A 141,241-nucleotide genomic window follows, 5' to 3' on the forward strand; every position below is an offset into this window, starting at 1 on the left:
CTTCATGTCCTTTCGGTCCAGGAGACTTTAGCAGAGAAGACTAGTTCCCTTCCCTCTTTTTGACTGTCTCAGGTCTAGCTGCAGGAAAAGGAAAAATGCTAAGTGTCTGAGGCACCTGGCCTGCTGTAGGGCTGCCCCTTCTCCCCATTGGGCTGCCAGGCCGAGGCGTCCGCTGGCTATAACCATACCCCCGGATGCCTTTCCTGCAGGAAACGCAGAGTCTGTAATGCAGCATAGCAAGGAGGTGAACAGATGGTCTTTGACCCTGTCAGTGGGCATTGGGGCAGAGGGGGACTCTGGTAGAGAGGACGATAGTGCTGATTTAAGTGCTCCATCTGGCTTTGTTGTGCTTTGCTGGGGTAATGGGCTTTGCTTTTCTCCTGGCAAAGGGGCCTTTTCCCTTCTCCATCAGTCCTGCCATAGCTGGCTTTTCCCCTGCGCCCTATGGCTTTGACTTCTCCTAAGGCCTTGTCTCCCCACCTCTGCCCTGAACACCCCTTTTACTGCCCCTTCCCTTCTCCTGCCAAAACCCTGCTCATCTCCCTTAGATCCTTTTCTTTCCACTCTCCCTCCCACTTTAGCATTGCTGAATGGGGTCTCCACTCCCAACCTGGCATGGCTGAGTGGGGTCCCCCAGTCCCTTCCCCTCTCCCTATTGCTGAATGAAAGTCCTCTCTCAATCTCTCTCCGCTTAGTGCAATTCCTCTGATGGCCCTTTTGTGGAGTGGAGTCCCCCCCCAAAATCCCCAACCCCCTATTACTGAGTGGAGGCCCCCCTCCAAATTCCACTTGTGCTTCCCTCTATTACTGAGCTGAGTCCTGTCCCAAAGTCCACTCCTCTTCCTCTCCCACCCCTTGCAGAGTGGAATCCTCCTAAATCCCCTCCTCCCCTTCACAGCATGGAGCACCCCCAAATCCCCCATTGCAGATTGGAGTCCCCCCAAGTCCCACCTTGCAGAGTGGAGCCCCCCAAGTCCCCTCCTCTCCGCCATAGAGTGGAATCCCCAGGAGCCTCCCTCGCAGAATGGAGCCCCCCAAATCCCCTTTTTTGCCTCGCAGAGGGGAGCCCCCCAAATTCCCTCACCTTCTCAGTCACAGAGTGGAGCCCCCCACAGCAGAATGGAATCCCCCCAACTCCCCCCTTCCCTGTCCTCACAGAGGGGAGCCCCCCAAGCCCCTTCCCAGTCGCAAAGTGAAGTCCCCCTAAGTCCCCTCCATAGAGGGGAGCCCCCAAATCCCTCCCAGTTGCAGAGTGGAGTCCCCCCAAGTTCCCCCTACAGAATGGAGCCCCCCAAATCCCCTCCCGGTCGCAGAGTGCATTCTCTCCAAGTCCCCTTCTCCCCCTCACAGAGGGGAGCCCCCCAAATCTCTCCCCCTCTGGGTCACAGAGGGAGCCCCCCAAACCCCTTCCCGGTCACAGAGGGAAGCCCCCCCAAATCCCCTTCTCCCCCCCGCAGAGGGGAGCCCCCCAATCCCTCCCCCTCCCAGAGGAGAGCACCCCCAGTCCCCTTCTCCCCCTCGCAGAGGGAGCCCCCTAGTCCCCCCGCAGAGTGGAGTCCCCCCAAATCCCCTTCTCCCCCCCGCAGAGGGGAGCCCCCCAAATCCATCCCCCTCCCGGTCGCAGAGGGGAGCTCCCCAAGTCCCTGTCTCCCCCCCGCAGAGGGAGCCCCCTAGCCCCCCGCAGAGTGGAGTCCCCCCAAATCCCCTTCTCCCCCCCGCAGAGGGGAGCCCCCCAAATCCCTCCCCCTCCCGGTCGCAGAGGGGAGCTCCCCAAGTCCCTGTCTCCCCCCCGCAGAGGGGAGCCCCCAGCCCCCCGCAGAGGGGAGCCCCCCAAGTCCCCTCCTCCCCCCCGCAGAGGAAGCCCCCCGCAGGGCGGCGCGGCGGGCCGGGCGCGGCGGGGTGGGGTGGCGGCGCTGGGCCGCCGAGAGGAAGTGACCGCACGGGGCTGGAATGCGCAGCCGGCGGGGGAGCGCGTCCCGCCCGGCTGGCAGCGATCCGCGGGGAGCCGGAGCGGCGAGCGGGGCCCCGCCGCCATGCCGCACTTCACCGTGGTGCCGGTGGCGGACAAGCAGCGCGGGGACTACGACAGCCTGGAAGGGCTGAGCTGGGTGGACTACAGCGAGCCGGGCGGGGCGCGGGGCCCCGCGGACCCCTACGAGGCCGCCAGCGCCGAGGGTGAGTGCGGCAAAGTTCCGCCAACTTCTTCCCCGGCCGCTCTGCTCCCGCGGGCGGGACCGCCGCGCGGGACGTGGCGCCGGGCTGAGGACGTGCGGGGCGGTGTCTCCCTGGCTCTGGGGCTGGAAAGGGGTCCAGCCCCCTCCCCGAGGGCCGCTCTGAACGGAGGGACCGGTGTCAGGATGAGCACAGTGACTCGGGGACAGGCCGTTCCTGCCCCGTGCAGAGAGAGGGTGGTGTAGCCTCGGGAGAGAGGCGCTGTGCGTGTGTGTGCAAAGCCCAGCTGCTGGCCAGGAACCATGTCTGGTTCCATCAGCTGACGCCGCACGCTCCAATTCTCCTTTCCTGCGATGGAGAGAGTGAAACTCCACCCTTAAAAACCCCTACCCCGAACAGCTCGCCTCCACTGGCCTGTTCGCAGCTCGTTAAAACCTCCTCTTTAGTTACAGGGAATGGGCTACTCCTGGGAGTAAAGTTACTCATTGCTCCAGTGTGGGCAGGATCATTGGCTGCGCTCGTCCAGTGTTCCTGCTGTGCCCAGTATAATAGGACCCTGATTATGCGTTGGGCCTTTTGGCCGCTATAGTAATGCAAAATACTTTAGGAAGCTAAGACAACAGTAAAAGAGCCATACAGTAATGGAAATGGTTCACAGACTTGTAGGTGCGTATTTATTGTTGGTAACTAAAAAGCTACGTGGATGGAATATTTGATTCTGGATTTTCTGAAATCTTTCCGTACCACTATTGGTAAATCTGTCTGCAACAGTGAGGCTTGCGATGTTATACTACATTGTAAAGATTTACTGGGTGAAAAATCTTGCCTAGGAAGTGAAAAACAAACAAAAAAACCACAATGACTAACTATTTTAGCCTTTTGTAGCCTAAGGATGCAATAAAAAAAAAAACAACAATGAGGAGTCTGGTGGCACTTTAAAGATTAACAGATTTATTTGGGCATAAACTTTCGTGGGAAACCCCCCCACTTCTTCAGATGCATGGAGTCAATGCAATGTTAGTACAGTATGTGAAAATCAATTTAGAGGTCACAGTTTTGTTTTTAAAATGACAGGTGGTGGAACTTATTTTTGTTCCGTTTTCTTAGAGATGACCTGATGTAATTGTATAATGGGCTATTATCTAGAAGTGGTTTTTAAAATTAAATAATATGCTGTAGCTGGCCACTAAATAGTAGTTATAGCTAGCCTGTCTGTGTTGCACTGACATTCAGCGAGAGACAAGAAATATTTTTAGTTACAATGGTTTTTCTCTGACGCAGAAAGCCGGTATTCCCCTACAATTAAAAAACTAACCCGTCCTTCGCTCCTGGCCCCATTCCCTCCCCCTCAAAACAACTTTTGCTCTCAATCACTTGTTGATAGTTTTCGTCTTGAAATTTAAGTTGCTTAATGAGGGAGATTGTAGAATTTATGGCCTAATCCTGCACATGGAAGGATTTTTCATGATTTGTGATGAGAGTGTTAAAAGCTGACATGAGTAAATATTTAAGTGCTCTCAACTAAATAAACTCACGATAGACACTGTAGCTAAATAGTCTAATCTCACGTTACTGTTAGCTTTTCCTACTGTGCTTGTGTACTCTCATTCCTTTGGTCTGCAAGTCTGACAGATATTTTTTAATGTAAAATCAGTGCTTAAATAATGTCGCAAATACTCTGTGCATTGTCTCTGGGCTACTTTTACAGCTGCTTCTGTTAGGCACAACTGCTCTCATTAGCAGTTAATTTATTTAAAGAAGGCAATCTCTTTGGAGGGAGGGGGGGGTCTACCTAGGGTGACCAGATGTCCCGATTTTATAGGGACAGTCCTGATTTTTGGATCTTTTTCTTATATAGGCTCCTATTCCCCCCCCACTCCCGTCCCGATTTTTCACATTTGCTGTGTGGTCACCCTAGGCCTTTCCTGGGGGCTGATGGTGGGGAAATAACATTTTAATTAGGCCACTGTTCAACTGGTTGCTGATGTCACTGTTTAGCCTTTCTGGATGTTTCACTGTGACTTTTAAAATGAAATGGAATTTAAAAGACTCAAGGGGGGTGACGAAAGTGGCTACAACAACACTGCAAGCAACAATGGAATTTTGGACAGGCAAAACAAATAATAATCTAGCTCTATAAGTGATCAAAACAGGGAGGCTCCAGATGCAAGTGACAACTGCATTCCAATATGCCAGACCAGGGTGTGTTGTAATACCTGTGCACACTTCTGAGATGCTTTATTAGTGTGCCATTGTAAAATGCCTTCAGGAGTAAAAATCCTTTCACAAGCATTGCAGGGGGATCTCAGTTCAAAAGCTTGCCATGGTCTAGGAAGATCACGCATGATTCTAGGTTTTTTAGTACTTTCTAAAATGAGTTATAAAGTGCACATGCTGGTGGAGTTCAAGCTGTTCAGAACTGGATTTATCAGGCATCCAAGGTCTTTTGAGAGGCAATTTCCAAATACTAATCTTGGACCACTGAAAGAACCCTCCCAATCCCACTCTCAGTCCAAGACCAGCACATACTTAGAAAGACTTCAAATACAATGTCCAACAGAACTATTCCAGTGAAAGCAACAATGGTATGGTAATGTGTGCTTACTTTCACACACCCGCTGATATCCCATTCCTCACCATAGAAGAGAGTTTCTCAGCTTCAAAAAAATGTCTTTATTCATACACATCCTTCTTCTCTGCCATATACCGGTAATCTACAGTCTCTTGTGAAAACATGCTAGATTTTCTGCTTCTGCATTGGGATTTTTTGAAAAAAAAATTGGATTTTTTAAATTTAAATAGGGTTTTTTCCTCAAAAAGCATTTTTATCAAAAAATCCGATCTAAAGACAGTTTTAATTAAGATACATTATAGCTCAAAGATTTTATCATGGAATAGGGATTATAAATTCTAATTCTATAGTATGAGACAATATATTCATGTAATGTTTAAGAAAAGTTTTGTAAATGAGTTCCAATAGTTCATGGATTAGGGACCCAATTTTATCAGGTACCAGGGACTTCTGTATAGATTATTTAGGTTACTCTTTGTATCTACCCAATGGGGCTCAGTCTAAAAGATACCATCAGAGATGCTTAGTTTTGCAGTTCTCAAACTGTGGATTTGTATCTCCAGAGGTAACATGCTTGTTAACAGCAAAAATGTTTTAAAATAAGTAATATATAGAGGTGAGAAATAACAGACCTCAACCCTATTGCCCCTCTGCAAATTCGTGTACACAGAGTCAATCCCTTACCTCTCTCTAAAAGTGTGAAGTTTCAAAAAGTTCAATGAATAGAAGATTGTTGGGGGTGGAATAGATCTGGACAAGGATAAGAAGTCTGGAGATAAATGGCAGCAGGCCATAAAAGAGACCCAGTTTGGGAATAAGAAATATATGTTTGATGATGATGTTTTAAAGAAAGTCACACCAGTGAACTGGTGGAATTCACTTAAGCACTTGGATTCAGAGAAGTGAAAATCTCACTTTTAACAGGAGTAGCTTCTGTCGGTGTAGAAAGAATATCTTCTTCTTTTGGACTAATTCATTCCAAATTGAGAAATCGCTTGGGACCTGAAAAAGCAGGAAAGCTTGTTTTTCTTTTCCAGACTATGAAGAAACAGGAAAATGAAGGTGAAGATGACTGAGTTAGCTGCAGAAGCCAATATTTTAAGTTTCTCATGTTGACCTGGCTGACATAGTCGGTTTAATTATATTTTTTTTAAATATTTCATGTAACTATTTTAGTTAAAAACAATTTTAACAAAGCAAACCTGATTTTAAAAAACTTCAGTGTTTAGCTAAATTCAAAAATTCATATGCTTGTTTTGTTAAAATATATGTTTGCTGTTGAAGAAAAAAAATCCAGAATACATAACATTGTTTCAGTTAAATAAAACAATTTAAATATCTCTCTGGTGATGTTCTCCTCCTAATACAGCATGGCAAGAAAATCCTCCAAATATTAATGATAGTTCACCTCCCAATGACTTCATAAATATCTGCTTCAATTGCCTTTGGTAAATGAAATAACCAAACAATCATTCATTTTCTGATATAGCTGTAAAACTAATCTGAAAAGTTTTAAAAATAAATCACTTTAAAAACGTATAGTGTGTACCTTCTAAAAATGAAACCTACGTCTGTCTCTGAATTGTGAAGACTATGTATTAAGGTTATAACAACCAACAAGAACGCACTTTTATGTAGAAAACCATGATTAAATCGAGTCTTCCTGACTAGTGATTTAAATCAAATCCACCCTGATCAAGTGAAGACAAGGCTTTTTGTAATGTTAGCATGAATTAGTCTTTACTTCAACCAGCTACGGGGGAGTGGAGCCTAGTGTGTACCTTCCTCACATGATGGAACCATTGATCACTTCCTGCCCCTATGTTGGGGCTGAGTAGGATTGACCACTGGGACTACTAGGAGTTACTGCTCCTTGTGGGTAGAGAAGGGAAGAGAGTCCAGGCTTTTTGTTGTGTCCATCTTGCTCCACTTAGCCACTGCTGAAGTCCTGAAAGCAATTTCATTTCTCATTTAAAAAAAACAAACAACCCAGCTGCCTGTCCTGCATATTGGCAGGCTGACACGTCATAGCCCTGAGTATGCTGTTTTTTGGACTATTACACAAAAATGTGCCTGAAGGGCAACAGCTGACTTATGTATACTCTGAAGCTGACAAATGTCCGGTGAAGGTTCTGTGTTAATGTGTGTTGTGCTTCAGCAATATTTTTTGTTTTGTTTTTAGCTGTAACGTTTTCCATTTCTGTGTCCCCCTTACAGTATTTATATGGGCTGGGTCACATCAGCAGGGCATGGGCATCAAGATGATGAATGGCCTTGCTACGTCTACTGACATGTTAGCTCCTTTCCTCAGGACCCACAGCTTGGAGGCTTGAGGAAGGGGGAAAGGCTTCACTCCCCATCTCCCAATGATCTCCAACCTTGTAGTTAGGGCCTGGGAAGTAAACTACTGTTTTTGGAGCCCAGCAAAGGGAAACTCCAGGTCTGGGGAGAAGTCACCTGATTCTTTTTTGCTTCTGCTGGGTTCCATCCTTTTGTGATTGCACAGAGGAGACAACTCCCTTTGTCTCTTCTCTGCTTCCAAGTGCCTCCCTCCAGCTTAATGTAGAGGTGTAGAGGAGCGTCCAATGGATGGGGAGTGCCAAGTGATAAGGCACATGCTGGGTGAGGGAGGCTCCCGTGAAAGGCCGGCAGTTCCAGCAGGAAACCTGTGAAAGGGAGCCGATTGGAACCGAGGGCAGGAATGGGCCTGCAGGGAATGTTCCAGGGTGTTCCGCGGCAGTTGTGAGTATGGATTGTGAGTAGGTCACTGACAGTTGATGGGAGCCGCGATGTCAGATAGGATGTTATATTTTTGTGTATTTGGAATGGGTCACTTTACAATTTTAGTTGGTGATTCTCCCCAAAGTGTGTGTGTTGTTAAATGGGCACTCCATGAATACGTGCAGGGGTTGTCTGGCAATAAGTGTGTTGGCATTTTGTCCATTTCCTCCATGTGGCCCAGTGGAATGATCCCTGCCGCCAGGGCTAGAGTGGTGAAACTAAGTACAGTTATTTTTGTGAACCTCTTGCTTTGGCAGCTTGCTAATAAGAGCTATATTTAAATGCTGCTCCAGGTAGCTCAGTTTGACTGATCACATGGATGGCCTAAAATGACAAGTTATGATATGACTTTATCATGGTAACGCTGACTCTCAACAGTAGTAAGGTTGAAATAATGGGGAAAAACCACTGGCTTTGATTTTCAGAATGTTCCTTAAACACCTGTCTCATGCTATAATACAGCTGTGTGACTTTTGTGATTCTGGGGGAACTTAATTTGATCCCTCCCCTCCCTCAGTCCCTGTCTGTTTGCTTCATGGGTTTTTTGCTTTTGAATGTTTTATTTTGTTTTGTATGGGATACGTTGCCATCTTATGGCAATATAGCATTTCAACATTACAATTTCTTGTCAACACTAGTTATAAGCAAATAAAGTGCAACACAAGTAACGCATTTTAACAAAAATATTTAACATGATTATTTAATCCTATCAGTTGGTTAAATTGCTCACTTGTAAATAAAACAAATCCCTCTCATTATTTATGACTAACCATGACACCTTCCTTCATTTGGAGGAGGGATGTAAGTGTGTGAGCCCTGCTTTGTGTATCAGCAGCCGTAAGAATGCACACCCGGCATCCCTCCAACATTTGAGATAATGCTGGTGACTTGGTAGGGTGCTCATTTAAAAAGGGGCAAAGAAATGGTTTGAAAGATGATAAAACTTCTATCTTAAAGCCAGGGCCGGCTCCAGGCACCAGCGCAGCAAGCAGGTGCTTGGGGCGGCCAATGGAAAGGGGCGGCACGTCCGGCTCTTTGGCAGCAATTCGGCGGCGGGTCCCTCAGTCCCTCTTGGAGGGAAGGACCTGCTGCTGAATTGCCGCCGAAGAATGAAGTGGCGGCGGTAGAGCTGCCACCAAAGTGCCGCTGATCACAGCTTTTTTAAAAAAAAAATTTTTTTCCTGCTGTTTGGGGCGGCAAAAACGCTGGAGCTGTCCCTGCTTAAAGCTGGTCTTTCATAAAGATTGTTACTCTTCCCAGTCCTCAGAATGCTGAGGTCACCTCCAGGATGTGCTTGACTTCTGCCAGCACAAGTCTGACAATCTCAGATATGTGCCCTGTGGGAAGCTGTTTATCTTTCGGTGATGTGTGTGGAATCGAGACTAATAAGCTTGGTGTCGCTGACCTAGTTTGGGCAGTGGCCACCTCTGGTTTTGCCAATGCACTTTCATGCTTATTTGCCAGTTGTATTACAGCTTTTGTTGATTCCATGGAACTCAGTGAAACAGTGCTCTAGCCACCATGGAGCCTCTCCTCCACAGATGGCAGGCTAGTAGTATGCTTACAAGTTGTATTGATGTGTGGAGTTGTTGGATTTTTTGTAGTAATAGGTTATGGTGGCCTGATACAATACAATACAAATAACTTAGTTGCAAGCTGTTTTTTTTAAGGAGAGTGAAATGATGATACCAAGACCATATATTTTCACTTTAATCTTTCCCCCAAATAGGTATTTTTAAAATATCTGATGACAATATTTGCTTTTAAATATAGGTTAAATTATTGAAGTAACAGCTCTTAAAACTTGGAACACAATTCATGTAAAATGTGTATGAAAATTCTTATAGTGTATGTAGCATTTTTTTCATTCCAAAAGATTCCAAAGCACTTGACACTTTGGCAAAGTGTGGAGACAGGACGAAAATTGGCCTTTTTAATGAAATTAGACATCTTAACTAGTGTGTACCCACAGAATCTTTCCTTTGTACATATATAAAAGTGCATTACTGAAATTCAGATGTTTCAGGGGCTGAGGGTAGCAGCCATATGGATAAACAGAGCCCAACCTCCTACACAAATGTGGTTTTTGTCTAGATAAAGAGACAAACCTATTTTTACACACTTACCCTTGTCATTCTTCATGTTACTTGAAAAATGTAGACTGAAGCCAAGCAAGAGGGCGTTGGGGAAGATTCTAGGAAGCAGCTCTACAGGGAAGCAGAGTGAAATAACTTTGGAATGTGGAGCGCAGTGTTACTTCCAATAATGGTTGAACTGACTCCTATGTGATTTCTTTACCCCTGTCGAGTGATAAATTACCTGCTTTTCAAAGATAAAGTGCTGAATAGCTCTGCCAGGGAAGTCACTTCAACCCACTTTCTTGGTGTCTCCATTTGTTAAGTGGGGATAATGATGCCATGTAAGCAGCGGCGGCTCCAGACACCAGCGCTCCGAGTGCGTGCCTGGGGCGGCAAGCCACGGGGAGCGGTCTGCTGGTCCCTGCGAGGGCGGCAGCCAGGCAGCCTTCGGTGGCATGCCTGTGGGAGGTCTGCTGGTCCTGCGGATTCGGCGGCAATTCGGTGGTGGGTATGCTGAAGCCGCGGGACTGGCGGACCTCCTGCAGGCATGCTGCCGAATCTGCAGGACCGGGGACCTCCCGCAAGCATGCCACCAAAGGCAGCCTGCCTGCCATGCTTGGGGCGGCAAAAAAGCTAGAGCCACCCCTGAATGTAAGTGCTTTAAAAGCCTTAGATGACAAATATAATGTGAGTTCTTCGTAATGTTTATTACCCTTGGATCAAGGAAGTTGAAATATTTCCAACCTGATGCTTTGACCTGACTCACCCCCTTCAGCTACAAATACAATATGAATGCGATGCAGAGCCACGCTGTGCTTAGGTGCCAGAGTGATAATTACCGTAGAACCACCTTGTAAACATCCATCTAGGATATAAAATAGCCTGTAATGGAAACTGAGAGTCCGAGACTAGATTGTATGAGATTGAGGTAAAAATCTCTCCCCTTTTTATGAAGTCAAGTGTGTGGTCCGGTTATGGGCAGCTGACAGTTACTATAGCAATGGTACCAGGGGCCAAACTCAGGATGCAGCCTTCAGCATTCAGGTGCATAGGTCTGCAGACTTAGTGTGCTGATGAAGATAGAATTGTGATATGTGGACAATGGAAAGAGTGGAGAAGGGCTTCAGGACTTACCCCAAAACTGAACACGACTGAATATGGTAGAGGAGAAGGCGTATTTATTCTTCTTGTGGTTTGGACAATCTGAAAGCAAAGGTGCTGCCTTGAGATTCTCATGGGCACCCCATTTAGTGTTGCCCCAGGAGACGTGTCAGGTTTCTGAAGCTTTTCAGCAGTCTGCACTTTGTCATGCTTACTGTATATCAATAGCTGCTTGCTTTAAAAAACCATGCTCCCGGATAGCCTGTTTTATATGCCTCTCACATACGGCTTCTGATTTCTGTGGCGCAGTAGCTGAGGTAGCTGCAGCAGTGGTGCACTGAAGGACTCCCATTGCCGGCTGCCAACGGATTCCTTAGCTAAATTTAGAAGAAGCTGCATCTTTTTCTGGGTTCTCTGGAATTTAAGTAATTGGGAAGTGTCTAGGAAAGATGGTTCTGATGCATCAATGTTAGCTAAAAACAAGCCTCTGATATGTCTGTTGGGATGTGTGCGGTGTAAAACACAAACTCCACTGCTCAGTGTTTGTAACTGATTAGAAAGCTTAGAAAGGATATGCAGAGAAATGGATTTTCTTGTTGATTTTTATCCACAAATGATGACTTTCAGTGATTTGCTGACTAATGAATGTTTCAAACAAGAGAGGTCAGACTCAGAGGCGTTCTTTACATGCTGAAGCAGTACCAGTATAAGTGGTACTGGTAAGTACTGGTAAGTACCAGTGTACTTCATTAAAAGTAAATAGTAGCATCCTTTCTCCTTTTCCCCACTCCAACAAGTAAGTTTCATGATTACGGTTTTATTGATCTTTTAAAACTTGGCATTTGCAGTGAAGCCCCATGCTAAGTGGAGATTAAGACACTTTGCAGCTCTATTGGCCAGCAAATGCAGCCAGGCATAAACACCATTCACTCAAGTTTAAAAAAAAACCAAACCCTACTGCTCATTATTTTCTTTTTGAGTGTGTGTAACGGAATGGGGGATACTCAGTGCCACAGAGAGATAAGAACACTTTGTGGTAAGTTCTTTTTAAATATAAAACTCCAGGAACAAGCTAAAAACTAAAATTTATCTTGACAAAGTCGTTCAAGACAGCTTTCCCAAATTTAATAAGCAGATTTTTTATTGTAATGCAGTAAAGCAAATACCACCGGTTCTGTTAGTGCAACAGGCTGCTTTGAAGAATGGGTTTGTTTTTGTATTTCTGTTTGATTTGGCTGGCAACATCTTTATTTCTTAATTGTTCCTCTTTAATAGTGAGCCGAACGTGAATAATGATGGACAAAATTAGTTTATTCTCTGTCTTCCTTATGACAGACAAGTGAAAGCTACCAGTGCTATTGTTGTATTATAGTTTTTCCCTCTTGATATTCCTCAGGAAACATGTATTTTGCCATGTATGTAGAGAGCTGTATACATTAGTTCTGCCAGCTGTGGTAGACATGATTTGAGTGTTTATGGCATATTAAGAGAGACAGGATGGGTGAAGTAATATCTTCTATCAGACCAACTTCTGTGGGTGGCAGCGTCAAGCTTTTGAGCTACACAGAGCTCTTCTTTAGGTGTGCTTATGGCATAGGCAGTCAAGTAAACTCTTTCAGAACGAATGCTTTTGAAGCAGGCAGCAAAACAGAATGCTGTATGTGAGTATTCTAAGTCTTGTAATTAAATCAGGTTCTTAATTTGTGAATGTCTTTTTTCCGTCCTGTTTTTAATGTTTAGGATTTTTCTAGTATTCAATTAAAACACTATGGCTCCGTTTCAGACAAGAATATATTTTAATCTTCTAGCTTGCAATGTCACTTTTTCTCAGTTAAATAACTTTCCTTTGCAAATATTTACAGTATAGAGGTCTTGGTGTATGAGGCTTTTCTTTCGCTATCAGATTAACTGTAGGAAACAAAAAAATCCTCTCAATTGGTGTCTGAATTTATAATTTGTAAATTCTACATTCCTAACTCCTTAAGAGTATGCACTTGTACTCAGTATAAAAAAAAATTGGGGAAACTTTTTAAAGATGTTCCCGTGACTGTTACATCACCTGTAAATTGTCTGTTATAACCTTATTTCTGTATGTTTTCTGGTTAATGCATTTTTCATTATAATTTAAGCACTATTGGCAGCTGTTGAGGACTAAGTTCAGCTTCCCTGTTGAAGAGGATAAGGAATCTTCATAGTAGTCCAAACAGCCATATTTACTTATTCTACAAATGCTTTATTGGCTGTATAGACGAGTCCTCAAGTGATTTTTGTATGAAAAATAGCAGCAACACTACAAAGGCCAGCGTGCTATGGGAAGGGGTTTATTATACAGAATATCATAAGTAAGAGAATCTCTTGCCAGGTGTGTGAAACTGCTTCCAATCACTAGCCCATTTACATGAATCTATCAGACTACACTTTATAAATGTGCGTAAAATACAACGTTAAATTGGGCATACATTTTTTTGTATAGTTTTTATCTTGCATACTTCAGAATCTTTTACACATGTGCTAATCTTTCTGCCTCACAATTAATCCCAGTTGTTATGGAACTAAATCACAAAAGAGCAACAGCAGGAACAACAAAAGCTTCAGTTTCTTAGAGATGGGCAGCTCTTTAACATCCAAGTACCAAACTTTGCACTTTGCGGTAGTCGCTCAGATGGACTATGGTTTTGACTCCTTTCAAGCCAATTACCAAAAAAGAAGTCTACAGCATCTTGAGCACGGATACCCTAGAGAGTTTCTCTAATGTAGCCGCTCTAAGAGAGCTCTCTCAGCTCCAGCTCCCGTGAGCGGAAGAAGCTATGTCGGTGGGAGAAGCTCTCCCATCCACATAGCACTGTCCACACGGGTGCTTATGTTGGTGTAACTTATGTCACTTGGGGGTGATTTTTATTCACCCCCCTGAGCAACATAATTTATGCAGATAAAGCTGTAGTATGCACATAGCCTTAGAGCTGTCTGCTGCAATGTTGTTGCTAATGGTAGGTGTGCTGTGGGGAAAAAATGTTGTTATAATAATGCATTTCTCCTCCCCCAGGCATGAAAAGATTATTCTGTTGATCCTACAAGAGAACATTCTTCCAGAGTGAATATGTTTGACTTTAAGTATTTCTGCTCCCAGGCTGTTCTCAGACTGTGTTCTTTAGCAGGTTTGGTACATGTTAGTGGAGTTTGTGGATATTACTATCACAGTTCAGGGCAACTGCACCTGTGTTTCCCCTCATTGGTTCAGCAAGGGCCCTCACTCTCAGGCTTTCAGCTCCTCAACTGTTGGCTTTCTTGGGTGAAGACCCTCATCTTACTCCCTTCTGACTGGGCTACTTCCCAGCTGCACAGTTCCCTGCCTTCACTGTGTTATTCCCTGCAGAGACAGGCAGCTTACTTTCTTTTCAGAGATGGTTAATAGGTGTAATTGCTCCAGTTATATGTTACCACACAGTTCTTTCTGTGTAAGCCTCTTTTATTCTTAAGGTAAAAGCACTACGGAGAAAACATTACAATCAATGAAAGAAGCAGCATGCCTGCTAATAAGCTTACTAGACACCATCTCAACATAGGCTCTGGAAGGAGCAGTCCTTCAGCACCCTAACCACAGGGGTTTCCTTTGTAGTCACAAGTTCATCACAGCTTCAGCTCAGAACTAGCACTCAGTCTTTGGGGCCTCAGTAGGCCCAGTCCTTCCAATCCTACTCTAAGGATTGGGGTGCTCCATGGACCAGGGATACTGTCCATTGCTAGGTCAGGAAGAAGGCACTGAGCCATTTTAAAACCAGGCTATTTATCCAAAAATCCTTTTAGGCTCTTGGTCACTGGAGAATCCAGTTTGAACTGCCTTCCTCTCTGGAGGGGTGTGTGTCCGTGTATGTGTGTGTGTGGCTACAAAGCACTGATAACAGAGGAAATATATTAGCATCCCCCTCCTCCCAGAGAAGGGAGATAAAATTGTACATGTGTTATTGTGGAATTTTAATACAGTGGACCCCCTGATTCAGTAAGGTTTAACTTTATTGAATTAAGTTCATTCAGGATATCGCAGGCGACTGTTATATCTACTACTTATCAATATAATTCTGTAAGTGGCAGAATGATAATCTGTTCTCTCGTGGACTTCATTATCTACCCTGATCTCCATACTGGAAGTTTGTCTTTATATTTTTTGTGTATTGATATTGGTCTATATTTGTAGGGTATTTTTTTAGTAACAGGCACCTAATTCAGCGGATTATGGCCCCTGCTGTGTGGTAGGGGTTTAACTTTTGTAATCATGACCAGTGTGGGGCTTGGAAGTGCCAACCAACCTTTTCCCTGTACTCCTGTGTGTCATTGTATGCCTTCCTTGAAGGACAGCTGCCTAGAACAGTGTGAGGAATCCATTTCCATGGAAATATTTGGCACTACAAAATGTTATGCTGAGTTTCTGATGATCTTTTAATCATTGTTCTGCTCTGTATGCCCACAGGCATATATTTGCTTGGCCGGCAGAGTGGAAAATTAAGTGTTATCAGCCTTAAGAGTTTTTGCCTGGACGTATGGGAAAGGATTTTCTTTTTGGTACCACTTGCAGGATTCTGAGGTCCTTGCTTTACTTAAAAGCTATTGCTACAGTTGCATTTGTCTCCAGATTGTTCCAAAGTTGCTTAGATTGATAGCCATGCTAAGTTGTACACGCACCTCAAGGAGCTTAGTGTGCTCATTACTGCATGATGTCTGAACTAGTGGTGAGCATTTGTCACCATTGTCACACTTGTATACAATTATGTACTATTATAGGAATGAGGAGAAATAGTGTTGTAGCTATTCGACAAATGCTGAATTTTTACCAGTGATGGCTGTACTAATATGGACGTGACAAGAAGGATGGTCTGGTGATTAGGGCACTAATTTGGGACTCCAGACACCCTGCTCTATCACAGTTGTGCTGAGCTATGCAGGGTCCATGCTTCTGCCAAAAGAGATGGTGGAGACCAAAAAGCAGTGTGTGGAACTCTGGGAATTTTTAAAAGGTGTGGAAATTACGGGATGTGGAAAGCATTATGGGATGGAGAAAGTGGAGTGGTGGGAACTTGATTATAACTCTCAGAAATCCCTGGGCAAATCACTGGTATCCCACAAAGCACTGCAAAAATGTCCCACAAGGCATTGAGCTGGACGGCAGTGTGGTTCACACTGGGATACCTTCCCATGATGCATCGCATTTTACCTCGATGCAAGCACTCAAGTATGCACATGCCCAAGTGATATACAAAGGTCAGCAGCTGAACACCGACGTAACTCGCGTTGACAGAACTTTGTGTTGTTGACGTGGCCTCAGATGTTAATGCAGCTTAGCAACCTGTGTTTAAAATACAACTTTTTTCCCAATGAAGACAAGGCCCTTGGTCCTCAGTTCCTCATCTCTGAAATGGGGATAATAGAGTTTTTCTAACACTTAGAGGTATTGAAGATAAATCCTTTAGCAAAAGATAGAATCCAGACACCTCAGTCTTATGGTTTTGTACTGCTGCCCATCACCATAGTATCAGAGCAGCTTCAGTGTAAATTCAGTAGTAAGAGTGAAGTGGATTTTACGGAGTCTCCAGCATTTCTGCTATTTTAAGGGGGAAAAAATCTCTGCTGGGAGAGCGGGAGGCATAGAGTTTGTATTTTGGGTCTTATTCCTTTTTTCCTGTTGGTGAAGGTTTAGTAGTTGAAAGGGGGTGTCAGTGCTGAGTGCCATTCTTATGGTGGAAAGGATTTTTTGAGGATGATAGTTTTGCCGTGTTTCCTAAACACGGCTAGACTCTGGATTTGCCTGATTGCCTCTAGAAATTTGTTCTGTAGTTGGGTCCCCTCCATCGAGAATGCTTTATCCCCAGCTCTCACATACTTTGTCCTGGGCTTGGGGATGTGCATTGTTTCAGAGGAGTGCAGCTGTTGTGTTGGGTCACAGATCCAAATTTAGTCTTCAGTTTAATTGGGCTTGATCCATTAATTGCTTTGAAAACTAGGACTGAAGTTGACTGGGAGAGTTTCTGTAGTAGTGGGGGGCCATATAAATACCTCTGATAAATAGATGAAACAGATATGTGTTTAAATAATACAGCATATTCGTTCTACTGACTGCTTTTGTAATGCCAACAGACCCCAGTCGTCAATGGGGGGGATTGAACCCCGGACCTCTGGAGCTTAGTGCATGAGCCTCTACTGCATGAGCTAAAAGCCAATGGGATCTTAGCTAAGGCTGTAGAGCAGACTCATTAATCTCTAAGTGGTCTCGGTGCCACTAGATGGGACAGAGCACCACACCCAGGTGGTGTGTGGGTTACACGTTAGCGTCCCTTTTTTCACAGATGAAAGAAGTCACACTTTCCCCCTACAAACTTGCTGCCAGTCTCCATCTTTTTGCAGTCCCTACTTACAGCCCAGTACTTTTTCTTATTCATTTTTTATTAAGCAGGTCCTGTGTATGAGAAGTTATTTAATTAGGGCATCAGACATTGTCAGAGAAAATATGTCTTCATGGGAGTCAGACCATTGTAATTTTGCCTTTCATCTCCATTTCAAAGGCAAAAAGATTCTTATTTCACACCATTTGAAGTAGTTTGTTTTGCTGAACTCCGGTAACTCTCCGAGAAGGCAGACTTGTTGAGGCTTGCTATTGCATACTTTAAATTGCTGATTGCCACAGTAAGAAACAAATTTTATATCTAGGAGCCACACACTTTCATAGCAGCCCCACCTTGTGCTGAGATTCTGTCTGTGCTCCCAAGCTAAACAGCCTTGAACTTGGTCTCTGTATGCAAAGACCGTCTCTGTGGAAACTCAGGGTGTTGCCCAGGTAATCAGTGGATCATTACTAAACCAGGCCTCAAAATACTGCGCTCTGCTGGTACCATCTCTCAGAGAGACACAATGCTTATGTGCATTAAAGATACCGCTGTACCTTTTGTTTTTCATAAGGCACTCCACTAGCCCCCTCAAATTCAAATCTGGTAATTGTGTCTTTCAAATGCCTTCTTTGCCTTCTAGCCTATTAACTTTCTGGCCTAGATTATCACTTAGGGTGTGTCTACATTGCCACTTTCAGTGCTAAAGCTTTTGTTGTTCAAGGCTGTGAAAAACACCCCCCTCCCCCCGAGCTACAAAAATTTTAGCGCTGAAAAGCGCCAGTATAGACAGCCCTTTGTCGCCGGGAAAGCTACCACCATCCTTCGGGGTGGGGTTTTTTTATCGCTGGGAGAGCTCTCCCCCAGTGACAAAGCGTGTCTACACTGCCCACGTCACAGTGCTGCCGTGGCTGTGTGCTAAATAGCTGCTGTTTAACTCCAGCTGTGGCCTTCATTTAAAATGGTGCATGAAATCATCCCTTATAGCTTGTACATGAGTTTAAATTTGAAAAGACCTTTGGGATAAATACTGTTCCTGTGACAAAAAGCCCCACCCCAATTATAAAGTTACGCTACCCTAGCCACAGGCATCCATTGCTAAAGGGGTGCAGCTTTGTCTTGAGAACCAGGCGCTCCTCTGAAGATGGAAGAGCTAGCAAGGGCCTAAAATGACCAGCCCGGTGGTAGAAACCTCAGCATTTAAACTGATACTGACCATGTGCAGAGAGAGAAAGCGAATAGTAATAAATCATGGGTGCGCATCAGTTGGAGCAGTAGCCGTTCCACTTGTCCTCTGTAGGGCTCATATATTTACAAGTCAATCTGATAGCTTAATTAAAAAAAAACCAAACAAACAAAAAGAAACCTTCCCTCGATTGTCCTGGCTGGATTAATCTTATTCAAACCAAATTATTATTAATTTATCCTGCGTTGGGGATGCTTCCCTGGTGGTTTGTGTGGAATGGTTTAGGATTAGAGCCACTACGTAAACGTGAACTGTTATTTGAGTGCTGGGGGTGTGCTTAAGACTGCACAGAACACAGAGGAAGACATGATCCCTGCCCCAAAGAATTTATAATCTGAATTTGGTGAGCTGGACCTGCTTTCTGTGGTGCACATGGAATATGGTGTTCTTCCCTCTGGACCTTTTTGCTAATTATGGAGTGCTCCCTGCAGTTTCCCTTTAGCTTGGCTGGCTACAGTGAACAATCTTTTCTAGATGTTAATTGGCACAAAATGTAACAAGGATTAGGTAAAACAATTTTTTCCCCTTCGGAGGAATAGTGGTGAGCAGCTACTCCATTGTCCAATTTATATAACCGGATTGTGAATCTGAGGTTACTCATGGGTTTGGGGGTTTTTTTTGGGTCATATAAAAGGGAAAAAACAGACAGCTTGGGGAAAGACTGAAACAATTTTATTTAAAAAATTTTAACACCTGATTCTACTATGATGGGGAATACATGTTTCTGATTGGAAATCATAGAATCATAGAACTGGAAAGGACCTTGAGAGGTCATCTAGTCCAGTCCCCTGCACTCGTGGCAGGACTAATTATCTAGACCAGGGGTAGGCAAACTTTTTGGTCGGAGGGCCACATTTGGGTGGAGAAATTGTATGCAGGGCCATGAATGTAGGGCTGGGGAAGGGGGTTTGGGTGCAGGAGGGAGTGTGGGGTGTGGGGCGGGGTGTGGTGTGCAGGAAGGGGCTCAGGGCAAGGGGTTGGGGTGCAGGAGGGGGTTCAGGGCAAGGGGTTGGGGTATGGGGTGCACCAGGGGGCTCAGGGCAGGGATTGGGGTGCAGGAACAGTGTGGGGTGTGGGAGGGGGCTCAGGGCACTGGGTTGGGGTGCAGGAGAGGGTGCAGAGTGCGGGAGGGGTGTGGCAGGGGGCTCAAGGCAGGAGATTGGGGTGTGGGGTGCAGGAGGGGTTTGGGATGCGGGCTTTGGCCCGGCATTGCTTACCTCGAGCGGCTCTGGGGTGGCAGCAGCGCACAGCGGGGCTAAGGCAGGCTCCCTGCCTGCCATGGCCCCGCACTGCTCCCGGAAGTGGTCAGCATGTCCGGCAGTGGCTCCTGGGGTGGGGTAGGCGGCTCTGTCGCGTGCTGCCCTCGCCTGTGGGTACCACCCCCAAAGCTCCCATTGGCCACGGTTCCCCATTTCTGGACAATGGGAGGTGCGGGGGGTGGTGCTTGCAGGCGAGGGCAGCGCACGTAGTCCTCCGCCCCTTCTCCCCCAGGGGCCGCAGGGACGTGGTTCCCGGCCACTTCCAGGAGTGGCGCGGGGCCAGGGCAGGTAGGGAGCCTGCCTTAGCCCTGCTGCACCACGGGGCTGGCAATCCTGTGGGCCAGACTGAAAGCCCTGACGGGCTGGATCCAGTCTGCGGGCTGTAGTTTGCCCTCCCCTGATCTAGACCATTTCTGACAGGCGTTTGTCTAACCTGCTCTTAAAAATCTCCAGTGATGGAGATTCCACAATCTCTCTAGGCAGTTTATTCCAGTGCTTAACCACCTTGACGGGAAATTTTTCCTAATGTCCAACCTAAACCTCCTTTGCTGCAATTTAAACCCATCGCTTCTTGTCCTATCCTCAGAGGTTAAGAAAAACAATTTTTCTTCCTCCTCTTTGTAACAACCTTTTACATACTTGAAAACTGTTATCATGTCCCCTCTCAGTCTTCTCTTTTCCAGACTAAACAAACCCATGTTTTTTCAGTCTTCCCTCATAGGTCGTGTTTTCTAGACCTTTAATCATTTTTGTTCCCTTCATTCCTCTCATTGTTAAATATTTCTACCTTCAGCTTCTAGGCATGGGATGTTATAAACTACCCTGCTGAACCATCCCTGAAAAATAGGGCAATATAATACATTGGGGCATAACCGATGGTGCTACTGACTTCAGGGCCATCCGTATTACAAGGTGCAAGGCTGGAGAGGAAAACCTGTCGCTCAAGTGTGGGGAGGGATTTATGTGGTGAAACAGAGCTGGTACTTAAAACTTACCTCTTCCCTATGCTTAAAGCTTAAATTATGCATAGGCACTGTCTCTCTCACTTAAGGATTGAATTTTGTCTTGTCTTTAATGGTTCTCCACTAGGATTTCCCAGGAAAAGAGACTTCTCCAATATTTGTAAAGTCATGATGGACTCCAGAGTTCATTTTTGCCAGAGGAAGATGGTAGGCAGTGTGTCTTCTCACTATAAGTAGCTTGGGATTTTAGCAACAGCATTTTCAGTAAGTTAGTGACATTTATATAGTTTGTCTCTGTTGAAAGGATTATCGTTTTAGGACCATATCAATGTCTGCTTAGTCTTCCTGGGAGAAAGCATATTGCTTTTTGAACCAAATCAATTCTATGCAGTGCAGCAGCCAGCAGTCTCTGTGACCCTGGCAATAGTGAACAGTTCCTTTGGAAGTACAGTATTACTTGTTTCAGTTGTTCTGGTCCTTCAGGGCTGCATAAAAAAGTATGTGCTGATTAAATGTTGTCTGAAGAACAGAGAAGAATGGTAAACCAAATGACAGAAAATGGCAAAGAATTACTGCTAAGGGGTAAGTATAGCACGTTGATATTAATACTATAAAGGGGTGCAGTGCTCTGAAGGCATCAGTGTGGCTTATTTATGAGGAGTAAAATAGAGGGACTTGTTGAATCACTAATTGCAAACATTTCAATGGCTAAATCACTTGAGTTGTGCAGTTCTCATTGTCGTTGCTATGGCTGTGAAGGTATTATTGCAGTCTTGCAAAATACTGGGAAAAGTGGATTCTGTGATTTCATAGGGCTGGTGTTACACCTGCATACTAAACAAACCATACAAAAAATCTTAAGGAATATTGAACTGGGAATTGCACTTTATATATTTCAAAACATATTAGTGGCTCATTTTTAAACAGTATTTCATTTGTAAATATTTGGTTTGTTTGTACTAAATCCTTTTCAGATGCAAAAGCTGTTGTTATTGGCCATAAGTTATTTTTACATGTTTTATATGCAGTGTCATGTGCAAATTGAGCTGTTCTTAATCAACCTTTATTTTTCCAGGTAAAATCCATTAAGTACAAAGCCTTGGGTATAGTGGTGACCCAGCATTGAGATGGACAGCATTATATTGTAGGCTAAAAGATGTGGTGAACAAGTTTGTCTGTTTAAAATATCTATAAATGTTAATAGCTTGGTTTTCCTACTGGGCTTTAAGCTGTCATGGTTGATGGAGACATATCTGTGCTAATGATGTACAAGAGTAAATGTATCAGTGCAACCTCTGGAATTCAATTCTGTGTTTAAAGTACAATGTGATCCCTTATGCATGCTGAAAAGCAGCTTGGGTAGAGATCAGAGATCCCAGGCCGAAGTCTACCCTACCCTACACCCCATACAGTCCCCCTCGGTGCATGGGGTATAATCCAGGACAGATTTGGCTTCTCCCTGTGACCATGTCTTAAAATAGAGGCTAAACCTGGAGTAGCAGTCAACATTTCCTCAGCAGCTCCTCCCTCAACCTTCTCCTTCAGTGAAATGGGTTCTGAAGTCCAAGATGGTGAGCTGTTGCTAAACTCAGAATGGCTTCTTTTTCCCTCTGCAGTCACGCCACTGTCAGTACTTATCTCAGTGTGTATATAAAATAAAGTTGTATTCTGTCAGATAAAATCCCGTTTTTATTTCCTGCTATTCACAATTTGAGATGTATTTAATGTAGTGATTAAAAAAAAAGTATTAAACCCTTCAGTATGCTAGACTTCAACAGGAGTCTTTGATCTGTGGAGCCTACAGAGATGAATCACCAAAAGGTTGACTGCCTTAAGATGTAACTTAATTTACATTTATCAATTCTGAAAAAATATTAACAGGTTAAAAATCTAATCTTACAGCCTTGGTAACTGTTTTTATATTTTTAAAGAAAAATGCCTCTGACAATTTAATTATTGATCAAAATGCAGTTGAAGCAAAAATAAATCAATATTCCTCATCAGATTTGTGACATAAGCTGCTTATGGAGATAGTGTAAATGTGTTATAGCCAGAAACTTGTATTATGTAAAACATTTTAATGCAAACATTATTCACTGTTGTCTAGAGAGAACCAACCATGTTTTTCTAATAGGTTCTAAATGCTGTTGTCTTATAATTTAGTCACCTTGGAATCTTATTTAAATATTTGGATTATGATTTCTTTTGCCTTTTAAAGCAGTTTAAAGCCAATAACTTCAAAAATAAATAGAATGTGATTTTCAGTTGTGTAGTTTACATTTGGAAATCTCTGAAGAAAATAAACAATTGCTAATTGAATAGTTTGCCATGGAACTTTACCAAGCTTTGGGAAGTATGTTTATTCAATAGAAGTCCTTGTGCTATTCTCTGTAGTAATGGAACCAGAAGTTGTTTAGTAAGCAAGAGCAAGCAGTTAACTGGAAATGGAATTGTCCTTTATACTTTACCAGTACCATGATGTGTGACTACAGTAAGTATATTCCTCAAATAGAGTAGGTCATCATGCTTTGAATATATGAATTACTATCTCTTTCTAAGTAGACATGAGGTTAGCATAACATTGACGTGCGCTGGTATTTTTAAACAATAGGCTTGAATAGTTTTGAGGTGTCAAAATATTCCACAGTATGAGACCAAGACTTTTGACATACATATTGGCAAAGATTCAGGGTCAGATTCTGCCAGCTTAATAGTATTAAGCAGTACTGTACTCATCAGATAGCTCTACTGAAGTCAGTGAAGCTATGAGTTGAGCATATACTACTTCCTGTGAGTATGGAAGCTTAATCTGGTCTTCAGATAAAGATTTTTGGGAGAGTGTCTGTATCTTCCTTCATGTCTGCAAAGTGCCTGATACAGGACTGAGGCTAAAATAATCATAAATACCAAGATCCTCTGGTAACTGGAGGGGGACGGAGAAGATGGAGATAATCAGTTATCTGCCTTTATCCTTTTACTTTTAAACCAAACTTGGAAAAAAATCAAGTAAGGATCAGCAATATTTTTATGAGATGGGTGAGAGGAAATCATAACTATCTGTTGAAGCTAACTTGCTGAACTCTGCTTGTGACTCTGAACAGTGCTCTAATTTTTGCATCTGAACAATATCTAACTGGATTGCATTTGTTTGATCCCTATCTCTTTTATGAACATGAATAGGAGGGTATAAGGTTGAGTCTGATAACTTTTTCCATATTTCAAAAATGAGATTTTTAAAAATTCAGTTACACACTGTCACTTCAAACAAAGTTTTTGGAGAGTTTTGTAGTTTTCTCAAAAACAAATAGCAACTTGGGAGTTTGCTACTAAGTTTCCACTTTGTATCAGAAAATACAGAAGTCTTGAGATTAGATCACCCAACCAAACTTAACTCTTTTGCTGTGGGTTTGCTATTCCAATCTTAAATTTGCAGGCAACGTACTTGTACTCTCTGCAGGCAGAGTATTGAAACCACAAAGGTTTGATTTTGTAACTGCTTTCGCACTTGCATATGTTTGAGTCTAAGTGTTACTTCTATCTAGGTTTGTATATGTACACTCTAGCTCTGTGTCTAATGACTAGTACAAGGGTTCTCAGACTTCATTGCACTGCGACTCCCTTCTGACAACAAAAATTACTACAGGACCCCAGGAGGGGGGGACTGAAGCTTGAGCCCACCCAAGCCCTGCTGCCCTGGGCCGGGGGGTGGGGGGCAAACCAAAGCCTGAGCCCTGCTGCCCCAGGCAGGGAGGCCAAGGCCAAAGCCCGAGGGCGTCAGCCCCAGGCAAGGGGCCTGTAACCTGAGCCCCGCCACCAGGGCTGAAGCTGTTGGGCTCGGGCTTTGGCCTCAGACCTCAGCAAGTCTAACGCCAGCCCTGGTGACTCCTTGAAACAGGGTCGCAACCCACTTTGGGTTCCTGACCCACAGTTTGAGAACCGCGGGACTAGTATAAGTGGTATAACTCTGAACAGTAGGGCATGCTGGTCCCGTATGCAGCCTGTCTTATGAAGGTGCCTTTCAGTAGACTGTGCGTGTCAGTAAGGGAGTCCGCACAAGCAGAGCATGATCACAAATAAGGCATTTGGTTTTGTGTTTCTGGAGAAATAAATTTGTATTTGATGGATGGGTAGGCTACCCAGGGCCGTCCCTAGCCATTCTGGGGCCCTACGCAAGCCCTCCTCCCCCGCTGAGGGGGCTGGCCCCAGGCCTCCGCAGGGGGGGACCGGCTTGGGGGGCAGAGGGGAATTGCCCCCCAGAACTTACGGTGGCACGGCTGGGGCTGGGTCGCTTCACTTCCCGCCGCCGGTGAGCGCAAGCCCAACCCTGCTGCAGTCCACAGGGGAGTGGGGGCAGGGCTGGGGTAGAGCAGGGGCGGGGGCTTTGGGGAAGAGGTGGAGTGGGGGTGGAGCAGGGGTGGGAAGAGGCGGAGCGGGGGCGGGGGCTATTGGGAAGAGGTAGAGCAGGGGCTGGAGCAGCACGCAGCTGCGTAGGGCACCGGGAATTTGGTGCCCCAAATTTCCTGGTGCCCTACGCAGCTGCGTACGTTGCGTATGGGTAGGGATGGCCCTGAGGCTACCACTGAATTTCTGATGGTCTAGTAAGTTGTGTCCTTGACAGTCACCAAGACCTAAATAAAAAGACTGTTAAAACTTTATACAAGAGAGCCTCTTGTGTGGCAAAAATGTCATTATCGCCAAAACTCTTCAGTTTACCCCAAACTTTTAAAATTAATTCTACTCTGGACTAAGACAGGGTGTGTGAAATTTGAGGTAGAACTGTTGGGCAGGAGAAGGTTAAAACAAGGCCTAAAATTAGTGGACGCTAGCTTCTAAATTGTCCTTTCTTATTGAAACTAGAGGTAGCTATTGCTGCTGGCTAGGACAAATGTGTCACGCACTCCTAGCGGACAGCTGTCAGTCACTAGTGCAGACATGAGTTCCCCATCTTACGCTGGAATCTACACATGCAGTCATCACACACTGTAGACTGTAGGAAGTTGCCTTATCTGGTGAGTTCGGAAGGGACTCCTTGTAATTATGACATTAGAAGCTTTGCTGAGCTTGTCTTAGCCTGAGAAGCATGTGTCTGGACTTGTCTACACTACAGAGCCTTTGCTGGTATATCTGTGCCAGCAGAGGCCCTTAGTGGAGATGCTGCAGAAGCTGACAGGAGTAGTTCTGCCAACATAGCTGCACCACCTATGACGTTAGCTAAGATGACAGAAGCACTCTGTAGTGAGCATAGTTGTGTCTACACTGGGGGTATAGCTGTGTCAGGTAGGGTACACTGGTATAGGAGTGTGTGAAACCCAGGGAACTCTTGATGCAAACTGACAGAGGGCACAGGGAGTTTTACAGGGATCTCCTGGCTCAGATATGTGCATAGTAATTCACCAAAGAGTGAGGTCTGTACTGAGAGACAGTAGCCCGCCGGTTGTCATAATTGTGATGTGTATATAAGGCTGATATTTAAGAAGCTATGTGTATATACTGAAAACTCTGTTCTTAAGGAAGGGCAGATCATCAGGAGGTGATGTGCCTTGGACCGGTTCCTTTCAGGCAGGGGGTAACAGATGCTTATTTCCCTGTCTAGTCATTGTGTATTGTCTGCTTCACAGTGGTGGTCTATTTGCATATTGAGCCTGATGCTAATCAAAAGGTTGTGAAATTGACAAAAGAGGGAGGCCACAGGAAAAAAAAAATCAGCAGTGTGTCCAGTTGGACAAAGGATTGTGCTGATATATCTGAGGGTACCAACAGACACTCTGCATCTTCCACTGACAGGGCGACTTGTCTCATAAACAGAAGATCACAGACAAGCCTGGCTGCAAAATGCTGAAAGGACTTTGGGTGAGCGTTATTCTGTAAGACAGGGAAGCATCTAGTTAAGTAAGTCTAGGTTCTAGAATGTGTGTTATGATTTTATTTTATATGTAACCATTTGTTTCCAATATTTTTACTTGCTATTACTTGAATCCCTGTACTTTGTTAAATAATTTTTTTACTCATCTTCACTATGAACATCTCTAAGCAGTGTGTGTTAAGTGAAGTGGTGATCTGAGGTGTAACTGGTAAGCTGGCACATACTGCTCCTTTGGGAACAGCTGATCGGTGAGTATTCAGTGGACCAGAAGCTGGACACTCCCGGGAGCTGCTGGTGGGTAGGAGTGTGCCTATTGCTAACCTGTAGAAAGAGAGCGGGGCCTGCGCAGGCCTAGAGGGGAGTGATTGTGTTGCCTGTGGACAGTGGAGTTGGGGAGCTGATCCCCTGGCAGGCACAGCAAGGCTTCCTCATGCCAAGGACAGGTGGCACGGAGGTGCCTCTCAATCCTGGGTACCCTGGGAAGCGTCATAGTGTGATTTCCCCCTCCCCTTTCTAACTGACATAGCTATGCTGGCAAAACTTCGTAGTTTAGAGAGAGCCTGGAGTGTCGGTTCCTTTTGATGGAAATTGAGTGCAGGGCCGCCCAGAAGATTCAGGGGCTCCCGCCGCCGAATTGCTGCCAAAGACCTGGCACTTCAGCGGTGGGTCCCGGGGCGGAAGGACCCCCGCCGCGGGTCTTTGGGGCACTTCGGCAGTGGGTCCCGGAGCGGAAGGACCCCCCACCGCTGAATTGCCGCTGAAGACCCGGAGCGGAAGAAACTCCGGGGCCCCGGGCCCCGTGAGAGTTTTCTGGGCCCCCCGGAGCAAGTGAAGGACCCCGCTCCAGGGGCCCCGAAAAACTTTTGTGGAGGCCCCTGTGGGGTCTGGGGCAAATTGCCTCACTTCCCCCCCTTGCCCCCCAGGAGGCCCTGATTGAGTGACTGCCTGGGTCAGCTGGTCATGTCCAAATCATAGGACTTTTTAAGGACTTACACAGGCCGAAATTGGCAAACCTCTGAACAGAGCCTTGCATATAGGGTGACCAGATGTCCCTATTTTATAGGGACAGTCCCGATATTTGAGGCATTTTCTTTTGTAGGTACCTATTACCCCCCAGCCCCTGTGCCGATTTTTCACAGTTGCTGTCTAGTCACCCTACTTGCATAACAAGCTGTTATCACACAGTATATCTACCTAAGACTGAATGCTTGTTCACACCCTTAACAAAAAAAAGTACCATGTGGTGATACCTGTGTTAATGCTAAGATATATTTCATGCTTCAGAATGTGAGCTGCTTCCATGTGGGGCTGAGAAAAGAATTTCTCTGAACTGCTTTCCTATCCCACATGTACAGAGTTGGGTTTTTTGGCTGTATTAGGTATTTCCCATTAACAGAGGCAAGGTAGTGGACTAATGCTCTATTCCGGTATGGCAAATCCTGTGAAAATTACTTTGCATTGTACATTAGAAAATTACTCTACAAATGTATTTGATTCTTGTTTCATAGAGGAAATGGGGTCAGTTTACATGGTCCTACTCAGGCCATTGGAAGCAAGCAAAAACCAGATAAAATGAGATCATTTTGGTGTTGTGGTTTAGAACACATCTAAAATGTGCAGATTGCTCAGGAAGAGTTGTTATGCTGAAAGTGATTTTGGTCCACTGATGCATCTAACAGAGCAATGCAGTACTCCCAATGAGAGTATAACAAATACATGAAACTGTCTCTCCGCAGCAGCCAAATCTAACTATTGATGGAGGTTAAAATAGGATGTCCTTGCAGTGAACTTGACTGTAAACCTCTTAGCTTTTGGTTACTATCCGGGAAGTGTGCAGTGTTTGAGAGAGGGCTGAGGTGGGACCAAAAGTGTGGCTAGCCATTGGATGAATGGAAGAATACAATTCAGAGGCACATTTATAACTTACACAATCAGTAATTTGTGACTTCTGCATGCTCTTTCAAGGGGCTGGAGCAAATGCTGTATACATGAAGAAGAAAGTGATCCAGATGTGGTTTTGCTATACCCTCCTAATTTTGCGGAAGGCGGGCATCACGTGCTATTTCTGGCTGATTATGCTAGATATTTCTGATGACGTCGGAAGTGTAGCCACCCCAAATGCTAATAATGTGATGAAGCAAACTTTCAGCCTATTATTGATGCACTAATCTCCTGAGCGAGGTCCAGGGAGAAGGGGAGGGAATGATTTTTCCACTTTCGGTTGGAGAAACCCAGGTTGGGGGTAAGAGTGTTGGAAAAGAGTGATGAGAGGCCTGAAGGACTGAAGAGGGTAAAATAATTTGTCACTTGTTGGGTTCATACTTAATCTAATTTACATAAAATTAAAACGATCAATCACATGATTTTTATAGATAAAACGTGCGCAGGCATCTCTACAGAAAGCGTTAGAAATATTCCCAGATATATTAAAAATGAACCCATATCCCATTAAGCGGATATTTCTGACAGTAGCATTGTTGCAGCTACAAGGGAAACACAAAATCTGTTTGTTGCATTTGCAGTTGCAGACCCTGAAGCTTCAAGCAGCAAAGGTACAGTTAAAAAAATGATCTACTAGCTCATTTTTAAAACTTCCAATCTACCGGAGCAACCCTAGAAGATAAATAATCAAGACAATTTCAGTACTGCCTGAGACAAAGCTATAACAACTGCCTGAGAAAACAATAATCTCTTACAGCATAGTCCAAAATCTTGAGGAACTAGGTGGGGCAGTATTTTTATTACAATTACCCTTCACCACTGCAGACTGTCTGAAAACTGGCTTAAATAACAAGTGTGGTGAGTGGGTGGTTCTTTGAGACTAGTCTCCAGTAGACACTTTCCTATATTTAATAAGTCAAGAAACAGCTCATTTCAGCTTGACACTCTGTTGCCAGACCGGGTGTTCTTATGGAATCTTGGGATATTTTGTCTTCGCGTAAAGCCCAGCTCCTGTAGAGGTGTGATTATGTGAGAACCTTTCACATTTTTAAAAAAATGAACATTTCTAGTCCTCCAGGTGGTGGTAGAAATCTTGTAAACATAGACCTTGGAAACTCAAAACCCAGAGGCAAATAAAACTGATTGTGAAGCCAGGGATTTTAAACAATAATCTCGTACCGTTTTTTAGGCATGACCCATGAGTTTTGACTGGTTGGGGTTTGCAATAAGGTAGTCTGCTCAGGAGAGCCCAGTTAAAGGAGTCCAGAAGCTGTTGCTGGTTAAGATTTCAGTACATTGGCAGAACCGTAAAAAGGAACATGCACAGCTTCTGTGCTTGCTTCAAAACCACTATAATTAAACTAGCCCATTTAAAAGATGATTTGGGGAACGTGTATGCTAACAAATTACAGGAAACCTACCTGGCATTACCATCCTCATTTAGGAGAGCTCTAAAATGACTTATTCAACCATTCTGACTTAAATTATTACACTCCTCCCCGCTCCCCTCAAGTGGTGATTTACTTGTGGTCTTGATTGTGTACATCTTAGAAATTAGGAGGCCTTGTTAAATGGGCTAGCTCCACTGACTACACCAACTTCTCGGGTTGTAAGAGCCCTGGGGTCTTGAAACACAGTTCCAACTTAATGCACGTCTGACAACTAATAGTTAAAGTACAGCTTTGAATGTACGCCCCTGGAGAACAGGCTATACTTTGGTTACATCAGAACTAAATTATTTTACCTCCAGAAATCTGGGGGCTTCAAAGACCCTAATCCTGCACAGTTTTTATCCAAGGCTATTTAAACTCATTCAGGGTCAACCGTCATCACAGCCTGAATCTTTTGCATTTTTGGTGGCAGCAAGCAGGGTGCTGCTCCTTCATGGATACTGTGACAAAGTTCCTCCTCTACCTTGGTGGGTCCTGCGCTTATTGGCAGATTTGCTCACCTCAGTGATCTTCCCCACAGACTGGATCAACTCCTCCTGTGTCTGATCAGGAGTTGGGAGGTTTGGGGGGAACCCGGGCCCGCCCTCTACTCCGGGTTCCAGCCCAGGGCCCTGTGGATTGCAGCTGTCTATAGTGCCTCCTGTAACAGCTGCATGACAGCTACACCTCCCTGGGCTACTTCCCCATGGCCTCCTCCAAACACCTTCTTTATCCTTACCACAGGACCTTCCTCCTGGTGTCTGATAACGCTTGTACTCCTTAGGCCTGGTCTACCCCGGGGGGGGTGGGGGGTCGAACTAAGGTACGCAAGTTCAGCTACGATTCGTGTAGCTGAACTCAAAGTACCTTAGTTCGAACTACTCACCCGTCCAGATGCCGCGGGATCGAAGTCCGCGGCTCCCCCGTCGACTCCGCCACCGCCGTTTGCGGTGGTGGAGTTCCGGAGTCGATGGGAGCGCGTTCGGAGTTCGATATATCGCGTCTAGATGAGACGCGATATATCGAACTCCGAGAAGTCGAACGCTACCCGCCGACCCAGGCGGGTAGAATAGACGTAGCCTTAGTCCTCCAGCAGCACACCCTCTCACTCTCAGCTCCTTGCCTCTTGCTCCCAGCTCCTCACACGCACTTCCTCTCCTCTAGCTCCCCCTCACCTGACTGGAGTGAGCTCCTTTTTAAACCCAGGTGCCCTGATTAGCCTGCCTTGATTGACTGCAGGTGATCTAATCAGCCTGTCTGCCTGAATTTCTCAGGGAACAGAAAACTACTCAGCCAATGACCAGTATATTTGTCCTCTACCAGACTCCTGTACCCCACTGGTCTGGGTCTGTCACAGTACGTATCAGATAAAATGTTGCCATTCAAACAGTTCTAAACAGATAATAGTTGCTTTGTTTTTAAAACATTTCAAATGATCAAGCTCTATAGCCAAGTAACCATGTAAAAACATTGTTGTGTGGGGCCCTCAGTAAATAGTTCAATATAGACGGATGGGAATCTATTTTTGTAGCCTGCATTCTCCACCCCAAAATGAACTACAACTTTTCTATGGCTTTTCAGAAATGCTAGTTAACTATTTCTGCAGGACTTGGGATATAATGGTAATAGACTTGTTGTTAATGTAGGGTCTCTTTACTTGAAGGCTTCCAAAAAAGTCTTATGTACTGTGTGTGTATTGTAAACAAATCTGGTAGTACTGCTTCTTAAAGTTGCTCAACACTTCTTATAAAGAAAGCCCTGTCTTCAGTTGTTCATATCTTTGCCAAACTTCAACAATTTGGGCTGAAATTTTCCATGCTGAGTGACTGCCTCAGTTGGGATTTTTCTGAAAATTTCAGCCAAAACAGTTGAGCTGTTTGTGAAAATAAGGCTAGTGACAAAATGTTGTGCCCATATTAAAAAAAATTAGATGACATTTTCTTTGAAAAGCCTCTAGTGCCCCCAAAGCTTTAGAGCAGGGATTTGAACTTGCTGGGGGGGTGGGTGGCTTTTGTGCCATGAATGTGCCCTGTGCTATTCCCTTGAAAATATGCCCATTTTTTTTAACCTTTAGAAAAATCTTTTTTTTTTTTTAAACACATGCTCAGCTTTTACACCTGTACTTCTTAGATTTTTAGCAGCCGCATTCCCTGAAGATTCTGTCTGCATTGGGCATACCTTGAGCTAAACAGGACTTTCCCTGCAATTGAGCTGTTACAGGCTCTAGTGGGTCTGGAAACCTGAACTGACAGCAGAGAGGCTCTCTCCTGTGCTCTCAACCTGAATGCAAAGGAGACAAGTTAGATCTAAGGTGGGTGGGAGTAGATTGGAGTGGAAACTGCGACTGGAGGGTGGTGGGCTAGGAGAGGGAAAATTGGATGGGGAGTGGAGATGGGGGGAGACGGGCTGAGAACCAATGAAGTGGAAGGGAAGACAGCTCTGACTAGAAGTTGGGGTAGAGAGGGAGAACTGGGACTGGCTGGGTAAAGAGAGTGGGATAAAGAGCTGAGGATGACGGGAGATTAGGACTGGGAGCCAGTGGGGATATGTTTGTGTTTCAACTGGAGGCCAGAGTTGTGGGGAGAGATGGATAGTGTGAGGAGTTGGGAGTGATGGTGGTGACATTAGAAATAGCTGGGGCAGGGAAGAGATGGGACTGAGACAGGCACCGGTTGGAGGGCTCAAGGCAGAAGGTGGTCATGGAGGTGTGAAAAGAGCAGAAGAGTTTGGGTCTACTAGAGCACACTCCCTTCCCAGAGCCTGGAATGGAACTCAAGATTCTTGCTGGCAAATCTGTGAAACCAGCTGGCAAAGTTTATCATCAACTTTTAGTGCTGGTCCACATAGAGGATGACAACATACTACTGCTACCAGTAACTCCATTAGCTCAAGTGGCAGAGGTCTGTATGCTGGATCTGAAGGTTCCAGTGTTCCTGATGAACCATGTGGCTGTTCATATGATGGCACCTGTTGAACTCTAGACTTAATTCCAGCAGAAAAGGGCCACCCAATCAGTTATTTTTAGTGGATAAAACAAACTGCTTTGCCTATATCTGGATATCTTTTTGCTAGTTGTTTTGCTTTTACTAACCAAAACAAGTGGACACACAATGTCTCTCTACTTTCCAGCAAACCAGCTGCACTTTTTTCCAAACCCTTCCCCCGATGAGAATGGTGCTGAAATAACAAGATATAATGAACTGATTCTTTTTGCTATAACAATTATCCAACTAAACATGTTGAATGTTTAAACACCCTTGAAACCATGTGATGCTGCACACAGATAGGAGCCTTCTATTTAGCTTGCCAACTACTTATCCAATTGGGTTTATTTTTGTAATTTTTGTGAAACACGTCCAGGTTTCATAATATCAAAACAGATACCTTCACTTATGTAGTGCTAATTCAGCAGAGGCTAAGCCAGTTGATTTAAATTGATTTAACCACAGTTGAATTAGTTGTAAGGTCTAATTCTGAAGAAATGTTTTCAACCTCTCAATCTTCTGCTTTTTCTTACAAATTCAACAGACAATTCCCTCTTTTAACTTGTAGGATATGGTCTTTGATATTCTTTCACTTTCTTTAGTAGTTTAGTTTTTTTAAATTAGTGACTAGAATAGTGGTTCCCAAACTTGTTCCGCCGCTTGTGCAGGGAAAGCCCCTGGTGGGCCGAGCCGGTTTGTTTACCTGCCGCATCCGCAGGTTCGGCCGATCGTGGCTCCCAGTACTGGCCGCCGCTTCCAGCAGCTCCCATTGGCCTGGAGCCATGATTGGCTGAACCTGCGGATGCAGCAGGTACACAAACCGGCCTGGCCTGCCAGGGGCTTTCCTCGCACAAGTGGCAGAACAAGTTTGGGAACCACTGGACTAGAATATCTTTTAGGTTATATTTGTTTTCTTTTAGGGACATGAACCTGTAAACACCTATGCCTTGTATATTAGACCTGTGAAACACCTGGAATGCAGTTCAGAGTGCTAAAGAAAAGATGTGAATTTAAGAAATGCAGATCACCTACAGCTCCAATGGTAGCTGCAGAGGCTGAGAATTTCTGAAAACCTGAACTATTGCGCTGTTGTGCAGAATATCACATCATTTTATGCTGCAGTGCGCTTCAAAAGTTTTAATACTGAAACTATTTTAAAACTTTCTTAGGTCCTCTGTGCTGTGATACATTTTCTTTCACGTTGTACAGTATATAAAAGCTATGAATTGTTTGTTGTACAGCACCCGAATGTGCTCTTAAGTTTAGACTCTTAAGAAGAGTCTTTATCCCGCAAAGCCTGTAATTTTATATGAACAAAAACAACCTGAGGGGGAAGGGATTAGTGCAGCGGTGGGCAGCCTGTGGCCTGCACGCAGCCCGTCAGGGTAATCTGCGGGTGGGCCGCGAGACAGTTTGTTTACGTTCCCGGCCAATGGGAGCTGTGGGAAGCAGCGGCCAGCACGTCCCTGTAGCCTGTGCCGCTTCCCACAGCTCCCATTCACCGGGAACGGTGAACTGCGGCCACTGGGAGCTGCAAGTGGCCATGTGTGCAGACGGTCAATGCAGGCAAATTGTCCCGCGGCCTACCAGTAGATTACCCTGATGGGCCGCAGGTTGTCCACCGCTGGTTTGGTGCAACCGAAAAAGTGCATATTTACTTACAGAATTTAGAGTTTGCAATAAAATAGAAGGAAAATACTCGTTAGTTGACATGGTGTTATCTTAACTAGCCTGCAACAGTGCTTACTAAATATTTTTTGAATCAGCCCGATTAGATGTATCTAATTTGTTTGTGTACTTATTGCTTAAGCAGAAAATTGTGTTACAAATCAGCAATATTCTCTAACTGTGAATGCTCTCAGGAACTGTCTTTTCTGATTTATCATAATACTTTACTTAAAAAAAAAAAAGTAAAAAAGGAAACTGTCAAGGTTATTAGGCCCAAGACATCATCTTGGCAGTGGTCCCACCTGTAAACTTCCCCTTGAGGCAGTTTTGTATTACTCCTTGTCTTTTTTAAAAAAGATTACTTTCAACACTGAAAGCAATATCAATGACGGTTTCAATTTCTCTGTGTCATGGTAAATCAAACATAACCAACACAGTTATGCCATTTTAAAATTATATGCTGAACAAAAATTGGGATTTTAAAAATTGAATAGAACAGCTTATTAAAATGGAATAGAACAGTCTTCCTTGGGGAGTTGAGATGCTCCTCAGATTTTACCTCCATTCCAAACTTACCAAAAACTCCTACTTTATTCTCTCTGCAGGTCATGGCAACCATAAAGAAAACAGTCCTTTTCTCAACAGTTTGGAAGCTGGCAAGGGAAGTGATTATTATGACAGAAACTTGGCCTTGTTTGAGGTAAACTTTAATTTTGCTTTCCAGACCACTGGGCATGAGCATCCTTGATCTTGAGGTCTTTATCTCTTTCTTCTGTGGAGGGAGGGGATGGAGACTTTCAAAGCTACAGCTGGCAAGTAGATGCCTAATTCCCATCTAAAGTCAAGCAGTCAGACACCTAAATGCCATTTGTGCCTTTTAAAACCCTTTTAAAGTGTTGGGTGGCCTTTGGTAGGTCACGCCTGTTAATATACACTTACAATGCCACTGTCCAAGGCAGTATCTGTGGGCGGTTGTTCTGCCGGTGATGTGTGGAGTAGAGAGCAGAAGGAACATTTGGAATCCCAGGTGCCATGCACTCACATGTAACCGTGCCTACTTCAGCCTCTCTGCTGCCAGGACCTAGTGCCAGAAGGTTAAAGATTGGGAATGTGGGTTCCAGAGATTGGGAACAAGGAATGACATGAGCTACAGATTAGGGATTTGTGGGAAAAAATAGCATGTTTGGCTCTGATGCCCAGGAGGCTCTAAAGAACCCAGAAGATCAGGTTCAATAAAGCAGCACCACACTGACCCAATCTACCAGCATCTGCCATTATTCGCTTTTGCCAGCTAGCTGGTTGGTGGCTTCTCCCATGCCCAACTCCTTTTCTTGGCTTGCGGATAGTTTTTGCATCATACCATGTATGATAGCAACCAGCTACTGAGCTACAGGATCAGGAATGGACAACAATGATAAATAAGTCTGGGATAAAACCCCAGTCATACTGTGAAACCCTTTCCTGCCTGGCCGCTGCTCGTATCATGTGTCTAGCTGAGGAATGTGCCTCTTCACCCTTTAGCAAGTTTGACATGCTGAGAGTATGTTTTGAGGTTCACACAGAACAGAGGAGGAGTAACTTCATACCAGTACCACTTTTTTGTCTGCAGATTGGTTGCTCAGGCTTGGTTTTTTTGTTTTGTTTTTGTTTTGCGTGGCTGGGTTAGCAGGGCATTGATTTACATGGGGAAGGCCATAATTTTGTAATGGAAAGCTCTATAAATGAAGGCCAGAATTTTCAGAATTAAGTGCCTAAAGTTGGTTATTTAGGAGACCTAATTTTCAGTGGTCCTGAGCACCTGCAGTTCCTATCAACTCCAATTATAAGTATGGCTGTTCAGTGCCTCTGAATCACGCCACACAGGTGGCTAACTTTAGGTAGTCATCTTTGAACGTGTGTGTGTGTGTGTGTGTGTTGTTTAAAGAAGAAGGTAGTAATTCCAGGGCCCTGAGAATCCATTAATCTTCCCATTTGCTTCCAGTTTTCTCCTGTCACTGCATGTTGTTTGTGCCACTCCCATAGAATCCAAAGGAGCAAGAATCCTCTACTTTTTCTTGAAGGGAGAATTATCAGCCCTCCATCCAGATGCTTCAGTTCATGAGACGGCATGTGCCGAGCTTTCTTAAGCACTCCCTTTCCCAACAGGCCATTTAGATTAGCTGCTGCTGAGCCGCTGCTCCATCAGGTCACAAAAGCTCCATTTTAGCACAAGCTGTTTCCACGGTGATGACCCATCATGTAGAGGCTTCTGCTGAGGAAGTCTAGTGCCTGTAAGATGGAACCAGTCACAATGCACACCTCCAATTCCTGCCACTCTCACTCTAAGCAAAACCTTAACTGAGACTTCATGGACAGATAACGATGATTGCTTCTCTCAAATGCATGTCTGCCAGGAAAGATGCCTTAATCTGGCAGACGCTGGAGTTTTGCTTTTGAGCGGGATTGGGCGTGTTGTGGGTGGCTGTGTTAGAACAAAGGGACTTTGTATATGTGCAGGGCCTGTGGGTCTGTGTAGCTGATAAATTATGATTGCTGAAGTTGGAGTTGGTGAGAATGTTGGCTTCACTGGTGACTTCCCTGATTTTTAGTTATTGCAGTAGTAGGGTAGGCACTTCAGGAAAATTTAAACCCGACAGGTGTGCTCTGTGTGTGGGGCAGGCACAAGGGGAGGCGCAGAACAGAAAGTTCAGAACAACAGAACTATTTTAAGGATCTTAAGGAGATAATGCAGAAAAGAGTACAGACAGAAGGCAGAGAGAGAAGCAGTAAGAGTGAGAGTAATCAGAGTACTCTGTAAACACTTCGCAAAAGATCCCAGCTGGTATAAAAATGAGACAAGTGGCTCACTCCTGCCATCCTCCCCCAGAAGATAGGATGAAACTGCAATATGGAGGGAATGTGCCTGCTTGCCTCTCCTCGAGTGCATTGGTGCAAAGTACCAACACACCGGCTCTCCCCACCCTCAAAGACAACCACAGGGTAAGAGGGATCCTCCTAGATGTGGGGAATTTAGGGAGAGGGGATTGTGAGACCGTCATACGTTCAAACAAACATACAGATTTTAGGAGGATTAGCTAACCTCAAACCTCTCAGAGGCCCTGGGTTAGATATTGATATTAAATCTACCAGAATGTGCCCATAACACTGCAATGGCTGGGACTCTGGGCACCGTATCTCTGGCTTAGTTGAAGAATTGTCCCTGAAAAATGTTTTTTTTTTAATGTTAACCCAAGATATGCATAATAGTCCACTGCAAATCGTTCACTTTCCTGAAATCCTGGAGTTCAGAGCTCTTTTTCCCTTGCTCTTCATTGCCAGTGCCTGACAAGTAGAAGGTGAGTCCCTATTGTCTTTGACTCCCCATCACTGTAAACCTTTCCTAAGACAGCTTTCAAAGCCCAAACATCCTCTATTCAAATCAGACAAAATTAATATTTCATTTATTCTACTGCAGCCTCTTTTTATCAGCAGTTCCAGCCCTGCCAGAGCTATATGAGCCACCCTGTTCTTTCTGACTGCTTTGGCTTACCTAAGTTGTTTTCCTCCACAGGAGGAACTGGATATACGACCAAAGGTATCTTCTCTGCTTGGTAAGTTGGTCAGCTACACAAATCTCACTCAGGGAGCCAAAGAACATGAGGAGGCGGAAAGTGCTGAAGGTTCAAAGAGGAAAGTATCAAAAGTAAGTAGAACTTCTCTCAATGGCCAGCTTGTAACTGAGATTGCTTATGTGTGCAGTTGAAGAGTTCTGAAATTCCTTGTGCTTCACCACCATGTCTGAATAAGGATCTAATCTTCTTCCCTCCACCCCCGCCATGGAAGCCATGACATGACATGGCTTCACTGGGAGCAGGACTGGGCCCCAAATGAACGCAGTCAGTTGGTTGTAATTTCTTGTTTCTTGACTGAGAAAATCAGAGGTGAAGTAATGCTTAAGCAATCTAGCCACTCCAGTGCACTTAGATAGTCTTAGTATGTATTATTCTCAGGAAGTTTGATTAAGTAGGTCACAATGTCGCAAAAATCATGCATTTAAATCTTACAACCTGTTTCTGCCACCTTTATTCACCTTAAATAGAAACTTAGTCTCTGAGTTGTCACATTGAGTTCAAAACCGTTTTTAGAGGCAGAAGTGTGTGTGTTTAGGCTTCCTGTTTGAGCCCCATTTCTAATAAAACTGTAGCAGGTGAGGTTTAGTGACCTGATCTGAGGGTGTTGTGCACCAGCAGCTCCCGTTATCCTCTGTAGGGGCTGCAGTTGTCCAGTATCTCTGAAAATCAAGCCACGTGCTTCAACAGGTTACTAAAAATCAACACATTAAGGCTTGCTGCTTTGCTTGCAGGTTTTCAAGCAAAGGTTCAGCGAAAGGTTTTCAAGTAAACTGCTGTGAAACGTGAACAGTACAGATTTATTGTCATCCTGTGTTGCCATACATACAGAAATCTTGACCCACTGAAAAAAGATAGAGGCAGTAACACTGAAGACTGCCAATTCACTTTCAAAGGGAATGCATGTTAACAACCCATGCCAAACGTCTGATTGCAGCACCCTCACTCCACATGTAGTCCCTTCTGCTTTCAACGGAGTCACCAGACCCAACACCTGTTAAAAAAAATAGTTTAATCTGGGACCACAAGCATGAAAATGCCTCAGTGTTATGCTTATTATGGTGTCGCTAAAGGACAGAGTTAGCTTATTTAGGTGTCTGTGCATTTTGATACCTTAACGTATTTGGATTGCCTTTTAGGCATACCCTTAACTATAGATTTGTATGCAATAGTTAAAGTTATGCCTAAAAGGGAATATATATCAGTTTGTTTGTCTGGGCAAAATACTAAAATCATGCATGAGCTGTTGTCTTTTCCTGTTAATTTGTGGGACTGCCTAATTTCAATTGATTATTCAGTCTGCTCTTCCTAAAAAATTGGGAGAAATTACTCTAATAAAGAATGTAGAGAAATAGGGTAGACAAAATCCTTAACTTTTTAAAATGGCACCTTTTTTGGCCATTGTTAGTGTTATTTAAAGACTGTTTATGATAAAATGACACCTCACACTGGTATTCTACACTGGCCATCTGGAAGCCAGCCATTTCTTTTCCCTTTGAAAAAGACTGCAAAGAATTTGGTAGCTGGTTCCAGCCTCAGTTAAGAAGAGAATAGGCAATGATAGGAAGCTGAGAAGGTATTATTAGTCCCTAGCAGAGTAATTCATGGTGTTGTAAAATATTCTGTATTTAGATACTGCATATATAGTGTAACCCACGTAGGCTTGGTCTACACTACAAGTTATGTCAGTATAACTACATCACTCGGGGTGTGGAAAATCCCCTGAAGGATGCAGTTATACTGACCTAATCGCGCCCTGTAGACAGCGCTATGTGACGGGAGGGCTTCTCCCGTTGTCATAGCTACGGCCTCTCAGCGAGGTGTAGTACCTATGCTCTCCCATCCGCAAAGGTAGTGACTTTGCTAAGTGCTACAGTGGCGTAGCTGCAGTGCAGTAAGTGTAGACAAGCCCTTAAAGTGAACTTGTATATAGTGAAACTCCATCCATGCTATAACAATAAGACTCAGTTGTCCCATTTTAAACTATACCATTGTGGTTTGTGGTCCTGCCACAGTAGAACTTGACATGGTTCAAACACATTTTGTTCTCGTTGTATGGGTAGGACTGAACTTTTTTATTTATTTATTTACTTTTCTTAAAAACACTGTTCCTGCATTAGTCTCTGGCACATCTGTTTGCACAGTGTTAACTTTTTGTAGTGTAGTCTCTGGGTAACTCAAAGCTTTTGAAAACATTACCCCAAACTAGTGTTTCAGTACAATAACTCCTCACTTAAAGTCGTCCCAGTTAACATTGTTTCATTGTTACATTGCTGATCAATTAGGGAACATGCTCGTTTAAAGTTGCGCAATGCTCCATTCTAATGTTGTTTGGCAGCCGCCTGCTTTGTCTACTGCTTGCAGGAAGAGCAGCCTGCAGCAGCTAGCTGGTGGGGGCTTGTAGCCAGGGTGGATCAGCTCCTGGCTCCCCTAAGTTCCCTGTGCAGCAGCTGCCTGCAGTTCAGCTGTCCCTCCCGCCACTGCTATGTGCTGCTCCTGCCCTCTGCCTTAGAGCTGCTCCCCGAGACTCCTGCTTGCTGTGCCGGGGGCGAGGGGGGGAGGAGGGCTAATGTCAGGGTGTTCCCCTGCTCATGCACCCCGCTTACCCCTCTTCCATAGAGCAGGGCTCAGGACTGAGGGAGCTTGTAGCAGCTGCGGATCTAATTAACAAGGCAGTGTACTTAAGGGAAATGAGCATATCTCTCTCCATTCCTGCTGCTGTGCAGAGTGAGAGAGTTAACCCTTGAGGGCTCAGCCAATTGCTAGTCCATCATTTAGCAGAAAGGGAAATATCCCACCCTCTGACTCCTCCACCTCAACCAAGCTTCACAATCATCATCACTGTGTACCAGTATTAAATTGTCCTGTGGCATCTTATAGACTAACAGACGTATTGGAGCATGAGCTTTCGTGGGTGAATACCCACTTCATCGAATGCACCCATGAAAGCTCATGCTCCAATATGTCTGTTAGTCTATAAGGTGCCACAGGACTCTTTGCTGCTTTTACAGATCCAGACTAACATGGCTACCCCTCTGATACTTGACAGTATTAAATTGTTTGTTTAAAACTTATACTGTGTGTGTGTGTGTGTGTGTGTGTGTCTCTACATATATATATTTATTAATATATATAATATAGACTTTTGTCTGATGAAAAAATTTTCCCTAGAACCTAACACCCCCCACCCTCCCCATTTACATTAATTCTTATGGGGAAATTTGATTCACTTAACATTGTTTCACTTAAAGTCGCATTTTTCAGGAACATAACTACAACGTTAAGTGAGGAGTTACTGTACGCTGTGTATGCTGGAACTCCAGTTAGTGAATTTCTTCCTAGTGTGTCTGTCCTTTGTGAAGGACACTACAGTAAAGGTCCTACTGTGTGTAAGCTAAATTAATTGTAGTTGGCATGGGGTGGAGGAATTCAAGTAACATTAAAGCTGTGAGGATGTCAGCTTTGGAATATAAAACTAGGGAGTTGAATTTAGACATAAAATACTAATTCAAGTCACCAAAGAGGAATGCAAAATCAAGGGCAGAGACAATGGAGGTCCCCTGCATTGAGAGAGCCTCCAGAAACTGTGGAAATGGGATTTTCCTACAGGTTTCCGGTTTTCATTTTAAAAGGTTTCTAGTTCTCCTTTTGAAGTGTAAATGCTGACACAAGGAAACAGTAGCACTGAAGCAGGAAATCCTCACTCATCTTGATGGGTAGTTAAACTTTGACATTCTGCTATTAAATATTAGCACTGTTAACTGATTTGTTGCTGGATGATACACCAGATAACATCCAGCAAATGTACTCACCTAGTACGGCTGAAAGTAAATTGCATGTGCTGCCATGTCAATCATTTGAATTATGCAGTGTTGTTGTAGCTATGTTAATCCCAGGATATTAGAGAGACAATTTATTTGTCCAATAAAATATATTATCTCACTCACCCTGTCTCTTCAGTCATTTGAATTGACATTCCATAGGGAAATGCTGGATCAGGAATATGAGCCTTTTTTTTGGTTTGGACTCTGTGAATCTCTGTTGCCCAACTCCTTAAAATCTCAATATGTGTTGTTAGATGCATGTTGCAGGCCTGAATTTGTAATGGTCTGGCTTTTCCACCTCATCTAATATGCCTAAATTGATCATTGGATGTGGCATGCTAAGCTGCAAGAATAATGCAGTCTATTCTATAAATAAAAATTATATCTTCACAAACTGCTGACGGAAGACAAATCTCTCAGTGTATTCTGCTTCCTGCTATGCTTGTTGGTATCAACCGGTTTCACCAGAGCCATATTAGCACCGGCAGGCTCTCCTTTCCCAAATCACTGCCACTTAAAATCAGAAAACCCACTTGTATGTAAGTGGAAAGTATTAAAGACCTGTGAATGGCAGACATGGAAAGATAATTGTAGGCTTATGCTGCTAGATCATGTGGTGCTTTAGGTTTTGAAGAAAATTTTGCATCTTACTGGTCTTACTAAAATTACAAGATTGAAGGAGACTTGACAATTTTTTACAAATACTTGCAGTGTGGAAAATACATTATATGGAATTTCTGTCTCCCTAACCCTAACCCCCCCCCCCCACCCCAAAATCCCCTTTAGAAGACTTGCTCAGTTGTGAAAGTGTCAAGAACAGACAAACTTAAATGGAGTATGGCTCACTAACTATTTCACCGTGCTTCAGTATTACCATAAGTTTTTAGTATTCAGTGTAATGATGTTTTGTAGCTCCTTGCTGTGTGTTAAGATACATTACCAATTAGCCTCTCTCTGTTTAAGAGGGTGGCAGGGGTTTTGTTTTGCTTTTTAGGTTAGTATGAATATGGTCTGTAATAAAGCACTGACACAGTTATGGTGTTTCAAACACCAGGTTAGACAAACATCTGTCAGGGATCGTCTGGATGATACTTAGTCCTGCCATGAGTGCAGGGGACTGGACTAGAAAACCCCTCGAGGTCCCTAGGATTCCAGTCCTAGGATTCATGAATAATAAAAATCCTACTTCCCATATTGGAGATCAGATTAACTACTTCAGCTTCTACAACGTAACTGGGCAGTTCAGCTTTATGCAAATGTCTGTTGTTATGGCTTTTGGGGCTGTGCTGTGGCATCATCAGTTACTTATATTGGGTGGCTGGTAATGGCAGTTGTCAATTTCTTTGGGCCCTGCAGCCAGTTGTTTGCAAACCAATCAGGCTAGCACAAGGGGAGTGGTGTCCTTTAGACTCAAATCAATAACTTGCGTCAGTTACGTGTTTGAAGCTGATCAAAGTGGATACCACACATGTGGAAGCATGGGCTGCCTGGCTGAAAACAGATAATTATCATAGAAGATAGGAGGGTGTTGTTTTTTTTTAACCATTTGCCGATTGCCAGTATATCTGCAATTTTGTTCGCTCAGTGCAATCTTTAGAGTAGTATTTCAATTTTCCCATTTGCTACTGACAAGACTGTTCGGTATAATATTGCCCTCGCTATTTGACTGCCTTCTATTGACTAGTTTCATAAAACCATTTACAGTAGCAGCATCTGCTGATTATAAGAGGCTGTAGAAAAGGGCTCAGTCACTGCAAATCATTGATAGAAATTATTTTGCTGGTGCAAGCTGTTCTCCTGCTTCATTTCTTTGTTTGCAGTATTTTTAATTGGGTAAAAAACCCAACAACCCAGTGATGACTTACGTCTGAGCTGCACTTAGCAATGCTGTGATTTGGGCATCTCTTAAGCTGTACTGCTTTGCAATTCTCAAAGTATACCATGAATGCACAATGTTTTCCCTTTACAACTGAGATTGTAACTTGGTGTAGAAGAGGCTGCCGGGGGAGCGGGAAGAGGGACCAGAGCAAGAGAGTTGAGATGCCAGTCAGAGAAGAGGACGTGGAGGCGGCAAGTTGCCAGTCAGAGGGAAAGCGGTGCACAACCAGTGCCGGGGTGAAGGGGCTGGGACCGGGGAGAAGGGAACCACTGAGCCTTGATTTAATTGTGTTACTGCTCTGAGTGAATGGGGAAGGAGAGAGAGTCAAGGAAACCAAAGGCAATTTGACTCACTATTCTGTCATTCGGAAGTTTAATTTCCAGCCAAAGGAGGATAGACTGTCTTGCAGCTCTGAGCTTTGACAATTTAATGGCAGCTGCTACAAGTTATTTTTTTAAATAGTATTGCAGCCCCAAGCGTTCAAAAATTGTGATTCAGGCACTCCAAAACATCTGATTTTCTGAAATGATAAATTTTCGGTCTTTATTTGCTGGGGAGGTTGGGGGGGAGGAGGCTGCAAGAAAAACACCTCAAATCCTGGGAGTTGACAACACTGTTAGGGTTGATTTGACTGTAGGACTGAAAGCTTCAGTATGCTCTGTTAAAACCTTGTAATTGTAACCTTAGCTCCTGCTGCCACAGCCAGGCAGTCTAGTTTGCAAATCAATCCTTGAATTATACACTGCATTTCAAACACATTCAAGTGCAAACTCTATGCACACAGATTTGGTTGAATTTTTAAAGACCTTGAACAATATCAAGCATCTCATACCATCCTGTTTTTTGGAGGGGAAAAAGGAGCGAGTATTTAAAACAAAAGCCAGAATTAGCAGAGGTAACGATGCAGGCCTTGGGGCAAGTAAACAAAAGTAGTATGCTAGGGAATTAGTACAGTGCAAATTCACAGTAACTTAGATCTCCTGGTTTCATGTCAAAGAATAAATGTTTTGTGTAATTTTCACACAGCACGACAACCTTCCTAGACATTCTAATTAGATGCTTTCTAAGACGTTTCTCTTGTTAGTGAGCGTAAGACCTTTAAAATAAAGTACCCGCATAGACATTACAAATTTTATCCAGATTGACAAACTGAGTTGGGGATACTAAAATGTGAGTTTAATGTACCAGATTGTGCTTCAGAGCATGCAAGGGCAGTTAATTTCAAATCAGAGACATTAGTATGATATCTAGAAAACTTTGGATCTTTGCACATTCAGCCCAATGAATAGAGACAACCTTACATAGCACCCTCCTAGATTTAGTATCTACACAATTTAAGATAAAACAATGAACTATGGAAGTTTCTAAGAATATTTTCATAACTTTTTTTCTGAGAACCTTGTAACAAATAATTTGAACAGCTCTTCCAATGCACGTTCAGCTTTTTTGAAATTTGAATTAGGGCACTTCTAATTAGGATGTCTGTGCACAAACACAGCTTCCACTAGCATCATGGGACAATGATTTCTTGCTTCTTCATACACGCCAAGGAAAAGCCAAAACATATTTTCATAGTGGGCCACGTTGATTCCGTTAGTGTTGTGGTACAATAACTATTCGCTACACAAATGATAGCTTTTTTTGTATGATGGAACAGTTATTGACTGCATCATTAACCAGCCACATTCTGGCCACCTAATAGAACAGAACAAGTGACTTCCCCTCCTCCCTTCCACTCCAAACAGGCCACACAAATTGCAATGGCTAAAAAATGACTTGGGTTGGGTTGAGTTACAGAAGAAGCTAAGAATAAACATCACAAAATCCAGTCTAAGACTCTCTGGACTTGGTCTCCCCCTCCTGCCTCCCAGGTGTCTCCTTGAGAATTGCTCAGCCCATGCTCAAAGGCCTGTTCTTCACTAGAAGTGTGGTGCTACCTCATGTCAGCAACATGATGCAAAATCCTATTGAAAAGGCAGTTGGTAGTTTCAGCATTCGGGGAGGGGCGGGGGCAGTGCGCAGAGCTGCCTAGCCAGTCCTCCGCCTAGGAGCAGCAGGGACATGTCACCGCTGGCAGGGAGCCACCTCGGGTGAGCACTGCCCAGATCCGGCCCCCTGAAATCCCTCCCATGCCCCAGTCCCCTGCTCCAAGCCCTCTCCTACACCCAAACTCCCTCCCAGAGCCCGCGCCCTGCACTCCTTCCTGCACTTCAAACCCCTCGTGGCCATTCCACCGCCTAGGAGCACCAGGGACATGTCACCGCTTTTGGGGAATCACGCAGAGGCAGGTAGGGAGCCTGCCGGCCCCACGCCAACCGGACTATATACTGGACTTTCAATGAAGATCACAAATACTGGTTTATAGAGCTTTCCGGTTGGTAAAGGGCTGGATAACACAGCTTTTACTGTATAAACTGAATATGTAAAGATATGGAAAATATATAGCACATTTCTCAAAGCTGTTTCCAAATCTTTTGGTAGTTGTAACTGGAAACACACTGAACTTTTGGGGGTAAACCTGTTCTTTACTTAGATTGTAAGTTTTTTGGACAGGGGCTGGGTTCTTGTTCTGTGTTTGTGCAGCACCTAGCACAACAGAGTCCAGCTCCTTGCTAGGTGCTCGTAGGTACTACCACAGTACTAATAATAAATAATATAAATAGGTTCAGTTGGTAACTGCTGGAGAGGTGGGGCTGAAATGAAGAGCTAGCAGCCTGGTCCAAATTTTGTTGCCAGTCAACCAATGGTTTTGGTTTAAACCATTCTCTTGAGGTTTTTTGGAAGTACAGCATTGTAACAGTTGTGCATCTTTTTATTATACTCTATCACAGCACGATGTCATTTAAGTAGCTGACATCTATTTTCCCCCTCTGTGTTCTAAACCCTTGTTTTGAGTTACCCAGTGAATGAAAGTTGACGTATGTGTTTATTTTCAGTCACCCAGCATGGGCACCCTGATGGGAGTGTACCTTCCATGTATGCAGAATATCTTTGGGGTTATTCTCTTCCTTCGGTTGACATGGATGGTGGGAACAGCAGGAGTTCTACAGTCCTTCCTGATCGTCTTAATCTGCTGCTGTTGTGTGAGTACATGATCAAATTAAGACACGTCTCATACCATGTGTGTACCTCTTGCAAAGCTTTTACTGTGCTCCTATAAGAGGGGTTACTATACGTGTGTGTAGGACTAAGACCAGGACTACAACAGAAACATTTGGCAGCATAGTAATGTCAATTAGGGGTGTGTTTTTTTGAGGGGAGGGGGGAGGTAAACATTGCTATAACGGTAAAAGTCCTAACGTAGATGCAGTTATAATGGCGGACAAGTGCTTTTGCCAGTTTAACTTAGGCTAGACGTCTGTTGGTAGAGCTATGTTGGTCAGGATGTGAAGAGGTCTGTGGTTGGCAGAATCTCCAGCTGGATCAGTCAATCGCTGCTGTACCGATACTTTTATTTTGCTTGAGGGTGTGCGGGTGGGGAATTACAAAGTGCATCTTTGGTGGTATATTATTTGTACGTATTTGTGCCAGATACTGTGGAACAGGGATCGTGCCTTCAGGCATGTTTGCAAAGAGTTTCCAGTCTTGAAATGTATATTAATGAAACTGTGTCAATTCTGATGTGCTGTGAATCCAGTCTGTTTGAATCTTTTAGCAAATGGGAATTCAAATACTCACCCACTAAATGTAACAGATAGCTACTGGGGGAGGGGAAGGGGACCACTGTTTGCCTCAGGTGTTTGTATACAATGTTCCACCCTATCAAACATTGGGCTCTGTCCATTTAAAATTAATTGCTACACATTGGTGGACAATAGGATGGGTAAACTTTATCTGGAGAGAAAGAGGAAGCCTTAAATTAAACTGGCTGTATACATTCTTCAGCCACAGGTTCAAATGAAATCCAAGCTGCATCATTTCAGTCCTTTGTATTTCTGAAGCAGATATTATGAGACAAATTGCACTTACTTGGATTGGAGAGGGAGGGGCTTGTCTTTCAAGTGCTTCCTTAAAAACGGAGGGTACTAAGAGCTCTGTATGATCACTGAAGAATTAAAGTACCCATGGCACTAAGATTAGAGTTTTATCCCAATGTTATGGCCAACCTTTCCTCTCACCACTCCAAATGGCAGCTGCAGTTGAGTGGCATTTTCAAAGTGTTTTAGCATGAAGATGCTTTGTAAGTGTCCAATGGAGACCCTCCACTGAGCTGCCTGAACCCAGATTGTCCCACACAGACTCCTCTCACCCCACACCTGGATCCCCCACACTGAGACCCTCCACACTTGGATCCTGCCTGGTTGAGCTGCCTGCCCCACACCTAGTGCGCCTGGTGCAGAGGGGCAGGACCCCAGGGTGTTTCTGGGCCTTGTGCTCTGTCAGGCTCAGGTGCAGCCTCACCACTGAGTCCGTGTTCTGGGGGTGCAGGGGTGGGGAGACTGCAGGGTGATCTCCCACTTTCGTAGAACCAGTGGCCTGTGCTCCCTATGCCATGCTGGAACCTCTGCATTTATTAATTGACACACAAAACTTGCAGAATTTTAAAATGTGCGCAGAATATTTAATTTTTTGGCGCAGAATGCCCTCAGGAGTAAGTAGTGTATATGGTGCGAATACAGGGGTACATTCTGTCCCCATGGGGACGAACAGAAATGCTGTACATTCCTACTTAAGCATGACAACTTCTGTTTTGCTTATTTTACTATACAGGGAAAGAATTGTATTTTTGAGATGGTTACTTATGTAAATATATCCATTGTCTTGTTTTCCACAGACTATGCTGACAGCCATATCAATGAGTGCAATAGCAACAAATGGTGTTGTTCCAGGTAATTGTAATTAGCAGATTCCTCACTTCAGTCAGAATAGCACGTCTGTAATCCATTTTGACTCACTTTCCTCACTGTAAATACAACTGTAAACATGTGCAAATCTCTATGCTAACTAGAAGATCGTGGTTTAATAAATGTAGATTTTTTTTGTTGCTTTCCATTGAAATTAGATAAGAAGGCAAACTAATGTCCTGACATGTCAAGTGAAGAACTGTTTGTACCTTCTCCAGAACTGCCAACCCTAAGTGTTAAAAAATCATGAGCCAGGCCCTCTCTCTCCCCCTCCCCTCCCGAATCCATCAGACTGGCTTAAAAATCATGAGATTTTTTTTTTAAAGTACCTGTTTTTTCTTTCTTTCTTTAAGGTACGTTTGGGCCACATTTTCAAACCTTGATCTGCTACCATAAGGGCTAGTAACTATTTTAAACGAAAGCTGAGATTCTCCCCATATCACATGCCTCCCAAATTCAGGTTTTTAAGAAACACAGTGACTTGCTAAAATCATGAGTTGGCAACACATTTTTGAGAAACATGTCCTGTACTGACACATCCGCCATTGCTATGGTCTCACTGCTATTTTTTGCTTCAGATCCCATCAAGCTGAACTTCACAGGGACTGTTATTATTTAATGAGGAAGAAAAGTAGTTTAGTGTATACAAAATGTGAAATCCAGGAACTTAAAATGTAGTTCACTCTTCAGAATGGTGATACTAGCTAATCTTTCATTGGACACTAAACAGATTTGCACTGCATGTAACTTAGTTCATCTGTGTTGTAGCCCTTCATTTATCCAGTTTATCTGTGCATATGATGGTTTCTCTTATCTGAAGAGAGTGAGAATATGATTTGTTTTTGAGTCTAACAAATTTGTATAGAATGGGAAATTGTAAAATAGAATAAGAATACATTAAATACCATAAGCACCCTCAGGATTTCGGTCACTGCAAATTACTAGCACCCTCCTGTGCATTTGTCCCCAAATGTAAAAGATTTAAGTACATTTTTGGGGAGGAAACCTGGATTGAGCAAAGCTACAAGGCTTGATTTAGTATCCTGTATTTCTGCTGAATGCTGCTTAGACAAATGAGAGCTATCTTTGTTTAGTATGCTGTTGTATAAACAAAGGTATTTCTGGTAAAGATCTGAAAAAAGCTAGATATGCAATTTATAACTTTGTATGCACGTTCTGGATTTTTTTAAACTGTCGAGTTCGTAATATAAAAATATTCTGGAAAATACCACTTCCCTTTCCTGTCTTGTAGCTGGTGGCTCCTATTTCATGATCTCAAGGTCCTTAGGTCCAGAGTTTGGTGGAGCTGTGGGATTGTGCTTTTACTTGGGAACAACATTTGCAGGAGCTATGTACATACTTGGTGCCATTGAGATTTTATTGGTGAGTAATAATGCTTATGTGGCAATTCACATGTAGAAACTACTGCAGAATTCCTGCCCCATAGGGATAGAATTATTCTCATTTTGAAGGGGCCTAGAGGATGAAGGCTTATATTTTCAAACGTGATTATTGGGTGCCACTTTTATTCTTTTCTAGGGGCCTGACTTTCAGAAAGTGCAGTTTCTACCCTCTGGAAGCCAGGGCCCTTGAAGGTGTCTCATTTTAGGTATCAAAAAACAGAGACTCCCCAAATCACTATTCACGTTTGAAAATGTAGGTTGAAGTGTGACTTATTCCAAGCCACTCAGTGAGTCAGGGGCATAGCTAAGGTTAGTTAATTGTATTTGGAGGTAAAGCTACAAAACTGCCCATATCGATTGACTATTCTACAGGGTGAAGAATCCTAGCTCAATGTATTTTGCAAATAGAGAATTGATTTACATTGAAATAAATGTTCTGGGTATGCAACACTTATTTAAAACTGAAACATTAAATAAGGGAAAGTACATTTGAAACTCTTGTTGTCTCACTGCAGCCCTTTAGCTAACTTTTTGTTTTCTATTTCAGACATACATTGCACCACAAGCAGCAATTTTTCATTCCACTGGTGCCCATGATACATCTAGTGCTACATTGAACAACATGCGAGTTTATGGAACCATATTCCTCACCTTTATGGCTGTGGTAGTTTTTGTAGGAGTGAAATATGTTAACAAATTTGCTTCTCTCTTCTTGGCCTGTGTAATAATATCCATATTGTCCATTTATGCTGGTGCTATCAAGTCCATCTTCGATCCCCCTGCATTTCCGTAAGTAATCTTGCTGGCTGGGTATGTCAGCCTGCAAGTCAGAAATATCTTCGGTTGCCATTTGGAAGCACTGATTCAATGGAAGTAATTTTAAAGCAAATTTGGCAGCACTTACGTGCTATAAAAATTATTTACTTTATGAATGATAAATTTTATGTTGCAGTGAGCATAGTTCGATAAACCCATGAAACAAAGCTCCTTAGCCTAAAATAAACACATTGTTAACCTTTACCATCTTTAGCCAGTTCCACTAGGTTTGGGTCTTCTGCACAGGTAGAGGAAGATGGATGGAAGTTGACACTTTTTAACCGGTTCCCCCTCATACAGAAAGAGAGAACCAGATACTCTAGATAAAACATAAACTCTCCTCACATGGCATCAGTTCATTTGGTGTTGCAAAGTTGCTTTAGTTCTGAGCCAGAGTACCGTTGACTTAGTCCTTTTTGTTTTAAGTTCAATGCAGGCTTATGCTGTACAAGGAAATGCACAGCACAGGCAACGGTAGCAGGGGATCATGCAGTGCAGTTAGGGTAGCTTAGTCTGACAAATTATTCACTTGACAAAAGTAGCGTAATGCTAAATGAGTAGTTGCAACCCTCCTCTGGCCCCCACGATGCATGTAGAGCCCAGTCTGCACCACTGCAGTGAAGAGTGGGAGTTTTACCACTGACTAATGGAAGTGGATAAAAAACAAAAACCAAACTCACATACAAATGATCAGGAATAAATTGAAATGCAATGTTTCTCTCTCCCTGTAGCTTTCTCTTATTTAGTGAATGCTTCCCTCTGCTTGTCTGCTCATGCTGGCACTATGTGGGGCTGGAAAAGATCTTGAGTCAAGAGGCAGGACCAAATAAACCGAGGCCATCCCCTGGCAGATATTTGTCCAATCTGTTAATAAATACCTTCAGTTAGGGGGATTCCACAATCTTCTCTGGAAGCCTATCCCAGAACTAAACTATCTTTATAGTTAGAAAGTTTCTCCTAAGATCTAACCTAAATCTTCCTTGTTGGAAACTATTACTTTTTTTCCTACCATCAGTGGACATGGAGAATAATTGATGAAAGTCCTCTTTATAACAGCGCATATCATATTTGAAGACTGTCATCAGGGGCCCCCCCAAGCCTTCTTTTTCTGAGCTTAAACATGGCCATTTTTAAAATCCTTGCCTCATAGATCATGCTTTCTAAACCCTTTATCATTTTTGTTGATCTTCCCTGGACTGCCTCCAATTTGTTCACATCTTTCCTAAAGTATGGCACCCAAAACTGGACACAGTACCCCAGTGCCAAATAGAGTGGGACAGTTACCTCTGTGTCTTACATATGACATTCCTGTTAATACACCCCAGAATTATATTAGACTTTTTAGAAACTGTATCAGATTTTTGGCTCATATTCAATTTGTGATCCACCAGGTCCTTTTCAGCAGTACTACTGCCTAGCCAGTTATTCCCCCTTTTGTATTTGATTTTTCCTTGCTAGGTATAGTACTTCACACTTAGCTTTACTGAATTTCAGCATGTTGATTTCAGACCAATTCTCCAATTTGTCAAGGTCATTTTGAATTCTAGTCTTGTCCTCCAAAGTGCTTGCAACCCTTTCCAGCTTGGTGTCATCTGCAGATTTTATAAGCATACTTTCCACTCCATCGTCCAAGTAATTAATGAATATATTGAATAGTACCGGCTCCAGGACGAACCCCTGTGGGACCCTATTATATACACACTCCCCCTTTTCCCCCCTGCCAGTTTGACAGTGAACCATTGGTAACTACTCTAAGTACAGTCTTTCAGTCACTCATGCATAAAAGTAGAGCAAAAATGTTGGCTAATATTGTTTTTGTCATGGATTATAGCCACAATGAAACGTCCTGAATTTTTCTTCTCTTCACTCCTGACAAACCAGCTGGAGAAACATAGCAGTAACCCCCTATTCACACTGGTGATCTAGGCTTGGTCAGCCTGTACCTCATATAGCCCCATTAGTTTAGTATCTGAGCACTTCACAGTCTTTCATGTATTTATCCTTAGAGCACCCCAGTGAGATAGGGAAGTGCTATTGTCCCCATTGTTTAGAGAACTGCGCACAGAGAGACTAAGAGACTTGCCCAAGGACACAAAGGGAGTCTGTGGCAGAGGAGGAAATTGAACCCTGGTCTCACAAATCCAAGGCTTGTGCTCTATAATCCTTTCCCTCCATCTGTTCTGCATCCCTCTCATGGGGGGAGGGGCATTAGGTGGCACATACCCTTCAGATGCTGCTGATCTTCAGAACTGCCAGCCCCACATGTAGGCAAAATATCCCCAGCTGCAGCCTGGAAGTGGGACACCGGGGGGAAGGGGAGAGAGAAATAATTACATGTTCATTTTGAATATTAAAACAGAACAACATCAACATATACGCTCCTGGTTCTGCTGCCCAGGAAAGTCTCATATCTGGAACGTGTTGTTAGGAAGGAGAACCACTTTAAAATCCCAGTGTATGAAAAGGGAAACATTACACTTTCCAAATAACACCTGGTGCAAGTAACCATCTTTGCTTAGTGTGTGGTTCTACATGACTCTCTCATTCCCCTTCCAGGATTTGCATGCTGGGCAACAGGACCCTGACCAGAGATCATTTTGATGTTTGTGCCAAAACAACAATTGTGGGTAATATGACTGTGGCCACCAAGCTCTGGGAACTCTTCTGCCATACTTCTAACTTAACCACTGATAACTGCGACAAATATTTTCTGCTCAACAACCTTACGGAGATAGCTGGTATTCCTGGAGCTGCAAGTGGCATTTTAAAAGGTATGATACAAAACACTGTTGGATCAAAGGAAATCCTCTTGTTAAGAGTCATGCAGAACAGTTGAGGTGGATTGAGCTATTCTATGCTAGTAGAGAAAAAGCACTGAAGAAATCTAATTACAGTTAAGAAAACCCTTTTGAAGAAAACTGTTAGAATACTTTAAAGAGTAGAAGGTGTTAATCGCTTTTCTAGATAAGAGGCTTAGTCTCAGTTCTACAAAATTGACTGAATGAGACTGATATTTGCAATAGAAACTCAACTACATTAATATTGTAGGGCGAATTAACCTGGGCATCCTATATAACTCTTCAAAACCAGGCTAAAATGTCTGGGCTGGAGAGCAGTGGTAGGATGTTACATGCTCCGATTTATAACATAGTAGATTCTAGCTGGAAGAAGCATAGAAGTGTGTGCATGAAGGTGATTCATCTGTGTCCTTGCTCTCTACAAAGCTACTGCAAAGCTACAGTATATAATACTACAAAATGCTCACTCTAAAGAATTACAGGGAACATTTGCTGTGTGCAGGTGATGTGTATATGTTCATAAAGTTCCTATTTAACAAGGAAGATCAGCAGACATACTCACTGCTTATTCCATGCATTGTTGAAGCATTAGTTAAATGCAAATCCATGCAGTCATTATACTTCCACTTCCTAAAGAATAAAATAACTTCCATCCAGATATCTGGTCAGGATTACCTCTTTAGGTTTTCGGTTATGCTTTTTCATCTAATATGCCTAATTTATGTGGCAATGCTAAACTTATGTTGCTTTGGTTAGAGCAAGTCTATTTAAGTGGTACGTTAGAATGATATACATCAGTTCATTAACTTTAGAGAATCAAAAAATAAATGTTGCATGAACCTTTCTAGGCAGTTGGTTTGTGAGGTGATAATCCAAACATGTTCGTTGCACTTGTGAAAAGTTTGCATGAAAATACGATGGAAACCTTTTCTGTTTTGGAAGTTTTGTGTGTCTAGTTTTGTAACTGTAGTAACCCACTAAGTTTCACTCCAGCCTGTTACTGCTTTGAGTAGATCGTTAAGAGTTCAGTAAGTTAGGTTTGGGTTAGCCTGTATTTACTATTCTCTTTTTGTGGTAGTAACTCCCCTTTCCTGCCCTTTTCCCGCCCCCCAGATAATCTGTGGAGCAATTATATGGAGAAAGGAGAGATACTGGAAAAAGCTGATCATCCATCAGTTGATGTACCAGGGCTGAAAAGCAACCTTCACCTTTATGTGTTTGCGGATATAGCCACTTCCTTCACAGTACTAGTTGGCATCTTCTTCCCTTCAGTGACTGGTGAATACTGGGAAAGGGTTTTGTGGGATTTTTAATTAACTTTATTTGATCTTTTGTAGTGTTTCCAAAAACATTTTCTTAAACTGAAATCATGTTTAGGTATCATGGCTGGTTCAAACAGATCAGGAGACCTCAAAGATGCGCAAAAATCTATTCCTGTTGGAACAATTCTGGCTATTGTCACCACGTCACTCGTCTGTATCCTTTAAAAGTAGAATAGAAGTCTAGCATATTGTGACTCAATTGAACTTTTATTATTATTTGTGTTCCTGGTTCATTGCACTGTTTTCAGTTGATATAAATACCATTGCAATTGTCATATGTGTGAAAGAACATAAACACTGGTTCAATTGAGAACATAAGAATGGCCGTACCGGGTCAGACCAAAGGTCCATCTAGCCCAATATCTGTCTACTGACAGTGGCCAATGCCAGGTGCCCCAGAGGGAGTGAACCTAACAGGCAATGATCAAGTGATCTCTCTCCTGCCATCCATCTCCATCCTCTGCCGAACAGAGGCTAGGGACACCATTCTTTACCCATCCTGGCTAATAGCCATTCATGGACTTAGCCACCATGAATTTATCCAGTTCCCTTTTAAACATTGTTATAGTCCTAGCCTTCACAACCTCCTCAGGTAAGGAGTTCCACAAGTTGACTGTGCGCTGCGTGAAGAAGAACTTCCTCTTATTTGTTTTAAACCTGCTGCCTGTTAATTTCATTTGGTGACCCCTAGTTCTTGTATTATGGGAATAAGTAAATAACTTATTGGTACTTCCTCCCCTCTCTATCGCTTTGCTTCCTGGCTGCTGTTACTTGCTCCTTTAAGAAAGCTGGCTAGCAGTCAGTGGTATCTTGGGCTGGCAGAATGCAGAGATCCATTAAAAACACTGCCAGCTGGTAAGGTGGGGAAAGACCGTAAATACAGGAATTTCTAGATCACAGTGCCTTTTAAAACAAGTAGGTTTTTAATTTTGAGTAAAGGGAGGGCAATGTGTGCTGTCTAAGAATTTGAAAGCTAAATGTGTAAAAGGGAACATCAGAGTAGCCAGAGATGGCAAGCTGTAGTAGCTAGGTTGTTAAATAAGAAATGGAATTGGGGTGGTGACGGAAAGTTAGAATAAAAGGAATCAATGTAGACCAGACCACTCTAAAATTAGCTGCTGATATCCTGCTAATAAGCTCTTCTGCAAACTACATGTGAACCAGGAAATGAACCTGTCTGCTGACACTTTTGCCAAACTGCAGATCAGGACTGAGCCCTTTGTCATCAAAGGGACATTGTACTCCATGTCATTCTCCATCTGTCTTCCAGAGAGCTCCCGTGTGGTACTTCTGGAGCTGACCTTTTCGTTCCAGAAGTTATTGTTTGTATGTTGAGGTAACGGGACAGTCTGGTGACCAGCTGGCCTAGTGGTCAGGCAGCGGCCTTGCAGTTTCTAGTCATTCAGAGGGTGTCCCGGCCAGCAGGCTGCTTTTACAGGGGAGTATGGAGGCAAGGTAGGCAACCCGGGCCCACTCCACCTGGTCTCCATCCAGGACCCTAGGGGTTTGTCAAAGTGTCTAGATCCGTAATTGATCTCCTCAAGTTACACTTTCACTGGGTCACTTCCTACCAGACTGGAGCTCTTCTGTTTGGGGCATGGTTGCTGTCTTACACTCCACTTGGTCTGTTAACGTCCTGTTCAAAGCAGTCTCCTTTAGGGCTTTCAGTTCCCACTGGGGAGTTTTGAAATGTAAAACTAATTTTATTAAAAACATTAACCATGTCTCTTTAATCCAGTCTTTCTTAAATTTGAATTTTGGAACAACAATTTAATCATATTTGTCTCTTAACTATTAAAGATACATAAGTACATTGGGTGGTATTAACAGCTCACTGCCCTGCATACCTCGAGTGATCATGATATCTGATTATATAGAGGATACCACTGCATCATAATCATTTGCACAGGGGTAAACATTGAGCTTTAATGATGTTCAATATAATTGCATTGATTTATCATGTCTAAATAAAATTACCTTCCTTAATGTACTCTATACTCAAGATTTCAGCAGTGTGTTACTATTTGGAGCCTGCATAGAGGGCGTTGTTCTTAGAGATAAGTAAGTTATGGTGAAATATTTTACCTATAACATGGTAGGGAACGTTGTGCCCTGCCTTTGGCCAATGAATGTTTTAGTCTTTGCCTTCACCTCCACACCTGACTAGAGCTGCCTCTTAGGCATATCTGCATTCAAAATGTAAGGGATACTTTGGAAGAATGGGTTCTGCACTTCCATCTGCTTTGTGTGAATGTTCCCTCCAGTCTCTAGTAGTGTAGGGTCTTCAGAAGAACATTTTACCCATTTTGCCTTGCATCATGGGTTGCCTTTTGAGTTCCAAGGGGTACTAGGTTCAAAGATCGATTTCTGACTTTCTAGAAAATCAAAAACCCGCTGATGTTATCTGAACATTGAATTTCCCCTTTGCTCTCTTGTTCTCCCTTTCTGCCTCCTTACTAGACCTGGTGAAATTTTTCCTTGCAAATAAATTATCTGATGAATTCAGCCCCTTTTTCCTCCTGAGAAACTAATTTTTGATTTCTGCAAATATATTGACTATTTGTGAGAATTTGTCTAATAGTATAGACAGTCTTGGGCCAATGTGATCTTAGCAGATAGTTGTTAAAATGAATAGTTTGCTCTCTGTGACTCATGGGCACTGTGGGCACAAGTTGGAGGATAATATTTTTTATACTTTGATTGAATGGCTGAAACTTTTTAATACAGAATGACTGCTCATTAAAATAGTGCATGATCATTTCTGCTCACATGTGGTATTGCTCACGGGTATTTATATGAAGGATTGCTGTTTCCCTTAAATGCTTGTGACCAAAATCTCACTTGTGAATTAAGAATAAAAAGGGGACATGAACATGGTCAAATCCAAGCAACCATTTATAATTAGAAACATGTTGCCACGTTTGACGATCATGTTTCTTACCCTCAGGTTCTTAACCCTGTAAATCAAGTAATGATAGTTATCCTAATGCTGGATTCTACAAACAGCATTTCTGAAAGCTCCCATGAAGATCTTCTCTCAGGAGACAAGCAGGGAACTGCTTGTTAATAAAGTTTGGCATGAGGCTACAATCTGGTTGAAAAGGTCTATCATCACTGAAGCTTTTTGTATGAGTCTGATATTGGGAATTGTACAACCAATTTCCATACTTAATGGTGGTTATTGCATGCTAAAAGACTTAGGGCAGAAAAACGTAGGTGTCACTGGTTGTTTAAATAAACAGGAGAGCTCGGTTTCAATGTACTAAGGATGGCTTCTCACCAGATGAACAGAAATGAGTGCTTGGTTAACAAGGCAATAGAAGTGTTATAAATAACTTAAGACTGAAGCGAGTTTTCAGATGGCTGTCCTTGGAAAATGGGCGCAACCTTCTTTTCAGTAGTGGTTAGCTTGCTGTAGGAGGCCGCTTGGGCTATTGATTCAGATTTTTTCCTATATTGCAGTTTTCTGTTCAAGAAGTTGCTGGAAATTTTGGTTTAAATAAAAGCTAACATACTTCTTGTTGGCTTACATTTGAATAAGACAGACTCTGTCAAAGTGAAATATAAGACTGGCTAACCTTTCTTTGTCCTACAGGTATGGTGATGCAGTGAACAAGAACTTAGTGGTGGGCACACTTTCTTGGCCCTCACCTTGGGTCATTGTGATAGGTTCATTCTTCTCTACCTGCGGAGCAGGCTTACAGAGCCTCACTGGAGCCCCACGGCTACTGCAAGCTATAGCCAAGGACAACATTATTCCTTTCCTATGGGTTTGTAAATATTAAATAACGTTCATTGTGCTGTACGCAGCATGCACGACCCCCATGGCTTAGCCAGTGGGTAAGGTTATGTTCCTGGAGACTGGCAGAAGGAAACTGGAATACGTAGATGTAGTTGGTGGATATCAGAAACCTGATTGCTGAGTTGCAGGCTAGTTATGCAGAAATCAGGCCACTAAACTTCAAGCTCCCAGTCCCTGCTTGCAAGCCTACCAGCTCCACTACTAACCTTGCCTACACTTTGATCTGGTGCTAGGAGGAGTGGAGCAAATGTAACTGCTGAGATTCCTCCAGCCTCTCTTGCTTTGGGATATTTGGACCTTGAGAGTGAGGCCTGGTCTACACTGGGGGTGTGGGGGATCGATCTAAGTTATGCAACTTCAGCTACGTGAATAACGTAGCTGAAGTCCATGTACTTAGATCTACTTACCACAGTGTCTTCACTGTGGTAAGTCGATGGCTGACACTCTCCCATAAACTCCACCTGTGCCTCTCGTCCTGGTGGAGTACCGGAGTCGACAGGAGAGCGCTCGGGAGTCTATTTATCGCATCTAGACTGGACGCAATAAATCAACCCCCGCTGGATCGATCGCTGCCCATCGATCCATCGGGTAATGGAGACAAGCCCTCATTGGTCATCTCTCACCCTTCTTCGGTGTTTCTGCCAGAGTAGGGCCCCAGTCAGGTTTCATGTGTTGAAGTGGGAGCCATATCTTCACTTTTTAGTTGCTGTCTACTGGTTGCAGATCACTACTGCCTCCTCTCCGACTAACTTCTTGCTTAATCTTGTCAAAAGCAGGGGAAGGCTCTTCTTCCTAGAAACGGGAAGAAAGGGAGATTGGACAAGGATTCCCCACTCTAAAACTAGATTTTAAAGTGAGGGTCTATGTTTAAAATAAAAAAAAAAAGGCAGATGTGCATTGAAGGGAGGATTTGGATGAATATTTTTTGTATCATGGAGTCTGACATCAAACTCAATGGACTAGAGATTGGGAGTAGAGGCTAGCTGGACTCCTGTCCTTGTCCTTCAATGAAAGATATGAAAATCCCCCCCACACACTATCTTTGAAGTGGGAAATAGATTTTATTTTAAAATGTTACTGAACATATTTGTAAGCAGTGTCAAGTTAAGCTCTGAGTCAAGTGTGATAGTACAAATAAATAATGTTCCTTTTCTTTTTTTGTTCAGGTTTTTGGCCATGGGAAAGCAAATGGTGAACCAACATGGGCGCTTCTGCTAACAGCATTAATTGCTGAACTCGGAATTCTTATAGCTTCCCTGGACATGGTGGCTCCAATTCTCTCCATGTAAGGAACAAAGTTACTGTTACAAGATAGCTATGGCAGGCTTCTGAAGTCTGTTAACTTATTACCTTTTAGAACCTCTATTTTAGATAAATACAACAGTTACTGGAACAGAAGTTCCATTTATTTAAGGACTACAAATGACCTGACATCCATCTTAGTGAACATGTAAATTGTCATGCCTCTGAAATATATCATGAGTGAACATTTTTTCTGACAAAGCTGGATTGGTCTTCCCTTTAGAAAACTGTATCATGTTTGGTGCTGAGCAGTTGGACAGAAGGAATTTGGTTAGATTCATTTGTAAAGAGTCTCTGACCTTTACATCTAATTTGTATTAACAGTTTAGGCCTGTCGTTAGTAACAAATTGGAGGTATAGCCTCTTGTGGCAAAACAGATACTGGTTTTGGTGTTATGTGGGTGACATTCAGACCTTTCCATTATTACAGTTTGTGTCAAAAACTAACAGGTGCTAAATTGTTCCTTCTCTACAGGTTTTTCTTGATGTGTTACCTCTTTGTCAATCTGGCATGTGCAGTACAAACACTTTTAAGAACTCCAAATTGGCGGCCCCGATTTAAATACTATCATTGGTAAGCAAATTATTCCGTGTATTCTTTGATCTACTCTAGTCCGTATTCTGTGGTCTACTGAGGGGATTTGGAAGACTGTTGTTAACCCTTCATATGAGGGAAGAGCTTCCTAATAGAGGGGATGTTAGTGTGTGTTTTCTGCTGCTGATCACAGGCATGGAGTGTTTCTATAGGTGGCTTTTGCAGCTAGCCATGGAGGACCTTACTCAGGCACCTTGTTTCTGAAATTGTGTCTTGGGCCACCTTAGGATGGCTGAGAAGATGGAAAGATTCTGCAGTGCCCTGGGGCTGTCAGGAGGGACTCAGTTAAGGCTGCTTGATTTCTTCCATCCATCTGGTAGTAGTCAGGGATGCAGGAAGAAACTCCTCTGTTTAGTGTGGACCAGAATTGTGGTGATTAATATAGTAATTGTGTCATCCCCACAATAAAGTATATGACAACAGTGGTGATGGAAGTTATTGTTTGCTTTTTACTGCCATCTCTTCGGGAGAGAGGATACAGAAGGTGAGAAACTTCAAGGGGGAAAGCAACTAAAATAACCAATGGGTTTGTAGCAGGTACTTCAAGCTTTTAGCTTTTTCTCCCCAGGTACTTGCTAATACCTATTTTTTCCCCTCCCAGGGCTTTATCATTTTTAGGCATGAGTATTTGTCTTGCATTGATGTTCATTTCATCCTGGTATTATGCTCTAGTGGCTATGCTCATTGCTGGCATGATTTACAAGTACATTGAATACCAAGGGTAAGTATTTTCAGAAGGAGAAGGGTAAGGGGAGACTTGGACTTACTTACCATTTATTGGTTCGGCACATGAATGGGCATTGCTTTGTGTCTATGGTATTAATTTCCTACGTGAGAGTATTTTTGCAACTGCTTTGTGGTGGTGATTCAAAAAAGAATTTATTAGATCAGGACGTGTTTCTTGGGTAAGCATCTGCAAAATGTTTCTTGAAATCTCTGTGTTAGCGGGAATTGGGGGCCTATTTTGGGGATCTAGTTCCCTGCTCCACTTTACCCTCTTTGAACTTTGACGACTTCTAGCCAAGGAGGCCTGAATGGAGCCTTCTCTAAAGCCATTCCTTTTGGCTCATAAATTGGCCAGGCACTAAGGGTTTTTAGAGAGTCTTGTGGGGAGAGAACCAGCACACAAACTCAGCCTGGCTTGGGATGCATGAGATTGTTATTTTCAGTCTCTTAGACTGGTAGTTTGGCTAGATAACTTCATTGTTCACAAATCCAATGTTGAAGCACATGGTGTGGTTCACGCATGATGATGTCCCAAGGAAATCTCAACCACAGACAGGAGTGATTTATAAATTGTAAAGTACTCCACTTAGGAAGGCACAATCAATTGCACACATATAAAATGGGAAATGACTGCCTAGGAAGGAGTACTGCAGAAAGGGATCTGAGGGTCATAGGGGATCACAAGTTAAATATGAGTCAGCAGTGTAAGGCTGTTGCAAAAAAAGCAAACACCATTCTGGGATGTATTAGCAGGAGTGTTGTAAGCAAGACACGAGAAGGAATTCTTCTGCTCTACTCCGCGCTGATTAGGCCTCAGCTGGAGTATTGTGTCCAGTTCTGGGTGCCACATTGCAGGAAGGATGTGGACAAATTGGAGAAAGTCCAGAGAAGAACAACAAAAATGATTAAAAGTCTAGAAAACATGACCTATGAGGGAAGATTGAAAAAATTGGGTTTGTTTAGTCTGGAGAAGAGAAGACTGAGAGGGGACATGATAACAGTTTTCAAGTACATAAAAGGTTGTTAAAAGGAGGAGGGAGAAAAATTGTTCTTCTTAACCTCTGAGGATACGACAAGGAGCAATGGGCTTAAATTGCAGCAAGGGCAGTTTAGATTGGACATTAGGAAAAACTTCCTAACTGTCAGAGTGGCTAAGCACTAGAATAAATTGCCTAGGGAGGTTGTGAAATCTCCATCATTGGGGATTTTTAAGAACGGGTTGGAGAAACACATGTCAGGGATGGTCTAGATAATACTTAGTCCTGCCTTGAGTGCAGGGGACTGGACTAGATGACCCCTTGAGGTCCCTTCCAGTTCTGTGATTCTCTGCCTGATGTGTTTGCTTGAAATACATCTTGCAGTTCAGCCCAGTGAGTACATTAGGTTGTGAAGCACATCCGTAAATTTGTTATAAAGTAATTATGACTTCTATGCAAGAGCAAGGAGGTTAAACACTGCTGAAATAATACCTCCTAGCTCATATATATCGCTTTTCATCAGCAGATCTCAAACCATGTATTCACTAAAATATGTGATTCTTTACAGTGCAGAGAAGGAATGGGGCGATGGTATTCGGGGTCTGTCACTCAGTGCTGCCAGATATGCCTTGCTAAGACTGGAAGAAGGTCCTCCCCACACCAAGAACTGGAGGTAGGCATTTTGGATGTGCAAAATGCAGATTTTGCTGAGCTTCTGGTTGCATGTGCAGGGTTCAAAATGATGCCCACAGTTTACATGTAAATAATTTGCTTGGAACTGGACAGGAGCTTTGCTATCTTAAAATACAAAAGAAGTTTAAGAACTTACTCACATGCTTTGACTCCCATTAAAAGATTAAGTCCCGCACACTTAGTATGAAATGCATGCAGCTCATGTAAGATATTCCTTACTACATTAACTACACTGTGGGTATCCTGCAGAGACAGAGCAGCAGCCCGTGTAAGATATCCAACGCTACATTAACTACACTGGGGGTGACCTGCAGAGACAGAGCAGCAGCCCATCTTGTCTGGGATGTGGATGGAGTCTTGATTCAGGCCCTGTGTAGGCTAGTTCAGAAAGTGGAGTTGGGGAATGACACACAAGATCTGTGATTCCAGGAATGCAGTGGCTTAATATCCTGCAGTAGTGGCACAGAGGTTGCTGATGTGGTTCCAGCTTTAAAACTGGAATAGTAGCCAAGGATTTCTCCCTCTAACCTCTGCACTTCAGCTGCATGCAGCCAGATTACATGGGCAACATGCATTTTGCTCTGAGAGAGCAGAGTTCTACGTGCAGCAGCTGGAAAATAGTAAGGCTTAGGGGGCTGAGAAATCCTCATTAACTGAAAGGTAAGCTTGTACTCTTTCATGACTTTCATCTCTGAAGTGCATAGCTCAATCTAGCTTGTGTTATGTTGCTAACTAGCACTACCGTATGGAGATATTGAGCACTCCTCCATCTATCGAGAGGAGTAGAAGTCTACCTTAAATAATACAAACAAAATCCTATACATCATGGTTTTGTGTTACTCATAGCTGAATGTTGGGAAAGAAAATCCAAATGTTGATAATGTCAGACTGAAGTTGCATGTATCTCACATGTCAGAAGAAGGTGAAATTCATTTGTCTATTTGGAATGTAATCTTAATTCCCACGTGTTTGGTACATAGTATCCATATAGACCTAGAAGGTAGTGTTATTGCATAAATGTAGCATGCAATGTGTTTTGTATTGGGCAGATCCTTGAAAATCAGCCTCTGTAAGTAAAATGCTAATGCAGACCTCTTTGACTAGTAAAACCCTTTCTTCAAACCCACGTGGAAGAAGACTCTCCAGACAGTATTCCAGATCTGCTTTGTCTAAAGAAATAAAACATCAAGTACTGCCCTTTCAGTACATATGGTACAGAGATAGTACTTCACTGGTGTGGGTATCAGTGTTAATGCTGAAGCATAATTAAGATAACTAGTGAGGCAAACATTTTAAAAAAAGTTTTATAAGAATTACCAGGACTGCTCTTTCTTTTCTTCTAGGCCTCAATTGCTGGTGCTTCTGAAATTAGATGAAGATTTGCACGTGAAGTATCCGAGGCTGTTAACATTTGCTTCTCAGCTGAAAGCTGGCAAAGGTTTGACTATCATAGGGACAGTGATCCAAGGGAATTTCCTGGAGAGTTATGGAGAGGCCCAAGCTGCTGAACAGGTGCGAGCTTTAACTATTGACATATAATAATGATTTTACACAATTGTAGTGAATGTTTATTAAACTTTGTGGAAAGTAAAGCAGGCTCCAGTAAAGCAAAGCTCTTAAACACAAGCGTACTAGATGCCTGTTGCCCCGAAGTGTTTAAAGACATGCTTAAGTCTGCTGCTGAATTGGGGGGTCTAAAGATCTAAAATCCATGTCATGGCTGCGGCATTAAGTTCTAGATCGTATGTGTATACATCTCTAGCTCATTTAACAGGACACATTGTCACCCAAATGAGAGAACTAATGTTTCATGATGTCGACTGATTCACGTAAGGGATGATGTGGTCTGTAATTTTCTGAACTGATCTTGAAACATCGCAATAGCTATTCTGAACCCATCCCATTTGCTGTATTTTGCTTATTCGATGTAGCGGTAGAAGACTTATAAAGTCCATTGCACCTTTCCTAATGCTTAATCATTTACATCTGCTTAGTCACAGGATACCATGATATTCCCAGCCCCCAACCCCCCAGCTGTTCTTGAAGATGTGGAGACAGTACTTTAAAAATGGAAAGCTAATTCATATATCTGTGGGATAACCTCTTGCTAAGGATGAAATTATTGTTCTGTTTATATCTTGCAGCCTTGTTATAAAGCCTTATAGCAAATGAAGCCTTGTACTACATATGATTCTCCTGTCCTTCATTACTCACAATAGGGCAGTAAACTGCCCCTGATGAGTATATGCAGATGACAGCATGAACATGCGTAAGAAGTATAATAATCAGTTGATATAGAGGACCTGAGTTCATTTTAATGGAGAACTTTTTTCCCCTGCCTGTCTTCCAGACTATTAAGAACATGATTGAAATTGAGAAAGTGAAAGGATTTTGTCAAGTAGTTGTAGCCACCAAGGTTCGAGAAGGAATTGCCCACTTGATACAGTCCTGTGGACTAGGTGGCATGAAACACAACACTGTGGTTTTGGGATGGCCATATGGCTGGAGACAAAGTGAAGATGCGAGAGCCTGGAAAACATTTATAGGTTAGTTGTAATATGTGGTTAGACACGTAGAACCGAGTTACCTGTACTACTCTACACACATTATACTTTTGATTGAACAGATTTATTCTGCAAGTTCAGCATCGCTTTCCCACTATTTGCATGAATATTAACAAAAAAAGTAAAAAGTAAATAATGGCACGCATTGACAGGTATATGTGTCTATATGCCATTTCAAATGGTTGTTAATAAACAATACCATTTTTTCAGTTAAAAAGCCTTTATAGTTGCACAATTACACAAAAGGAGTAAATACATGTATTTCACGTGAGCAGTGATTTTATAGGTAGGTGACACTTGCTCGCTGAATAGCCTTTTCCACTATAATTTTCTCTTACAGTACCATAGAAAAGTGACTGTCTGCTGTCTTCCACTTCCCTGCAGATACTGTGCGTTGTACAACTGCTGCCCATCTGGCTCTGTTGGTGCCCAAAAATGTGTCTTTCTATCCTAGCAACCATGAACGTTACAACGAAGGCAACATTGATGTGTGGTGGATTGTGCATGATGGAGGCATGTTGATGTTGCTTCCTTTTCTACTGAAACAGCATAAAGTAAGGATGAAAAGAGCTAGAGAACAAATTCATCTGCCTACCACTATGTATGCGTCAGTGTATGGTGTGGAACAGTGAACCAACAATAAGTGACGATCCTCATACTGTTCTCTCAATACGTTTTTTCTTGTATTATATATTTATAAAAAATGTTTTTTGACCCACATGTACATTCTGCTCATGTACAATACATTCTTATATTAGCAGAATGTACCGTATTTTTCCGTGTATAAGACTATACTTTTTCCTAAAATCCTTAGACTAAAAATTGAGGGTAGTCTTATACACGGAAGTAAGCCCCCTGTTCCCTGCCTTCTGACCCCCCCAACCCCTATCCACCCCCCCACCCCTGAACTCCCCTGCCCTCTCTCCAACACCCCCTCCCTGCCCCCTTACCACGCTGCCTGCACGTGGCTGGATCCGGCAAAGCGGGACCGGGCGGCCGTGGACGGGGACCCGGAGCCGGGCAGCCAAAGAAGCGGGACCGGGTAAGCGGGGCCGGGCGGCCGGCAAAGTGGGACCGGGTAAGCGGGGCCAGGCGGCAGGCGAAGCGGGACCAGGTAAGCGGGGCCGGGCAGGCGGCCGGGGAAGCGGGGCCGGGCAGGCGGCCGGGGAAGCGGGGCCGGGCAGGCGGCCGGCGAAGCGGGGCCGGGGAAGCGGGGCCGGGCGGGCGGCCGGCGAAGCGGGGCCGGGGAAGCGGGGCCGGGCGGGCGGCCGGCCGGCGAAGCGGGGCCGGGGAAGCGGGGCCGGGCGGGCGGCCGGCAAAGCGGGGTCGGGGAAGCGGGGCCGGGCGGGCGGCCGGCAAAGCGGGGTCGGGGAAGCGGGGCCGGGCGGGCGGCCGGCAAAGCGGGGAGCTGGGGAGCCGGGCGGCCGGGGACGCGGGGAGCCGGGCGGCCGGGGACGCGGTGGGTCGGGGACGCGGGGAGCCGGGGCCGGGGGGCCGGCGGCTGGGGACGCAGGACTGGGCGGCCGGTGAGCGGGCGGCTGGGGACGCGGGGAGCCGGGCGGCTGGGGCTGGGGAGCCGGGCGGCCGGGGACGCGGGGAGCTGGGCGGCCGGGGACGCGGGGCCAGGGCAGGAGTCGCGCGGCCGGGGACGCGGGGCCAGGGCAGGAGTCGCGCGGCCGGGGGGGGGACGCGGCAGGAGCCGGGCAGGGCCGCCGCCGGAGACCAGCCGGGGCGCATGGCCCTCCTCGGCCCCTCTACCCCTACCTCGGCGTTCTCTTCCTGTGCCTGAGCGGCAAAGTCGCGGGGGGGACACAGCTGAAGCGCGGCTGGAGCGGCAAAGAAAACAAAACAAAACAAAAAACCTGAATTTGGGGTTAGAAAAGTTGGGGGCGTCTTATACAAGGAAAAATACGGTATCTTTTCCTATGTGATCATAACAGGAGTGGTCATACAAACTCAGAAATCTTTACCTTATAAAAAAATGAAAGGTACTGCATTGAAAAGGCAGAGTCCCTGTAGCTGTGTTTGAGCCTTTTTAAAAAATATGGAGATATACCTATCTCATAGAACTGGAGGGGACCATTGAGTCCAGTCTCCTGCATTCACAGTAGGACCAAGCAGTGTCCCTAACAGTTTTTTGCCCCAGATCCCTAAATGGCCCCCTCAAGGATTGAACTCACAACCCTGAGTTTAGCAGGCCAATGCTCAAACCACTGAGCTATCCTTCCCCCAAAAGACTTGCACAGTCTTCTGTTGCTAGCTATGTAAATTTAATAAGAAATGTACCATAAAGGACTCAGCAGACTGCTTATGGATACCATTTTGAAAGTTGTCCCTCTCTCTAGCCCATAGTTACCCATGATTGCACCTCTCCTGAGCTGCCTTGCATTGCTCCATCTCTTGGCCTCCCTTGGAAGAGGCAGCCCATTATTCCAAAGTGTGGTGGTTATTAAAGACAAAGAGGAGGAACCTAGGTCTCCTTAAGTGAAAGGAATCCACTAACCTCTCGGTCATGAGAAGAGACGGTTAAAATAAGAAAATTTAAAATCTTTCAGTAGTGCGGTATCTTTTAAAAATAAGAGAGTATTTATGCCCATTGTGTCCAAAATGTTGTGCTTTTAAAATATAGTGCCCTGGGGATTTTTGGTGACTTTTTCCTAGTTTGTCCTCTGCAGGTAACTTGCTTGTCCCTACATCATGGCTTTAGGCTGGATGGGAAAATATTAAGCCTCGTGAAGCCGCTTCAGCTTTGGGTCACTTGATGGGGCCAGGAAACTTATTAGCCAATGTAATGGCTATGATTGGTTTTGTCGTGACAGGAATGCAAGAAAAAAATTAATCTCACAAACCTTGGCATATAGCACACCTGTGTTAAGTTATTTTTTGTTGAAGTTTAAAAGAATATAAAGATCATAAAACACCCCAGAAGAATGAAATATGTCAAGATTTTGTGGCAGACTCACCAACAAGCAGACCAGGGTCAATGAATAAGGTTTTATTGAGGTATCCTTCCCCCCCCAAAGTCATGGGTTTTGTCAAGGGAAATATAGCAGTGAAAAATGTGCAGACTTACTAGTGAGAAACCGAACTGGGATTTTTCTTATGTTCTAGTTCATAGGACCATCGGGCTGGCCTCAAATGGCTTTTCTTTGTTATCTTTAAGCCAAAAGAGAAGCTGGATACAAATTTAGGGCCTGCCTTACATTAATGGCTCATTATCAAGCATGACTTTAACAAACACAGTTAATCATCTCAGTTTATCAACACAGTGCATCAGCAGTGCTCCTAAACTATGCTTGATTTCTGTGATGGGAAAGTCAACAATATGGATGTGTTTAAAAAAAATCCACAGAGCCCAGTACAATAACTATGTTGGAAAAAAATTTATTACAGTTCTGTTTTGTGTAGAAAAGAAGTTGTTGGTTCACGTGTTTTGAGAGCTTGTATTTTCCCCCATAGGTCTGGAGAAAGTGCAAAATGAGAATTTTCACAGTAGCCCAGATGGATGACAACAGCATTCAGATGAAGAAGGACCTGGCTACTTTCCTTTATCAACTACGAATAGAGGCAGAGGTGGAAGTGGTAGAAATGGTAAGGGATTGATCCTATTTCTCCTTAAAGTTTGAATGCTAGTAAGTTGTTTGATTGCAAAGAGGAATATTTTTCTTATTTCTGCAGCAAAACAGTGATATTTCAGCTTATACCTACGAGCGGACCCTAATGATGGAGCAGAGATCTCAGATGCTGAGGCAAATGAGACTGACCAAAACCGAAAGGGAAAGGGAGGTATGTCATTCACTATAGAAAAAGCTAAGGTGGATGAATCCAAGCGCTGTTCCTAGTACCATTTCAAATCCTTCATATAGCATAGTAAAACTTTCATGAATTAATACACAGACACCTCCCACATCTTGAAGAAAACGAACATTCAGTGTAGCCTTTTCAGTTGCTATGTCTGAAAACTAGGTTTAATCCTATTGGTTAACATCTTGCCTGCACTCATGGAGCCATGCTAGAAATGCTTTGTCTTAGGAAAGAATGTATGGTGGTCACATAAGCTGTAAAAAGCCTTTTGTGCATTTCCCTGAATGATTATGTGATGTCCAGTTAATTCAGAATACAAGTCTTAGGAGGTTTCTTGAAAGTCTTGAGTTTCCAATACATGCGATATCCTGGGTTTGTCCCAGTTCATGACGCATCCTGTTTTGCTAGTGTGGGTTTATGTCGTGTCTTGGATTCTGGTAGAACAAGGCAACTAATTCACTTGGCCACCAAAGCTCTTCAGTTTGTATTATCCTGTTCCATCTGAGCAGAACAGTTTTCATCAGCTTGGGGTCAATCTGTGCTGCCAGGTTCCATACTATTTTACAATGTCAAGTTCTCTATTTCTCTGTATAGAGACACCACCATTGGTCCAAATTCTGGTGGACTCATACGCACCATAACCCTATTTGCTCTTTGTGTTAGTGAACTGCTCTGGCTCCTCCCCTGAACACAGGTGAAGAGTACAATGAAATGACAGCTATTTAATTGGTGAAAGGGATCCGGAAAAGATAAAATTAACCTGTGAAAGTAGAACTCAGCTTGCCATTTAAACACTTCTCAGGCCCAGCTGGTAAAGGACAGACACTCTATAATACGGCTGGAAAGTCTGTACTCAGATGAAGAAGATGAGGGGGAGACAGTACCTGATAAAATTCAGATGACGTGGACAAAAGAGAAATGCGACTCAGAAAAACGGAACCGGAACACTGCAGTGGAAAACTTCAGAGAACTGATCAGTATTAAACCGTGAGTCTCATTGGGGCCGATATCTCAGACCTCTTGGGGTTAAAGTCTGGCTGTGCTGCTGTCCATTGTACGCCATCCCTAATGACAAAATAACTTGACTTCCTTTTTTAAAAAAACGTTTTAGTGCGGCACAGGTCTCTCTTGCGTTTAAACGTTTAAGGCTTTACCAGTGGAAAGTCAGCAGTTAGTCACCCTAATGCAGAGCTAAGCTTAAAGGTGGGATGTGGTTAGGGTTAGGGTTATCTGCCAATAAACTAGTGCTGGATGGTCTCAGATACACATATATTACATAAGGGATTACAAACAATTCTTCCATTTTACATGGAGCCACAATTTAAGGGCCAATTCTAGAACGTTGGGGATTTTTTTTTTAGTATTCATAGCCACATCCCACTGCTAAGTAACGCCGTGAAAATTCCTGAGTGTTTGAAATTCCTATTCATTGGTATAGGTAATTCTAGCATAGTTTACTCTTAAAAATTCATAGAAATTCTGTGTTTAAATTTAAATTGATGTACTCTTATCTCCCTTTCATGCTTTCAGAGAGTGGGAAAACCTGTAAGTTTTTTTTGCTAATTGTTTAAAAATGTTTTTCTGTGAAGAGGAGTGGGAAGATCTGGAATTCTCCCTAGATGAAAAGGAATGACATTATTAGCCTACGTTTGATACTGTACAATGGGCTTGATCCTGCATGCTTGCAGTTGAGGGAAACTTGCCATTGTCTTTAAAGGGTGCGAGATTGGGTCCTTGATTCTTAAGGCGATAGGTCTCTTAGAAATAGCATAAAGCAAAGTCTGCAAGAGTTACCCTGTCTAACCAGGACTGACTCAGGGAAAAACAACTTCAGGTTTGAGCATTGAATTGTGTTTTCGAGAATGGCGTACTTCCGTTTGGGTGATCAAAGGAGGTGTGGTATTGTTGGGGCACAGTATCAGATGGTGGGAATGCCAAAGTTCAGCCTGTTGTACAGAACAGAAATTCGGGACAGTGCTGCCTTGAACTTCTCTAGCTCTTTGTAGTTTTCTCACAAGCTTAAATATGATACGCAAAGGACATGGTCCAAGTGCTTTGACCATCGTTTGAATGGTTTTACTCTCCACTGTTTGCAATAGTTTGCATAGCAGCTTGAAATGAGATTCTTTTCAGGTCCAGTTCTGTCTGCACAGGCCCCCAGTCCTGTCCCCAAAGGAACATTGCTCGTAGTCTCTCCTGGAGGCTGGGTGAACCGTTCCTTTCATGCCTACACCATACTAAATGGCATTTTCTCAGCTCTCTGGATAGATGCCAGTTTTAAGGGTCACCTTGAAAATGTTTTTTGTCTCTTTAGATCTCTTCCAAAAGTTGATTACAAAAATAATCAATTCCTCATCTCCCCTAGTTATAGTAGAGTGATGTCTTGTCTGTGACCTTTCTGTTTCTGACATGGAAGAGGCAAAGACTGTGCTCACTTTTTCAACAAAACATACGGCCATAGCGTGACATCAGAAGGAAAGTATTCCAGACTGGGCAAGTTGGACCCTGTTGTAAATCTTGCTCCGACATAGTTCTGTGTAGCAGGACTGTTTCTTGGTAAAGTAGTGCAAACGAGTCACCTCAGTGTATCTGCCACTTCCTGAATGTTTTGGGAAATTTATTCCTTTACAAAATGTCAACAAACATACAACCCAATTAATCAGCACAAGATGAAAGCTAAAATTAAACTGACTTCAAAACCAAAAAAGCCTCCAGAAAAGAAATGAGTTCAGTAAGGCCTGTTACCATAATTTGTAGCATGTAAAATGGGTACTTATCTAACCCCCTTCCCTGAAAAACATCAATTGTAATAAAGAAATCCTTATCCAAGTTGCAAAGGCTAATTGATTTTCCCTTTAAGTCTGCATCTGTCTGTCTGTCTTTTGTTTTGTTCTCCCTTTTTAGCCCTTATTAGTCATACTAATAGTTAATTTCCTATTGGATGGAGACATCTTCTGCCTAAAAATGACTCCCTGACTCTCCAGTTCTTATTCAGCATGGATTGGTGTGCTCTGATCAGATTTTCAGTGTAATAAATCCTGGACGCTTTCTGTGAGGATATGAGTGTTTTTGCAGCTCAAAAACCACAAGTGCACTTCTTAGAAATGTGGGCTGGTGTTGCCGTCACCAGTTTCTGAGTTATCTGTGAGACATGGAGTTCTCCGAGTTAGGATTTCTTCTGTACTTTAGTGTGTTGAGTGGGGGATTTTTGGTCAGTGTGGCCTGGACTATTGTTTTGCCATGTGCCCTGAGAAAGAGGTCGCATATAGTTATGCTGCCTAAGGACCAGACTGTGATTCAGAGGAAGTAAACTCTGCTGGGCTTACACTCAGCACAATGTACCACACCTGGCATGCTGGCTGTGCTGACCAGCGCAAGGGAGCAGTAATGGCTCTGCTTTCCTTTCTGTACTGAAACCCGAGACATGGGTGGCACATGCAAGAGAGGAAGGGGACAGTGCCTTATTCGCCTTGTGCGGATGCATAGGGCTAGTGATTTATTCCCTGGTGTAGGAGCATAATGCCCTGCTTGAAAGCCCTGCCGGTGTGGTGGAACGCTCCTTAGGTTGTTACAAGTTGTTGACAGAGACATTCACTTCAAGAATTCCAGCTCAACTGTGATCTGAGGTCACAGTGGAGGACCTTGGTATTTTCCACTTTTCATAGTCGATAACCATCCACTCCAGCTCATGTCTTACTCAGTTTGGGCCTGATCCCAAGCCCCTTGAAGTCAATGAGACTCTTACCATTGTCATCAGTGAGTCAGTAGATGAGACCCTCGGTGCAATAGAGTTTATATTTGTACTGGTGATCTTAAGGTGAATTTCTTATTTCATGCAGTCTGGCAATAGCTGCTTAGGAGAGACCGAGGCCAGCAATGGAATGGGAAATAAGTTAAATGATGCCTTCCAAACACAGATCACCAAAACTAGTGGAATAGTATTAGCTCTAAACACATGGAGGTACAAATAACTCTGTACCTTTCAAATAAAACCTGGGGGAAAAAGTGTTTGATTAGTTGACTTTTTAAATAGTATTTTGTAGAGATGGTCATTATAAGATATTTTTGTAATGATTTTTTTCCCAGTTCAGTTTTACAGGTTTTTTTTTCTAACAGTAAACATGTGATTCTTCAACAGGAACCAGTCAAATGTCAGAAGAATGCACACAGCAGTGAAGTTAAATGAAGTAATTGTAAATAGATCCCATGATGCCAGACTTGTTCTTCTCAACATGCCTGGCCCTCCAAAGAACATAGATGGTGATGAAAACTGTATCCTTTGAAGGAAAGCCAAGATGATACTCAGAAATATGCATCTCCCTATGTAACCAGGTTCTTATACTTTGCCTATCAAAGATATGTATTTAAACCAAAATAAGTGTAACTTACTGTTCCAGTGGTATGAAAGTAGTAAATCGTCCTGTTGGGATCCTGGAAGTGCGCAGGCGGAAACCCGTCCACTGCTAAAGGACCGCCCTCAGCCTAAGGGGAGGCTCCACAAAGTCAGGATCTCAATTAATTACGGGGGACAACTAAAGATATAACAGGGACAGGAGTGAGGTCACAGGGAGAAAGTAGTAAATCGTGGTTGTTGAGATACCGTAAATACTTTTAAGGGAAAGTCACGTCTGCCGTGCCGCTCTCCTGTTTTGTACCCAAGATGCTTTACCAACGTCACCTATCAGAGGGCCTGACCTGTCTTGTCTACACTCCTTTCTTAGTTTCATTTTCTCTGTTGGGCCTGCCTTCATAACCTTTGGCAACAGTAAGAAAACTCAGTAGCAGGAGTTTTTCCTCCTACAGAATGAGGCTAAACAATCTGACATTACTTAACGTGGAAATGATGTTTGCTCTTTCAAGGAAGAGTAGCTACCTTTTTCTTATTGTACTTTGAAGCAGTTAATAAGAATAAATTCCTTTACACAAAAATCAATAAGGAGAGTGTGGGAAAGGGGTTAACGCTTACTGATTGGATTCTAAAGAGGCACTTAGTTTAATTATACTGACAAAAGATCTACTTCTGACATGGTAACTTCAAATCTATCGTCTATTTGTCCCTATATTTGGAAATTTTTGTAACAACTGAAATCTAGACAGTCTGACATTTACAACTGTGAATCTGTAGGGGTGAGTAAGATGCACTTCTAGGGCGGTTCACATTTTCAGAGAGGTTTAGAGCGTGTTCCTAGGAGGCAGTATGGACATCCTCCCCAGGAAGTGGCATGGATAATACATGACTTGCGTGGATTCAGGTGTGTTTCTAAAGCAGGGAAAACGTTGAGTTTTTGTGTGACATTAAAATGGCGTACTAGCTTCTTTAGCTTCCTATAGCTCAAAGTTTAAGGAATAGATGCAGCATGGGAGAAATTTCTGGGTAGTATCCATGAATCAGCTGTCCCTCTGCTTTCCTTACATCCCACTAAAGTTTGGCTTGGATTAAAATCTCATGGTGGACAACTGTCCACTCCTGCCCAGTTATAGACCCAGCTTGCACTCTGAAGGGAGCAGTGTTTGAAAAAAGTTTAGGATATGGTTGAAACATGACTCAGAATTTGGCTGGGGCATCCCATACATCTTGTGCTTGATGCTATATTGGTCCACATAGACAACACAGATCTGACAGATTTAGTCAAGTTGCAATACATTAATTTACTGCTAAAATGTAATTTGGCCTTTCATTTGGTTTCAAAGCATAAACATTTTCAAAGTATATTCAGCCATGAATATGAACGTTTATATCAGTTTAAGAAACTTTAACTCTACCAGTTCTTCAAAAGTTTAACTGTCCTAGTTCTTTAAAAAGTTTGCCCATACTATTTAGAAGAACTCAATCTCCCAAGGTTTGCAATTGACATACTAATAAATTCATTTTTAAGAAATCTAAGAGGATTGTTTAAAGAAATTGCTCAAGATTTTTAGTTACACTCAGTATATTAGAAAGCTTATTGCTATTGTATTACTGTTCAGTAAAAAGGATGCCAGTGACTCAGTGTCTGCATTTAAGTTATAAAATATCATTTGTCCTTGACTTTACTGATACAGATATGGAATTCCTGGAGGTTTTGACAGAGGGCTTGGAGAGAGTATTACTTGTTAGAGGAGGTGGCCGTGAAGTCATCACCATTTACTCTTGATTTAATACAGCTTTCTGCACCATCACACATTTACGTTCTTGATGACAAAGGACATTCCAGTTTTAAATGGAGAAGAAAATAGGTTCTCTCTCTTTCTCTCTCTCCTCCCCTCAAACAAACACAGACTTTCCATCATCCATCCAGTCTCCTGAATGACTTACTAGACTGTTCTCACCAACCTTTACAGTATGCCATAGATCTTAGTACTGGTTCTATTGGTTTTCTGTCAAGTGACACTCTAGTTGCTACATACATATCTTTTGTATTGCAGTAGTATACCATCCAACTGGCAACACAAGTGAATCATGAATCTACAGTTTTACTCGGCTTCTGCTTTGATCCTCTGGCATTTGTGAATGTAGTTTTAACACTAAACCTATTTTTAGAAAACAGTGCTAACGAGCAGGGTTTTTAGAAACTGTGTATAAAGTTAGGACTCAAAAGTCAGTTACTGTAACAAGATTTTAAAAGCTTTTATATTCGTTTATGGAGATAGGACTACATTATATAGTTAGTTTCTGCTGAAGTTCACCTATAATGCATTTTCTAAACAAAACACTAAGTTGTAAGAAGTGTCTGCCAACCTACAGTTTTGTGGGTTCATGTCCAGAACTACAGTTCAAGTATTGGATAAGAATTTATACTTTAATACATTTATAGATTTAAATAAATTATGTTGATATAGTTGATTATGTATGTAGATTGCTACAAACAGTGTGTAGCTTCTGAGACTTACGGTTCTGTGGAGGAGGCAGGTCCCTATTTATTTTTATATTTATTTGTTAGAAACATTGGAAACACAGATACAAACAGTCTAGGAGTTTCACAGAGAGGTTTCTTAAATCAATTTCACACCATCAGCGGATCGAAGATAAGTCCTGTGCAGTTCTTCCCCATTTAAAATTCCTGCTGCCCATCATTGTATGATTCTGAGTATATTGAGAATCTAGTACATGGAAATAGAGGTGCTGCATTGCACACAGCAACGGGTTGCACTTGCATAAGTACAGAAGCTGCTTTTTTGTAGGCTTGTCTTTTACCAAGCCCATTAAATTATACTTACTGTACAGAAGGATCATATTTTTTCAATAAAATGTTGCATCCACTTAATTATTAAGCAATGTGGAGTTCTATATGCTGTAATGCAATAGCTAGTGTGCACACACCATTCTCTCTATTGTATGGAATTGGAATTGTTCAACTACAGCTGCATAGACTGCTAACTGTTAAAGGAACGTAAGAATTGACATCCCAGCCAAAGTCTTGTCTGACATTACTGGATATGTAATACCCCATAATAGATAATTGTGTGCTAACATATTTATGGGAGGAACAGGAGGGACTTTGTCTGCACCTTAACTGTTAGTGATAGGCATATACTGAAGCATTAAGGTTGATACACTTGATACATTTTTTAATTCTGTCTAGGATAGCAGTTGATATAATCATATAAATGTTTTGATTTCTAGTAGCCGTGAGTTCCACAGACTGATGATACATTGTATTAAAAACGTACTAGTTTCCAAATGTCTGACCCTCTAACTTCTTTCCTTCCCCTCTTTTTCTATTGTAGAAAGATAATGTGCCACTTCACATTATGCAAATATTTCTTTGACTTGGTCATAATGACACCTAAGTGTTTTTACTGGATGGTTACAATTAATACTGTACAAAAGTATCTGTTAGTGAAATGGCAGGGGCTGGGAATTTTTTTTTTTTAAATTAGGAGATGCCGATATCTGTCCCTGTGTATATTGGGGTTGCCATGGTGTGGAGCACAGTGAGACTTGTGTAACCTGGGGTGGATAGAGATGTCTTACCCAGTGTGGGCACTGAGGTATCATTATGGAATTATATCACATATTCTGTTTTTCTGATCTCCTCTTCCTGTTGCAAGCACTCTTGCTCTCTCCACTGCTATCAGTGTATCCCCAATATAATCGGTGTGTGTATGCCAGAACTCTGGCAAAACAATCCAGCATGTCAAGTCACCGACGGGTGGGTACTACATTGAACTGCTCTTCACATTTCTATGCTTGTTCTTTCCCCCTTCTCGACCCCACTAAGACAATTCACACCCTTGTTTAGGGAACTGCTTCCTTAGAGGGAAAGGACACATGAGTCGCTCCCAGTGAAATATGTCTGAAATATGGGATGGAGTTTTGAAGAGCACTGGCACAGTTAAGGACCCTGGGGCTTGCTCTGTACTAGAGAACTGATTTTTTGCTTAAAAACTAACTGTACTGGAGCCCAGGCTCTGGCAGCATGAATCTGTGCTGTCTCTCGTGGACACCATTTTTAACGAAACTCACAATGGAGCAGTATTTTCCGTGAAGACCACTGTGGTACTCTGCTATTGAAGCTTAGCTTTTATAGCAAAACGTTGAAGTTTAGACACTCAAATCCACAAGAGGGAGCTAGAGTGCTAGTCATTTGGAAGTTTTGTTCACTCGAAGAAACACAGTTTTTCAGATTGGTTATAAACCAGTGCTGAGGCTCAATTCTCATTGAATTTTTCATGTTATTTATTTACAAATGTGTCTGAGAGTACTGTAGGTACCCGGCATGTAATCAGATGAAGAAACAAACCATCCACTCATTCAGACAAAAATAAATCAAGTTCCCCATTTCTCCTGTGCATCATTCTAACCATCTTTGTTTGTTTAGCAGTGCCTTGTGGTGTGCTCTGGAGGTGGACAGATTAAAATTACACTGGCGTAATTATACACTCGTCATTTAGCCCCATTTGCATGAAGGTATTGCCAAGGCTAGATGCTTGGTTAAATTCAGAGCGGTACTTTCAAACCGGGGGAGTGGTTGGTTTTCTGTATTCAACAAGCACGGCACTTGCTAAAGCCATAACAATCTCCAAGACAATCGTCTTCCTAAGAACGGGGCAAAAACAGCAGGCCTAGGAAGTAGCTAAGAAGATGTCATTCAAAGCTCAGTAATTTTAGAGGAAACAATGCCTGCTGCCTTACTCCAAATACCAGGTGCCCCCCTAGCATGAGTTTTGGTCATGGCAGGCCGCAGCAGTTGTTACAACACAACATGGCAGGTGCCAGGCCTGAAGACAATCTCTCCCAATAGCCTCTCACATCCCAGTCTCCAGCCTCTAACAACTGGGGTGCTGTGTTCCATTTGGTCAAACCGCAGTGCCAAGAGAGCTGGCCCATTTAGTTTTGGGGTTAGGCTGTTCTCTGACATCATGCATTTCATGCCTCCCTTTTTTTTTTTTGTAGGACACATGGCAGTCAAAGTCTGGCACACCCTGGAAGCAATGGGTCTGAGCGCCGTAGCCAACGGTTGGCCCCACCGTTATCATTAATCTGGCGGTATTGCATTGTAGTAGCAGTAGTAATGCTGCAAGCTGCCTATCCATGATGGCACGTTAACGACTTGGTCAAGCATGTGGCTCAAATATATTTAGGAGGGCATGTCGAGCAAGTATGCTGTGGAGCCCCTGACATTTGACATGGTAGCGATTTGATTAATTGGAAGTGGATGGGCAAACTGATGCTCTGGGAGCTTGGATTAGATACATTCCTTCATGTTGCAGAATCTGGAGGCTTAGATAAAAATCCGGACTTTGTGCAGCAAATCTCACAAAACCACACACACACACACACAAAATATCTGGTATTTCTTGCTTTTCCGCTGGGCTTCAAGAATGGACTTTCTCAGTATCCACATTTAGGTATTTCTCTTCAGTGTCAGCCACCAGCAGAAACTGCAGCCAGGAGTGTGGAAACGAAAAACTTAAAGTAAATAAAGCTTTGAACACCCAAAAGTAGCTTTGTGTGAGGATGTCTTGATGTGTACACTCTCAGCTGGTTTGCCTACTTATAAGTTATTTTTGTATGACTGAGAACAGAAATTGGCCATAGTCTGGCAGGACTTCAAAATGCTATTGGATGACTGTCTTAAGGCAGGCTACAGATCTACTTTTTCCTGAAGGTTTGACAGACAACATAGGAATATACTGTTAGGTTGTAAGAACTATGGGTCCTGGAAACAGTTATACAAACTTTAAATTAAAGACTTAATGAGAGTAATAAGTGACTTAAATGTAGCACTTTGCAAAAATGACACAGCCCTCTTTATGTAACTGAATATGCAGGGTATCTGTCAAATGTCTCCTTATTTGAAACAGTTTTCTGAATTTAAAACAAATGCATGCTCTGCTTTCAGTTTAATATTTTACTAGTTAAACCCTCAATTTGGTTCTCATTAGATAAAAAACAACAGTTACCAGAGCTCAAAAAAAAGTCGGGGCGGGCGGGGGAGGGAGGGGAAACAGCAGAGAAACATTAAAGAGCTAAATGAAATATGTAAATACTGCCTCATAATAAGCTGGCAATATTCAAGGCTGAATGTATTTTTCCATGGGTCCCTTTCATCTGCTTTCACCTGAGAATCCACATAAGCATTTCCCATAATAAAATGCTTTGTGGGCCAGTCTGCTTTTCTCTTTCAAGGACAAGCACAGGGCACTTCCTCAGAGGCCAGCTGTACCAGGGGCAAAGCACAGCCCTGCTTATTGTCTTGAGACTTTAAACCAGCATAACTCTTGTCTTGCCAGAATGGCTTAACCCCTGCCTTTCATAAGGGGTATGTTAGGCGCTATTCCATTCATCACCATTCTTGACAACTTGTTAATGAAGGTCATTTCCCAACGTAAAGGAGTGGACAGCTGAGCTAGCAAACCAAAATGAATATTTAAAATACAAATCCAATGAGCACTTTCTTCTACCCTTCCTCTGTCCCTAGGGTATGTTGTTACAATTAGATCTTCATATTTACCTTAATTGTTAGCTCAATGAAGTGTCATAATAACACTGACGGAAAAAGGGGAAACAGACTGAATTAATCTAAATAGAAAAGCCTACTGATCTAATTCAAGGAATGTCTCATGCCTGGTAAACAAAGGTAGTGTGGGACTGAATCAGTGCATCAAAATTGGTGCATCAGAAATCAGGGTTAATTGGTGGACAAAATGAGAGGATGGAGTGTTCTGCCCATCTCTCTCTTTGGGGGTCCTTAAAACACTTGAAAATGAGGGGGGAGAAGCATGAGTGCAACAATTACTGAGTGATCCACGGTAACACTGCTGGATCTTTGTTATCTGGTGCTGATAGCTGTTCTGGCCAGGCCAGAAAGAGGGACCCAGATGATATTGCCACCTCCACTGGCTCCGGCTGACACCCAAACACCACCTGGGAGGATGTGAGACCTCCTCCCCCCCTTATTTCTCCTCTTTCCTATCTCTCCTTTTTTGCTTCTGTGTCTGGCTTAGCTGACCAAAACTATATTTTTACAACATTGCTGTAAGACCGTTGTAAAATACCATCTAAAAGGCTGTCAAACAAGGGATTTTGCCTTATAAAAAACTCCCTCACCCTCTAGCTGGAGAGAAAGGGAATAAAAGGTGTTGATAAAATAAAAGCCTTACTTAATACTTTACATTTCAAATGCTTGAACCATTTTCCCTTCTTTTCTGCATCTTTAGTAAAAGGTTGAGCAGATGTTTGCCATGGTACTAAGCATGTATACCAAACTTGAACCTGGTTGAAAACTATTTAATGTTGGACAGTGACTGGGTTATGTTAACACCGTTGACTCTCTGAGCCCACATAGTCCAGCTAAATTAATACAATAGGCAGATTTAGCTGTGTAACTCCCATGCCTTTGTTCTTCTCCATGCTGAGGGCCAGATCCTCAAAGGTATTCAGGCTCCTAACTTCCATTAACATAGGATTTTAATGGAAGTTAGGAATCTAAATTCTCCCTGGGCCTGGGTCTTTAAATCTGTAAGGACACTGCTGTGGCTACAGCTCAAGAGTTCTCAGTTGCTCATGGCCACTTCTCCATTCTGGTTTTGTCCATCTAAAACGCAATATTAGATTTTAAAGGCCGTGGGTTTCTCCTTGTGCCTCGTACTCCCTTTACCCAGGTTTTCCTCCTGCAGGCATATAGTCAGTATTTGTATGGAAGGAGGTCAGGCTAAAATAGCCATAACTGGGTAAAACCATAAGACACTTTCAGAAGTGCTGAGCAACTTCAGCTGCCTTTGCAGGCAATAGGAGCTACCCATGCTCAGCATCTCTGAAACTCAGGCCATCGATCTTTAGGAGGCATAACAGAAAGTGAAAACTGCCTTGGGGTTGTATGAATACCACTGCTGTCTAATAGCACTGACTCCATTTACAGTGTCTGTATCTTCTGTTATTTAATACACACCAGTCATTGGGTCATCACAGAAAGAATTTAAGGCTTGGCACAATGATTGTATGTAATGAAGGCCTTGGAGGGAGTTTATTATGGGGCAGTGGGTTATCCTCCTTCTAATATCTTAGTTCTACATAGTATCAGAGGGGCGGCCGTGTTAATCTGGATCTGTAAAAGCAGCAAAGAGTCCTGTGGCACCTTATAGACTAACAGACGTATTGGAGCATGAGCTTTTGTCGGATGCATGTTAGTTCTACATAGTATTTTTCACCTGCAAGGGTCCCTAACAGTAACACTACAGAGATTCAAACCTATATGTCAACTATTGACGCAGAATACTTCATCCATCTGCGGCTGCTTGGGTGACACAGGGCAATTGTTTGAGAGTTAGGAGCGGTCATAACAATGTATGCTGCTCAAACTGCAGAGGACAGATAATGTTACTACCAAAATCTGGCCAGGACAGTCAGAGTTAGTGCCGAGGGGCTGGGGGGCAGTGCCATGTAGGGTGACCAGATGTCCTGATTTTATAGGGACAGTCCCGATTTTGGGGGCTTTTTCTTATATAAGCACCTATTACCCCCCACCCCCTGTCCTGATTTTTTACACTTGCTATCTGGTCAGCCTAGTGCCATGTCATCTTTTCTGACCACGTCCTCAGAGCCATGACATGACATGTCCAGAGCACCATTATCGTTCGGTTCCCCACCACTCTGCTTTTGCATGGGGCTGGAAGCAAAAATGCCACCATAGTGAGAGAGAGGCTCTTTACCTCTTACCTCTGGGCTAAACAAGAGCAGAAAGTCATGGACATCTCAGAAATAAGTTGAAAATACTCATTATTTCTTTACCCACTCACCGCTACAGCTGAGGTCTAAAGCCAGACAACACAATCCAGTTAGAATTGAGAGTGCTTGTTTAATTGGACAATTCTGAGAACACCAAGAATTGGGCAATTATGAGTTTATTCTAATTGTATGGGGAGGAGGGGACACAATCCAGCAACCTCAGCTGCTCTTTTGATATTGCAAGTCAGTACAGTTGCTTCCCTAAAATTAAAAATGATTGGTGACTCTGTACTTTAGAAAACAGCATAATATACCCAAACTTTAGCTACCTACTTTTATAGTTACATTATATTTAAAGAGGAGCTAGAGGTGGCTTCTAGTGCATGGCTGCAATAAATACTGGAGAAGTGTCATTCCTATAATCTCTTTAGCACCTAACAAGATCAGAGGACTGACCCTGCTCATGCCAGTCTGAAGTATCAAAATGTAATTAGTCTCATTACTAACCATGTTTCCACAATGGAATCCTGCCTAATACATCTTGCTTGACCCAGTATTTGAGGGAAATTCAATAGTGTCTCCGAACTGGGGAAGTTTTCTAAAACAAAACAAAAAAACTTGGAGATGACAGTCCTGCCAACATAATGGATAGATGGAGGGGAAAGGAAAAACAAGAACTTTGCACACTTGACAGATTAAAGCCTCTAAAATATTCTTTTATAAGTTTGAAATCCTCTTATGTGTTAAGATAAAGAGATTGTCGCAGAATCAGAGTGATGAAACTGGCAAAGGAAATGTGCTTTTTGAACTTTGTAACTGATCCTTTGGGCTTTCTTTAGTCCCTGGTACAAGCCTATTCAGTTGTCTGATTTATTGGCACCACCAAAGAGAACTGAATAAAATAGTTTTAATAAGATTCCAAACCAGCTAACACAGTGCATGTGGCTTCAAGTTTCTTTACAGCCCTGAGATTTAGTGAGGAGGCTGCAGACTGGTGGAGCTTTCAGCAAACCTGAGCTGTGTGTCAAGCAAATGGGGGTCTAATGGCTGAAATGTGGACCTGGTGTAAGACCATCTCTATAGGTAACTCAGTGAGTTCAAATAAAGACATGAAACCTGAAAAAAGGGGTGTACAAATCCATTTGACCAGCTTTCCTGCATCATTACTGCTAAAGAAGCTGCTGCATCCAACCCCTCGCTCTCTGAATTACATTTGGATATTTGAAACCTCAATGCAGTGGTACAAATTCCTGGTTCGTCATGTTTCCTGGTTTCTTATGGAGAAGCAAACAAATTATGGCAATAGAAAAGTCCAGCTCCTGTTTCAGTTAGTAGCAATGTGTCAGACCTGGTTGTGCTAATGTTCCAATAGTCATCATGTACCAAAGGACAGAGGGACCCTGCCAGGTTTAATTGAGTCACTGCTGCTTTAGCAGAGCCATGGGAGAGAAAACATCTTCAGTTCTGCCCCATAGACATGGTCTACCCATAGTAAAAAGCTGGTATTCTTAACAGTGGCACTTAAAAAATGGTAACTCTCTTACAACCCAGCATAAATGCTGCAATTGTCACCTCCAGGGCATGAATAAGATGGTCCGGGGTGGGGGGGGGAGGGAGGGAGGAAGTAAAACCACACACTAATAAAAGGAGAAAACCCTTTTCTATGGCAGAGTTCAGCAATGAGGAGAACCAGACAAGAACCTTATCCAGCACTCTGTAAAGATAAACTTTGCAGGACCAAATTCAGCAGGGGTAGGAATGGGCACAACGTCCATTAATGGCCGTGGGAATTGTGCCTGCTTGTAGGCCAGTGCTGCATTTCGCCCCGATAGCTTTCAGTGGGAATGTTACATGAGTAAGGATAGGTCCCGAAACCACTACATTTGAAAGCAGCATAGTAAAGGCTTCTGAAAAAAAGCTCTTCACGTTCTTGCACAAGGAGCAGCTCTGCAGTGAGTGGATGTGCCCATGTGAGAGAACGAAGGCTGGAGCCAGTGATATCCATTGAGCACCGTCTGAGATGCTGTCCCTCACTTCTTGTCTCTGGAAAGAACTGCTTTGGCAATAAAAAGACCAAAGGATCTTGCAGCACATCGTTTAGGTGATGCAGCAGCTAATAGTTGACTAATCTTTGTGTTCATTGATTATATTCTAGACCAGTGGTAGGCAACCTATGGCACGCGTGCCAAAGGGGCACGTGAGCTGATTTTCAGTGGCACCAGCGGCGTATTATGGCCTATGGCGACAAATTTGCAGAGGCGGCAAATTTATAATAGCAGCATTTTTGTAATTGCGGCATCAGTGACGCTGCGATTCTACCAATCATAGCGTGTATTGAAACCACCAATAACGGCGCGACACCATTTAGTAAACATACTCGCGAGAATCCTAAACGGCACTGGACCCCCGCTTGAACGCGGGGTTTTGGATCCACGCGCAGTCCCTCGCTATAAGCGAAATCGCGCTATACAGACTTGCATTTAAGTGAGGGTTTTCTGTACTTGTAATTTTATTTATAATAAAACTTGTAAATGTTCAATTATTTTAATGCTATTTAGATTCATTTTAGTTCAAACAAATTTGTAAAAAAACTAAAACAAGTTCATATGGGGCCGGGGGTGGCAAAATCATTAATCTGCCACTGAATGGTACTCACACTGCCTGGGTCCTGGCCAACGGTCCAGGGGCTCTGCATTTTAATTTAATTTTAAATGAAGCTTCTTAAACATTTTAAAAACCTTATTTACTTTACATACAACAATAGTTTAGTTATATATTATAGACATAGAAAGAGACCTTCTAAAAACATGTAAATGTATTACTGGCACTGAAACCTTAAATTAGAGTGAATAAACGAAGACTCGGCACACCACTTCTGAAAGGTTGCCAACCCTTGTTCCAGACAATGGAGCTGAGATAAAAGAATCCAGAAAGAAAATGGCTGAGATATCTCAGTCACAAGCAAAATATAGAAAAGCTGAGTACTACTGTGTAAACATAATCTCAAATTAATAGCTACTGCTTTGCTTTTCTCTAGCATATATTCTCTATAGCTCCCCAAATGCTTTACAAACAATAGTTATTTCTCTAACCTCCACTCTCTGGGAGATAATATAGAAATTGTACTGAGTTAGATGAGGCAGAGTGAGATTAAGTGATGTGTCCAATGAGTAGGAGAAAGAACTTCAATGCATTTGTTCAAAAAAATCTACACTGAAACTGCAGCATTAGATTTTTCAAACCATGCAATGACGGACACCATAGAATTGAGATTATATATTTGTAACCAGTCGGTCAAATAAAGTGAGCTAGGGCAGACTTTGCCTTCGATTCTCCCCATGGACTATGCATTCTGCCCCAAATCTTGCAATATTTCAAGGTTACCAAGATGAGGAAAACAGGAAGGAAGCCATAGAACACTGCTGAACATAACCAAAGTCATATAATCCAGCCCTCCTATCTAAGATACTTATCTGGCTCCTATTACTGTAGTATCTAAGCACTTCACAATGTTTTAATCCTCATAAAACCCCCATTCACCCTGGCAAGGAAGTACGTTATTCCCATTTTACAGGAGGCACAGGAAGACTAAGTGACTTACCCTTAGAAGCCTGTAGTAGAGCAGGGACTTGAACCCTAGTCTTTGGGGTTATTCGCCCTTGTTTGCTAAACAGCTTCTGATAGGGCAATGGTCTATTGCATAGCTAACAGGAAATAAAAACTGTTCTGCATTAGGTTGCATGCATGCTTGTAAAGCAATACAAAATGCTTAGATTACACTTAACAGGGGAAATAAGCTGCTGCCTTTTATTGGACCAAAAATATGTTCTACTCAGAGTTCTGGGTGGAACATGAGGGTTAACTCTGCAGTTTTCTGTTTCTTTAAAGAAAAAGGCATAAGCCAATGAACTCCGTAACTTTTGACCTTGGCAGCTGGCACATGCACTAAAGCATGAGGGGCCATCTCCCATTTAACCATGTTTTATCCGATCTAATGAAACTCTACATTCTCAGTCATATACATGTTTAATATCTTATAAAAATCCTTTAAAGCTTTTGCCCTCAATCCTGTATCTTCCAGCAGTGAGATCCACAGGATATATATGTACTGTGCCTAGAAGCATGTCCTTTTAGCCATTCAAAATATCTTTCATTTTACTGGCTATCCCATTGTTCTCTTCTCATGATGAACGAGCACCCAATTTAAAGTCTCCATACCTTCTTTATTTTATGTCTTACTCATGTCCCCTCTTTTTCCCATCTCTTCTCCAGACTGAATAGTTCCAATATGTCTTCAGATGACAGGGCCCCCATGTCTTTAATAACATTTTCATCAGTTGTCTCAGAGCCTTCTGAATACTGGAAGAAAATGACCAGGGTTCTCCGGGTATAATATGTTAGAGAAACTCTGACCTAGGGACACCTTGGAAGGGGTATGCAATAAAGCCTTCCATTTGCCACCTTCTCTGTATCCAAAGGGTTTGTGGGAAACTGGATTGATTTGGTGAATACTCCTAATTTTCATCCAATAACAAACTGTCAATCTCCCCCATTGCTCAAGGGGTAATGTGGCAACAAGGGTTGTCCTACTGCTGAGTCATGCCCCCACCTGTGGATACTGTGTCAGGATCCAGCCCTCAAAGGTGACTGGTTCTGTAGGGAAGAAGGACATTTCTATTGGATGGCAGCAGCTGTCAATCACACCCACTCCCTGCTCTGGACAGCATTAATATCATCTGTGAAGAAGGAAGTTTCTGGTATTTTTCTGGGCTCTGTTTTTGTCTAGAAGTGTTTGGTATCCCTAGACATTTCTTGAGCTCCTTTCCAGCTAAATCTTCTGGATAGAAGAATGGAATCCCAGGTGCGCCAGAACTTCCATGCTGAATGTGATGCTGCTGTGAACAGCATGGTAAACCTGGAGCTGTATGCTAGCTATGTCTACTTGTCCATGGTGAGTGTAGTTCAAGTAGTTATAGGCTTTTTCAAATCACTTTGTTTTAGCTCCCATGAGAGCTAGTTTGTCTACTACTGTCTTTTTAAAAAAAAAAAAAAAAAAAGGCACTCTGGTTGTACGCTGTACCAGTGGACAACATAGGAAAGTAGTGAGGAGATAAGAGTCAGACTCTGAGGCTTCTCCACTAACAAACCACAAGAGCCAGAAATAGTCTTAACAGCCATATCTGAGGCTTCTTTGTGGGAAGGTGGGAAAATTTAATATGAGCTGTTAAGTGTGAGGATTGATCATCTGCTGCTGTTAGCCTGAGGCTTTATTACCTTCACTGATCCACTCTACTCCTCCCCAGTCCTACTACTTTGACCGTGATGATGTGGCCCTCAGACACATGGCCCAGTTTCTGAAGGAGCAGTCCCATGAGGAGCGGGAGCATGCAGAGAAGTTTCTGAAATACCAGAACAAGCGAGGGGGACGCATTGTCCTGCAGGCCATCAAGGTATGCAACAAATCAACATATGTCTGTGGGAGGGTGGGGGTGTGGATTCTAGACTGAGGTTAATCACCATGTGTGGGGTTGGAGCTAGAACTTGCTTTCCCCAGGGAAAGAGATGGGGCTTCCTGGGAGATGTCTGATTGTCCCAAATGGTGGTGGTTCTGTGGCAAACTAGAGCTGCATGCTTCAAAAGCATCAGCCTTTGATCCTCTAGTAAAGGGTACGTGAAGGCATGGGTGGGCCTCTGTGCTAAAAGCTGTGACCAGGCCATCTGCTCCATTACTTCACAAGCAATGACTTCAGTTCATAATTATAGAACCCTTAAAGGGATGAACAGTGCTGTTATCGGTGGGGGTGGGAAGCTGCTTTGGATGCAAAATTACAACTTGGTGACAAGGAGAGTGATGTCTTGTTCTCTTCTGTGGCTCACCTCCTCTACAGAAGCCAGAGCGGGATGAATGGGGGAACAGCTTGGAGGCCCTGCAGTGTGCCCTGCAGCTGGAGAAGACTCTGAACCAGGCACTGCTGGACCTGCACAAGCTGGCTATGGAGAAGAATGATCCCCATGTGAGTTAGTTGTTTTATGTGGGTTGATGGTGTCAGAAGAAAATGTCTGGACCCGCATTTTAGAAGATGGGTTCTTCGATTTGCTATTTCAATGCAGAAAAAGGGGTGGGAGGGCGGGAGAGGGTAAGGGAAATGCAAGTGGTTATTTTGCAGCTGACTTTTCTACTTCTGTCTGCTGTGTACCAGGTGAGCAATCTTCTGGATAGCTTTACCTTCCCTGTGTTGGCACCAGAACAGGTTGCCTCCACATGGGCACTATGTGCTGTATCAGTAGACAAAGTTGTCCCTGCAAAAGCTTTGCTTTCATTTAAATTGCTGGGAGGTGTGGGGGGGCCTAGATTGTGGTTTCAGACCTGGCCAGGGAAGTGTGTGCAGGGGTGGGCAAGAAGGAATTTCTCACTTGCACAAATGTTCATTCTGACCCTTCAGGTACACATCCCTGACCCGAGGGATATTTTTACCCTTATGCTGGACTCAGGGTGTGCACCTTTTGATTCGTGAGTTGGAGCTCCTGCAAGAGCTGGCCCTAATGCATTCTTCTGATGTAGAAGTCTGCTTGGACAGTAATTGAGCCACTGAGTGGCCTCCAAAGGCCAAATGAAACTTGAGGCACTTATGAAATGAGAGCCAGTTAACCAATGGGTGAAATCTTGAGTTAAACACATGGTTCTCAGGCCTGCCTATGTTGGTCACTAAAAGACTGTTGTAGCTACCAAGTTTGGCAGCAGTGCCTATAGGAGCAGCAGTGAGTCCCTCTTTCTTTTGCAGTTATGTGACTTCTTGGAGTCTGAGTATCTGGAGGAGCAGGTGAAGGCCATCAAGCAGCTGGGAGACCATGTCACCAACCTGAAGCGCCTGGGAGTGCCCCAGAATGGCATGGGAGAGTACCTGTTTGACAAGCACACCCTGGGGGAGAGCAGCTGAACTCTGCACCAGGGACCTGAGCAGTAGTGTAGCTCATGATGTCCTAGCTGCATTACTCTGGATATAGATCAGAAAATAGATGTCTTGTCTTTCCTAAATACCGAGAATAAAATCTCTGCTTTCTGGTGTAACCTGGCTCATGTGATATTACTCCAACTAGGGATGCAGGCTGGTTTCTCCACATATGCTGTAGTGGATGAATATTAATGTGTAGTGGCTCACTAACAAAAGCAGGCCTCTTGTGAGGTGGAGAGGGGAAATGTTTGGGACATAGTCCTCAGTAGTGTTGTGTTTTGAGACTAAAAAACGTGTGGTAGAAGGGCTGTGATGGGACAGAATCTCCATGGGACAATGATGCAGGGAACTGTCTGTGCCATGATGTGACTTTGGTGTGGGTGGTGGTGGTGTGATTTCACACCACCATGAGTTCCCCTTAGATCCATGGTTTTCAAGCTATGGGGTGGGCCTCCCAAGGGGGGTGCAAGCTGTGTGGTAAGAGCTCTGGATGTCCACCTTGGATGGCTGGGGCTCATGCTGAAGGACTGTACACAACTGGGAGGTGGGGATAAAGGGGACAGCCAGAACCCTGCCACCTGGGCTAGGGCTGTTCCACCCACCCTGCCCCAATCCCTCACCAGGAGGTGGCAAGGCTCTGGCTGTCCACCCTGGGGTGGCAGCACCAGCCCAGAAGTAAGGGTGGCAATAGAGTGCTAAGCCTGCTGTGATCGTGATTAATTTCACACTGCCTACCTTACTTCTGGGCTGGTGCAGCACTGCCCTCAGAGCTGGGTGGCAGTAATGTCTTTTTGGGGGGGGATGATACCAGTTTGAGAACCACTGCCTTGGATTGTTGAACTGCATAACCTTGCTTCTAGCTGCAAAGTTCTCTGCTGCTAGCTGTGCTGTGGACAGGAACTCCTAGTCCTCTTTAATCCATCCCCACAGGGATGGAGTCTTTACATATGGAAGAAACATGTTGCTTTCTGGGGAGACTTGGTCCATTCTCAATCTGCTACTAACCATAGAAGTTTGCAGTGTGGACGATCTGACCTGCCCTCCACCTGATAGTCCTATATCTAGAGCTGAGGTTCCAGTGGTTTTTCTGGCCCCAGTCATACATGGGTTGCAGTTTTCTCCTGGTCTCTGTGGTTGGTTGTGTGGTTCCCCCTCACTCCCCAGTTCCCTACAAGATGTGGTCACCCACTTGCCAAGCAACTGCTGTACCAATTGTCTGCATTGCATGGACTTGAGTCAAGGGTGCCTGAGCAGTAGGATATCAGCTGTCTGCTACTTTCAGTGTTTCTTCATTAGTCCTCAAACTGGCTACTTTAGCCAGAGCTTGAGGGCTTGACTAACCTCTGTATTTTTCTCACCTGTAGTAATGAGGTGGCAAAATATTGACCATATCTAATCATGACAGTGAAGTGAAAAAGGGCTGGATTGGCTTTCTCCTTTTCCCTTTTACTGCAGCTCTGATTCCTGGACTCCTACTAATAGAGCAAGTGAAGGCTACTAAGCAGCTGGGGAAACCACCTCACCAACCTGAGAGTGCCCCAGAATGGTATGGGAGACTCCCTGTTTGACAAGCACAGCCTGGGGGAGAGCAGCTGAATGCTGGTCCTGAAGACTGGTGCCCATAGCAGAGCTGAAATCTGTGTGACTTTTTTATTGTCTGAGAATAAAACCTTGTGTGGGTGTCTGGTGTGTGGTTCCCCCCCCTTACTTTAGCTATGCTGTCTTCTATTTGATGCTCTGGGGAGCCAGCTGAGGGGAAGAAAGGTCCTCAGCTGGAGATAAATAGATTAAAAAATCAGCTGAGTGTGTAGTGGGGGAAGACTGGTAGGTAAGGGAAATAGTTTCACTGGCCCAACTGTTGCAATGTGCCTGTAAAATCTCCTGTGCCAGCACTAGTCTGTATGTAGTGGCCTGAATGAAGAAATAATCTTTGTTGGGGATCTTGTACTAGAGTGAGAGATGCAGTGCAATGAGGCTTCTACTATGTTTAGGACATATGGATAATCTCTAAAATCAGACCCCTGGCTAAAGAATACAAAGCTGCTTTGAACTAACAGGTAATATGCTGCAGTAGTTTCTATAGCACAGAAATATCTTCCAAAGTTCATGTAAAACTCTCACTAATCAAGGAGTAGTACACTTTTCTGTCTCTGGTTAACCTTATGAAATGCAGGGGTTCTCAGAAAAGTGTGGTGTGTGGTTGGGGGTGTGTTGTGTTGTTTTTTTTTGTGTGGCCTCAGCCTGTGGCTACTAACCCTCACTGGGGCCTGCTCTGAAAATTTTTCCAAACCTAACTTCCCCCCGCTACAGGCTCAAGCCTACTGAGCGCACACACTGGCCCTGTGTGTGTACAGAGGTGCTGCCTGCAGCCCCCAAGAGGCTGTGTGGTGCAAGCTACTGACCCCCTGCTGGTGGTGCCAACATCCAGAGCAGCCAGAAGCAACAGCTGGGTGTTGTAGGGAGGGGCTGCTGCTTTGCCCACCCCAGCTCCACCCAGGAGGCTACAGAAAAATCCCCTGGTGGCTGCATGGGGCCATGGTGGCTGTATTTGAGAAATGCTACTCTAGGCGGTGGTGGACAGGATGTTGGACTACATAATTATAATGCTCTACTCTGCCCTTAATCGGTTAACCTTACTTATCGCTTGGTTCGCTCAGTGGTCTCATAGCTGTTTAATCGGACAATAACTCTGAAATTGAGCTGAATAAAGCACGCTACATTACTCATGTCCATTTCCTCAGATTATAGAACTAAACATTGGCAGAGTAAATAGTCTGTTTGCTGCCAAGCATGAAACCTTAAAGGCCTGACTTTCAAAAGGTAGGTGCTCACACTATCAAAAACCAGACCTCTTTGCAGTGATCAAAGTGTGTTGGAGAGCCACAACCCTGAGCTGCTTACCATGACTATTAAAAAAAGATTTAGGGCTTAGTTATCCCTTCATGTGCTGTTAGAGGAACTCCTAACTCACCTGTAACAATAATTGCATCTGCTGTGGGAATGACAGAAGCCCCTGTTTTAGAATGGGTGAGTGAAACCTATTTTTGAGCTAGCTTTCCTTACCTCTTCTAACACAGCACTTTCTTTTTACAACATACACCATCTCACTGCCCCTACTTCACAAAACTGTCTCATTTTCGTGGCACTTGCTCTATGTGCTGGCCAAAACATGAATTAAAAGTTTTAGTGCAAGGATGGGAGGTATAGCTTATTGGTTGGAGCACTGGCCTGCTAAACCCAGGGTTGTGAGTTCAATCCCTGATGGGACCATTTAGGGATCTGGGGCAAAAATCTATCTGGAGATTGGTCCTACTTTGAGCAGGGGGTTGGACTAGATGATCTCCTGAGGTCCCTTCCAATCTTGATATTCTATCATGTGAACAGGCTCTACAGTACACAGGCTTCTCCCATTGTTTCTTGGCTTGCTAGACAACAGCACTCTCCTTAGCTCCCATGCTCCCAAATCTGACAAGGGACCCATTCTTGTGCTCAAGACATCTTCTCAAGCTGGATTAAAGACAGGACACATCTTCTAGCTTTTCACTTCTGGGAGGGTTTAATCTTTTATTACCAATCCATTCAAAGATGCTAACAATACTGTACAGCTTGGGCAAACTATAAAACTGCCTTCCAGCCAAGCAGAGTTTCCACCATGCTGAGGCTCAAAAACACCTCATGGTGAAACAGAATATAGGGATATGCATGCAGACTGCTGCCCTGTCAGCAGTAGTGCATTGAAAAACTCAACCCAAGTGTCAAGTATCAGAGGGGTAGCCGTGTTAGTCTGGATCTGTAAAAGCAGCAAAGAGTCTTGTGGCACCTTATAGACTAACAGACGTTTTGGAGCATGAGCTTTCGTGGGTGAATACCCACTTCGTCGGATGCATGTGACATGCATCCGACGAAGTGGGTATTCATCCACGAAAGCTCATGCTCCAAAACGTCTGTTAGTCTATAAGGTGCCACAAGACTCTTTGCTGCTTCAACCCAAGTGGTTAATGCAAATTGTTTTTCTGTTCTCTTAGCTGACACATGTATTTTTGTGTGTATATATAGATATAAACCCCCCCAAACCAAATAATGGTAAAGATTCAAATCTGCTTATCGCAATATAAACTTATTTTCGCCAAGCAATTGGTATGTGTGTGCCGCCTTTCACATGAAGGCCAAATGCAGTAGGATGTAAAGCCACCCTAATGCGCCCTTTGTGATAAATGGACAAAAAGTTACCTTGTTGCTATGCAGAAAAACACATGATTATGCTGACTGTGGACTGTAGGATGTTAACTATAATGTTGCTTTACTGTAGTTATGGTAAAGAAATGTGAAACTCTGGATAGTTCAGCAAATAGAGGGCCAGTTCTGTTGTGCCATTTGAGTGTTTCGAAAACATACATGCATACATCGCTTTTTGGATGCAGCCACTTTTGGCAACAGAATTAATGGAAGGCAGGACATATTTTGGCTACTTAGGTAGCACTGGGGCAACTCTGAGTTCCAAAAAGGTATCTCTGGCTTTTTGTTTAATCTCCAGCAGGCAAATGTCTGTTTGCAGTGAAGTTTTTTTAAAAAGATGTTGGGGGATTCAGACAGTAGCTCAAAAATCTGAGCTCAGTTACACTACAGATATGGTGACTTACATCAAATAAATGGTGTAGCTGAGCTTGGAATATGGCTCAAAATGCCAAATGTTACATACAAGAGCAAGTAACTGGGGATGAATGAGGAATTCTGCAGGTGAAGATTTCATGAAAGGAAGAATCATGAATAACTAGCTAGGGGAGGGTATAGCCATCCGCTTCCAAAAAGATATCCCTGCACTCCAGAGTAAGGTTCCAAAATACTGCGCTAACAGTAGTGTAAGCTGCTGCATATTGGACTATTACTATAGTGTGTTTTTAATAATGATCCTAACATTACAGCAGGCAAAAAGGAGATGAGATTGCTTGAAGCTAGGTCAGTCCTACCTCAAGATGTACATCTGGGCAGTGGGTCCTGCTATTGGACCGTTAGTGCCAACATGGACCTGTAAGGAACCCTACAGGCTGTGCTGACATGAGCCAAATGCCCCAAACCACTCTCTACATATTGGTCCCATCCTGCCTTCATGATGTTATTTTCCCGGACATGTTTCTTGTGTCTGTATCCTTGATTCCCTCTTGTATTCCCCTGGTCCCTGAAAATCTTTTTTCCTTTCACTCAGATGCCCCTTTTGTGTCCTTGCAGCAGTATTTACTATGACACAACTTTGGGCTATGGGGACAGATCATGATGCCACAGCGGGAACTCCAGAGCTCTTGATATAACAAGCAATAGCAAGCCATACTTCCTGAGCTCAAAGAGCTTACGTATAGGCCCTGATAGACCTAAGAATGTATTGCACACAATGTTAAGCTGGGTGGATCCCAGGTAATAGACTCTCAAATTCTCCATTCTGCAGCCATCTTCCCATTTAGGGCAAAATGGGAAATTGGCATTGTTGAGTCCTATAAAAGTGATGCTTAGTGAGCCACATTTTTCTCAATAAAGGAACAGGCCAGTTGGGCTGTTCTAGGAGTATCCATTGCTCCCTGCTTTTCAAGGGTTTCATAACAACTGTTGAGGTGTGTCTTATGGCTAATAACCTCTTTCACCTGTAGAAATTCAGTAATAGTCCCACCCACAATGCTGATAGGTTTCTTGGTGAGAAAGGAAATTCCCATTGGATGGCCGCAGCTTGTCAGTCATACTTTTGTCCTTCTCAGAACAGTATTAATACCAAGTGCTCTAAGACAGGCCTTTATATCCTTGTGTGTGAAAGCTCTTGCTTTAGTAGGGGTTGTGTAGAATCTCTTCAGTTGTAAGTGTCTGTTGGTGTTTTACATCTAAACCTTAGAGGTAAGGTAATGGAGTCCCAGGTGCGTCAGAACTTCCATGCTGATTGTGAGGCTGCTGTGAACCGCATGGTGAATATGGAGCTGTATGCTAGTTATGTCTACCTGTCTATGGTGAGTAGCTTTGTCTTGAACAGGGCTCTAATTGCTCTGTAATCTTGTAGCCATAATTTATTGGAGAAAAGTGTTTCCTGATGTGCTGGTGGTTTTGAAATGAGGGTATATTTCTCACTGGGATTCCCTCAAACTTAATGGCAATTGAAATGTCTAGGTTACTAACCTCTGATTGCCTTAGCAGCAAAACATATCAAGGTACTTGTCTTATTGCAAGCAACCTTCCTCTTTCATTATTGTCCCTTTTCTAGAATTCTGGGCAGCTATTTTCTTTTCCTCTGTCAATTTTTGGATAACTCCAGAATGCTGAAATCAACAGTAAAGAAACCTTGGTGCAAGTAGTGGATAAATGAAAGAGGATGAGGGAATGGGACAAATCAATTGATGCTGTAAACTATTTTAATAATGAACATACATTTTTAATGTCGGCAGAACATGTAGCAGATTTTTAGCTCACAAGGTGAAGTGCTGTATCACAACAGTGTGTCATGTGCAGCTGTTACACCCATCTTTTATGTAGAATAACTGTTAGGCCATTGAATCTTAACACCTTTCTATAGGTTGTAGGAGTTGTGAGGGAGGTTAATTACTATTACAGACTGATTTGGAATCTTGTAACTGTTTCTGGCGCAGTGAGTGGTGATATGGGGATTCAGAGGAGATTCTTCTCCCTGTAACTACTCACAAAGAGTTGAGACACTAGAAGGAAAATATCCTCTGCATAACTTTCTCTCTAGTCCTACTACTTTGATCGTGATGATGTAGCCCTCAGACACGTAGCAAACTTCCTCAAGGAGCAGTCCCATGAGGAGAGGGAGCATGCAGAGAAGTTCCTGACCTACCAGAACAAGCGAGGGGGGCGTGTTGTCCTGCAGGACATCCAGGTGAATAAATATTTCAATGAGTACCCAGAGAGCAGCAGATGGAAAAACTCTAGAGCCAGGGTCTATTCTGCATGTTAATGGTGACAAGTGGGTTTGTAGTCAATTTGCTCCTCTACAGGACTGCTAACCTTTATTTGTGTGACCATGTTTCCTCAAAATCATCTGAGGGGAGTTGCATTCTAAGCCCTCTCGAGGCTCCCAATCACCTGCAGTAAAACATCTTGCACTGCAGACTATGGTGATGAAGGCAGAGGTAGGGAGTGTCACTGTACTAGGTAGTATAGTTGGGGAGGTGGTAGATCAGGAGTAAGCAGCATTGGTAGAGCATTCTACAGTAGTCTTAACTGGCCCTGAGTTTGGCTTACCTTCTCCCTCCTCCCACCCCCCGCCCATGACACACTAAGGAGTGGAGTAGCTCATAGAATTAAAGGATAAAATAGCTTGTTACACTGCATCATTTCTGAAGATGAATTGTAAAAGGAGCCTGCTATCTGTGGTTCGTAAATGAGACAAGTGGGTTGTGTTTTATTTTGTTTTTCTATGGCTGTCCGCCTTGACAGAAACCAGAGCGGGATGAGTGGGGCAACAGCCTGGAGGCCCTGCAATGTGCCCTGCAGCTGGAGAAGACTATAAACCAGGCTCTGCTGGACCTGCACAAGCTGGCTACTGAGAAGAATGACCCCCATGTGAGTACTAGCTTAATCTTAAATTGAGACCATGGGTGCATGCTCTTTGTACAGTGGGCACCTGCTCCCTGGTGGTGGTGGTAGGTGTTGCATTTCCTTGTGCTTTATTTCTATTATGGATCAGAGGAGAGAGATTTGAACTATTGGCTCTTCTCGCACCCTCTTACCTTACCTGGATGTTTGGGTGGGGAAAGGCTTGTGCAGTCTCATGCCATGTGCATGAGGTGACTTCACAGTAGCCTTCCTGACTTGCAGTACTGATGGGAATTCCTTTACTCTTCATAGAATTGGAAGGGACCTTGAGTGCAGGGGACTGGACTAGATGACCCCAAGGCAGGATTAAGTAATATCTAGACAATCCCTGACAGGTATTCAGGGATTTTTAAGAGCAGGTTGGACAATAGATTCCACAATTTCCCTAGGGCAACTTATTCCAGTGCTTAACCACCACTGACAGTTAAGAAGTTTTTCCTAATGTCCAACCTAAACCTCCCTTGAAGCAATGGGTCCAAATTGCATCTTGTCGTCATCTTAACCTCTGAGGATAATTTTTCTCCCCTCTTGTAACAACCATTTTCAAGTACATAAAAAGGTTATGTTCCCTCTTGGTCTTCTCTCCAGACTGAAAAGGTCATGTTTTCTAGACCTTTAATCATTTTTGTTGCTCTTCTCTGGACTTTCTCCAGTTTGTCCACATCTTTCCTGAAATGTGGCAGCCAGAGCTGGACACAATACTCTAGCTGAGGCCTAATCAGCACAGAGCAGAATGGAAGAATTATTTCTCATGTCTCTTACAATACTTCTCCATGCTAACTGATGGTAGAATGAGGCTTGTTAAAACTCTGGTGTGGGTCCCTCATTTTTGGTGCTTGCCCATTGCACATCAGGTGCTGTTGAGTGAGCTAGCTTTATATTCCCCCCTGAAATGTGGTGGGAACTGATTTCTTTTGTCCATGCTTTGCCAACTTCAGCTTTGAGCAAGGTCACCAGTGGGGGCTCCATGCTGTCTTCCTTTCCAGGCCCCCAGTGGACCATGGAGTCTTGCAATATTGACTGAGACAAATGTGATATCTCCTCCTTTTTTATATAGGATTGGAACAATCCACCTTCACTTTACTTCTTCTGTCTTTCCTCCCCCCCCAGCTCTGTGACTTCCTGGAGTCTAACTACCTGGAGGAGCAGGTGAAGGCCATCAAGCAGCTGGGAGACCATGTCACCAACCTGAAGCGTCTGGGAGTGCCCCAGAACGGCATGGGAGAGTACCTGTTTGACAAGCACACCCTGGGGGAGAGCAGCTGAATGCAGTACAGGTTCTTGTGTTTAGAAAGAATGTCTTGCCTGAGCTCAAAATAAAGAGGAATTAAAGCTGTTTTGGCTGTAATGTGGCATTCACTGGTGTGTGTATCTAGGATGCCTCTAAACTGTACTGGAACAAAGCAAGGGAGGGCATAATGTAATGAGGGACAGTGAAATTCAGCTAACATTCTATACAGCAACAGATGTGGCCCTATGAGGAGTTTATTCATGCTAGTCTTCCTCTCCACACACATTCTGGTTAAAATCTAACTCCTCTTTCCGCAGATCTCCTTGTACACAGTTCAGGAGGAATCCCTACAAATGTAGTAGTCATTGGATCAGCCAGCAATAGGAATGTAAATGCCAAGAGTGGGTCTAGCTATAGGTAGCAGTGGCAGCTGAAAATGGGATGGAGAAATAGTGCCTTAGTGCTCCTACATCAGTTTGGTGAATTATGGGAGCTCAGATTACAAATGACAACATTCATTTGGGAGAGCTGTGCTGAAGGGGAAGAGTTTCCCTAGGAGAACTAGTACTAATCCAACTACTTCCAGGAATCAAGAGACCTTAAGGGACAAACCCTGTAGGTTTATCTCCTAAAGGGAGTGTCAGGAAAAAACAAACCCAAGTCAAATGGGGATGAGGGAGGGATGACAAGATTCCTTGCGGACTCTTGTAGCACTTACTTTAGCTGGTGTCTGCCATATAAAACCAGAGTTTGACAGGTCACTCAGTGTCTGAGAGGCCCTGTATCAGGGCTGGTCTGGGATAGCACAGCTAGTTATCTGTCAAGAAGGGACCCCTGCCCCTTCTGACTTTTTTTTAGATGGGACACTCCAACAGCCTCCAGTTATCTGACCAGGATAGGTTTCCATCAGCCTATGTTCCCTGCTCAACTATGCATTAAAGGGTGTGTTCTAGTATAGGACCACCTCACCTACTGGGCACCTGTAGCAAACTGAAGCAGCTTCTAGCTGTGGCTGTTACTCAGCTCCACTCCTACCCTAAAAAACACATGCAGGAAGGAGTGGGTGCTGGAACAATACCTCTAGCAGGCACAGCAATGGCTGGAAGTTGAAGCTAGACCACTTCAAACAGGAAATAAGGCGTACACTTAATGGTGACAGTAACTAACCCTTGAACAACAACTTAACAAGGGTTGTGGTGTGTTCTCCATTACTGACAATTTCTAAAAGGTACTCGCTCTTTATCTGAAAAAAGAGATGCAGCAGGAATGTAGGGAAGTTCTTGGGCTTGTCTTCTACAGAAGACCAGAGTAGATGTTCACAATGGTTTCTTGTAGTCTTGGAATCTGACTCAGGGGAGTGGTGGGTTGAGACCTATTGCCTCCAAAGGAGTTCAAACACCCACCTTTTCTCCCCCCCCCCCAAGGAAACCTGACAGGCCTAGCAGCAAAGGGAGGTGCTGAGTCTCATCAGGAGACAATTGTTCTGGAACCCACAGCAGGATGGGGCTTTATATTTAATTCCAGCACTGGCTGGGGCTCATTTTCAATGAGAAACCTTCTCTCAAAGAAGGGAGAGACTCCTCTAACTGAAGCACAGGCTTGTGGTAGTAGGAACTACAGTTCTTGCCCTGAGGCAGTCTGTCTTCTGCTCCAGGGCTCTCCCCCCTCACTTTCCTTCCACAGTAGGCCACCATCCTTAAATGCACTCCTGGGTAGGATGAGACCTATTTCCACCCTCTTCTGAATGAACAACCATACTCTTTTTTGGCCGGGGGCGGGGGGGAGATAAAAGCTTGTTAATTAACAGTAACACATGTGAGGTCTCTCTTCTGCTGTGCACTGAGGATGAGATCAGGAACAATTCCCTCTGCTCTCTGTAGGTTAGAGGGTGGGGTCACTTCCTTTCATGAAACAAAGCAAGAGGTGTGTTTCTTCCCCCACCCCCCAGGTGAGAACATTCTACAGGGCATAGCTGCAAGAGGCACCTTGTTGCTCAGTATAACCCTGGGGAAGATAATAGGTGCACTGATTGTCCTTGGGACCATGCTTTTGGCAGGCATGGAGTATTCCTAGTGTAATTGTTTCATTCTCTCAAACCTGGTTCATTACTGCTACTTTCTTGTTTCCCCATTCAGTGTGCAGTAGTGCAATTATTGCAATAAGTGGAAATAGAGTTCTTAGTGGCAGAAGTGAATCCATTTTTTTTGTAGCCCCATGTACTAGGGGTATGGGGTGGAGTGAAGAAGGGACATGGATGGGAGAAGCTGGAAGATAATGCATAGATCCCCATTCCACCTAAAATCACTATTGGATTAATTTAAGGAATAACCTTATTAACTGGGCTGTAAAACTTTACTGAATCATTCTAGCTTTTCATACTCACTTTACCTATATATTGAATTATTTCCATCCTATCCCTTACTGACTTTAAGAAATGGAAGACAGCATTCTATAAAAATGTTTGATCTCTTGATGATACATGATTTAGTGCTATTAACCTTTAGATCACACTTTGTGGCTGTTCTGGTTTCATTTACTTTGTTCAGTTAATATTCTGTATCTTCAAAAGAAATCTTCAAAGTAGAACTTCAATCAAATCACAGTTGTGCGTGTTGTCTTCCTGGGTTAAATGTATACCCACAGCCAGCACAGTGCTGGCTGCGGTGGCAGAAGGTTGTTTAAACTGTTTCAAGAGGATGTGTGTGTATACAATGCAAAATTCTTTTTGGGTCCATGATTATTTATAAAACCTAGGGGTACACTTTTCAATCTTACATGCATCAAGTTGAGTTGATGCCAAAGAAAGTTGTAGATGGTCAGCACCCTGGAATATCTGGCAACTTATGCATTTAAGTTCCCACTCCTGCAATGAGTCCTGCATCGGTGAATCCTTTTACCCATGTAGAACACCATGGACATCCATAAGGTTGTGTGTGGAGGCAGGGATCTGCCTGCACAGAGCTTGTTGCAAGATTGAGGCCAAAATATGGATTTAGGTACCCAAGTCTGAAAGTTGGGTCTTTTTTAACATTTCATATATATTTTAAAATTTTCATTCCATTTCCCATAATACAAAGAAAATCAGCATTTTCCTTGAACTCCCCATTCTTCTTCCGTTCATGAAAATGGAAACTAACTTTTTGGGCAAAGACTAAAGATGGAAACTTTCAGCTCCAAAGCACAGATTTCCCCCTCCACCCAATGAGTTATGATGAAGGCTCCAATCTGCAAAGACATATGTATGTGCTTAACTTTACTACCAGGAGAACTTTTATTGCTTTCACTGGGACTGCTCAGATTAGTAAAGTTCAATACGTGTTTGCTGCTCTGGGACCTTACAGAGAACAGAGTGCCAAACCTTGCCTAGTGTATATGCTAATATCAAACTGTATTTTTCTCTGCTATGCTAAATTATATCTTGTAGCTTTCTGACTTTTTAGTTCTTCAGATTACTCACTTCATGAAAGCAGATACTTATTTTGGAACTGGTTAAATACAGCCAATATATGTAAATAATTCCCACTGGCTCCTGGCTGGTCTACTATCCCCATACTGTACAGAATCAGTAAACCAACAGAAACCAAGACACATTAAAAATGGATGGAACCAGGAAAACACTCTTGAAAGGCTTTTGCTCAAGTGATTGACACAGATTGGAGTAAATGCATGTTGTTGCTTGTGCTCAGTTATGGGGATCTGAACTTTCAGATTTGGAAATATAAGGCCCCTTCCTCCCACACTGTCTTTAGGTGCTAGTGTCAGCAAACTCCTGATATCCCACATGGGTGGTGTCTACTAAAACTGTATATAAAGGTTTCTGTCATGGCTATTAATATGGCACCTTCCCCCTGTCCCATACTTACCTTAAATACTCCTATGGGCCATCGCCAATGTAATATCTAACATCGCAGCCATCAGATGCCCCTCTCCTGTAAGTAGTAGGACAAGATTAAAGCCACTTGCTAACTGTCTCCTCCACCATCATCCTAGTTACTAGAGAATGTAAGGAGTCATGCCAGTAGTTCTCTGCTCTAGTTTTCTGGCATGCTAACATCCTAGCAGCAGACTGTCCCTCTTGTCATCAGGTGTGGACCATCCATGACCCCAGAGCATGTGTGTGTAAAAGGCATTACTGTAGGGAGAGCTAAATTAACAGAGAAGACCCTCCAGAGCTTCCACTGTAACAGGGAAGTGAAGTTTCACAGAACTAACACCCATACAGAGAAACTGTATGGATGCCTAGGAAATACCACAAAAAACACCATGCATGCTTCAAGGAACATGCCCCCAAGCTCTACATTTTAGTTACCTCATTACAGACCACTGTGGGCAGACACATTTATTAGGTGACTTGTAATCATTACACATATAATGCATTAAAAACCACAAGAAACCAGAGAGCATTCTGCTTGATATGGTCCTTCTCTCCTCAGCAGTATCATTGTAACAAGTTAGCTATACACCAGAGTCCTTTTTTCCCCGCAATAGAAATACTGTCATAGCCCCACCGACAATGCTGAGTAGCATTGATGAAGAAGTATATTTCCATTGGGTGGCAGTAGCTGCCTGTCACACTCCCACCTTGTTGGGGATGGTATTAGCACCAGCTGCGCTAGGGTAGAGGCATCTACATTTATTCTGGGGATGGGTTTTTCATTCAGTAGTGTTAGAACAGGCTCTAAGTTAGTATTTTATACCTATATTTTTTTAGGCAGAGATATGGACTTCCAGGTGTGTCAGAACTTTCCCTCTGAGAGTGAGGCTGCTGTTAATCACATAGTGAACCTAGAGCTATATGCTAGCTATATCTACTTGTCAGTGGTAAGGCCTTATTTTTTCTAGTATTCTAAAATAGAGAGTACAATGTATTTTAGACATGCGACAAAAAGAAAATTCTTGTAAAGATGTTTGGTTGAGGATAACAAGTTTTGCTAGGGCTAGTAGTCTCTGATTAGTAGCTCTTAATGGTGTAAGCATGTAAGTGAATACAGGTGAGCTCTCTTTAGTAAGGACATGGAGGTTGTTGGGTTAGATCTTTTAGGATACAAAACAAACTCAGCTCATCTTCAATAGCTATTTAAAGACACTAGGCTGTTGTGGAGAACTACACTGACTAAACAGCTTGTATCAAAGCCATACATCAACAAACAGTATTACAGTAACTTGTACATCCAGGTCCCTTAATAGAAAGACCAGTACTATTAACTGCATATGGGAGAATTCCTTACATGATGGAACTCTGGGAAATCCATGATTAACTCCAGGGAAGTGGAAGTTCTGAGGCTCTGATGGCATAAACTCAGGGTTTATCTAATCATACAACCCCAAAGCACATGTAAGAGTTGGGGGAGAAATGAGGGTTGTGTAGGCAGCTGAGTTTTTCCACCCACCTGTTTACTTTACATAGTCTATAACCTATTAAATATAAGTCTGAATTGTATTCTTTAACTGAGTTCTGTAGAGTTTGTTCCTGAAAACTAGGCCCAGAGTTATTGGGTGAAGGGATATTTCCTGAGAAAGGAAATCAAATAGTGGGGCACTGAGGAAATTACAGTGCAGAATGAATCCAATGGCACCATATGCCCTGGTGAACAATTTCGCCATCATATGCATAATACACATGTTTTTATAAATGAAATGAGTATTCCTTGAGTTGGTGCCTTTTTTTGCAAAAATATATTGGAGTGCGCTTTCTCCAACAGATCCATTAGCTCCATTTTCTGGTGTTCTTAGAAAATTGATCATGGATGTTTTTGTAGCTACCATCAGAAAATCCAAAAAGAGAGCGTACCTATGAAGAACTCATCTGTAATATCAAGAACTACAAACATAGCCATGGGTGAGTGTGTGTTATAGGTCTGCCTCAGTGTCCCTTTCATAGAGGAAATGAGTCTGTTACTGCCTCACTGAGAAAGCTTTAGCTTTAAAACTCAAGCTGTAGTAGCTCAATTTTCAAGTTCTGAAGGTTCTCCAATTCAATCCCCAATGTGTGACCCAAGATGGCCACAGTGGTTACTACACTTCTACTTAAGCTCCTGATATTTACAAATGCATTAGCATGTCACATCATGCCACATTCTTCTTATTCACACTTCAGTTTGATTTTTTCCCCCTATCCTTCTATGTCTTGACTATTCTTACTCCTCTGTGTTCTGAAGATGCTCCTGTCAGGTACATCAGATTCTTACGAGTGTTTCAGCAGTTCCTGATTGTTTCTGCTGCTTTCCTTTGTCCCTGCCACAGATTTGACCTCACTACTCTCTGATATCCCCGCTATCACTGCTCTGTGTTCTGTGACAGACATCAGGTGATCTGAATGTACAGAAACTAGAGGTGAGTCTGAACTAAAACCCCACATCCAAAAATACCTGAATGCTGAGGATGTTCAGATCTGGGTCTGGATGTTGCAGCTGGCTCCACTCTAGAATGGGTCAATCCAAAATTCCAGATCTAGACCCCTGAACCGAGTGGTTCAGGGGAAGCAGGACTTCAGAGCTTTCCATATAACAGGCAGATTATCAAACAGCTTTATTGGTAGGTAAGTAGCCTTGACACCATTCAAAAGATAGTATTAGAAACAATAAGACATGCCATTACAGGCATAATTCCCTCAAACTTCCCATTCTAGCTCTTCTTCCTTGGGAAATTGGGTGTAATTACTAACCCACTTTCTTTGCACGAAAACCAGAGATTTTCCTGTAGTGACTATGCTGTTCTAAGACAGTATCAATAAACCCATAAAGTTACAGGACAACAGGTGCTCTGTATTACTGAATCATCTGCTCAGTTGGGGCAATTCTGTTACAAACCATCCCCAGAATGCTGACTGGTTCCTGGATGAGGGCAGACATTTCAATTGGTTGGAGAGCCCATGACAAGCACACTCATCCTACTCTGAAGAGTATTAATGCCAGATGTGGAAGGTAACCCAGACTCTGGGTTCAGTGGTGTTTAAATTGTTAGTTTATACTGAAATTTATATCCAGCTATGAGTAGTAGTGTAATGGAGTCCCAGCTGTGTCAAAACTTTCATCGTGAATGCATGGCTGCTATCAATCGGATGGTGAACTTGGAACTGTATGCTAGCTATGTATATCTCTCTATGGTGAGTATGCCTAATGGTTTAAAACAGCAGCACTTCTAGAAGCTCTTTTCCTGAGCAATGCTCTGAACTGCAGCTGTTTGGGGCAAAACTTAGGAGCTGCTTTATTTATTTATTTATTTATTTTAAGTACTGAGGTGGGAAAAGACCCGTTCAATCTCTCTGCTAAATCTGGATTGTTTCTCATAGTACTTTTTTTTAAATTTGGTGGCTAGCTTGTACAGCTTTCAAAGCCTTAAATCGTGGTTTCAACAGGCTAATAAATCTTGTCAAAAGTCTTTTGTGATATTCAGTCTATTTCTGTGCATTGTTCCTAGCTATTCTCCAAGACACCAGCCTAAATGTCTTGTCATACTTGGTGTCTATAAGGCAGACAGATATGGTAAGTCTTTCTTGGTCAGCTCTAAAGCAAACTATAGACATACAGCCCTTCTAATCTTTCTAATTTAATTAATGTAGTCCCCCAATATACTTATTGCTCTACACTCCACTTAGGCCAGTTTTCCTATAACTTCTGAAAAATATGTAGCCCAAAAACTGAGCACTCCTTTCTAGCAGGGGGAGCTTATAGATATAGAGAGGGGAAATGCTATCCAGTTACAAGTGTAAGTTAGATTTGAACTGTATATTGTTACTATCTAGCAGCATGCAGTTTCCAGGCAGCACACCTGTTTGAAAATGAGAATTTTATTCTTCTGAGGAGAAACTGATATTTCAACATTTGTTTTTTGTCTTGAATCAGGATGGAATTGTAAAATTTTTGTAGAAAGAAAAGCCTCAATTAGGAACCACTACAATATTTTGCCTGGATGCTCAAAATGTTTTGTTTCAGGTTGGTTTGACAGTGACCGGCATCTGCCTTGGTGCCTCATGGGTGCTGTAGTCAGGGCCGGCTCTACAGGTTTTCCTGCTCCAAGCAGCGTGCCGAGGCCGCCGCGGACAGCGGGGGCAGTCCGTGCGCTGTTAGGGTGGCAGGCCCGTTTCCGCGGCGGTGGCAATTCGGTGGCAGCTTCTGTCTTCGGCTGGAAGACAGAAGCTGCGCCGCCGCGCACAGCTGAACATAGAAGCTGCTGCTGAATTGCCACCGCTGCAGAAACACGTGTGCTGCCCTAACAGCACGTGGACTGCCCCCACTGTCCGTGGTGGCAATTTGGCACGCTGCTTGGGGGGGGAAAACACTCAGACTGCTGCCCCTTGCAGGTTGCCGCCTCAAGCACATGCTTGGAATGCTGGTGCCTGGAGCCGGCCCTGGTTGTAGTCCACCCTGGGAGCCTGGAATAGAGAACTGCATCTCCCATGTTACACTGCAGCCATTCTGTGCTTCCAAGCAGGTGGTTAGACTGAGTGTGGAGGAGGAAGCAGGGAAAAGAGAGCTCTAAATCTGAGATGGCTCCAGAGCAGAGTCAGTAGTGGGGAAGGGTCTGTAACTGTAATTCCCATTGTATTAATCACCTAAGAATATATGCCTCTACTGCACTTTAATGTTTCAGTTGCTTTTAAAATTGTGTGGCTGTGTTCATTGTGGATAACTCAATGAAGGTATCTGCTCAATGAGCAGTTCAGTGTGTCCTTGTATGGAGATGGGGACTGTGGGATGCATTACCACAGATGTTGTCAAGGCCAAGAATATTTTTAATATTCAAAGAGGGATTGGATAGTTACATGGATAACAAGAATATCTAGAGTTAGAACAGTTAATACAGAAGTATTGGAATGGATAAGAACCTCATATTTAAGCCAATCTCTTCTTAGTTTTAAGATGAGACATCCATGAGGAGGTAGATTGCGTCACCTGTGCCTAATGTGTGGGTTCTGGACCTTCCTTTGAAGAACTGATGCTAGCTACTGGATGGGTCACAGGTTTTACAGAGTCGGGCAATTCCTGCACTGGTGTTCAGACCATGTCTATTATGTACACACCTTATTACACACGGTATTAAACAGGTAGCTGTACACCTGTCTAATGACAGATGATGGGAATATATAGTTCCTCTATAGGTCTAGTTGGCTCCATTAATCTCCTATCTCTCTCCCCAGTCCTATTACTTTGACCGTGATGATGTGGCCCTGAGGCACATGGCCCAGTTCCAGAGGAAGCAGTCCCGCAAGGAAAGGGAACATGCAGAGAAGTTCCTGAAATACCAGAACAGACGAGGAGGACGTATTATCCTGCAGGACATAAAGGTGAGAAACCAATCCGGGTGCAAGGGAAGGATCTCTGGAACTAAGCATGCAAAACAGGAGTCTAAGTATTTGTTTTAGGTATGTTTTTTGGCTGTAATTGATGGACTTCTACAGGAATATGACAGATGAGCTCAAGTAACAGCTCTCTAAATAGTTGGCTAGCTGACCTGTTTGTCTAGCTGTCTGACGAGGTATGGGCTTCAGAAGTAGAGGTACAGTATTAGTGTCCTCGCTTAGAGGAGAGGGGTGGCTGGCATCAGCTAATCTTTGTGGTAAAGAGGTGGTGGTTTGAGGAAAGTATTTGGCCTAGAATACCAAGGTAAATGTTCTGCCAAGTTGATAGTCATACAGGTCTACCAGTGCAAGAAGCTTGCAGCGCACCGGCCTGAGTAAATTTTAGCTCTCACTGGTGGTACCACAATCTGATACAGCATTGAGGCATATTGCTTGAAATAGGAATAACTAAGAAAACAAGTTAAACAAAAGCCCAGTGCAAGCTTCAGTGAGGGGAATGAACTCCCTGTGCCAGTGAGGCACACGGGTGATAGAAAGTGAAGCAGTGTGGCTTGGCCAAACAGAGGTATTGCATACTACAGAAGACACAGACTTCAGTAAGTGACGCTAGAAGGCCATTTGTTAAAGGGCACATAACTTTCTGTTTGGGCTTGTACAGAAGCCAGAGCGGGATGAGTGGGGGAACGGCCAGGAGGCCCTGGAATGTGCCTTGCAGCTGGAGAAGACTCTGAACCAGGCCCTGCTGGACCTGCACAAGCTGGCTACAGAGCAGAATGACCCCCATGTGAGTATGAGTGGGAGTTGAGACTGAAGCGGAGATGTATATGGGAACATACCCTACCTTTTCTGGGCAGGGAGTGGGAGATTTCTAATATGACCAGAGTGGCTGTTGGCCTATTTAGAATCTTTCAAACTAGAAGACATTTATCTGTTTGAGATTCCCTGACTAGCAGTTCCACCATGTAATGGTAATCTCACAAAATGGAGGGCATTTTAACTGCAAGCGCTCAGTGACACATTGACACAATACCTCTCCCTATGTAGTTGGCCATGAACAAGCTGCTTGGCACTCAACCCTGCACTGAAAAACAGGCCCAGGTCCTCAATGGAGCTATGCTGATTTGACAAGTGATGTCAAAAGTGACCTCTACTAAATGAGGATCTGGTCCACAACTGGAGCAAGACAGGAATCTTCTGTCAATGATGTTTGATGGAAAATGTGGTTTCTACAAAATTGAAAAGTTTCCATTGGAGAAACATCTTTCTACCAATATCTTTCAGAGTGTGTGTGTGTGTGTGTGTGGTGTGTGAACAATTTAACTTTTGGGTCATTGTAACACAATCTCTCATCCTGAACTGCCATGGAGCTTCATGGGGTTGCAGGTGACTCCTATCCCCCCTCTCATCTGTTGGCAGGGTGCTCTGTCCATGCTACAACTCACATGGTACACCCATTTTCTCTCTGGCTGAATCAAAGTGATGTCATTCATGGAATGTTGTCTGATTGGGTTCTCAGGCTTATGGAGGAGAATGGGGGCATGTGGCACCAGAACACCAACTCCCATGAGACACCACAGCAGCTCAGGCAGACAGGTTCCATGTCAAACTTAGCCAAAATGTGATGTTGCGTTTTTCCAGATTGGGGGTATGGGTGTGGAATTTTGTCCTGATTAGGAAACTTCAATTTTTGAGGTTTCCATCTAGAGTTAAATCATTTAGTCTAGCTCTTTCTGCAGAGGCAGGACCAAGTAAACCTAGACCATCTCTGACAAATGTTTGTGCAACTTGTTATTAAAATTTCTAATGGTGGGGATTGTACAGCATCATTGGAAGCCTTTCCCCAGGCTTAACTATCCCTACAGTTAGAAAGCTCTTCCTAATACCGAACCTAAATCTCCCTTGCTGCATATTAAGCCTGTTTCTACTTGTTCTACCTTCAGTAGGCATGGATGACAATTGATCACCATCCTCTTTATAAGTGCCCTTAATGTATTTGAAGACTGTTATGGATCCCTGCTCACTCCCTCTCTTTCTAAAGACTACACATGCTCAGTTTCTAAAGCTTGCTTCATAGGTCAAATATTCTAAACCTCTTATCATATTTGTTGCTCTCCCCTGGACTCTCTCTCCAGTGTAGCCATATCTTTAAGTGTGGCACTCAGAACTGGACACAGTACTGCAGCTTGGGCCTAGTAAAGAGGGCAACTATCTCTTGCATCTCTCACTCAACACTTCTGTTAATATGCCCCAGAATATTAGCTTTTTCCACAACTGTATCACATTGTTGACTCATTCAGTTTGTCATGTACTATAACTCCTAGTTCCTTTTCAGCAGCACAGTACAACTGCCTAGCCAGCTACTCCCCATTTTGTATATGTGCATTTGATTTTTTTTGTTTTGTTTACTGTTCTGCCATTAATATTGTTTCTTTCAGAAACTTACAGGTCTTCTTATTTTCCTTTTCTTCTTCATATATTTTATTCCCTTGGAATCTTGCCTACCAGTTGAGTTGGGATGAAAGGTGGAAGTAGCAAAACTTTTTATAGGATTGAAATTCCAATTTTTCTTCCTCTCTACACATATCACCTGTTCTGCTGTACTGTCACTTCATGTTTAAGTGATATCTATTCTTCATAATCTTGCTCTCTCTCTAGCTATGTGACTTTCTGAAGTCCGACTACCTGGAGGAGCAGGTGAGGGCTATCAAGCAGCTGGGAGACCACCTCACCAACCTGAAGCGCCTGGAAGTGCCCCAGAATGGCATGGGAGAGTACCTGTTTGACAAGCTCACCCTGCGGGAGAGCAGCTGAATTTCACTCTGAGATACTGCCTAGCTTGGTGATGCCTCTGTGCACAGAGAAGATGAATTGACTGAATGCTAAATACTGTGAATAAAACATGGCTTTCAGTTGTAACTTGATACTTTTTGGCCTCACTGTGTGCTGTAGTGAACTGGCTTACATGTATCGTTTTGCTGTACTTACAGGCAATAGAACTCAAAATACTGTTAGTGCTCTAACTACTACACTTTAATAACATGCATGTGCTTCTTGACTATACGTTTCAGATTCCTGCTGAAGTGGGTAACACTCAATATCCCTTCCTGTCTTATCCCTCAACCACTACCCTAAACAGATGCAGAAACTACTGCATGTACAAATAAGCTTATTTTCTTATAGTCACTTAATAACCAACCTCTCTCTATCTTCCACTCAAGTCTGCCATACTGTTGGCTCTCTAGACAATATTTCTACACCAGTGAGACTCTCTCTCTTCCCTCCCCCCCCCCCCATCACTGCAGGTAGTGTGTGGAAAATCTCTATCTCTAAGATTCTGACTAAGCAGAATGATGCCACGTACTAGTATCCCTTGGAAGTAGTCTAGTGTCTCTCAAATAGAGCTTTCCAGGACTGTTCTGCCACCTGACTTCTATAGGCAGCAGTTTGCAATGGGCAGAGACGCTATTTTGTCAGAAGCTACCTGGAAAGCTGTAGTTGGAGGGAGGGAGGAACCTTTCCTGAGCACAGTGGTATCCCTCCCATTTACAGGGCTCTGGCATTGGATTTATGAGAACCGAGGTACCATGCCAGGCTGAATGTGTTCAAAGATCATCTCTGCAGTGTTCTCAGCATTGAGTTCTCATGTCTAAAAAGGTACCATATAGGTGGTGAGAAATAGTAACTGTGTTTAAGGCATCAGTATGAAAGACTAGCGATCTTGGCTTGTAGTAGCTACCTTTGCGCTGGCCACTGTTGACATGGGGTAAATGCCATGGCTTCCTTGTCTTTTATTTCCTTAGAAGGAAGACAGCTAAACTCACTGACATATAGATACCAACAAGAAACCTTTACAAAAATTCTATTTTCTGTTGTGTAACGCTTTGTAAGGGTTTAGTGCCACCTAAGGGGGGCCCTGATCCAATGCTGATAATATGTTGCTAGTTTTGTTCCTTTCCCTTACCTTCTCCATCACTGTCCTTCACAGGAGAGGCTAGTTAGGACAGTTTGGGCTGCCCAGGAATGTTTGCTCCAGCAGAAGAGCTGCAGGTGATAAATAATGGGTTGGCAGAAATTTGGTTGCTCTAGTGTATTTAGATGTTGTTTTGCAACATTGTGGTCCTGATCCCTTTGATTTAGCTTTGCCCATATTAAAAATGTGGAATGCAGATTTTCAAGCTGGTTGAATATTGGCTGAGATGGACTGTTAGTATTATAGGCTATTAAGGAAATTCATTAATTGATTTACCCACTTCCCTTGGTGAGCTCATGCACCGTGGAAGTGGGGAGAATTCCTTTCATTTTTACCCTCTGGTGTGATTGTGGAAGGAACCAGGATCAGGCTTTTCCCTCTACATGCTAAAACCTGTGTTTGTTTTTTTTAGGAGTGAAAGGAAGAGAAGAAAAATCAGTGTGACATCTCAGAGGGATAATGGCACCTGTCCCTGTGTTTCTTAAAATTCATTCACTCCCACACAGACCTCCTGCACCGACAGAGGCCAGGTGCCATCAGTGCATAACATTTTGAAGATGCACCCATAAAATGTTTTGAATAAAAAAGGTAGCAAGGCATTGCCTTTCACTGGAAAAAAAAATTGAGAAATCATTGCATGTGGGTCATGGGACTTTTGCCTGTTTTTAAAAACACACTCACATATTTCATCTTCTGCCCCAGCATGAGATTTAATGGAAGACACACTGTAATTATCTACTGCCTCCTTCACGTGCAATAGGATGCGCCATGTTTGGGTTTTACCCTTGCCACGAATGCTACTTGCTGTTCCTGTGACCACTGCTGCCAATATTCCTAGGCCTGTGCTGCTGTTTATTGCCATCAAGTCCTTTCCTCTTCCCTTAGGCCTCTGGAGTTGCTAGTTTTCCCTGTTCTCCATGTTCTATTTTTGTTTGTTTATTTCTGGTAGTGCTCACAATGTGCTAGGTGCTGTACAAATATAACAAAAAGCACAGTCCCTGCTCCAAAGAGTTAATACTGAACTGTGTACCTTCTGCTCTTGGCTTTTTCCAGTCTTATCTATGTCAAACCTCAGGTCCTTTCCAGGGATCTGAAGAGTGGGGATTTAAAGATGCATAGATCCAGAATGGACTACTGTGATCAATGAGCTTGACCTCCTGTATAACACAGGCCATGGGACTTCCTCAGAATAATTCCTAGAGCACATCTTTTAGAAAACCATCCAATCTAGATTTAAAAACTGACAGTGAGGGAAATTGTTCCAGTGGTTAATTACTCACTGTTAAAAATGTACACCTTATTTCCAGTCTGAATTTGTCTAGTTTCAACTTCCAGCCACTGGATCATGTCAGACCTTTCGTTACTAGAAATGTCTACGCCTTTCTCTGGTACTTATAAACTGTAATCAAGTCACCCTTTTAACTTCTCTTTGTAAAGCTAAATAGATTGAGCTCTTTAAGTCGATCACCATAAGGCAGGCTTTTAATGAGTCATGTGGCTCTTCTCTGAATCCTTCCCAATTTTTCCAACATCCCTTTTGACTTATGGACAACAGAACTGGACAAAGTATTTCCAGTGCCAAATAGGGTAAAACAACCTCTCTGCTCCTTCCTGAGATTCCCCTGTTTATGCCTCCAAGGATCAAATTAGCACTTTTGGCCACAGCATTGCACTGGGAGTTCATGTTCAGGCGATTATCTGCAATGACCCCAAAATCTTTTTCAGAGTCGTTGCTTCCCAAGATAGAATCTCCCATCCTGTAAGTATGGCCTACATTCTTTGTTTCCAAATGTATACATTTGCATTTAGCCCTGTTAAAATACATTTTGTTTTCCTGCACCCAGTTTACCAAGAGATCTTGATCATTCTGTATTGTGCTCTTCATTATTCACCATTCCCACAATTTGTGTCATCTACAAACTTTATCCGTGATGTTTTCATGTTTTCTTCCAGGTCTTTCCTCAAAATGTCAAAAGCATAGGATCAAAACAGCTGCCCTGTGGGACTCCTGCTCACTGGTGATTCCCCATTTCAAATGTTCTTGATAGAACAGTAGCTGTGTTAGGCAACATTTCAGAAAACTAAAGGGCCCTGGCCTCCCTTTGGAGAGGGCATAGGAAAGAGGGACACTCCCGAGAGCATTTTATCTAATCTAATCATCATAGGGCTTCAACCTATTCCCCCAAACATCCCATTACCACTCCTTCCATTGCTCACAAAGCCTTGTGAGGAATTAGATTCATCTGCTGAACTTTGTTCTTTTGTCCCCCCTGTCTGTGTGGCCTACACCACTGATGTTAAATGTGGTAATATTTAAATGTCATGTTACCTATGGAAACTGAGAAACAGCCCAACCCACAGTCCTTACTGATTCTTTAGTAAGGAAGGATGTTTCCATAGGCCATCAATAGCAGTGAATCACACCCACACCTGGCTTTGAACACTATTAAAACCTGCTGTGGAAGCAGAGGCTTTGTGGTGTTGGTGAGTTGTGGGATTTTGTATAAGAGTGTTTGAATGGAAGTTGGTTTAGTTTACTGCTAAAGTTTCTATTTTATGAAGGAATGGAGTCCCAGAACTTCCCTGCTGAGTGTGAGGCTGGTGTGAACTGTATGGTAAACCTGGAACTGTATGCCAGTGGTGTCTATTTGTCTATGCTGAGTGTTTATTTTTCTTTCAGAGCAAAGGAAGCAGATAGAAGTGTTCTTGAGAGACATATGAAGCCATTTCTTTAAAACTTACTAACTAATCTATATTTTTAAATGATGTAACTTATCAGTTTTTACACTGAATAGTAGAACCACTTGACACCCTGCTAAATGCCTCCTCTTCTTGAAAGCTCTCTTGCAGTCAGTTCCAAATGGGTTGGGTTGGGGGTAAAAGAACAGCTTACTGGAATGCTTTGCGCTTTATGTTCATAGAACCTCTTTCCAAAGCTGACGTCGGTTACCGGGATTCATGTTAAAATGTGGCCTTCTCCCTGACCCCTTTTAACCATTTAAATATTTCAGTTAAAAGGGTTGCTCTAGTAATATTAAATCCTCTTTTGGACTGGTATGGTAACTAACTATGCTGAGTATGCAAAGCTGTGTGGGAATTTCTGACTCCTAAATAACTAATTAGGGTTATCTCAGTTTCTATAAAACACAATAATTTGGCTATGGGGGGAGTTAACTAACTCTATCAATGCAAAGAATATGCTGCTTAATACTTTACTTCCCAAGGAGAGCTATGAAGTATACCTGCTGGGTCTAGAAGATTGTCAAATTCAGGCACTCAAAAGCTGTTCTGTGTGAGGTTCATGTTCGTAGCCACCTCAGAAGTATGATGGGTTAGGTTGTGTGGATTTAATTGGGAATCACTCTCTTTAGAGTTAAGTTCCCCTTTGTGTAGTAGAAGGAAAATTTTCCATGGGTATCTGACATCACATGACAAAGGTCTTTGTTAATATCTTCTACTTCTCCCCAATCTCACTACTTTGACCGTGATGCTGTTGCCCTGAGGCACGTGCTCCAGGTCCTGAAGGAGCAGTCCCATGAGGAAAGGGAGCAGGCAGAGAAGTTCCTGATGTATCAGAACAAGCGAGGGGGACGCATTGTCCTTCAGGACATCCAGGCGGGAGAGAATTTCTGTATCCAAGAATGGAACTGCTTGTCTGAACTCCCCAGGGAAAGGGGCTAAGTAATAGGGGAATAGCACAGAACATGGTATGCTGGCCTTGCCCCCAAAAAGTCATCTCCACATAATCAGCCATAGGCCTCTCAGTGACGGAAGAGGCCTCAGTTAGCAGAAGAAGAAAAGATAACATAACATAGGACATTGTTTTTTTGAAAGGCTAGGGCTGGAACTGCAACAGCTGGTGTAGTGCTGGACACTAGTCAGTGACTAGAGCTTCAAATGACTAATATTGGTCGGTGTACATGAGCGATGACAGAACCTGAGGGGCCAGGAGAAACTTTTTTTTCTCTTTTGCTGTTCCCCTGCACCTAACTGCTTTATCGTCCCCTGTCATGAGGAAAGAAAACTGAAATAAATGCAGCTTCCAAGGGATGAAAACTTGTGCTTTGTAAATGAAAATGCTGTTGCTGAGAAGCAAGGCGAGAGTATCTCACTGCAGGGTGTGAATCTATTCTCTGGCACAGAAGCCAGAGTGGGATGAGTGGGGGGAACATCCTGGAGACCCTGCAGCTGGAGAAGACTCTGAACCAGGCCCTGGCTACTGAGAAGAATGATCCCTGGGTGAGTGAACTGTGACTAAGAAGGGGAAAACAGCTGCCTTTTCCTACAGTGGTTCAGAAAAGACAACTGGGGTAGATTTGGGAAGCAGCATGGGCAATATGGGGACCTATGTAGGGCAGCCCTTCCAAAAGGCAAGTGTTAGAACGTATTTCCCAAGTCTCCTTTCTCAAGGTGTGGTGGAAGGGTGAATATTTCTATTATAAAGATGATGGAGAGGAAGAGTCCAGTCTGTTTTCATGTAGGTATATGACTACACCATATGTCATGCCCTGTGCTGCAGCTCCTTTAGGAAACTGGACAGCTTCTCATGCACTGATGGGACACCTTCCAAAATTCATACAGCCCCCATTGCTAGGGACATGATCCAGACTGGCTTCTTTGCAGACAGTAAGAGAGCTCTAACGACAGACTTGTTCCTCTCTCAAACTTGAGGTCCCCTCACAAGATAATGCCATTTAATGAGTACCTGCAATGGCTAAAAATGTGTGCCTCTAACTCCTATTTGTAATCCTCCTGGAGTCTGAGTATCTGGAGGAGCAGGTGAAGGGCATCAAGCAGCTGGGAGACCACCTCACCAACCTGAAGCTCCTGGGAGTGCCCCAGAACAGCATGGGAGAGTACCTGTTTGACAAGCACACCCTGGGGGAGAGCAGCTGAACTTCATGGTGTAGAACCAGTCCACTGTACTGGCTCACCAGTGCATAGTTGTATTGCCTTATTTGCAATGTATGAGAATAAAATATGGTGCTCAGTTGTGGCTCATCTGACTTTGCTTACAGGGTGCTCTAATTAAACTCATCAGGGTTGTGAGCCCCTGGCAACAGGGACTGACAGAAATGACTGTATGTCACATTATGTATGGATGGCTGTTGGCCATGCCTGGTTTGCTACAAGCCCACACTTTCTTGGTCACAGCTGAAGACTTGTTCAGCTGCTAGTGTTAATATCAAATCATACTGAAGGGACCCTATGTGCATAAATGGCAGCTGCATCCCACAATAGGCATGTGTGCCATTTAACATGTAGTTTGAGGACATTATTGCCCCACAAAAAGGGATAAGGACTATCTCTATTGCTGCCATATGAGTGTTTCCTCTACCCCTGTCCTTTGTAGAGCAACAGGGTTATACCTATAGTCAATGCCTTTGAATGATAAGCCCCTGTGAGGCTGACTACTAATCATGGTCCATCACGAGCTAGTTGGGATAGCGGGGTAGGATAACTGGATACTTGTGTGTGTGTGAGATAAAGGAAAGGCAGAACACCCTCTCTTCTCCTGAGGAGCTGCACTCCGAATGAGTTGGGTAGAGGCTCAAGACAAGAGGGAATAATACAAGAACACTGCCATCAATCATGTGATGTCATGCTGTAAGTGTGTGAGTAGTGGACCGAGCTTCCTAATAGCTGAGAAATTGTGCCATCAGTGTGACTAGGTTTAGAAACCCCCTGGTTGTGGGAGCACACGGGACCAAGATAGTTTTGTTACTTGAGGCTAGATCCACTCACTGTTGCATATACTTGCTACTCAGCCTGAGCCAGGAAATCTCTGTGCATGTGGGTGGTCTCTGAGATCTCTCCTGCTTAGACCATCCTTTCATTGGATACTATATATGTATATCTGCTCTGGCTGGTACCTACTCACCTGCTTCAGGCTAGTATTGTAAATACATGTCAGGTGGCAAAGGTGCAATCTTGCTCCTTTGTTCTGTGGCAGGATCACAGCTACAGAACTCTTTACCAGGGTAAAAGAGATAAACTATTACTTTGGGGGAAAAAGAGGGGGCGGGAGACTCAAACACTCAGGGCTTCTGTCCTCCAAAGTAGGGGAAGGAGCAAGAACAAACAAAAAAAGAAAACCTAGTTTCCATTGTTAGGGTTTTTTTTCTCGTCTTAGGGTGATAGGTGCCTTTGGAATAGCCTCTTTCTGCCCAAAGAGAGCTGTGTTTTGAAGAAGACATTACATTACCTTTGTTGAGAAGTTAGAGATGGGGCTGATGCTATTTGGTTTACAGAAGGTGCAATTGAAGATTTAAAGAAGGTGACAGCTTGAAACCTGTTTGCCCTCAAATATCCTGCATGGAGTAACAGCACCGGAGAGCTACATGGACGCATGAGGCTCTTGATAAACACATGGTTATTGAAAGATGGGCTCTGTGTAGCCTCATATTCTAGCATTGTGATAACGGGAAGAGTAGCAGGGTCAGTGTTGCTCTTTGCCTTTTCTGCTGCCCCCCTCCCCTCCATGTGAGATCTGGTACCAGCACCAGTGTTCAAGGTCACTGATTTTCTACAACTCATTGCTCAGTGTCAAGGTACATTTTGTGACTCCCAGTCTCTCTGAAGTTGTTTACAAAGGGAATCCTGCTTAAGTCTATGTTTAATTTGGAGGAACAGATTTCTAAGATGGCTTAATATGTGAGAGATTCTATGTAAATGGAGTATTGCCCTTACAGACTATTCAGAAACTCCATTCTTTGACTCCCACATCCCTCTGCTGCATGCACTATCCAAAGGGTCATCTGTCACTTTCTTCTCTGATGTGCTTCTGGTATGCAGCAGGATTCCTAAGAGCTGCTTCCTAGGAATGAATGGAAGAGAAGACCTTGCAGTATATGCTTCATTTTGTTTTCAAATTTTGTGGTTAAGAAATATGGATGGCAGAGGGAGGGATTTCCCAGTGGCCCTGAACTTGTGCCATTTGGGGGAAAACTGGATCCTTCAGCCAGGGGCAGTGGAACAAGTTTCATAGTGGGGGTGCTGAGAGCCATTAAACCAAACTGTAAACCCTGTATATAATGGAATCCACATAAAGCCAGAGGGTGTGGCATCACCCCTAATTCCAGCACCTTTGCCTGTAGCGGGGTTTCTGAGTATTCAGTCACTTCTTGCAACGCTCTGTCAGACAGACTTGCTGCATTGACATTTGCCGGGAGGAACAGACCTCTGTAAAATAAGTGGGATGCAAGATATTCTGTTTTTGTATTGCCACAAGAACAGTTAGATGGCTGTTCTTGTTGGAATCATTGCCATTTTCACATATGCTGGCTGCTCCAATCCATATCCCCGGGGCTCCCCTTGTGTCCCTCCAGTTCCCTTAGGCCTCCACTGCTCTGCTTGAGTTGTCCTCTCCTGGTTGTACTTTTGAGGTTGTTATTTTTTCCTTTGTAGTTCTCATAACGAGCTGAGTGCTGCACAAATATGAGGGAAGGCACAATCCCCGTTTACACTCCATTGTGATGCTCCAGCCTTTGCACATTCCTACCACAGTCTCTCCTGTGAGAAACTCCATCCTACTAGAGACAGATCTGAACAGAGAGGGGATTTCAGAGTCCTCCATAGAACAGAACAGGGAGTTGCATTAAGCAACATTTCAGATACCTGAGAGGCTTTGGTGTTCCTTGGGAAATGTCATTAGAAATGAGAAGCCATGTACAGGCCAAGGAACATGTATCTAATCTCATGTGTATCTATTCTGTATGGGCATTTATATAGCCTCTATTATGATGGTGACTCAGCACCTATATAAACATTCCTCCAGACACCCCTTAACACCTCTGTCCTTTCCTTCCCCACAGGGTGTTATTGGATTTATTTGCTGAGCTTGTCACTCTGTGTCAGGCAGCCATACACTAAAGGGGTGGTCATGGTAACAGGTTAAGTCAAATTACTGAATCATCCCTTCATTTGTGGGAAGTCAGGAACAGCCCCACCCCTCGTGCTCATTGGTTCCTTGATGTGAATGAGATTTCCATTGGACAGCAACAGCTGCCAATCCCACCCACCTGTGACTCAGAAGGGCATTAATAGCAACTGTGAAGGCCTAGGCTGTGGTCTTGTTTTGGCAGTGGTTGCCTACATCTTGATTCTCAGAGTTAATTTACTGCTAAACCTCACAAAGAGAGGAATGGAGTCCCAGGTGCGTCAGAATTTCCATGCTGAGTGCGAGGCTGCTGTGAACCTCATGGTGAACCTGGAGCTGTATGCTAGCTATGTCTATCTGTCCCTGGTGAGTGTTTCTCTCTTCTCTAGTGTTTCTGTGTATCCAAGGCTGGGTCTGAGTTTTGCATTAAGGGCATTCATGTTCTCATACTAAAATAAGTTTGAGGTTTCTCTTATCTGGGTTGAATCCCTTGAGTACCTTTTCCAAGTAGCTGTTCCTGAAGAAACTTTAGGCCAAGATAAAAATTTCCCTTTGTAGAGGTCTGTAGATCAGCTTTTAAACTAGTAACCTTAGAGACTGATTCTTCAAGATCAAGAAGGGTCATTATGTTCAGCTTTGTTTCTTGAACCACTAATCCTTTCCCTTTATTAATTCAGTGGCTAGTGAAATATTTTCAGGCTGGACAACTGCTTGTTCCTAAGCCATAGTTAAGTAATGGTTCTCCTCTTATTTGTAATTTGCAAAGTTGGTCAGAAAATGATTCTATGGGGTGGGGGAGATCCGTCTATGTAACAGCACAAACAACTCCCAGCCCTGTTAAGTGTATGGGGTGAAAACTAGCAACTAGATTATTTTGTCTAATGGTATTGCTTTAATTTAGAGCTTTCTGTGGGAAGCAGAGTCTGTAAGCGTCTATGAGTTGTTACAACCTAGCACTGGCTGGCAAACTTTATACAACTGGGATCTGGCAGAAAAAGGATCTGCTCTTCCAGTCTCTTTCTAAGTAGCTTTCCTACTTGTAAACCCAGTAATCAATACTGCACCTGTATAGCCCTGAAACACTACATGTTGTTTGTTTGCCTTGAGAATGTCCTGCAAGAATGTGAGGTACTGGGCTATGTGAATGAAGTAAAAGGATTTAGGCTCTCTGTATGTTCTGGAGTATGGGAAGGCCTTTAAGAAGTCCTTCTTTCTGTGTCTGGCTTCATCAGAAGATGTATAGTTTGCTTCTTCCTGTTGTAGATAAGCACAGTGAAGGTATGGGGAAGGATCTATCCCTACAGCTGAAGAGCTGCTGCCCAGAATAATGAAAGCCACATGAATAGTCTCTTCACAGTGAGAAACTTCCTGTGATATGATGCTTTAATACTGTCAAATTCATTCATTTCCTGTCCTCCTCCCCAGTCCTACTACTTTGACCGTGATGATGTGGCCCTGAAGCACATGGCCCAGTTCCTGAAGGAGCAGTCCCATGAGGAGTGGGAGCATGCAGAGAAATTCCTGAAATACCAGAACAAACGAGGGGGACGCATTGTCCTGCAGGACATCAAGGTGAGAGACAGTCAGTAATCATCTAAACAGGAGAGTAGAATGAAGATTCTAGGACAGTAGCTCAGCATTTCTTGCTGTGTGAACCTGCATAGGCTGGTAGGCATCAATTTCTCCTCTGTAAAAGAGCCATAATCTACTACCTGATCAGGCCATTGTCCTGGTGCTCATTTGAAGAATAAGAAACTTTTTTACTTCCTGCTTCTTACCTAGCATGTATTGGGCTCTGTGGTTTTCAAATGGACACTACTATAGCTTTTTTATTTCCCAATGGCTGAAGTGTCCTTTGTGTGAGAGGACTGCACAGCTAGTGACCCTTTGTTAATTCTCAAGTGTTTGTGGGTCAGAAGAAAAATGCTGATTTTTCTAAGCAAAAGAATGAGAATAACATTGCTCTGCTGCCTCTCTTGTGGTTCAACAAGGAGATAAGCAAATGGGGTTAATTCTCCTAGATGAAGGAAGCAGACATCCATTTCTAATAGTGCAAATGTTTCCATTCTATTGCTGGTCTACAGAAACCAGAGCGGGATGAGTGGGGAAACAGCTTGGAGGCCCTGCAGTGTGCCCTGCAGCTGGAGAAGAGGGTGAACCAGGCCCTGCTGGACCTGCACAAGCTGGCTACTGAGAAGAATGACCCCCATGTGAGTGACTCCCTAGTGAAGGGGGAAAATGGCAATTGCTGTTGCCTTTGGCACAGAGACAAGTAGGAGAGGTTCTGAATTTGAACATTGTGATTCACTTTGAGGAGAAACTACAGGGTGTGGTGGGTGGGGGTGAAGATGAAACATGCCATAAATCAAGAACTGGAAAGAACCCTTCCTGGACCACCTCTCTCACAGTTCTTTGCCCCTCACTTAGGGCTCGGATTAAGGTGACTGTATATGTCCTGATCTTCCTTGAGCTCTAATCTTAAATGGGATTGGGATTTTGTTTTGCCTTGCTTGAGGTTAATACAATGACCCTCTGCGTGTTCCTTTTCCCACCTCCTACAATTCCTTATTGGACACCTCCACTAGGCTTAAGGTCAGTGGTGCTATTACTCTGGACAAACACTATACGAGAGGCAGTATTATCCCTGAAAATGGAGGTCCCACCTTGGGAATATGCCATGAGATGCCTGCAGCTGTGAAGTGTGACTGAAACTACTGAGCTACAAAAATCTGTAACCAGCATAGTCCTCCTAACCCTCTGCTTTTCTCTTGCAGCTGTGTGACTTTCTGGAGTCTGACTACCTGGAGGAGCAGGTGAAGGCCATCAAGCAGCTGGGAGACCATGTCACCAACCTGAAGCGTCTCGGAGTACCCCAGAGTGGCATGGGGGAGTACCTGTTTGACAAGCTCACCCTGGAGGAGAGCAGTTGAACTCAACTCTAGGGATATTGGTTATTTGGTGGCTCATCTGTATGCAAAGGAAATAAGAATTGAGCTAAATACTGTGAATAAAACATGGCTTTCAGTTGTAACATGACATTGTCCTTTCTTAGTGTGTTAAATTGGCTTCAATGAGTATGTGTAACTAATTACACCACACACTCTAACAGCAGCTGCACATCCAGTGAGTGCCCTAGCAATTACTGTAGATAAAATAACATGCTTCTTGGAGTGTTACCTTCCAGGTGTATACTATAGTGGGCACAGCCATCACAGCTTGGATGGTCATTCCCATCCTTTGCTGTCTTAACCCATGAGTGGTAGGCTAAACAGGATGCAGAAACTACTGCACCTGCAAATAAATATATCTTAAAGTCACTTAAGAGTTAAGCTGGATCTCTGCCTACCACCCAAGACTGTTATACTGTTGACTCTCCAGTTAGTATTCCTGCATCAATGAGGTACTCACAAGTATTGCTGCAGGTACCGAGTGGAAAATTTTTTTTTGTTGTAGGATTCTGCTTGGGCAGAATGTCAGGTAACATAACCTGCCCCTGCAAGCAGCTAGAAAGCATTCGGCTAGTGCTGTCCATGTACTGTCTCACAAGAGGTCTGTGCAACAGTTCTAAAAAACCAAAACAAGCCTTTCTTAGTCTAAAGCATAGATAGATTCTGCACATGTGCAAGGCCCTGGTGCTAGCTTTATGAGAATTGTAGTTAGAGCTTCCTGCCAGAGGCGCTCAAGTATACAGCAAGGATCAATATTTTCAGATGTTTCCTCTTCCTCGCAACCTAGAACCAGGCACCATATTGCTGGGCAAAGGAGAGTGTGAGGCGACAGTCCACTGCCTGCTTAGCTTTCATGCTGTTGGTAGTGCTTAGAGAGGTGAGATTAGCTTGTAATAGTTAGCTCATGCTAGACACCATAGCTGTAAACCAAATGCTATAGGCTCCCCTCTGCGGTATAGAACAGAATTCAACACTTTTCTCCACCCCACCCTCCTAGGCCAGCTCACAAGAGTTTAGGGCCAACTTGACTATTTAGGGAGGCTTAATACTTAGGTGCTGAAGGTAGGGATCTAATCACATGTTGGCTTGAGATAGGGGATAAACAGAAGAATGGCGGGGATAAGCTGTTGCCAGTTTTGTTCTGTTTCTATAGCTGCCCTTAACAGGAGAGACCAGTTGAGATAACGTGGGCTGCCTGGAAATCTTTGTTCCAGCACCTGAACTACAGCTGACACTGAGCAGCCTGGAGTTCTGCATCTACAATGTATTAGGGTGTATTTGTGCAACACTGACTGCAAGCCTGCTCAAGTTAGCTCTGCAAATAAACATTGTCCATAATAAGCAGCTTTTCAAGCTGGCTGAATGTCAACAGACACACTATTTGATATTACAACTACTCAGAAAATTCATGGTTTGATTTTCCCACTTCTAGTGGGCATAGGAATGCAAAGGGGTCTCCTCTCATTTTTACCTTCTGATGTGGGGGTGAGCGGAACCATGATCAGATTATTCCCCCTGCTTACTAAGATCCATCTTTTTAGAAGTGAAAGGCAGAGAATCAAAATCAGTAAGACAACTGAGAGACAGTAGCTCCTGCCACTAGCTCTCATTAAATGTAGTCATTTGCAGACGGACCTGATATATTGCCAGCAGACAGATGCTGGCATAAGGGGTGTGAGTTGTGGATAGGAGCGGCGCAAGGGTTTCTGGCGCCCTAGGCAGAATTTGGGGGGTGGCATTTTGTGCGCTCCCCACGGGGCACATGGGAGCTTCTGGTTCCTCTCCCATCGTGCCGCCAAAGGAGGACTCTCTGCCGAAATGCCACAGACGACAGTGGCAGTCATTGAGCTGCTCAATTGCCTGCTGCTGTTTTCCGCAGCACGTCGGCAGAAGGTCTTTCTTCGGTGGCGCGTCGGGAGCAGAACCGGAAGCTCCAGTATGCCCCATGGGGAGTGCACAAAATTCTGCCCCCCGAATCCCGGTGCCCTAGGCGACTGCTTAAGGTCACCTAATGGAAGCGCTGGCCCTGGTTGCGGAGGGAGAAGGAGCTGTATTATATAGAGAATATGCAGCCAGAAACCATTTGGAATAAAAGGCAGTAAAAGAAGATAGGAAATACTGTAATCTTTTATTGAAGAAAAATGTTGGATATTAAATCATTGCAGGTGGGTCACAGGAGTCCTACAGCCCAAGTTTGCCTGTTTCTTCAAAACACTTGCTTACATATTTATGCTGCTAGCTCAAGGGTGGGCAAACTTTTTGGCCCGAGGGCCACATCTGGGGTGGGGAAGTTGCATGTAGGGCAGGGGCAAGGGGTTGGGGTGTAGGAGAGGTGTGGCATGTACAAGGGGACTCAGGGCACGGGGTGGGGGTGCAGAGTGTGGGAGGGGGCTCAGGGCAGGGGGATGAGGCACAGGAGGGGTGTAATAGGGGGCTCAGAATCAGGGTGTGGCAGGGGGTTGGGGTGCAGGAGGGGTTTGGGGTGCAACAGGGCTCAGGGCAGGGGATTGGGGTGCAGGAGGGGCCTGGTGCTTGAGTGGCTCCGGGGTGGCAGCGGGGCTAAGGCAGGCTCCCTGCCTGCTCTGGCCCTGCGCCACTCCTGGAAGCAGCTGGTACCACATCCCTGGGGGAAGGGGCAGGGCAGAGGGCTCTGCACACTGCCCTTGCCTGCAGATACCTCCCACAAAGCTCCCATTGGCCGCAGTTCCCCATTCCCAGCCAATGGGAGCTGCGGAGGGCAGTGCCTGTAGACAAGTGCAGTGCGTGGAGCTCTCTGCCCTACCCCCCAGGGCCACAGGGACGTGGTGGCGCAGGGCCAGGGCAGGCAGGGAGCCTGCCTTAGCCCACCCCTGTGCTAGCCCCATCGCCTGGAAATGTAATAATGGAACAACATGCTGCAGTTGGCCACTAAAAACCCTTTATTGTCACTGACACCTTTAAGTGCAATATTCTGAACTGTGTTCAGCTTTACCTTTGGCTTTCTGTTTCTGTGACCATCCTTCATATGCCCCTGCTGCTACATGCCACATCCCACCCGGCCCTTCACTCTCTCTTTGGATCTCTGCAGCTCCGTGTTTTCCCCATTGTCCATGTTATAGTTTTTGTTGTGGTTTATCCATTTCTGGTAATACTCTCAATGTGCTAGGTTCTGTACAAACATAAAGAAAAGCACAGTCCCTGCTGCTGTGACCTTCCTGATCTTGGCTTTTCCTCCCATGCCCTATCTTATGATAAACCTCAAGGTCCTTCCCATGTTCTCCATATAACACCAGCTGTGTTAGGTAACATTTCAGATAGCAGAAGGGTACATGCCTCCCTTTGGAAATATAGGAAAGATGTGCACTCCACGGAGTATTTTGTCTAATCTATGGTATGTCCCTAAGTTAAGAATCTAGGTACTTATCTGGCTGCCCTCATCATAGTGTCTGTCCTCCAAACACCCCACTCCTCCTCCTTCCCTTCCTTACAGAGCTATTGGGAAACTGGATTTGTCTGTTGAACTTTCCTCATTTGTCTCCCCTGTCTGCAGGGCCTAGGTTGCAGGGTCATTCTGCTAATTGTCCAGGTCATGTTACCTGTGGAAAGTGAGAAACAGCCTCACCCACAGCACCACCTGGTTCCTTGGTGAGGAAGGGTGTTTCCATTGGGCAGCCACAGCTGTCATTCACACCCACACCTGGCTTTGAACACTATTAATAGCAGCTGTAGAGGGAACAGGTTTTGTGTGGTTGAGGAGTTGTGGGTTTTGTACAGTAGTGCTAGGAAAGAAATTGTTTTAAGCTTTAGCTTATTGATTGTACTTTACTGCAAAAGCCTTCAAGCAGAGGAATGGAGTCCCAGGTATGCCAAAACTTCCATGCTGAGTGTGAAGCTGCTGTGAACCGCATAGTGAACCTGGAGCTGTATGCCAGCTATGTCTACCTGTCCCTGGTGAGTGTTTCCTCTTTTTTTCAGAGGCTAGAGCTGTTAGAAAGCAGACAAATGCCCTTTATAGACATATTAAGGTAATTGTTGGTAACTGAGTAAGTAAACCATGTTTAATAAAAATTCACCCATTGAAAGAGAATAGCAAAACTATATTAAAAAATAAGTCACTCCTTGTACTCTTTCCCTATGGCCACTTCTGAGACCTGTGAGGCACTTACTAGCATTAACTGTTGTGGGTATAAGGCTGTAAGGACTGGCCATTGCCCAGGCAGCACATCTATTAAAGACAAAGGAAGAGTTACAAACACTCAAAACCTGGGGTCCCTATGGCAGCAGTATCAGAAGTATAATAGTAATGCTCCTTGGTAGGGTAAGCGGGGGGGCTTTAATAGGATATGTAAGTGCTCCATTTTTAATTGGTGAGAGAGATGCTTGAGTTTCTGTGTATAGCCTTCTTCACAGAGGAAGAGTGCGATGGGATAACTTTCCTTACACTGAGGTTGTCTACTCTATTGCACATTAGAAGGAACTGTTTTTCTGTAAAGTGTTTATCCTTGTCCCATGACTGATGTCTATTAATATTTGATACCTTTTTCGTTAGTCCTATTACTTTGACCGTGATGATACGGCCCTGAAGCATGTGGCCCAGTTCCTGAAGAAGCAGTCCCATGAGAAGAGGGAGCATGCAGAGAAGTTCCTGAAATACCAGAACAAGCGAGGGGGGCGTATTGTCCTGCAGGACATCAAGGTGAGAAACAAATCTAAGGGGAGATTGAGGGATCACACTTCTACCTTAAACTCTAGGAGTCAAGTAACTTTTCCATGTCATAAACATGACTCACTGGCCCTGCAAGAATAAAATGTAGAGCAGTAGGGCTTATGAATGGAGCACTGGAATGGAACTCTGGCAACTTGGGTTCTATTCCTGGTTTTGTTACTCCCAGGGTGAGTGGTCTTCAGCAAGTTGCTTCATCTTTTTGTGCCTCAATTTCCCCATTTATGAAATAGGGGAAATATCTACTTCCTTGTAATGTGCTTTGAGATCTGTTAATACCCAACTTTTATGAAGGACTTATCTCATCCATTGAGGGTGTCCTGACTCCTATGGATCAGGAGTAGAAGATGTGTATCTCTCATCCACATCTGTCAAACTCTTTGAAGTCTAGGGCTAGAGTTACTCTACTGTAGTCTACACCCCCCTTGTAATAGAGATTTCTGTGAGCACTCTAGCAGGTGTGGCATTATTATAATTCATAGACTGTCTATCCTCTTCCCCTTCCTGCTTCCCCGCTATCTCTTCTCCTTCCCCTGTGTTTAGCTGTGCTCTGCTTTCTCTGTAACTGAGGGTGGGGAGGGGAAACCTCTTTAATACAACACGTGCCAGTGAATGGAGACTTTAGCTATATACAGTATAGCTATATGCTGATTATCCAATAGCATGGAGGACTATTTTGATAACTGGGAGCTCAGATCAGGGCTGGCTCCAGGGGTTTTGCTGCCCCAAGCAGCCCCACCCCCCTCAATGGCGATCTGCGGCAATTCAGTGGGAGGTCCTTCACTCCGAACAGGAGCGAGGGACCCTCCACTGAATTGCCGCCCAATACTCGAAAGTGCCGCCCTGCTCCGGAGTGGCTGCCCCAAACACCTGCTTGATAAGCTGGTGCCTGGAGCTGGCCCTGGCTCAGATAATTGAGGGGGCAGGAGCCTTTTAGCAGCAGGGTGGCCTTGCATGCAGCTGGGGACTAGTCATCCTCCTCACAGTCCTGCTTAGGGGTCTCTGCTCTTCTATCTGGACCTGTGCATTATCCAAATTCCTTTCTATCACCCAGCATAAGACAGATGGGGAACAAGGAAGGGATCTGGGTAATGTAGAGGTGCAGATAATAGCATTTTGGATAAATGAGACTAATGGTTGAGAGGCAGGACCAGATTGAATGGTACTTTCTTGCACAGAAGCCAGAGCGGGATGAGTGGGGCAACAGCCTGGAAGCCCTGCAGTGTGCCCTGCAGCTGGAGAAGACTCTGAACCAGGCCCTGCTGGACCTGCACATGCTGGCTACAGAGAAGAATGACCCCCATGTGAGTGGAGGAGACATGAATAGCTATTCATGAGTGGCTGTAGTTTGAATACTATATTGAACATGGTCCAGAATCCTTATTCTGCAGACCCCAGAACTCTCTATGTTCTGAGGGAGTGTCTGACTTCTGTGGTCAGGGCATCAAAAGTGAATTGGTCTGACCTATTCATGGATAGGTCTCCCTCTGGTTCTTATGGATGCAAATAAGAAAATGGAAAGCAACTGTCCCAACCTACTGTAAAAGAATGAGCCAGACAATGTTCTGGGAGGGCAGGGTCACAAGATCAATTAAGTCATTTCATGACTTGTCCCTGTAGTCACACATGAAGGGAGGGGTGACAAAGCTGTCTTGTATGGTAAAGTCTCTATACAAGAGACCTAGGATGAGGTGGGGGAAGCCATAGACCAATGTTTCTCCTCTTCTATGGTATGATCAAGCTACTATAATTTATCCAGGTACTTGAAAGAGCTATCACTGTAGCATGAATGCCTACTAGTTTCTTGTCTCAGTAAGTGGGAGCTAAATGGCTGCAAAATGCCCTCTTGACCCTCCCACCCAGACTTTCAGGGACTTGCATGAGAAGAGCATCTGGGGACTGAAGGTTTGACAGCAACTAGCTGTCACTACCTGGCTGGCATTGCAGCTTGGTGCATAGCTGGCAACTCATAAAACCATGCAGTGTTGAACGTCTGAGCAGGCATAAGTCCATCCTAGCCCTCCCTGTTTCCTGCAGCTCTGTGACTTCCTGGAGTCTGACTACCTGGAGGAGCAGGTGAAGGCCATCAAGCAGCTGGGAGACCATGTCACCAACCTGAAGCGCCTGGGAGTGCCCCAGAATGGCATGGGAGAGTACCTATTCGACAAGCACACCCTGGGGGAGAGCAGCTGAGCACCAGACTCTGAAGCTGTCTAGAGTGCAGTCCTGATCTTTTGTCTCTTACAGCTGCTTCTGAGTTACAATATCTGCATGTCCTCAAAATAAAATTTGCTGTTTGTCCAGCAGCCTAGTTTCTACTTTTATTTGTTGCTCTAGTCTACTTCTAGTAGCAAGATGCTTCTCATGGACAGGGAGCATCTAAGAAGAGTCATGGAATATGACTTTGAAATGCTACAAGTTTTTTGGCACAGTTGGGTGGTGTGTGTATGGCTTTTGTTTTGTCTTTAGCAAGTCTACCCAGCTTGGACAAGAGGGAAACATGGTCTCATCCTTGCCACACAAGAGCCAAGTATTGAAACATACTGAGATGATGCATCACTAAGGCTTCAGGTACAGTTTCTTATGGAAATAGCCACAAAACAGGCTTATGCCTTGCTGTCTATAAGCACATAGGAGTCATACACTGAATCAACTGCAGAACTAAATCATTAAGCCATATTGGGGAAAGCCTCCTATTTGTCTGGTTTTGTCCCCAACAGAGGGGGCTTTTGGTAGCCTCTTCAGTAAGGGGCTTCACCCTGCACAAATATGGTACCACCTTAGTTATGACAAACTATATAGACTAGAGTTGCTATCTGACTCTTCTGCCTACATTGGGTTAGTTGGCTTCTGCAGCACTGAAGATGACCACAGCCATGTAACAAGGAGCTGGGATTGAGCCTGGCTCATTCAGCAACCAAACTGGAAAAAGTGTCATTAAAATGTCCTTCATTCTTTAGTGTGGCCATGAGCAAATTTAAACCCACTCTCCTGGAAGGCTGTAGGCTCAGACATGGGTAGTCTGGCTTTGAGAGAGCTTATTCTCTTCCAATTACTCACTACCCCATTCTGAAAGGGGGGAATAAACATTGCAATCCTATGGTAAGATTGCTAGAACAAGGCTAACATAGCAAGAGTCTGGGGAACAGGTAAACTTCCTTCCCACCCCCACCCTCGTTTCTGTGTGATGGTGCCAATACAGGGGTGGGTGGGAGAGCCTATTCTGTGTGCTAGGAGCTAGGCTTATGTCATACATCCAAAACTCAAACTCTTCTAGGTGAGAAGACAGCATAGGAGGTCAACTTCTTATGACCCTATTGCTACACTAGTAGGAGGAGGGAGATGCAGTTTTAATATGCACTCTAGATAATAAATTTGAATAAATGATGACGTGGGCTTCCTTTTAGCTTTTTTGTATGGTATTAAATATGGTGCTAGTTAAACAAGGCTGAAAACTGCATGCAATTTTAAACAGACAACTCTTTGGGGACAAGCAAGTTAGTGTCTTTGCTATAATGCAGAAACATTCCCACCTGACCAATTTCATATACTTCCCTTCTCCTGTACAGGCTCAGGTTGTACTGGTACCTAAATATTCTTTCAATGAGCTTCTCTTGGGTTGCTGGGGACTGTGCCGAAGGCCAGTTTCCTACATGCCAGAGCTTATCTCCTAGAATTGAAAGGGTTTGATAAGAAGACAAGGTGTAACAATGACTTGGTTTACTCCTGTGGTTTATGTGCATGTGTGCTCTGGACAAGGTGCCTCTGTGGATTAGTGATAATACAGCTCTGTTGCATGAACAAGCCATGTTCTGCAAATCTGAGAAAGGTCTGAAGGAAAGTGGACACCTTAGATTTCTGACCAGTAAGTATTTTCAGAGGGGAGAGCAGCTGAATGGCACAGCAGAGACAAGGAATGCCTTGTGCTTCCCTGGAACCTTGTATCCAGGGCAAAGAATAGTTTGACAAATCCTTAAATGCTGAGAATAAAATTCTCTAATCCCTAAGCCTGGACTTGTCTTTGAATAACATAAGCTACTTTTCAGAGGGGTAGCCATGTTAGTCTGGGTCTGTAAAAAGCAACAAAGAGTCCTGGGGCATCTTATAGATTAACAGATGTATTGGAGCATAAATTTTTGTAGGTGAATACCCACTTCATCAGACGCACCTGACAAAGTGGGTATTCACCCACAAAAGCTTATGCTCCAATACGTTTGTTAATCTATAAAATGCCCCAGGACTCTTTGTTGCTTTTTACATAAACCACTTTGTTTCTTGGGCAGGGGGGAAAGCTCCCACTATATGTGGGGGAGGATCTATTTAATGACTTGGGAAGTCTGATTATGCCAAGGGAGTAATTAGGACCTGATTACATCACCTACTGACAATCCTGAAACTCTCTGCAATAAAGAAATGGATCAACAGACAATCTGGCTGTACTACAGTGGTTTTAAAGTTGCCATGTGGTGAGAACTGAGCTGCCAGTATCTCCAGGTTGGTGCCAATAATCCAGCAGACCTATCTAATTGTAAAAATTCCATGTGTAGTGTATGGTTCTCCCCTGCCACCCCTTTAGAATTACTACCATTACTCTGAATACTTCACTTAAAACCAGCCTGAAGTCTTAAGTTCTCCAAGGGGCTTGATTTACCCTGTAACAGTGCACTTAACTACCTTAACTCTTAATCTGAATGCTCCTGCGTGTGATTACAGAATCAGAGAAGGAAGCTAGGGATTAAAGGCAACAGAACCTTGACGTTGCACCTGTCTGCTTCCCTTGCTTGTTCTGATATTTCTGCAACCTCCCTGTCCTTATGAAGGAAACTGCTCCTTCAAGATCTGGGCCCTGTGCCTCAGGGCCATGTCAGCATGATCAAAGTAATAGGACTCTGGGAAAGGACAGGAGATCTGTGAAAACAATGTTTGTTAGCTTGGGCTGCAGAGACAGATTCTTATGTATTTGTTAATTAAAAGAACAAGAGAGGCCTGAACTTAGGTTAGGAGCCCATTATCTTTGACAGTATTTAGCTGTTGCTAGATCTCATAATAAGGTAAATGTAAGGGAGACTTATCTCTCTACCATGAAAAAATAAATCTTGCTTCTCAGATATGAACTAGCTTCCATTGTTGACATACTGCATCAGTCTAGCCTCTGCATGAGAAGGATGCAAGGGGCACGTGTTGGGAATATATTGGAGTAATGCTGAGCACTGGAGACTAATAATGGCAATGCCTGGCCTGTGGCAAGGATGAAGTAAACATTGTGGGAAGCAGAGTGGCTGTAAGTGCCCTGAATTTTCCAAACAGGATAGGGCAGACATGACTACACCTGAGACAATGGAATGACTGTTAAGCCTCTGTTGTTTACCTAATGATGCTTCAGCCTCCTGGCTCATTATGAGCTATGAGCATTAGGTTGTGCCACAGGCTAACACAGTGGGATATCACCCACTATACCCTTTGTAATAGGAGAAGATTGGCCTGAACAGAATGTGTGACCTCAGAGTCAAATGACCAGTACCTCTTCTGGCTAGGCCCTGTGATCTTTTTAACAGATAATCAATATAAGCAGGTTTCAGAGTAGCAGCCGTGTTAGTCTGTATCCGCAAAAAGAACAGGAGTACTTGTGGCACCTTAAAGACTAACAAATTTATTTTAGCATGAGCTTTCGTGAGCTACAGCTCGCGTCTTCGGATGCATAGAATGGAACACACAGATAGGAGATATTTATACATACAGAGAACATGAAAAGGTGGAAGTATGCATACCAACAGGAAAAGTCTAATCAATTGAGATGAGCTATCATCAGCAGGAGGAAAAAAAACTTTTTGAAGTGATAATTAAGATGGCCCATAGAAGGTGTGAGGAGAACTTAACATAGGGAAATAGATTCAATTAGTGTAATGACCCAACCATTCCCAGGGCTTGGCTACACTTGCAAGTTGCAGCGCTGGTAGAGGCTTTCCAGCGCTGCAATTAGTAACCGTCCACACCTGCAAGGCACATCCAGCGCTGCAACTCCCTGGCTGCAGCGCTGGCTGTACACCTGGCCAGGTTGGGGTGTAGCGATTACAGCGCTGGTGATCCAGCGCTGCTCATCAAGTGTGGACACACACCAGCGCTTTTATTGGCCTCCAGGGAATAAGGAGATATCCCAGAATGCTTTTAACTAAATTACTCTCTTTGTTTTGTTATGCAGCCTCTCTTTGTTTTGTTGTGAACTCCGATTGGAGCTCCGTTGAACTGCTTATCTGAAAAACAAACACTGATCACAGCAAACAGGAGCTATCTGTACCTGGCTGTGAACGATCAAATGAGAGGCAAGCAGTTTGCTTGACAGAGAAACAGCGTTGGATGCAGGCTGTTTGCAATTAAGACTAAGGGTTCGCGAACATTTTGTGATTTTTCAATCCAGGGAAGCTAACACACAGTGTTGGCTCCAAAAATCCACTCTCTCTATCTTCCCCGCTCCCTGTCACAGTACACCACCCTCCACCCCCCTCTTTTGAAAAGCACGTTGTTGCCACTTGAATGCTGGGATAGCTGCCCATAATGCAGCACTCCCAACAGCGCTGTAAATGCTGCAAATGTGGCCACACACCAGCGCTGGTAGCTGTGAGTGTGGCCACACATCAGCGCTGGCCCTGCACAGCTGCACGACCAGCGCTGTAACTCCCAGCGCTGCAACTTTCAAGTGTAGCCAAGCCCCCAGTCTCTGTTTAGGCCAATGTTAATTGTATCTAATTTGCATATTAATTCGAGTTCAGCAGTTTCTCTTAGGGGTCTGTTTTTGAAGTTTTTTTGTTGCAAAATTGCCACCTTCAAGTCTGTCACTGAGTGGTTAGAGAGGTTGAAGTGTTCTCCCACTGGTTTTTGAATGTTATGATTCCTGATGTCAGATTTGTGTCCATTTATTCTTTTGCGTAGAGACTGTCCGGTTTGGCCAATGTACATGTTTGGTCAATATAAGCAGTTTCTCCCCATACTGTAATCACTGACTCTACTTAGCTCTTCAGGAATGAAACCAGAATGACTCAACTAATCTGCTCCTGTTCCACATCAAAAATTGGGGCGATGTGTTCTCTTTAAGCAGTTATGTCTGGTGTCTCAGCTCACTGTAGCTGCAATGTGGCAGAGGGACTAACGCTGAAGGAAACATCCACAGGAATCTCATACTTCTGATTTGCACAAAGTGACAGATCAGACAATGTGATCTACACTTTCTTGTCCCTATCTTGACAAGGTTTACTTACTTGTACAAAGATGAGATAACGATTAGCCCTGGAAATGTTTCATGGCATAATGAGTTTCAGAAGTTAGCCTGCTACCCAAACATTGTCTGGGCAGGGGGCTAAAAAAAGCTGGACGAACAACTTTGGCTATCTGGTTCTGCCTGCTCAGGGGTGGGGTAATAAGGAAAATGCATCCCAGCTCTAGCTGTTGTGGTTCTACTTGAACGAGCATCAGGACTTGTGTAAAGTGCACAGCAGTGTGCAGGATGCAGTGTGTGAATTTCAGAACACTCTGTGTTGAGCACTAACTGCCCTGTGTGGATGCTGCCAGTATGACTTAAAAGGTACCTAATTGATGTGAATATAATCCTGTTTGAAAGAGGATTGTTTTTGTGAACTAAGTACCTTTTATTCACTCCAGTACTGTCCACGTGGGGGCAGTTAGCATGTAACAGTTGGGTGTGCTCTATAATTCACCTTACTCCCCCATAATATGCATTGCTGTGCACTTTAGACAGTGGCACATATTTTCCTTGCTTGTGAACAGACTGACTGCCTTCCAACATTAAACGCTAGTGTGAGTGCTGCTGGGGGTAAGACAAAGACAAGTCACAGTCTGCACATGTAAATAGTAGTATCCATCTGAACATCAATAATTAGGAACAAGCCTTCTCAGTGACTGATGGGAACTTGCTGTGTTAGTTGTGGTGCTTGGAGATAATAGTGGATTTCAGCTACAGCTCTAGAGCGTAGTGTGACGGGTTGGATCACAGAAACCCCCTGGGAGCTGCCACCTGATGTGCCAAGACTACCTCTGCTCCTGTTTTCCCTGCCAGCATAGGACTCCAGCACCCTGTCTTGCTGAGCCAGACACTCCCGTCTGCTCCAACACAGACCCAGGATCTGAATTACTTGCCCCAAAGCTGCAGGTTTACCTGAAAACAGCTCTCAGAAGTGTGCTTGTCTTCAGCACTCAGATGCCCAACTCCCAATGGGGTCTAAACCCAAATAAATTTGTTTTACCCTGTATAAAGCTTATGCAGGGTAAACTCATAAATTGTTCGCCCTCTATAACACTGAGAGAGAGAGATGCACAGGTGTTTGCTCCCCCAGGTATTAATACACACTCTGAGTTAATAAGTAAAAAGTGATTTTATTAAATACAGAAAGTAGGATTTAAGTGGTTCCAAGTAGTAACAGACAGAACAAAGTAAGTCACCCAGCAAAATAAAACAAAACACGCAAATCTATGTCTAATCAAACTGACTACACATAATCTCACCCTCAGAGATGTTTCAGTAAGGTTTTTTTCTCAGACTGGACCCCTTCCAGGCTTGGGCACAATTCTTTCCCCTGGTACAGCTCTTGTCCCAGCTCAGATGGTAGCTAGGGGATTCCTCATGATGGCTCCTCTCCCTTGTTCTCTTCCACCCCGTTATAGATCTTTTGCATAAGGTGGGAATCCTTTTGTCCCTCTCTGAGTTCCCACCCCCTCCTTCTCAATGGAAAGGCAGCAGGTTAAAGATGGATTCCAGTTCAGGGGACATGATCACTTAATTACCCACTTGCCAGCACACAGGGATACAGGAAGACTTACAGGTAAAACACAGTCATTTGCAGACAATGGTCCTAGTTAATGGGAGTCATCAAGATTCCAAACCACCATTAATGGCCCACACTTTGCATAATTGCAATAGGCCCTCAGAGTTATATTTCATATTTCTAGTTTCACATACAAGAGTGATACCTTTATACAAATAGGATGATTACACTTAGTAGATTATAAGCTTTGTAATGATACCTTACAAGAGACCTTTTGCATGAATCATTTCAGTTACATTATATTCACTTATTAAATGTTTATAAAACCATATAGACTGCACAACGTCACATGTTGTAGTTCCATAAGACACGTTGCAAACGCAACAAATGATGTTCTCTTTGGTAGGACAAAGGAATAACTTTGACCTTATAGAACACAGAATTACTCAATTTTTCCACAAATAGGCAGTGTCTACCTTCTCTCTCCTCCTTGTGATAAAGAAACAAGGCAAGTGGCTTCTAGCTATCCAGTGGGAGAACTACATTGGCACCAAGAGGCTGGCTGTTGCTGCTGAGTAACAAAAAGTGGTGCAGAATGTCATTAATCTTATTGCCCATTCTAAATTTTAATGAATCTCTTTCTTCTACAGCACCTGCCCTTCATTTTGTCTGGTTGCTGGGAATTGCGGCACTTGGGTAAGCTGTCCTCCTATGTTTTAGGCAACAGAGGAAGGATGGTTTGTGTGTGTCTGGCGTTTGAATAGAACTCAAAAGTTCTGGGTTAATTCCCAGATTTGCCACAGATTTCCATGTGTGAGGGTGTTTAAGGTTAAGCAACCAAGTAGTTCTACTGACATCATTGTGTCTGCAGAATGAGGGCCCTAGCACATAAACTCTGAAGACATGGGGCTGGTCTTTCATTTTTCTGTAAGGCAACATTCATTCCTACAGCTACGGATAAATAAATGCTGCTGTTGCTTGGCCTTGTCACTCAGGCACATAACCATCCATTCTCTCTTTGTCGCTGGACACAGACTTCATCTGCTGCAAGATGCATCACATAGGCATGAATTACTGGTATTTGGTAGTGAATTCAGGGACTAGTAAGAACCATACTGGCTCTGCAACAGACATAAGCCATTATTTATTAATAAAACCTAAATGGTATTATGTATCCACTGGTTTCATGACCAAATGCTTGTTTTGTCTCTTCCAATAATGAACAGAGTGACCCTAAAGATAGATGTTAGGAAATCACAATGGATTTATTACAGCCAGAGTTTGTCTACACCCATCAATACAGAACAAAGGCTAATACCCTTATCTTTAATTTTCTATGCAAGAAGGCTCCAGAGGATCTGCTCTCATTTTAATTTCCTATTCACTTCTATGCAGGAGTGTTCTGGTTCCAGTAACAGTCAGGTCCTAGAGATTATTTCAGTGCCCCAAAAGACCATGCTAGTGGAGGAAAACATCCACAAAGCTCAACAACTCTACCTTGTTTCAGAGCAGCAGATGCCCAGTTGCTGAGTCATGCTGTGGCAATACATTGCTGATTGGTTCCTTGAGGCAGAAGGGATTTCCATTGGATGGCAGAAGCTACCCATCACACCCACACCATGCTCCAGACAGTATTAAAACCAGCTGTGAGGAAAACCCTTTCCATGTCTTCTTCGGGGTGGTTTGTTCTGGGAGTGTGTGGATAGGGCTTGGTGAGTGCTCAGTGCTTGTTATCCTTTCTTCTGTGAAGTGCTGTAATGGAGTCTCAGGTGCGCCAGAACTTCCACCGGGAGTGTGAGGCTGCTATCAACTGTGTTGTGAATTTGGAGCTGCGTGCTAGCTATGTCTTCATGTCTATGGTGAGTCAGAGGTGTTCTTAGCTGAAGTGGAAAACAGAAAATAAGACCCTATTACTCTAAATGTTATGACAAACTCCTGTAAAACTTTTTTGAGGTAGCTGAGGCTCCTTTGTAATAGAAAGAATTATAAATGCTTACTCAAAGATTGTTGTATTTCACCTGGGTAAATGGTTTTGCAGAGATGGAGTTGTACAAGAGCACTAGGGAAACCTGAGACTGCTTCAGAGATGGGACTAAAACTCTGCTAACCCTGTAGTACTACTATTGGATTACACCTATATGTGGCATTTAAAGCCTGTATGGACTGAGTTCTGCACTAGCAAAGATCTTTAATATCTCAATGCCTGGCTGGGTGTGTCAATCTCGTATTTCTTCCCAGTCTTGCTACTTTGACCGTGATGATGTGGCCCTGAGGCATATGGCTCAGTTTCTGATAGAGCAGTCCCATGAGCACAAGGAGCATGCAGAGAAGTTCCTGCAATACCTGAACAAGCGAGGGGGATGCATTGTCCTGCAGGACATAGAGGTGAGGGGACGGGGAACACAGTCACTTCAGTGTAGTATCTGATCCATAAGATGCTCTAGGGAGGGACTACTGGAATCAAAGCTGATGTATTGTAGGGAAAAGGTTCAAATTCTGCTTGGGATCACACAAAGCAGAAATGTATAACAGCTTCCCATAGATGGACATGCTATCAAGTCAGCTAGGTGATGGGCTCTACCTGCTTACTATGCAGGGTATACCCTATGGACAGGGGACTAGAATGTGATTCCTTGCCTATCTAGACATAGGCATGAGAGGCATAGTGAGGGAATAAGCTTGGAGAGCTGTTGCTTAGTATTAACCTGTCCTGGTAGGCTAACTCAATTAGCTGTAAATGTCTTGAAATCACATAAAATGTGCCTCTTCCAGAATTGCAGTATTGGTGTTGGTAGAGACTACTAGTAGCAAAGGGAATAATGACCTACATTGCAAAGGGACTACTGGCATATTGGCTATAACAATACTAGAGAATAGAGGTGAAGAGCAGTAGGACAGATTTTCCCCACTGGGTCCTAGACATTAACAGAGCTAGAGCAGGTATGGGTTGTGACTAACTTTCTTGGTGGCTATTTCACAGAAGCCAGAGCGGGATGAGTGGGGGAACAGCCTGGAGGTCTTGCAGCATGCTCTGCAGCTGGAGAAGACCTTGAACCAGGCCCTGCTGGATCTGCATAAAGTGGCTACAGAGCAGAATGATCCTCATGTGAGTATAAGTTGGCAGGAGGAATGGAGGTTGTAGTCAGCAAAGTTCAGAATGGGAACTCAAATTTAAAAAAAAATTCCTGTTTTGGAAAAAAACAGGGTGTTGGTAAAGGAACACTCTTTTCTGGAAAGTTACAACTATTAGTTTTGAAGTTGTCAATCTAATCTGTTCAGCTTCTGAACCACTTTATTTCAAACATTTTGTCTTCTCTCCCTTTCTGGCCACACAGTGTGACAGAATGAAGTGTTTCTGTCTTCCCCCACATAACATGTACAGTTAGTGAGTTAAGATCTGTGAGACTCAGTGTCAGGTAGTCAGAACTCTTTACTAGGCACATAAGAGCTAGAATAAGCCTTCCTGGTTTCTTCTTTCTGCAGCTTTGTGACTTCCTGGAGTCTGACTACCTGGAGGAGCAGGTGAAGGCCATCAAGCGGCTGGGAGACCATGTCACCAACCTGAAGCGCCTGGGAGTGCCCCAGAGTGGCATGGGAGAGTACCTGTTTGACAAGCTCACCCTGGGGCACAGCAGCTGAAGTCTGCACTGGCAGCTGCAATGTCCAATTGAATATATGTGCCTTTCCATTCCCAAATCAAAAGATGTATTGAGTAAGTGCTGACAATAAAACTTCCTCATCTAGAATCTGTGTGGTGTGATTTCAGTGTATGCAATGGGATTTTGGACCACTTGGTGATCACCTGTCCTGGAACAAACAGGAAGAAAAGATAGTATCCATCTAGTAGACTGAACTGGCTATTTTGGATGCTAAGACAAGGAATTGGGTAGAGGCAACATACAATGATTCCCATGGTCTGTGCACCAGGGAGGGGGAAGCTCTTCCTCTGCTCGCAACACATTTCAAATCTTCTACCTGAAACTCCACTTCAGAGGGCCCAAATCTAGACTTGTAAAGGCAATAGGGGTCTGCACCTTGTGGCTAAGGCTCTATCTTTATTTCTTCCTTCTATTCCTGCCTCTTTCTCTCTTCTCCTCTTCCCTGCCCACCCCTCCCCGGTTCATGTGACAACCTCTATTCCAAATAACTAATTTGTCAGCCCCTCTCTCAACATAACTTTTTAATTATCCTCTAAATGGAGGGTTTCTCACTGATAAACCACTTAGTCCTCCACTCAGAACTAACTACAGGGGACTCTCCTGTCTGTATCTCCAGTTGCTGAACTACTTCAACTCTCATTCTATTCCTGCAACTAGGGCTGGTGTATGTAGAGGCAGGTGGACAAAATCAGTAGTGGGTGACTTCAATCTGTATTTCCTGCACAGGTGTGCTTAAGCATATTCAAACCCATAAGAAGGAAAAAACAGGAGATGGTGATTGTTTCTGCACAGGGATAATGGAAAAGGTCACCCAGTGTCTCTTTATTATAGTAGAGAAGAAAATTGTGGGGACCATAAGTGACTTGCATGGTTATCTGACAGTAGAGGGCTACAATACTAGTAAAGCTACTGTGGCAGGCAAATCATCACCTGATGATTGTGGCTAATATGTATAAACATCACCCATTTGTTCCTGAGAACATCTTAATTCCTCCTCATAAGCTGCCATATGTCTCTTCAGCAACTGGCAGACTCTACAATAAAAAAGAGGTGGAGGGGAAATACACATGCCTGGAGGAACATCATTGGGGTTGTGATACTGCAGATCAGTCAATGGGATATGTACACAACTGATATAACTCTGGAGCTATGCTAGTTTACAGTGGCTGAGGTTCTGGCCCCAAGTAGCTCCTGCAACTTCTTCACACTTGGTACTGGAAATTGAATCTCTGCTGAGAATTGGTTAAGCTTCTCTTGTAAAAGCAATCATTGGAGCTGCCCAGGAAAGGGCATTTCCATCCTGTGTGGAATTTTGGGTTCTTGAAGAGTTCTCCTGTGCTGAATCAGAAGCAAAAACCCCCCTCCCCAACAAACAGCACAATTTCTAGCAAAAGGAATGGGCACTCTGTCCTTGGACACCAGGGCCTGGGGCAGGAGGAGTGTTTGGGGTGAGGAGCAGGCTGTGGCTCACTATCTTCAGTGAGTGGTGGAGTTGATGCAGACTAAATGTTTGGTGTCTTGATCAACAGTGACTAGACACCAAAGTGGGATGAGTGGGGGGGACAACCTGGAGGCCCTGTAGTGAACAGGAAGCTGGAGAAGATTCTGAACCAGGCCCAGCTGTACTTGTATAAGCTGGCTATAGAGAAGAATGGCCCCCATGTGAGTATGGTGGCAGGGAAATGCAGGGCAGCTTTGA

The 141,241-nt window shown here is 43.7% G+C and overlaps 7 protein-coding genes and 1 pseudogene across 10 annotated transcripts; all 8 read left to right on the forward strand.

The window, feature by feature from the left end:
• The first annotated feature begins 2,018 nt into the window (after positions 1–2,018).
• On the forward strand, positions 2,019–79,205 carry SLC12A4 (solute carrier family 12 member 4). Of its 3 annotated transcripts, none has more exons than XM_044986964.1 (24): positions 2,019–2,175; positions 35,034–35,128; positions 37,979–38,110; positions 46,676–46,822; positions 48,514–48,568; positions 49,836–49,966; positions 50,534–50,775; positions 53,359–53,573; positions 54,714–54,878; positions 54,978–55,076; positions 56,926–56,983; positions 58,518–58,692; positions 59,891–60,009; positions 60,502–60,600; positions 61,223–61,342; positions 62,893–62,997; positions 64,361–64,529; positions 65,368–65,563; positions 65,966–66,135; positions 69,041–69,172; positions 69,260–69,367; positions 70,188–70,372; positions 73,524–73,657; positions 75,428–79,205. In XM_044986964.1, the coding sequence occupies exons 1-24, from the start codon at positions 2,034–2,036 to the stop codon at positions 75,517–75,519; spliced, it is 3,285 nt and encodes a 1,094-aa protein (XP_044842899.1). In that variant the 5' UTR covers positions 2,019–2,033; the 3' UTR covers positions 75,520–79,205. The 3 variants fall into 3 exon arrangements, with proteins under 3 accessions (XP_044842899.1, XP_044842901.1, XP_044842900.1); XM_044986966.1 differs by lacking the exon at positions 2,019–2,175 and adding an exon at positions 2,799–2,838 and having other exon boundaries at positions 75,428–79,202; XM_044986965.1 differs by lacking the exon at positions 2,019–2,175 and adding an exon at positions 7,508–7,609 and having other exon boundaries at positions 75,428–79,203.
• An 8,081-nt stretch (positions 79,206–87,286) lies between these two features.
• Positions 87,287–89,604, forward strand: LOC123349071 (ferritin heavy chain A-like). The gene is made up of 4 exons (XM_044986804.1): positions 87,287–87,486; positions 87,839–87,985; positions 88,424–88,549; positions 89,318–89,604. Exons 1-4 carry the CDS (start codon positions 87,385–87,387, stop codon positions 89,471–89,473), a joined length of 531 nt encoding a protein of 176 aa, XP_044842739.1. The 5' UTR covers positions 87,287–87,384; the 3' UTR covers positions 89,474–89,604.
• A 5,649-nt stretch (positions 89,605–95,253) lies between these two features.
• On the forward strand, positions 95,254–98,419 carry LOC123349072 (ferritin heavy chain A). Its single transcript, XM_044986805.1, has 4 exons — positions 95,254–95,475; positions 96,213–96,359; positions 96,920–97,045; positions 98,189–98,419. Exons 1-4 carry the CDS (start codon positions 95,374–95,376, stop codon positions 98,342–98,344), a joined length of 531 nt encoding a protein of 176 aa, XP_044842740.1. The 5' UTR covers positions 95,254–95,373; the 3' UTR covers positions 98,345–98,419.
• A 4,558-nt stretch (positions 98,420–102,977) lies between these two features.
• LOC123349066 (ferritin heavy chain A-like) lies at positions 102,978–110,531 on the forward strand. Of its 2 annotated transcripts, none has more exons than XM_044986800.1 (4): positions 102,978–103,130; positions 107,449–107,595; positions 108,269–108,394; positions 110,266–110,531. In XM_044986800.1, the coding sequence occupies exons 1-4, from the start codon at positions 103,029–103,031 to the stop codon at positions 110,419–110,421; spliced, it is 531 nt and encodes a 176-aa protein (XP_044842735.1). In that variant the 5' UTR covers positions 102,978–103,028; the 3' UTR covers positions 110,422–110,531. The 2 variants fall into 2 exon arrangements, with proteins under 2 accessions (XP_044842735.1, XP_044842734.1); XM_044986799.1 differs by lacking the exon at positions 102,978–103,130 and adding an exon at positions 105,198–105,414.
• A 3,613-nt stretch (positions 110,532–114,144) lies between these two features.
• Positions 114,145–116,476, forward strand: LOC123349075 (annotated as a pseudogene).
• A 3,157-nt stretch (positions 116,477–119,633) lies between these two features.
• On the forward strand, positions 119,634–122,495 carry LOC123349067 (ferritin heavy chain A-like). The gene is made up of 4 exons (XM_044986801.1): positions 119,634–119,825; positions 120,885–121,031; positions 121,544–121,669; positions 122,234–122,495. Exons 1-4 carry the CDS (start codon positions 119,724–119,726, stop codon positions 122,387–122,389), a joined length of 531 nt encoding a protein of 176 aa, XP_044842736.1. The 5' UTR covers positions 119,634–119,723; the 3' UTR covers positions 122,390–122,495.
• Positions 122,496–126,123: 3,628 nt separating this feature from the next.
• LOC123349068 (ferritin heavy chain A-like) lies at positions 126,124–129,353 on the forward strand. Its single transcript, XM_044986802.1, has 4 exons — positions 126,124–126,337; positions 126,936–127,082; positions 128,288–128,413; positions 129,147–129,353. The coding sequence occupies exons 1-4, from the start codon at positions 126,236–126,238 to the stop codon at positions 129,300–129,302; spliced, it is 531 nt and encodes a 176-aa protein (XP_044842737.1). The 5' UTR covers positions 126,124–126,235; the 3' UTR covers positions 129,303–129,353.
• An 8,205-nt stretch (positions 129,354–137,558) lies between these two features.
• LOC123349074 (ferritin heavy chain A-like) lies at positions 137,559–139,629 on the forward strand. The gene is made up of 4 exons (XM_044986807.1): positions 137,559–137,742; positions 138,122–138,268; positions 138,864–138,989; positions 139,367–139,629. Exons 1-4 carry the CDS (start codon positions 137,641–137,643, stop codon positions 139,520–139,522), a joined length of 531 nt encoding a protein of 176 aa, XP_044842742.1. The 5' UTR covers positions 137,559–137,640; the 3' UTR covers positions 139,523–139,629.
• Positions 139,630–141,241: the final 1,612 nt, after the last annotated feature.

This window comes from Mauremys mutica, chromosome 14 (assembly GCF_020497125.1).
Source record: "Mauremys mutica isolate MM-2020 ecotype Southern chromosome 14, ASM2049712v1, whole genome shotgun sequence".
In the NCBI taxonomy this organism is placed as follows: Eukaryota; Metazoa; Chordata; order Testudines; family Geoemydidae; genus Mauremys; species Mauremys mutica.

Coding starts and splice junctions, on each gene's coding strand:
- SLC12A4 (XM_044986964.1), top strand. CDS start 2,034: ATGCCGCACTTCACCGTGGTGCCGGTGGCGGACAAGCAGCGCGGGGAC. Junction 53,574..54,713: donor TGCAAGTGGCATTTTAAAAG/GTATGATACAAA, acceptor CCCGCCCCCCAG/ATAATCTGTGGAGCAATTAT. Junction 69,173..69,259: donor AGGTGGAAGTGGTAGAAATG/GTAAGGGATTGA, acceptor TTATTTCTGCAG/CAAAACAGTGATATTTCAGC.
- LOC123349071 (XM_044986804.1), top strand. CDS start 87,385: ATGGAATCCCAGGTGCGCCAGAACTTCCATGCTGAATGTGATGCTGCT. Junction 87,487..87,838: donor GCTATGTCTACTTGTCCATG/GTGAGTGTAGTT, acceptor ACTCCTCCCCAG/TCCTACTACTTTGACCGTGA. Junction 87,986..88,423: donor TTGTCCTGCAGGCCATCAAG/GTATGCAACAAA, acceptor CCTCCTCTACAG/AAGCCAGAGCGGGATGAATG.
- LOC123349072 (XM_044986805.1), top strand. CDS start 95,374: ATGGAGTCCCAGGTGCGTCAGAACTTCCATGCTGATTGTGAGGCTGCT. Junction 96,360..96,919: donor TTGTCCTGCAGGACATCCAG/GTGAATAAATAT, acceptor CCGCCTTGACAG/AAACCAGAGCGGGATGAGTG. Junction 97,046..98,188: donor CTGAGAAGAATGACCCCCAT/GTGAGTACTAGC, acceptor CTCCCCCCCCAG/CTCTGTGACTTCCTGGAGTC.
- LOC123349066 (XM_044986799.1), top strand. CDS start 105,298: ATGAGTAGTAGTGTAATGGAGTCCCAGCTGTGTCAAAACTTTCATCGT. Junction 105,415..107,448: donor GCTATGTATATCTCTCTATG/GTGAGTATGCCT, acceptor CTCTCTCCCCAG/TCCTATTACTTTGACCGTGA. Junction 107,596..108,268: donor TTATCCTGCAGGACATAAAG/GTGAGAAACCAA, acceptor GGGCTTGTACAG/AAGCCAGAGCGGGATGAGTG.
- LOC123349067 (XM_044986801.1), top strand. CDS start 119,724: ATGGAGTCCCAGGTGCGTCAGAATTTCCATGCTGAGTGCGAGGCTGCT. Junction 119,826..120,884: donor GCTATGTCTATCTGTCCCTG/GTGAGTGTTTCT, acceptor CCTCCTCCCCAG/TCCTACTACTTTGACCGTGA. Junction 121,032..121,543: donor TTGTCCTGCAGGACATCAAG/GTGAGAGACAGT, acceptor GCTGGTCTACAG/AAACCAGAGCGGGATGAGTG.
- LOC123349068 (XM_044986802.1), top strand. CDS start 126,236: ATGGAGTCCCAGGTATGCCAAAACTTCCATGCTGAGTGTGAAGCTGCT. Junction 127,083..128,287: donor TTGTCCTGCAGGACATCAAG/GTGAGAAACAAA, acceptor TTTCTTGCACAG/AAGCCAGAGCGGGATGAGTG. Junction 128,414..129,146: donor CAGAGAAGAATGACCCCCAT/GTGAGTGGAGGA, acceptor TGTTTCCTGCAG/CTCTGTGACTTCCTGGAGTC.
- LOC123349074 (XM_044986807.1), top strand. CDS start 137,641: ATGGAGTCTCAGGTGCGCCAGAACTTCCACCGGGAGTGTGAGGCTGCT. Junction 138,269..138,863: donor TTGTCCTGCAGGACATAGAG/GTGAGGGGACGG, acceptor GCTATTTCACAG/AAGCCAGAGCGGGATGAGTG. Junction 138,990..139,366: donor CAGAGCAGAATGATCCTCAT/GTGAGTATAAGT, acceptor TTCTTTCTGCAG/CTTTGTGACTTCCTGGAGTC.